Genomic DNA, 106469 nt, shown 5'->3' with positions numbered 1-106469 from the left:
AGCCATAGCACAAATTGTAACGTAAGGGCAATAGATGAAAAAAATTACTAGAAGCCAACCTGCTGTTCCCATGGAGTCTGGGGCTGACACTGCAGTTGGGGACCAGGTCCAGAAGGTCAAGCTGTGACGTCAGTGAGTCACAGAACTGACTCAGACTACTCAACTCCCAGGAGACTGAAGGGTAGGTGCCCCAGTATATCACCCCAGTCCTGAGGCTCCAATGCTCACACATGCTATCAAGGTCCTCCTTTTTAGTTATAAAACTATTCTGAGCTAAACAATGAGTGGTTAACTTTTAAAAGAGGGGTTTAATTTGGCAAGTAGGGAATCCCAGCAAAAGAAAACGAGAGGCTCTTGCAAACTATTTCACTCAGGACATACAAAGCCTGATGAACTACTCTTACTGGAGCTACTCTTAATCCTTGAAACAGCAACTCTATCTCCATAGTAGTCACAGTATTTATTTTCTAGTTTTCCAATCTACTTAGGTAAAATTACATAATGTAACAATGAAGAATTGTTAGTATTTAATTCTAAAGATTCTACGGGGACCATTATCTTTTATTAATCGCACTGTTCTTAAGACAAAATTATAATAAAATCACTTGACAGAAAAACTGGCTGATAAATGTCTTCCTTTGATTCAGGAGGCTGATAGAAATTAAAGTTTTCTTTCTAAACTTAAACCTCAGAATTCTGGGTGACTTTTAAAAAAATGGATGAACGAATTTCTAAATATAAAATGGAGATAATTCAATCTTAAAACTCAATACTAGAAACATTTATTAATAGAAGAAAGTCCAATGAATTCTACAGAATGAAAATGCTCAGTCTTTTCCAATAGATACTTAAAGCTAGTGATCCCACTTTTCATTAATATTTGCTAAAATCTATGTAACACCTTCTAGATTTAGTTATTTGTTCAGGACTGGAATGAAGCCAAAGACACAAAAAAAACAGGGATTAAACTAACCTGTGAGCAGCTGTTTTGAAAAAAAAAAAGACTACGTACACATAAAATAGGATTACACACTTTAATCTGATTGACATGGAGGAAGTAGGGAGGATGTGAAAGAAATTTAGTTTTAGCTCTGCTTTATGCATAACCAGATGCTTCTTTCCCAAAAAGTATACTGAGGTTTTAAAAACCACATTTGATCAGAATACTTCAGGAAAACATACTAGTGTAATCCAGGAAATACACTATTTGCAGAATAGGAAAATCGTCATGGGCAATAAAAGATTAAAACAAAAGAAAGCACCTGGGTTTTGAGCAGTTCTAAAGTGAGTATATCTGCAGGAATAGTGTAAATGCTCTTGACTGGCTGCTATGGAAACATGCTAATGAGGATTGGTCCATATCTTAACATTTTTTAAAATATGCTTCTTTGGAAGAATGGCAATATGGGCTGGGAATAAAGATGTCCTTTCAGACACCCAGCTTATTGGCCTGGGTGAGAACGACTTTGAGAACTGGCATGAAAGCTGAGGTCTCACTGAAGTTGCTGGTGCTAACTATGTGGGTATGGATGGTCAATCCTTCTGAGTAGTTTCGAGTTTCAATGCTCCTCGCAATGTTGTGTAAACCATTGATGATCGTGGGTGAAAGCTGAAATAAAGGTAAAATCAAGAGAAAAAATTAAATTAAGGAAGAATTTCCCATAAACACTGATATTTAAAAGGAACTTAAATATTATAAAAAAGCAAATAAACCATTTAGCATTTCTAGAAATAGTTTCTTGGACCAAGCAACTCTTTAAAGTTATAAAGCAGAATCATGACAAAATGATTTATGTAAGGAAACTATTATGAATTATGAACATGTATAAGCCAGGTTTTTTTGTTTTTTTGTTTTTTATAGAAATGAAGCCAGATTTCCACCCCGAGCTGAAATGCTAACATCTTCCTCCACTTAAGAGCTTTACTTCTTCAATTATTTTAGATATAGCCTCATACCTTTTAAAAATTTTCCCATGTATATGAAGGAGTTTAAAAATTCTTAGTCACTATATCTCAGAGTAAGGACCCTATTTATTCTCAAACCTTGTCTACAATAGAGATCTTGAACTTGTGGCCTACCTGCATGTGTAGGACAATAGTTCTTACCAGGTACTCAATTTATCAATTCTCAACAGTTTTTTGTAATCTTACCATCTCTTAAAACCATAAAATCTATAGTTTCTGTCCCCCATTATTTGGCCTACATGCCCATACTTTTGAGGGAAGAATTTATTTTGGATCAGTCCATGGACCACACCACTTCTACTGTTACATCAACTTCCTTTGGTTTGGTTCTTGTGAAATAAGTGATGGGACTCATGTGAGGGTAGGGAAAAGAACGCTGAAATGGAAACAATACAGGACATATATAATGAACGGAAGACCAGCTACCCCAGGGCCACTACAAGTCAGTATGTATTTGTACTCTTTGTTACAAGAGGAGTTAAAACTATACCCCTGCCTGACAAACACATACTCTCCCTCTCCCCACTACCCTCCCATCCCCAATAAATGACATTTAAGACTCTAGCTAGAGAAAGCCCATTCTATAACTGTCACCACAATTTTATCCCCAAATACATTACATACATGTGCTGGTGAGATGCTCATTTACTAGCTATTAGGAAAAAATGATTATCATAGATCCTTCTTTTTCCCACAAACTTACTGTCTGTTCCCTAAGTTTATCATATAGAAACTCCAAGCGTTTGCTGGCATCATCTAGCTTCCTCTTGGTTTGCTGCAGGAGAGGAAAAACAGATGATGTTATACTTGAACGTTAACTTTAATCCAAAGACTTTGCCTTAACTCATTTCACTAACCCTGACACTCATCATGCTGAAAGCTTCATTAAAAAAAAAAAAATTTTTTTTTTTAACATTTATTCATTTTTGAGAGACAGAGAGAGACAGAGAGCAAGCAGAGGAGGGTCAGAGAGAGAGGGAGGCACAGAATCCGAAGCAGGCTCCAGGCTCTGAGCTGTTAGCACAGAGCCCGATGCGGGGCTCAAACTCACAAACTGTGAGATCATGACTTGAGCCAAAGTCACACGCTTAACCCACTGAGCCACTCAGGCGCCCAGCTTTATTTTATAAAGAAACAGAGGCAACTATGAACCAGAAACCTGAAAGACCATTACTGAAAGAGTTCAGTAACCTATTAACGGGAGGGTGGGGGGAGAAAGGTAAGAGGATAAGGGGCTTCCTTCTGGAGTGCAAGATGGAGTAGTGGTGGATTTCACGTGGACTGCAAGCTCATCTGACAAGGTGTGTGCACGTATAACTGCACTATTCACAAAAACAGGAAGGGCCATCTGGAGGAGCAGTGCATCATTGTACACCAGAAAAGAAGATCTAAGGACAGTTGTTGTAAATTATGGGTGCTAGCAGGCTTACACAGAGGTGAACTGGAATCTTATTTTAACCTTTATACTTTAATATTACTTGTACGCTTAGTCCATTTGATAGTTAATTCTGCTTCTTTCTGAGCTGTTAGAACACCAAGAAAAAGAGAAAATTATCTTCTGGTGGCTTAAGATTACTAAGACGGAAGTAGTAAAATGAGTTCTTAAATTAAGGAGTCTTCCTACCTCCCAATCCACGTACTAGAAGTCCAGTGACAGAAAACTATTCTAAAACTAAAATTACCGGCTTCAATTACAATGTGATTAACTTAATGACCTACATTTTGCAGTAACCTTAGAAGTGACACTGGTCTTCAATATTTATTGAGTGTCTATTATTTGCCATGCTTATGTCTCATGGAGCTCGGATTCTATTGGGTGGGAAAAAGATACTAAATAAATAATATGTTGTACATGAGATGGTGATGAGTGCCAGGAAGGAAAGCTAACAGTGTGAAGGGCTAGAAGCGCTGGAGTGCGGGCGGTAAAGAAAGGTTGGAAAGCTACTGGGACACGGGAGCAGAAGCCTGGAGCAAGTGTGCAGTAAGCAATGCAGCCACGTGGGAGCAGCATTCCAGGCGGAGGAGTGCTGGTGCGTGCTGGGTATGCTGCAGGACAGTGTCAGCGTGTCACAAGAGGAGAAAGGAAAAGCTCGGAGCTTTTCCCCATCATGTATAATGTTAGTTGTGGGTTTTTCATACATGGCCTTTATTATGTTGAGGTACGTTCCCTCTACATCTACTTTGTTGAGGGTTTTTATCATGAATGGATTTTGTACTTCGTCAAATGCTTTTTCTGCATCTACTGAAATGATCAGATGGTTCTTATCCTTTCTCTTGTGGATGTGATGCATCACATCAATTGATCTGTGAATATTCACGGAACTGCATGCCATCCTCAGGCAGGGGCCATGCTGATCTTCTCTGTACTGGTCCAATTTTAGTATCTGTGCTGCCGAAGCAAGCAAAGATTTATCTATGAATACTGAACCACCTTGCATGCCAGGAATAAATTCCACTTGATTGTGCTGAATGATTTTTTTTATGTATCAAAATCCCAACAGCATTTTTCACAGAACTAAAACAAATAATCCTAAAGTTTATATGGAACCACAAAAGACCCCAAATAGACAAAGCAATCTTGAAAAACAAAAGCAAAGCTGAAAGTATCACAATTCTGAGCAAAGCTGTAGTATGGTACTGGCACAAAAACAGACACATAGATCAATGGAACAGAAGAGAAAACCCAGAAATAAACCCACAATTATATGGCCAATCCATCTTCGACAAAGGAGGCAAGAATATGCAATCGGAAAAAGATGGTCTCTTCAACAAATAGTGTTGGGAAAACTGTAGGGCAACATGCAAAAGAATGAAACTGGACCACTTTCTTACACCATACACAAAAATAAACTCAAAATGAATTAATTAAAGACCTAAATGTGAAACCCGAAGCTATAAAAGTCCTAAAGAGCATAGGCAGTAATTTATCTGACATCAGCCATAACATTTCTCTAGATATGTCTCCTGAAGCACAGGAAACAAAAGCAAAAATAAACTATTGGGATTACATCAAAATAAAAAGCTTTTGCACAGTGAAGGAAATGTTCAACAGTTAAAACTAAAATGCAACATACTGAATGGGAAAAGATATTTGCAAATAACCTATCTGATAAAGGGTTAGTATTCAAAATCTATAAAGAATTGGTACAAACCCCAAAAACAAATAATCCAATTAAAAAATGGGCAGAAAACATGAACAGACATTTCTCCAAAGAAGGCACACAGATGGCCGACACATGAAAAGATGCTCACCACCACTCATCACCAGGAAAATGCAAATCAAAACCACAATGACATATCACCTCATACCTATCAGAAAGGCTAAAATAAAAAACACAAGAAACGACATAGTGTTGGTAAGGATGTAGGAAAAAAGGAACCTTCTTGCACTGTTAGTGGGAATGCAAACTGGTGCAGCACCTGTGGAAAACAGTATGAAGGGTCCTCAAAAAGTTAAAAATAGAACTACCCTACAATCCAGTAATTGCACTAGTGGGTATTTACCCCCCAAATACAAAAACACTAATTCAAAGGGATACATGCATCCCTATGTTTATTGCAGCATTATTTATAATACCCAAATTATGGAAGCAACCCAAGTGTCTATCAATAGATGAATGGATAAAGAAGGGGTGGTATGTGTATGTATATATACATACACACACATACACAACGGAGTATTACTCAGTAATAAAAAGAATGAAATCTTTGCTATTTCCAATAACATGGATAGAGCTAGAGGGTGTTATGCTAAGTGAAATACGTCAGTCAGAGAAAGACAAATATCATATATTTCACTCAGATGTGAAATTTAAGAAACAAAACAAACTAGGGGCGCCTGGGTGGCTCAGTCGGTTAAGCGTCCAACTTTGGCTCAAGTCATGATCTCACAGCTCGTAAATTCAAACCCCATGTCAGGCTCTGTGCTCACAGCTCAGAACCTAGAGCCTGCTTCAGATTCTGGGTCTCTGCCCCTCTCTCTGCCTCACTCTGCCCCTCCCCTTCTCGCACTCTGTCTCTCTCTCTCTCTCAAAAATAAACACACAAAAAAAAGAAAAAAAAAAAAAAAAAACAGAACAAACTACCAAAGGGGGGAAAAAAAGCGAGACAAACCAAGAAACAGACTCTTCACTATAGAGAACAAACTGATGATACCAGAGGGGAGACACATGGGGGGATGGGTGAAATAGGTGATGGGGATTAAAGAGTACACTTATCATGAGCATTGAAAAATGTATAGAATTGTTGAATCACTATATGGTACACCTGAAACTAATTAAAAGAAAAAAAAAAAAGAAGAGGGCAGAGGAAGAGATGAAGCTATTAAGGATAACATTAGAAACTAAGTCATCTGGCAAAATTGCTCTCTGTTGTATGAACATAACTAAAGTGAAAATAGGAATACAACTATACTGTAAAAATGATTCCAGCTATTTGTGAGGAGGGGACCTCTTACAGTCCCCGCTCAAAGCTAGTATCATCTAGCTTCCAGTAGGAGCCCTGCCCCAATGTGGAGGAGTCACCTAGATGGGATAGCATATTAGGGCCTCTCCCCTAACTAGGTACAGGAATTATAGAAACAGTTTGTCTTTTGTGGTTCTCATCTGGCCCAGGCCTCCTGTGGACCCAGAACGAAGATAAGATGTTGACCTAGAGGAGTTTAAAGTCAACAAAAATTTATTGAGTTGGGCTGGGTACCATGTGCCTTCTCAACCTCTCTATACTGACTCATGCCTGAAGGAGGGCTGGAGTCTTCCTTCATTTTTAGTTTTGAATGACTGTGTCCTATTTAGAGGTATGCACAGGGGACAGCGTATACTAGGCCATCTGCTTCATCTGCTCTCTGTTCCTAGCTCAGTCTTTCCATCACTTCCAGAATGCTAGGCATGAAGATTTATGATAACCTTTCCTTGCTTCTGCTTTCCTGACACTTTTAGTACAGGGAACTGCCTTCCAAAAGACCGGAAGAAAGTTGCACATATTAATACTCAATGTTTGATGAAACAACAAATTCCAGGAGCTGTTTTTCAAGCAGACAAGTGGCCAGTGGCTAAATAAACATATTCAATGTTTGCTGGCAGAAACTGAGATTTCATCTAAAACAAGGCAGCTTTGTGGAACTTTTGTTGTTGCCAATACACAGGCATCCTCTAGGTAAACTAAGTAAAATCAGTTGCTTTAACTATGAATATGACTCTAGTATCAAAAACAATTATTTTTAAGATCTTTGCAAAGTTACATATAAGATTATCTGCCTACTTTTAAAAGCTTTGAGTAAGCTCAGAAAGAAATCCCTAACCTGAATTTTTTATATACCACCATTCTGTTCTATTTATGTGCCAAACATGAGGTCTACTGATGAAAGGCAATGCGGCACAGTGGTTGACAGCATAAATTCTGGAGCCAGACTGGGTTTGAATTCTGGCTCTGACCTTGGGTGTTACTTAACTGCTTTTTGTCTTAACTTAGTCATCTGTAAAATAAAGATGACAGATCTACCTACCCTGGGGTTGTTGTAAGGATTAAATAAATTTATATATAAAAGAAATTAATTATATTTTTATATGTAAAGCAAAGTACACAAGTGCTAATTTTATTACTATTATACAAACTTTTGCAGTATATTGTAGGACTTCATACAATTACAGAAGAGCTCTATAAATGATTATTAAAAAAAATTTTTTAATGTTTATTTTTTTTAAGAGAGAGATACAGAGCATGAGTGGGGGAGGGGCAGGGAGGGGGGAGAGAGAGAGAGAGGGAGAGGGAGAGGGAGAGAGGGAGAGAGGGAGAGAGGGAGAGACAGAGACACAGAATCCAAAGCAGGCTCCAGGCTCCAAGCTGTCAGCACAAAGCCCGATGCAGGGCTTGAACCCACAAACTGTGAGATTATGACCTGAGCTGAAGTCAGATGCCAAACCAACCAAGCCACCCAGGTGCCCTGAAGATTATTTTAATTAAGCAAAATATGAGAAAAAAATACATACAGGATCTGTGGCTGAGGAGAGGCAGCGCTGAATAAGATCCTCAAATGTGGTCTTTAGAATGAGGTGCTCATCTGGAATAGGTTTCTTGGTAATTTTTTCTGTTGGCAAAGACTGCACATGCTGGAAGAAATAATAGCATAAATGACCAGAAATGACCAAAAGCTACCTATACGCAAAGCCCTGAAACTCTGTGATAAAGAGAAACCAGCTAACTACCTTGTAGACAGGCTGTGACAAATTAACATGTGAAATCCCTTGGGAGAAGTAGAAATGAAAATCAAATATTCAGTAGAAGGTACAGACACTCCTCCTACAGCTTTGATTTTGAAAAACAGAATTGGATATAAAGAGTTTGATGAACTACGGAACATATGTTGATCACTATTGAATGTACCTGAGGGGAAGGAGACTGTAGGCCTATGCCGGTAGGAAATAAAAGGGCAGTTACAAAGCTGGCTAGTTAGAGTGCCTGCTTGCTCTGCTTGTTGGCTCATTTTTGTTTATCTTTCCATTCTTATGTTCTTTGATTTATTCTTGGAGGTTGGTAACTGGGCTATTATCAAACTGCAAGATTAAGTCAAAAGTTAGGATAGAAGAGACCATGATGTTACTGAATGTACAGATGGAAAAACAAAGAAGGTATGTTTAAGTGTTTAGGGTTCTGATTTATTAGTACATTCATTCAAAAAATATTAGGCAATTATGTTCTAGGCACTGGCTATGTATTTGTGAGCCAATTCAGAAAAGATCTCAGCTCTCTGGCAGTTTTTAGCTAAAGGAAGGAAAAAGAAGTTTTAAAATGTCATACAAAAAGCAAGTTTACAAATACTTACATCTTAATGAAAGATGTTACTTGAACAAAAAGTAAAATAATAAAATGCCACAAATACCTGTAAAATAGCAACTGCATTGCTATTTTATAAGCTAATAAATTAACATTAATGGAACCAACAGGCAATATAACTGGAATTTAACTGAGGGGAAAGTTCTCTTCAGGAAATTCTATTAGAAAGACAAGTAGGAGTTAACTGGTGAAATGGGGAAGTTAGAGTGTCAGAGAAAGAATGTGTACAAAGGAAGGACCATGATACAAGAGGACTAAAAGGAGGCCAGTGTGGCTGAAGCAGAGAGACAGCAAGGAGGAATATGAAGCTGAAGGGCTTCCAGACAATGTGAAATAATTTGGTCTTTATCCTGAGAACAATGTTTTAAACAAAGAGGAGACAAGACCAGCTACAACGATCAAAGTCAATGCTTGTACACCAGTTAGAGGCTCCTGCACTGCCAGAGACTGGAAATGAAGGCAGCATGGGTCAGATTAGAAGTGTATGTGGATAAAGGATTTGAGAGAGATTTTAAAATAATATCAGCAAGATTTGGGGATAGATTTGAAAGAGGGATTAAAGGAAAAAGAGTATAAAGATGATTCCCAGGTTTTTGGCTAGATTGAATATGGATTATGATGCCATTTTACTGAAATAGGAAACACCAAAAGAAGATCAGGTTTGGGAGGAAGACTATGAATAAGGTTGTAGAAATGTTGAGTGTGAGGTGCCTTGGAGGCATCTAGGTGGGCAGGTAGCTGGCTATTATGGCCTGGCTGAACATATACATCTGTGCAAGCTCTCCCTTTCGATGGTAACTGAGGTTCTGGTCTGGGTGAGTATTGCATGAGCACCTAAAGTCTAAACAAAAGTGAATGGCTGGGTAGCTTCCCAAACTAGCATAGACTTGTAATAAGAAAAGAAAAAAAAGAAAAGAAAAGAAAAGAAAAGAAAAGAAAAGAAAAGAAAAGAAAAGAAAAGAAAAAAGAAAAGAAAAATTAACAATGCATCTTTGTAATTTATATTCCTATGGAAAGAAACAACTCCTCCCACCTCCATCAAAACACTGGTTTTCAGAACGCCACTTTTAATATTTAGAAATTCCTTAGGCAGAACTATCTCTTAATAGTAAAGCACACTCTTGTGATAGAGATACAACCTTTATAAATTTGACTTCAATGAACCAAAGACAAAAACAGAACTAATTTTATACTTTGTGCAGGGATTTGTTTCACCTTCACATGCTGAACTTTGACCCAAACTCTTTACTTTTCACAAACTGATCAAAATGTTCATCTTTGTATGGTTAAGTCAGTTGTATCTGATTTTTCATCGTCTAGAACCGTGTCAACTAGCTGTTTATATTGTGAATAGCAACTACAAATTTATATCTCCAGCTGAAGATAAAGCTGTATATTACTAGCTCTTATACATACACAAGAAATGATATAACTCATTACATTTTTATTTTAGATTTTAAAAGGAAAACCCTTTGGAAATAGCTTCTGCTTAGCAAGCTTGGCTGAAAATACAGATTCAACTAATCTTAAATTGTGGGTACTGATTAGGTCAAATGAAATACAATTGTCAAGTTAGTGTAAACATACACGAGCAATTATAAAAGCCTCTTCTAGAAACTTTATGGCCATGTAATTGAAAAATAATATCCATCCATGATCAATCTTAAAAAAAGGGGTTACTATTTTTTATTTAGGTTGTCTTAATTGAAACCAAAGTTAGATGCTCATTAATAAAGGTGTAAACAGAAAAGTTAACACATTAAAAAGAAAAAATGAACTGAAATAGAGCCATCTCCTCATTCCATTAACACAGATTTGTTACCTGGATGGTATTTCCAATAGGAGCCCCTGGGGCACCTTCAATATTGGGCTTTGAGAAAGATGGTGGCATGCCTGGTTGACCAAGAGGTTGCTGTATGCCATGGAAGGTCTGGCCACCTGGAGGATGTGGCTGTGGAAATGAAGCTTGGCTTGACAGAGGTAAAGGAGCTGAAGGTTGTTGCTGCAGCATCTGTGACTGGGGGTCACCCAAAGGGTTCATGATTGGTGATGTGATGGGAACAGGAGGCATAAAGTTTTCTGGTATCTTTTAAAAGACAGAAAGAAAAGACACTAAGCATAAGAAAAAAAGGTACAATTTCCTCACCTTTAAATAAGGTTTAAAAAAATTTTTTAATAGTACAATACTTTTTTAAATGAAATTTTATGCAGAATTCTACAGTAAAACGTAAAAGTAGAGCTAATCTGGCTCAGAGGGGTGGGGAACTCAAAACTGGACCTCTCAGTTTCCCCTTTGCCTTCCACACTTACCCTCGTATGGGGAGCCAACACCTGGTGTTTTTGAAAGAGGATCTCAAAGTCTAGAGAATTATATCTAGCAATAGCGGAATCAGATAATGTGTGTTTATATTTAATGTGACCAAGATGTAATACCCTTTTCCTAGATCACTAAATAGACATTAACTATCAATTCAATCATATTTAAAGTAGTAGATTAAATTCAATCTCTGATTATTATTAACCTAAATTTGGGTTTTTTTTTTTTTTTTTTTTTTGCTCATTTAGTGTCTCCCAATTTTATTGTTATGACCTCTCCCTACTATATTTGAGAAAAGGACATCACGGTGAGTAAAAAAAAAAAAAAAGTAGAAATGTTTGGGGAGAAAGAAGAATCTTAACTTCTGCTTTAATGGCTGTCAACAGTTACTGACATTTAAACAACGCTCAGCTACAAGGTGATTTCTTCATTCATACTATATGTGATAAAAAAAATAGTCCAAAATATAATTACCAAATTCCTGACTATTGTTGGAACCCCTAAAAGACATAAAAATCACTGGAAAATTTTGTTTCCTATTCTTTGAAAGAAATCTGTTAGAAATTTACATCTTATCTTCTTCTTTTTAATGTTTACTTATATATTTTTGAAAGAGAAAGACAGAGAGAGAGAGAGAGAGCACGAACAGGGGAGGGGCAGAGAGAGAGGGAGACACAGAATCTGAAGCAGGCACTCCGAGCTGTCAGCGCAGAGCCTGACATGGGGCTTGAATTCACAAACTGCGAGATCATGACCTGAGCCGAGGTCAGACGTTTAAATGACTGAACCACCCAGGCGCCCCTACATCTTCTCTTCTAAAGGAAGTTAAATTCACACCACTGTACTGTTTTTAAGTTTCTTTCCTTCCCTTCATGGAGAAGATGCAAGCTGAAATGCACTTTAAACCTATCAGTCAGTAAGCTTTGCCTTCAAAAGGATCAGTGAAAGGTGGTATGTTCCAGGTGGCTACATGATTAAAGAACCTCTGTAGGCAACTGGATGGACATCTTTTTCTGGTACCTTCTTCTTCTTGGGTACTCTGTTCAAAGCTGGAGGATCATTCCAACCATTCTGAGGACCTATAACAGATAATAAAGAGCATTTTCCTTTAGAATTCTGAAAAGAGGACAACTAAATTGTATCCATCACATAGTACCTTCAAATTCTGCCTTAACTAACCTGAGGATAACCATCACAAAGGTTTTACCAGCTCAGGTGTGGGGATCACTCTGTAGCCCTGGATTCACAAACTCATTCCCTCAAATATTCACAAGGTCTTGGCTTAGGGAGGCAAGATAACTTGACATTATTTCCATTGAAAGTGAAAGAGCTGTACTAAATTTAGGGATGGTGAAGTGTTTATGTCTATATTGGTGTATAACTTTCAAATCAGTTAAGAATTCTCTTGTAATAAAGAAAAAATAAATCACCTGAATCTGCTAAAAAAACAAAAACGTTGATGTATTCAGCATACTAAAAAAATAAAATAAAAGTAACAATCTCCTACTTCCCAAGAGAGTAATTTAATATAAGCAATTGAACATAAGCAAATTATCCACATGGTAGAAACAGTGTCAAAAACAAAAACAAAAACAAAAACAAAAAAACCGGGTCCCAATTACACAACACCAGCAATTTCATCATCCTTCCCTTAAGAGTTACTTATGAAGTATAAAAAAGCATTCAGGTATCTGTGATAAGATTTTTTTTTAATGCCACAAAAAAAAATTCCAGATTGGCAGCAAATATAAAATTAAACTACTGTCAACGTTAGTAAATTTCCTCTACATGCACCCCCTGCCCCCAAATCTCCATCTCAAAGTGAAAAACAGACATCAGTAGCAGAATTCATTAAGTATCTTAATGCCAGTATGTTTAAAGAAAACATGCCAGAAATAAAGATAATTTCAAAATCAAAATATAATCATTTTACATTTCATTGAATTTTGTGTATGTTGTATATTTAAAGACCAAAAATTACTCCTCTTTTAACAAATTAAACATTCTTTCAGTATTTTACCTCTTACTTATTCTACTGATATCCATGATATGAAATCACAACAAAATTGCTTAGACGAAAGAACCTGTGATCCATACATAATGTCATAGAAACTTTTTAAAAAATAAGATCTTCTAACCAGCATGTACTCATTTCCCTTAATTTTTTAAAAAGTTTATTTATTTTTAAAATTTATTTTACCCAATGTGTGGCTCAAACTCACGACCCCTGAGCCAGCCAGCCAGGCATCCCTCATTTGCCTTGATTCTAAAAATGGAATTAATTTTCTACAAGTTTACCAGGAGACAGAATGCCAAAAGAGCCTCAAAACATTGAAGAGCAAATCACAAAACATTAAACTACATGCTGCTATCTGCTTAACAAATTCTTAAAGTTCTGGGCTTGCACAGAGAATCATTCAAATCTCTCTCATCACCTTCTAATCTTACTCATAGCTAAGACAATCTTGATATGGTCACGGTCTTTATGATTATATAAAATAGACGACTTTAATGATTTAAAGCTACTGGTGTCACCATGTTAATTCAATCAACTCTAAGATTTGATTTGATTAAGAACCCAAATTAAAAAATGATACTGATCAGATTCCGAATATCATCAACTTTGAGGTTCACATGCATTATTGTGAATGTCCATTCATTAACTATATTTAATGATTGAAAATTTTCCAGAGGTATATTTTATAACTAATTCACCTTCCAACATAGGTGCCTGGTCTTGCATAGACTGATTTTCTGCAGACAAAATGTAAAAGTCACTTAAACAGTATTATCATGAAAAACATTCTAAACTCATTTTGTAATTGCTTCTTCTCCCTCCATCAAGCCAAAAAAGAAAAAACTAATTTTATAAAGGAAAGAAACTTTTTAGTCAAGTCATGGGAAATGTCTTTTATCTAATTAAGAAAGTAATCAGCTTTTGGGTAAATTGAATTCATCTAGGTTGTGCCAGATCCAATTAACTCTTAAACATTACTTTTTTTCTCTTCCTGTGCTACATGTCTCTTTTAAGAAAAAAATTTTCCTGCCTACTTGAAATATTTCCCTGTTTGCATGGAATTTTTTTCTACTACTTGATCAGTAATATCACTGTGTGTGGGGGGAGAGCGTTTGGTACTATTTAAAGCTGTGAATCAAAATCAGCTGAGAGATCGATCTTGTTAAACTGCAGATTCTAATTCACACTAAGTACAGGGAAAGGCCTGAGATTCTATTGTTCCAGCTAGCTCCCAGGTAATGCCAATGCTGCTGGCCAAAGCACTCTTTTAGTGGGGACTTAAAGAAAAATGGGAGGCTTTAGCAAGGTGGTGCCACTTCACTGCTAGATTTAGGAGGCAACAGGGGGCTGCACCCTGATGAAACTGTAATTTCATGTAATTCATGTCACACCATGAATATAAACATAAATGAGAACAGGCCCAATAAATATGTAACCATCCCATATGGTCTTTTCTGTAAGAATATATGGATTTGTAGACTGTTTAGCACAGGTCTTTCAGAAACAACTACATCTCTTAAGAGAACTGAAGTTTCTGGCAGTGGACATGAAAAGAAAAGGGTGAAAACTAACACAGCAATGCCAAAATTATCAGGTATTATTATCAGATATTCAGGGTCAGGCCAGGCCCAGCCTCAAATCAAAAGTATGCAGTGGAGGTATATTATATGCATATGTAACTTACGAAAACTGAACTATCTTCCTTTGGGGATAGAAGAACCAAGAGAATATAGCAATTAATGAGTTCAATTTGGTTTGAGTTCTACTCAAGAGGCACGTGCCTCAGAGAAATTGTGAGGTGGAGAGGTGACCCCATAGCTTGCAGTTTTCCCTCTAATCTCTCATAGCAGTGACTTAAGCCCTGGGTATTAAAGCCTGGGAGGGTATCCGGAGATTTCAAAAACTGTAAGCACAAAAAGTTTGTGGAGCAACTTCATACAACCCTTTTGTAAAATGACTCCAAATTTATAATGAAATCAAATCAAATTCAAAATTAGGAATGACAATCCAAATTAGAAACAAAAAGACTTGCAGCAGGAGTATATAGCCAGTGGGGTAGCTCACATAACTTGAGGGTGGAGAATGTCTTGTTGAATAGAAAGTAACAATTGTACAATAATCAAAGTTCTCCCCCAAATATATGCCTGACTCCTCCCAATGTCAAACCATGCAATATATTTAGCCATTTTTATTTCAGCCCAGATAATCCTTGTTCAAATCTCTTATCAATTTAATGCAGTTTTGTCTCAGCTATAATTCGCTTTTGAATTTTTTCACTTTTATGTCTTTAAATTGTTTAAATATGACTTTTTTTTATTTAAAAAAAAATTTTTTTTAACGTTTATTTATTTTTGAGACAGAGAGAGACAGAGCATGAATGGGGGAGGGTCAGAGACAGAGAGGGAGACACAGAATCTGAAACAGGCTCCAGGCTCTGAGCTGTCAGCACAGAGCCCAACGTGGGGCTTGAACTCACGAACCGTGAGATCATGAACTGAGCCGAAGTCGGACGCTTAACCGACTGAGCCACCCAGGCGCCCCTAAATATGACTTTTTAAAAACACAGCTAAACTGACCTCTGTAAATACGCTTTAATAGCAACCTTAGGTAAAGCAAACTACATGAACAAAATAAATGTCTCTAGGAAACAGTATTACGGAGGTTCATTATAGATATGCAAAATTATACTCTTGGTCAACATTTTTAAAAAATCAACATAGAACAGTCATTGAAAATAAATCAATACAGCATAATCTAATCTTAGACATAATTCTCCCATAAAACTATAAAGAGAATCTTTTTTACTTTTTCAAAAAACTATAAAATGAAGATAGATCTCTCTTTTTAAAACATGACATGACTTTAAAGGCATGAAAAATATGGTTCATGGTGTAATATTAAGAAAAAATGTAAGATGTAAAATTGTGTGTGTATATATGTGTATTATGATCTCAATTCTTTAAAAATAGGAGCACCTGGGTGGCTGAGTCGGTTAAGCATCTGACTTTAGCTCAGGTTATGATCTCACAGTTCATGAGTTCGAGCCCCACATCAGGCTCTGTGCTGACATCCCAGAGCCTGGAACTTGCTTCAGATACTGTGTCTCTCCCTCCCTCTGCCCCTTTCCTGCTCACACTCTCTCAACAATAAATAAATGTTAAAAAAAAAAAAAATACATGCACACAATGAGATACTACCCATTAGAATGGCTAGAATTAAGAAAAAAAACAAACAAACAAACAGAAAACAAGTGTTGGTGTAGATGTGGAAAACAGTATAATGCTTCCTCAAAAATTTAAATACTGAATATTGAATTTGATCCAGCAATTCCATTTCTGGGTATGTATGCTAAAGAACTGGAAGCAAAGACTTGAACAGATATGTGTATACCTGTGTTCAAGTAGCATTATTCACAGTAGTTCAAATGTCCACATGCAGATAAATGGATAAGCAAAATGTGCAATATAATACAGTGAAATATTATTCAGCCTTAAGTAGTAAAGAAATTCTGATACATGAATATTGGAGAGCGTGAAATAAGCCAGTCAAAACAGGACAAATATTGTATGATTCCACTTATATGAGGTACCTAGAGTAGTCAAATACAGAGGGAGAGTAGAACAGTGGTTACCTGGGGCTGGGGGAAACAAGGAGTTATTTAATGAGTACATAGTTTCAGTGTGGGATGATGAAAATTTCTGGAGACAGATAAGTGGCAATGGTTCTTCAGCAATGTAAATGTACTTAATGTCACTGAACTATACACATAAAAATGGTTAAAATGGTAAATTTTATGTTAGTATATTTACCACATTAAAAATATTTTTAATAGATGCATATAGACATACATAGATATATGTATATATGTGTACAAAAAGAATAAATAAATCTATATTATCACTGGTGGTATTTGGGCAGTAGAATTATAGATAATTTAAATTTTATTCTTTATAATATTTTGAGTCTTTAAAAATCCTACAGTGAAAAATTAATAAAAATCAAGGGAAAATTAATTTAAAAATTGAATATGGCATGTTACTGGAGATCCTTATCCACTTTAGTGTAGGGTTTAGTTCTCCAGTATCTTTGGGGAAGGAAGAAGGAACCACATGGTCCCACATATACAGGAGTGCAGCTGAGTAGCATCTTTACTTGAATCCCACTTCTCACTTGGAACGTTCTTAGGTATTCCAGCAGAAGCAAAATGTGCTATGCACTGGCTAAGATACTTTTCAGTGGATTCTTTATTAGTGCAGTGATATGAAGAATTCTGGCTAACAGACAATTTGAGAAAGAACAGAGCATCCTTCTCAACCCCCCATTTCCCCTATAAGCCTAGCATGTCACATTAAAAACAAGAGGGTCATGAAATTAAAAATTAAAGTTTAGAAAGATATGAATCCTTGAGGTCATTTTCCAATGACACAAGACAAAACAAGTACTTATAATTTGAGTAAGGAATATTTACGAAAATTAAAAAAAATTTTTCAGAACACTGTTCTATGAAAATATGTAACATTATGCCCCTTCAAGACTTCTATGTGACAAAGCATGAGACTATATACCTAAATTAAATTTTCCATGGTTTAATAAAATCAATAATGTTTACTCAAAGACAGTTTCATGACAGCCTGAAGGTCATTTTATCAGAAAATAATTTTTTGAGTAAAATTCTAAGGCCTTCATATTTGAAAGTGCTCTCCTTTAGTAATAAGCACAGATTAAATCAGGACGGGGAAAAAGTCATAGACAGTATCCTAATTATTCTAGAGAGTAAAACCATGCCTTTCAGCAGTTCAAACTCCTTCGTGAACTTTTCTGCCTACTGTATGAACTATCAATTTCTTGCCCTGGCATAAAGCTTTCCAAAATTTGGGCCAAATATAAATGTTCTGTTCCAACTTACAGCAAAGCTATGTGATGTTCACTAGAAATGTACTGTTCACTTCTGTCTCCCTACCTGTGCTTGGAATAATTCGGATTATAGACCAAACAAGTACCCATTAAGAATTTACTCAATGAATGTTCTGGTATTTGCAACATTAGTTTCTCTGAGCCTCAGGCATAATTTGGAGGCTCACGAACAGTTACAGGTCTTGCAAACCCTAGTGTCTGTCAAAATTATCCACTGGACAAATGGAATTCCCAAGTCCGATAGAGAACCATATGATATGAGACACATAAAAAAGAAGAGAAAATTTTCATTCACAATTATTTGTACACTGTAAACAACATTTTTAGGAAATCAAAAAGTAAAATATGGTAAAATACAGGGGACTATTAACAGGCAAGAGGTAACAAAGCAGCTGGCTTAGAACATGCTGAATACTGAAAAATGTTTGCTTCTTCTTCCTATTAGTCACTCTGTTTCTCAGCCAGGTTAGAACATTCTGTTACTTTGTATATAAGCAAAGACTTTATCTCAAGGCCAAATACACTTTTGCTTAAGAATACCCATGCAAATATTTAACTTAGATGATGAAGTAACAAAATACCTAAAACAGTGTTGTTATAGGATTTTTGTAATTCTAACATTGATAACTACTTCTATGACTTATATCACGACTAGACCATCTGGTAAAGAAGAATGAACTTATTAGGCTTTATAGACTGAGAGACCTGGGTTTGTATCTCAACTTGGAGACTATCATCATGCAACCATGAGTTTAACTCCTAGGAAACCAAGTTTCCTCATGTCAATTAAAAAAAACTTATTTCTCTTTCTCATGGCTCTGATAATTAAATAAGAAAATATATGGCAAATGATGGTACATGTCCAGTGTATGTTCAGTAAATGATGACTCACCTATTTCCCTGCACCACTTTAAAGTGGGAATTTTCTGGAACTCATCTTTCAATCAAGAACTCTATTACCCAACTATTCAGAATAGATACTATCTTCACTATTGAGGTTTCAGAAGGTAATTTTTGAACTCTACAACTGAATTAGCACTCCTCTCTAAAATATCAATCTACTGAACTATTTATATTGAAAGTTACAGAAATTTTATTTGTGCAGTAAAGGGTGATAGAGATATTTGTGTGTGTGTGTGCGCGCGCGCGCACGCACACGTGTGCACGCATGTATGTGTGAGATTTTTGGTACTCTGGCCTTTATATATCAGAGAAGAAAGGTGATAGGTATATAATTCTGCATTCATGAGACTTTGTTAGAATAGAATATTTCTTCAATAGATCCTATTTTATAATTGTTTTCAGTAATTACAGCTACTGCTTAAAATATATATACACACACACACACACATACATACTGGACGCCCCAGGAGCAACTAAAGTATTAGGAGCAAAGCAAGATTCATTCATCTCTTTGTTCCTTTAGTTCAAAAACATTGGTTATAATCTAAAAGGGAAACTATTTTCAAATACTAAAAGGCACAGAGCTCTAATTTTGAGTCAGGTTTTGTGTAATCACAGCCAACTTTACAGTCACTATCCCCAAATGCTTTAATGTATTAATGCATTCAATCTTCTTCATGAGCTTATGAGCAGGTATTAATATTCATTCTGAGGAAATGGAGGCTTGAAGAAGTTTAAGTAACTTACCCAAAGCTGGGGTACAAACCCAGGAGATTGAATTCCAAAGCCTGCATTCTTAACCAGTATGGTTAGTGGTTCCTAACCCTGATTCATCGATCCCTTTTTATAACACATGCCTTTGAGGCCCCTTTTGCTAGGGGCCAAAATGAAAACCAGATAATAAAACCTCCCCATAAAAAATTAATGTAATGCTCTAATTATAAAATGAGATAAGAATTTAGAAAACGTGTATCTCATTATAATAATAATAATTTAAGATTATGGTTTTCATTAGAAAACTTCAGGCATGACTACACTGTTAGACTATCTATCGAATCCTTGAAATTCCTAAACTGTCTGAGGGTGGTGCTGCCCTAATGAAGAATCGCTGCACTACTGTCCACAGACTTTCTACTTTTCTGCTCTCTCATTAGAGATCCTCTGTCAGAGTTGTGTTCTCTCACTTTTTTCCTTTAGATAAGCATATCCAGATCCCTCATCTTTATAAATAAACGTAACTATAAAATTATATACAATCACCATGTTTAATCTCCATGAATGGGCTTAAGGCACAAATAATTTAAAAAATGCTAAACTTCTCAATAAGAACAGAGCAAAGTTTGGCTCTAAAGAAATTAGTGTCAATTAAACCTAGTTCCAAACACCACTTATCTTGCCAATTAATTTCTTACCACTTATTTTAAGCTTAGTGGCAGATTATATACTCTTACCCTTTTGAAGCTCTAAAGTTTTCCTCATTTAGCAACTAAAGTTCATTATGGGACGATCACACTTTTAGAAATAGTTTCAGAATTTGTTATAAAAACTCAACACCTCAGATTACTCAGTTTACAAAGAGTCAGACATAATTCCCCTCCATCCACCCACGTGTTCATGAAAAAATAAAGGAGGGAGCCAAACCAAATCCCTTTCAAGCGCAGACCTGTTCTTTGCGACGCAGGCAGCTCACTGGCAGCAGGCAGTGTACCTGTTGTTCCAGGAGGCAGTGCATAAGCTGAAGATGACGGTGGAGCTCCTGGTCCGCCATGCTGGAAGGATGCTCCAGAGGAAGGGGGAGGAGGGAAAGAAGCAGCAGAGCTGGAGGTAGGTGGAGAGGCCTGGGGCTGTGTTGCGTACAGCTGAGACGGCCCAGAATAGGAAGAAGCAGAAGACATGTAAGGGGTGTTAGGGTAAGCGTTTGAAGCAGAAGGAGCAACGGGCTGCTGAGGTCGATACATTGTTGACCCCCCTGTTCCGAAGGAATACTGCTGGGCTGGTTGATAAGCTACACCAAGGAGAAGAAACAGAAATTTTGATTAGTTATAAGTTTATTGACAGCAACAAAAAACCAGTTGTCTCATTCTATGGAAATTATTTTTGTCATTATTATTAGAACAATAAGCTACCACCAAGTATTAACCCTTATATGTTATGCTTTTGATGACTTGGATACCCTTAAATATACTAAAATATACCCATTGGATCAATATGTGAAATATGCCATCTCCAGACTGCTTCTGGCTATGAAAATCTTTCAATCATCAAACCCAAACACTGAAAGACCGACCCTTTTCTCAGACTTCCTGTGCCTGAGAAAAGACTGCAGTGACACCGACTAGCCACCAGATGGAACCATGCAGGAATTACACGTCCCAAGCACTCCCCGTTACAGTAAATTACAGGGACTTTGCTGGCGGCTCAACATCTCCTCCACCGGAAGAATTGTAGGGTGAGCACTATTGTTATGAATCAAATACCTTCTCCAACATCTAGTAAACTAATCAGCTACTCACATTGTGATTTTGAGCTTAGTTCCAGATTAACAGCCAACTCTCTAAGATCCCTGACAAAACAATCACTACATAGTATTTCATATACTATACACAGTTGGTTAGTAAGCATTCAGGCAGCCAACTAATGTTTTGATGCAAAGACCTGAGCCCAGATTAGAGAATATTACCACATTTTTCATGACCAGGGGTAGGTATGGACCTCTACAGAGTGAATCTACCAGAACTGTACTTGTTCTACTCTGAAGACAGCATTTTCATGAGTGAAAAATTGTGTCAAATCTGTATTCATGTTAAGTAAGAATATCCACTTTAGCATAGAACATGCTTATTAAGATTAGTTCTTACTAGGCAGTGGCCTCTTGCTTTTGTAATAGTTGTTTAATCATATAATTTTCTGCTTGGAGATTTTTTTTTCTCTTCATGTAAATTTTAAAATAGTGGTGATATTTTACTTTATAAGTGCAAATATTTTCTAAAAAACAAAAGCCAATGGTGGGTACATGTTATTACCATACATTTGTCGAAATTCATAGAATGTTCAACACCAAGAGAGAACACTAAAGTAAACTATGGACTTTGGGCGATAATGACGTGTCAATGCAGATTCACTACTATAACAAATGTTCTACTGGGGTGCAGGCTGTTGATAGTCAAGCAGGTTGTACATGGGGGCAGGGGAGATATTGGATATTGAAATGTCCCTTGGAACCATTTTTCCAAAAATGGTTTGTGTCATCTTGCTGAAAGGAAAGAATATATAACAAAATCATTTCAAAAATTCTGTTTTTTAATACCAAAATCATGGGACAATTCACTGTTCTTAGTAATTGCTCAGGAACAGGAGCCAACTGTTCTGAATGGACTGACATAGGAGGCTGTTTCCAAGCATGCTAATCAGGGATGTCACCTAGGGAAACTGTGTTTCTCCCTCTCGAATCCTACACAGTTCTTTCTTTACTTGTTAAAACTGATTTGATCATGGGTTTAGAGCTTTAAAGCAAAATGTTACTACATTAGGTAAGACATGCTGTTGTGCAAGGACTTCAGGGTCACACTACTTACGCTGTGGCTGTGGATAAGGTGGTACCTGGGTGTGCATGTGACCTGGAGATGTGGGAAGCTGAGCTGTGGTCGCATTTGGATTAACATTTCCGTGCATTATGAAACCTGGAGGTGGAGGATTTTCTCCCTAGGAAATGAGAATATGATAAAAAGGAGGATTACATTTGGAACCAAAAATCTTACCAGATGGATTTATAATCTCTGAAACGGAACTGTTTATTTTTTTTTTAACTTTACTGTGTAAGAAACACTGCATTTGCACATTCTGTCTTCTTTAGAACACATTTTCTGAGCAACACATTCTAAGTGATTTAAAGATCAGACAGGTCTAAAGTATTAATTGCAATAAATGGCAACAGATGCTAATAACTTCACAAAACAGCGTCAATGATATTTATAATAAGTCACCAGGATTTTCCATCTCTACTAAATTCCATCCACACTTTGGAAATATAAGTATAAATGCCACAAGGGAACTTTCGTTTCTCTTCAATTTCTGCAATGCTCAAAAACAAAGAAGAAAGAAAAAAGAAAATCTTCAGTGAAATCAGATTTAAACCATCGTTAGAACTTCAGTTGATATTTTTCTAGCTGAGGTCAATTTAGAACTGCAAAAGGAGGGGGAGAAGAAAATAAACTAATTGTCCAGAAACTTCTTGCATCCTAAAGCATTAAAATGCAATAAGCAGGCGGACAAATGGGGGAAGGGGAAATTAAGAAAAGCGGGGTAGAGAATATTTAACTATATATATATTTAAGTGAGCAGAATTCTGCTCAAAGATGAATAATGAAGGATATACCTGTGTGTCAGAGGGAGAGGCTGCAGGTGGATGGCTGGGAAGGGCGGTAGGAGTTTTGTTACTCCAGGTAGTGACAGTAGGGGCAATTCTAACCTGAATTGAACAAAGAAATACCAATCACAGAAAATAAAAAATAAAAATGTTAAAAGAAAAAAAAAAAAAAAAAACACCCAGAAGGCATTAACAGCCAGATGCATAGCAAAAAATAAGAGTAGCAAGATAGCATATGTTAGTCAGGCAATTGCTTTCAAGGTAGCTGGGATTCCAAAAGAAAAACACATTCACAACAAAACAGGGAGAGGGAGGCAGTAGAAAAATCAACATGAAAACCTAAATCAAAGCATAAAAAAAAGTAGCATTCAAGTGTCAAGAATAAGGGGAAAAGCTAGTTCCTGTAAGTAGGTAAGGAAAGAAGATATTGGAGGAAAAAAGGTAATTGAGTAGAAAAGTGATTTTGAAGCATTAATAGTATTCATGCTACTATTAGATCTGTAAGCATATTGCTACAAGTTCCCTTTTCTGGATTTTATTAGAGCTGCAAAAATCGTATTAGTCCCATATCAGGCTTAGAAACATATAATCAAAGGATATTAGAGATCAATCAGTCTAATCCCCACCCATGACCACTGAGAAAACCAACACCTAGAGAAATGAAGGGGCTTCCTAAGGTCAATACAACTAGCTGGTGACAGACCTAGGACTGAATCCAGGCCTCCTGATTTCCAGGCCAGTGTTTGCTATACTACACCATGTTGCTTACCCTGGAGTCCTAAGATTTTCAAAACAAATTTTTTAAGACACCAAAATCTTTCTGGTCAAGTAAATCTTCATAGAAATTCCAAGTGGAAGTGGAACTCCTACTAATCTGGCCTCCCTCTCACCCTTTTACCCCTTCCTGTAAACATTCCTTTAAAACCGCAAGCTCCTGTCCTCATTTGGTACATGATAAGCTTTAATCAAGAAAATCAGTGCTTGGGGTGTCTGGGTGGCTCAGTGAGTTAAGCGTCTAACTCTTGATTTTAGCTCAGGTCATGATCTCACAGTTGTAAGATCAAGCCCCATGTTGGGCTCTGCACTGGGCATGGCTTAGGATTCTCTCTCTCTCCCTCTCTCTTTTTGCCCCTTCCCTGCTCCCGTGTGCACACATACTCTCTCTCTCTCTCTCTCTCAAAATAAACAAAAAAACAAAAAAACAAAAAAACAAAAAAAAGAAAAAAGAAAATCACTGCTTAGTTTCTGAATTTGTTTTTCTTTTGTTAAAGTATTAGACTGCTAAGTCAAAGTACAATGAAAGTCTTTCAGTGTTTTTATATCTTCCCAGAAAGACAGATAAACTCAAGGACATAGAGAGTAAATATTCTCTTTTCCCAAAGTAGAGGGTGTCTCACCTCAGTACCCTTCAAGATAGCATGATTGAACAAAAGATGCTTGGGAGTTCTAATATCAAGTTGGCCAGGCGATATTAAGAAATTCAAGCTCTGTCTTAAAACTCTGGCTTGTCACTTGATGTCTGTGCCTCTTAGTTCTTCCAGTCACTGCCTGCTTTGCCCTACCTATGTCATAGACTTTTCTCAAACTAGTAAAGTCTTCATAATAGTGGGAAACTTAATCTGCTTTGTTTACCAATGTATCAACAGACAGAATAAAGACAGGCACTCATAGAAAAGCTCTCAATAAATTATCAAATAAAGGAAAAAACAAACAAACAGAGAATACTCTAGATAGTTACAGTTAAATCCAAATGTGATCTATTCCTGATTAAGTATTAATCAAAAGTGCAATAGACAAAAGAGCACTAATTGATCTTTTTTTTAGCTTTCCATGATTTTATATTTACTTTTGTTGCAATAGATTATAAAAAAGACCTTGTCAATTCTATCAGTAATCTGATGTATTTTAAAATGGGGAGAGGATCTGCTAACTTTGTTATCAATCAAGACCATTTATTACTTATGAAAATGTACTTTTCATTCAAGAACATGAAGGTTATCTGCGGGTCCGGAAATATAAGTTTCTGTATGAAATAGTAAAAGACAGTAAAATGCCACATTTTATGCCACTAAATGTTGTAATTTACTTACTTACTTAAAAATATCTAATCATCTTTATAATCCCCATGACCTACAATTTCATACACCTTTGGTCATTCACTAATATCCAAGTTATCCAAAAAAAGTATGTTCTGAATACTGTGTTGATACAAGAGACACAGTAAACCTGTAGTAATGATTCAGAATAAAATACTCAAAATAAGAGTACCTTTTCTAAAAAATATTTCATAGTATTAACCAAATCACCCACAAATTGTTCCCACTACTTTACTTACAGCTTGTCAGATGAATCAAGTTGAAGCAGTTTCAAGAACAGATGTACATGTGTATGGGTAGTTTGAATGATGGGGAAATAAAAAATCTCCCCAGAGAGCTTAAATTAATTTATATCTAAAATATAATCTGTTTGACCAGATTAAAGTGATAATTAAAAAAAAAAAAGCAGACCAGGGGCACCTGGCTGGCTCAATGGAAAGAGCATGTGACTCTAGATCTCGGAGTGGTGAGTTTGAGCCCCACCCACGTTTGGTGCAGAGATTACTTAAAAAAATAAATAAATAACTTAAAAAAAATAAAAAATAAAAATAAAAAGAACAGACCATCACTTTCAAGAATACAAAAAGAAAAACTATTAAAACATTATGTTGTCTAACTAGACAACTAGACTTATCATAGCAGATTAAGGTCTCTTACCCAACAAATTTTTGAACAGAAATATATAAATGTTCCTACTTAATCTGGACCATATCACTCACATGGGGATAATATTGTTGAGCTGGAACTCTTGACATCTGTGTGTGGCCAGCCATTGGTCCAGGCCTGCCCTTAGGCAGCTGCTGTCTCTCATAAGGAATTTTAGATGATTCCTGTCCTGGTACAGGCTGTCCTTGTGCTCTACAAAGTCTGTCACGAAGCTGCACAATATTTGGCTATAACAAGCAATGGAAGAAAATAAAGCAGAATGTTAGAACTTACTGAACTATATGACAGCATGTTGCTTTTCTTAAAGTAAGCTTGATCGGTCATATGCTCCTTGTTCATATGCTGTTTCCTATATAATAGATCCTAGCACAAGAGGGTTTAACATCATGACTTCTAATACTCAAGACTGATACCAAAGGCCCATGATATATCATTTAACTGAGGCAAGGATTTGAATTATGCCCACCACACAGTAGTATGTAAGATCAATGCCACTCATCATCTCTGCTCTTTTGTATTTTCTTATAGTTGAGTAATTTTCACAAATCACAAAAGTAGTTTAAAAAAATACAACTTCATTTCTTTATAGGGAAAAAAGGTCCCCAAAAGAATCAACTGCTGACGATGTGATGAAAGAAAATGGTGACCTAAGAAAGGAAGGAAAATTAATTAAAAAAAAAAAAGAGAGAGAGATGTTGGAAATAAAAGAGTAAGATGTCATACTCATGGTAGCTTACACAGATCTACAATTATACAGATCTACAATAAGTATGAGTTGACCGCATACATGTTCCAGATATTAACAAACAACAACAAAAAGGTAATGTTAAAATATTTCAGCAAGAACTGATTTTAGTAACTTTAAAAAGTCATACATTACTATAAATTCCCTAAAGGTTTAAAGCTGTCATTTAAACTGTTAGGTATACTATTAGGGAGGAAGGTTAGATACTATAATGATATCACAAAGTCTCAGGACATGTTCCCCAGAAAATACTAAGGGTCTACTGAAATATATAGAAGACAGCAACTTCAAAATTGTTTATTTTTACATAGAGAATGTTCTTTAAAAGTCCAAAGGAAACATGAAGAATAATATACAGAAAATGTATGTGGTTAGGGGTGCCTGGTCAGCTCAGTCGGTCAATCATCTGACTTTGGCTCAGGTCATGATCTCACAGTTTGTGAGTTCAAGCCTTGCGTTGGGCTCTACACTGACAGTGCCGAGCCTGCTTGGGATTTTCTCTCTCACTCTCTTTCTGCCCCTCTCCTGCTTGTGTGCATGCACATACTCTCTCGCAAAATAAATAAGCTTTAAAAAAAAGAAAAAAAAAAGAAAAAATGTATGTGGTTATAAATGGTATCGAAGATAAAGAGTTTAATACTGAGGCTACAAGATCTAAAGGTCTTAGATTAAGTTAGTCTTAAAGGGTCTTATAACTCACTATTAAAGGGGTGTTTAAAAAGTCATAAAATAATTATGCCAAGGTCATCATAAAGTCTACTTCTATTCTACCTAATATTCTCACAGATAAAATCGAAAGATACAACATGTAAATGTGTTTCAAAACCAACTAGAGTCAAACCTCCATAATGCTGGAACATAGACTTAAGTGTTTTTACTCAATGAAACTACTCAATGAAATTTACTGATAATTCCCTACAAGAGACAAAATACTGAAAACAATTAAAAAAATCCATCAAAAACAAAATAAAGTTTATAATAAAAAGCATAGAAACAAGAAAATATCTTCAAGGCTCAAAATTAAGCTCTGTCACACACACAATATAGATACAAACATCCTACTTGTGGATAACTGTCCTCAAACCTCTCCCTGATTTCTACCCATGCTTCATTATTAAATTTAGGTTGCCCTCTTCTGTGATTCCACTGCACTACTACCTCTATCATAGTTATGTATCACTTTTGGAAAACTCCCTTAGGAAAAGAATCTTGGCAATCGTGTCCATCATTATATTGTCAGTCACTTACTTAATTCCATTGCATTGAAAAAGCCCAATTTAATGCATACCAAATAATAAATCAGAAATGTCATTCTCCCTGCCTTGAGTATTTTAAAAATGTACTTGTCTGCAGACAGTATCAGACTGAAATGGTATACAGAATGAACTTCTTCACTAATATCTATGTCTATGTCTAGCATTTGTGGGAATTTTAAAACTACAACCCCAATTATTTAAGTATTAATATTCATAGCTTTCTAACACAGAAGATTCCTACAAAGAACCATGTACAAAGAATCAGCATTTGGCTCAAGAAATTAGAAGTTGGTCCTTTTCCATTTTTTCCCTCAAATACTATGCCCATCAGTACAAAGGGATCTATCGTACTACAAGAGCATCCTATCTCTCCAATACCGTCTGGGTACACCTAAAATGATGCTTGAATAATTGTCAGTAACATTCACTTATGGTCAGATGACAGAAATTCAATTGTTCCAAAACATTCTACTTACCAATATTCTTATGTTTAACACTAAGTGCTACCCACTGGACTCACCTTATTCACACATTAAAAGAAGAGAAATGGTCAATTCTAATTACCTGGTTGGTGTTTTCGGGAAGAAAAGCCAAGGCTGCAGCAATACTGCCTTGGGCTGCCAACAAATTAGCATACTGACTCATCTTCTCAGCCAAAAGAACTCCTACAGTATTGGTGTCCATGGCTTGGGTGAGTTGTACAGCTTTTCGCAGGATGACAACTTTCTCAATAAGATCCTAAGTGAGGAAAAGAAGGGAGAGAGAAGGGCAAGCAAACAAAATTACCAAGATGTGTATGCAAGAGAGCAGGAATGAAGAAATACTAAGATTTCTAAAACCTCCTAAAAGTTTATCTTATTATCCTCTCTCTCAAAAACTTCTGCAACAGCTGTCCACCATTCACGTAAACTGAAAAAGTAAGGAGGAAGAAAGTACCTTATCATGGTTAGGGCATAGGTTATTTCCTTCTCCTAAATATCCTTAAAGTGCCAGATACTTGTCTTGTGAGCTTAAAGTAGGCAAGCATCCAAAGTGAAAGTGATCAGCAGATAAATGTCCAAAGGCAGAAACTGGGTTCCAGCAGGTATAGAAGAAACTGACTGAAAACATCATACTACCTATACTATAAAAACACTACTACTAAGAGGTGACCTCCAATGAGCTTACTATTTCAACCCCAAATTTTTCACATTGCTCTTCAATACCAATTATTTCAACAATGGGAAGCCTCAAGTATAAAGCACAAGAATATCCTATCTATCGGCCCTTCAAAAGTACACAGATCCAGAAGTGTAAAACAAGTGTGCTTTCTCTCAAAAGCACTTGTGATTTCCTACCAGATTTTCAGTTTTAATAAAGTGATCTTTAAAGTTACAACTGTACTGAGAAAATCTCTTTCCAGAGCGAAAAAGAAATACCTGAATGAATATTATGAGACTCTGATTAAATGCTTAGAAAAAAAAATCTAAATACTGTATACAGTTACTCCATGCCTGAAAATAGTCCCCATATTTTTTACTCCCCCTCTTGTCCAGGTTTTAGTGCTACATAGGATTCCATTTACCTCTTACTTTCATTTTCCCTTAATCATGACGATTAAGATTCTCTATTGGTACTGGGAAGGTCTCCCATTCCTTACCCCACATTGCCTCTTTCCTTGCCCAAGGCAGATAGGGTCACCAGAGGCAGGGAGAGAAGCATGGGGGAAAAGACGTACACTCTAGGACTGTTTTCATGCTCTTGCCACCTGCTTCTTCCAATAAACTACCAAATCACAACCTTGATTTCACAAGCAGTTGCAACTCCATTTTACTATCCCATCATCTCATACTTTGCCCCGCCAAATATGCTACAAATACACATAAGTTATCCAGCAAAAGAACTTCTAAAACATAGGTAACTAAGGTGAAAGCAATGAACTTCTGGAACAAGTCAATTTCTAGAATAGAAGTAGGGTGAAAGACAACACTAGAAAGTAAGCACCCCTTGTTTCAAAGATACTAACCTGAAGGGACAAAGGACTGCTTCCATCTTGAGCTTTAGTCCAACATGCAACTAGTTTCTCTACATTCCCTGCACAGATATAGCAGAGACATGCCTGAGTCTGCAGGAGGATATCACCTTCACTTTCAAGCCTGGTTCCCAAAAGATCTACCGATCAAGAGGAAAACAAAGTAAGATTATACTCAAGGCAATCTGAACATGAAGTCGTAAGTAAGCCAATAATATTTTCAGAAGTATGAATTAAACTTCACAACCAATGAGTAGCAGATAGAAACAAAATCAGTTATGTAAATGCTCAGTAAGTATTTATTTATTAAATGAATGGAAGTGCGTGACAAATTGTATGTAAGGAATGACTTCTCAAGATTCTATATACCTAGTTGCAGAATGAATTTCCCTGAATTACATTAAAAAATAATAAATGGAAAGGACATTTGAACAGAAAAATCCTAATGAACATTTAACTCCATTTCAACATGTCAGATATTTGTGTAAATAGATGAAATATGGCACATTTGAAATGAACATCAATGGTAGGTAGGACTACAATAAATCACTTATGATAATAAAGTTAATATCTTACAACTTTCATATTCTCATAATACTTTCAAGGTAGCAAATGGTTGGTTGTTCTGATACTAGCACTCTGAAGCTTCTGTTCTTACAAGTAAGGAGTATCATTCCTTAGCTACCAGTCTAGTCACAGCCTTTAACAGTAATTTATAATTTCCAATCAAATGTTATAATTACTAATTTTATTCAGTTAATATTTATTAATTGAAAGCTAATTATGTGTAATTTTACATATAATAGACTAACTAAGGCTTAGAAAGTGATTTTTCCGAGGTCATACAACTAGTAAGTGGCAGAGGCAAGACTCTAGGTCCGGTCTGCTGGAAACCAAAACTGTTAAGAAATATTATTAAAAGTAATGACTAGATATGGAGAAGTAATGTTAATAATTCTAACAAAAGTATCCAAATGGGAACTTCTTTTTCTTATCTATGATTAGCTGCTTTGCAAACATTTCTAATAATATATTACTAATTTTATATAAAATATACGATGCCATATACATTGTATAAATATAAGGCTCATTTTCTTACCACAAAGGGCTGAAAACTCATCTGGTTTAGCATAAGTCAATACAGCAGCTAAAGCCTCTCTCCAATTTTTAAGGTCACAAGACTCAACAATTTCTTTCCAGTTCTTCATCACCACTGCAGTAATTAGCTTAAGAAAGGAAAATAAAGGAGAATTAAAAATCTCTGGTATATTAGAAAAATTACCTCTGGCCAATCAATCATATCTTTTAAACCTACTATTCACAGTATTTCATGCAGAATAAAGCAGCAACAAAGTGAAGAATATCCCTGAACCAACAGACATAAAAAAGATGGTTATTATTTTTCCTCAAAAAAAAAACCAAAAAACAAAAAACAAAAAAAACCCAAACAAGTCCCATCACACAAACATTTTTTGTAATGTAAATATGCTGAGAAGGAGGGGTGCCAGGCTGACTCAGCTGGAGGAGCATGCGACTCTTGATCTTGGCGTAGTGAGTTCAAACCCCATGTTCGGTGTAGAGATTACTTAAAAATAAATAAATAAACTTAAAAAAATATGCTGAGAAGGAAAAGTATAGGGTATTATCAAAACATTAACAGGAAGGCATGACCTGCTCTGATGGATAAGAAAAAATGTTTTGAGTACACGTGAGATATGAAGTCAGAATTAACTTCATCAAGGTCGAGAAAGAGGAAGATGGCGGCAGAGTAGGAAGACCCTAGGCTCACCTCGTCCCACAAATACAATTGGATAACTATCCAATCATCCTAAATACTCCAATTTGATGGAAGAATTAGAATTTAAAAATTAAAATATTTACCTTTAAATTTTTCTATGTTCTAACTTTTCTACAATAAAAATATGAAAAGTACTTTTCATTAAAAAATTATATACATAAAGTACAAAAAATAAAAATAACAACGCCAAACTATCAATAATAACTATTTCTGGTTCAAGGAACTATGGGTGTTTTGTTTTAGTTTTTTAACTGTTTTCTGCATATCAATTATCTATTCTAAGAATGTATTGCTTTTATACTCAGAACAGTGTTATAGTTTATTTTTAAAACAACATACCCTGGTAATTTTGCTTTGGGATTTTGCAAAGTATTTTTTCTGGGTTCGAGCCAAGAGTTCTTGTCCACCTGCTATGGCCAATATAATGGCATCAGCCATGCGGTTATCATGTAAACAAAGGTCAACAGCACTCTCAAAGTTACCCGTCAGCAAAGCCTGAGTAATTAAACCATCAATATCTGCAATAAGGAAATACACCCAAGTTAATAAAAGGTTTTGTTAAAAGAAAAAATCTTATACATATCAACTTTTACATGCACACACAAAGGAGAAAACAATGCTAACTTCTGAATATTACTAGTGGATCAATTTCTATGGAAATATATTGAGATGCATGTAAGTAAAATCAGGTAAAATAACACATTTTCAGATTGCTTAAACTGGAATAATAGAGATCATTACACAGTTTTTATTACATTGATGTCAGAACATCTATCTCCAAGAGACTGATTACATATACTAATTTTTTTTTTTTAACTTTTATTTATTTTTGAGACAGAGGGAGACAGAGCATGAACGGGGGAGAGTCAGAGAGAGAGGGAGACACAGAATCTGAAACAGGCTCCAGGCTCTCCAGCACAGAGCTCAACGTGGGGCTCGAACTCACGGACCGCAAGATCATGACTTGAGCTTAAGTCAGATTCTTAACCGATGGAGCCACCCAGGTGCCCCCTGATTACATATACTAAATAACTGGGTTCTTCTTTTCAACCCTCCACCACTTGTCACAAAACATTTGTAACTTAAATTTAGGGACTATTTGTTTTCAAATAGGTAAAAATAAAAATGAAATAAGTACTTACCACCACTGATGGAGATGTTAAATGTTCTTCCTGCTGGTGGCAGAAATTCAGATTCTTGTTTTCCTTCTTTGATGCACTAAAAGATGGAAAGGGCAGCAATTTAGCCACAGTGAAACTGTGGAGAAATTTACTGGCAAAACAAAATTTATATATTTACTATATATATATATAATTCACCTACTGACTAGATGACATGAGCAGTTATTCCAGAAAAGTTCTCAGATCTAAGACTTTCCTAAGTATTAACTCCCATTATACAATCATAAATAAAATCCAAAGTCATCAGGAATAATGTTAAACAAACTATAAGTGTACATATCCATTACTGGTAGCTCAGAAATTATTGAAGAATGTTTGTTTTTACTTCAAATAAGAGGAGTTTGAAACAAGCAAAATACACGTGTTTTTAATTTTACCATATTTAGACTGTTAAAACAACTCTGCTTCTACACATCTAAAATTTTCTATGTCTAAAAACTTCTGTCCATTAGGTTTACTTATAAGGTATTTTTGTTTAATTGAATCAGTTATGAAAGAAAAATCACTTGGTGCTCTTATACAAATGCTATATAAAAGACTGTATGAATATACTCAAATTCAATTATAGACTTTGTATTCTCTTAAATTAGTCATACCTGCCATAGCAGGTTGGTCTGGTAAAAAGATACACACAGTTCTGTTATAAATTTCTGAAACTACTTATCAGTATATTTTCTTTCTTTAGAAGAAAAGAAACATAATGAAGGCATATTGCTGGCAAATAGTTTAAATGCTTTCTCTTCTATGCATAAAAAGTCACAAGAAGACAAAAATAAAATATATTAAAGAAATCATAGAGAAAAATTTAAAGAAAAAGATAGCTGTCTTGCAGGAGATAAAATAGCTATCTTCTGTGTGTGTTACCTATACATCTGAATGTAAACACCTAGTATTCAAAGTCAGGGGCATTTTTGGATTGGGGAATTTTAGTGCAGAGCACAGCACAGCATCATCAATGCTTAATTAGTTAATACTATTACAGAAAAATAGCTAAAACCTTAACTCTTTCCCTAATTACAGGGAAGCATTTTAGAACTTTAAAACAAAAACATTCTAGAGCTTAAATTATTCCTATTAAGAAATAAATCAGATACTGATCTGATTATATTCACTAACTTACAAAAAAACCCTTTTTTTAACTCACAATTTTTCAAATTTGCCTTCTAAGAAAACAATAAAATCTATTTATTGACTTCTGAAATGTAAATAATGGTGAAAAAAGCAGCTGATTACATATTGAGTATTTTCAATGTGTAAACTACTATGTCTGATAAACAAATAGCATCATCAAGGTAAAGGAGATGGTCCTATCTCCTTAAACTTTTTTTTGAATACTCCAAAAGTACACATTGGTGACTATCGTTTTGTTATGTGCATATTATTCTGATCTATTCATTCATAAGTGTATTTCCAAATGGCCTTCTATTTGATAATACATAGTTAGTCTAGTTGTACATAAATGAAAGTACATTTCTTCAAGGTATCCTACAATTCTGTATAGGTATTCCCAAAATTGGTTCAAAGTTTTACTAAGATTTTACACATATTCTTTATTTTCAGATTAAATAAATGTCAGAAGATCTACTTCTAAGGAAAGTTGTTTTTTTTAACAATTTTCTTGTAAAAGTCTAAATTTACTGATGAATTACTCTTGTAACTTAGCAAAGGATTGTAAGAGACATTCCAGTCAAGGTATCTCTATACCACAAAGAACAATGAAAAAGTCAAAGATGAGATGAGAAACAAGAACGTGTTGATTAATTGTCCAAGATGAAATATAATTAGAAAGCAAGAAAAGTACAGAATTATTTAATAGTGGTTAAAAAAAAACCCAGAAAAACAAAAGGAAAAAAATTAATGATACAACTCTGTGTTCAAGGACTCTACTGGTTATAAAAATTGTCAACTACAACTCATGACACGTTTATCATGTCAATCAAAAAATCATGACAGTTCAAATTAGTGAAAATTTCTATACCTGGATTCAAAGTTCAAGACTAATCTAGAAGCCTTTGTTTCTCACTGATCGTAGGTCCTAAATATTAATGTGTCAAGAAAAAACATAAACTTTATATGCAATGCATTGTGGATTTCTGAGCAACATCTCTTTTCATTGTGACATGCTGATATCCATCTGACCGAATTAAGTCAATCTCATGTCAACTGTTAATTTTAAGACATATAATCCAGAAGCTAGGTCAGAGGACTAAAGATTTCACTGATGACAGTTCTGTCAAACTAGTAAATAGACTCCTAGCCCAAAAATCTCTAAGAAAACAACATCTCCCAATTTCATTCTGACAAGTAGTCAAGCAAATTTTCCATATTTCAATGTGAGATAAACAAATATAACATACTTTACCAATGTAATTAAAAAGGAAAAAAATAAGTACCTCTCCCAAGAGCTGCTCTTCAGCAGCAGGGCTCTCCTCCCCATCACTCTGTGCTACTTGGTCAGAATCTTTAAGAGCCTTTGGTACACAAAACAATTACAGAGGAAGTTGAAGGACGTAGCATTAAAAGAATATTAGTGAACAAGCAAGACAAAAGACCAAACCAACAAAATTCAGAGCTAGTTTAATCATAAGAAGCAACACTAAGTAAATTTATTTAAGAAACACTAATAGAGGAAAAGCAAAGAGCCATGACTGCTAAGACTTTCCTTTCTCCCTCTCCCCCCAGCCCCCATCAAATGTCCCTTGGGAACAGAGATCTTAACCTTAAGTATCTGAGCAGCCACTGATATTGTTTGCCCTCTTTCGCAAAATTCAAATATTGTCAAGAGAAAGGAATGCTCTACCAGCTAAACTTATACTATTTTAAAATGATAGTTATTCACTTATTAAAATATCTACAATCAGCATGTATTTTTACACTGTAAAGCAATAAAAAAGACACATGTCTTAAATTACATTTCCTTCTTTGTTATGACCTAAACCAAATTTTTGGAAGGTAGCTATTTTTAAAGGCCTTCTTACCACATCGGGTTCATCCACTTTGTTCAAGGCCAAAGCAATCTGAAATAAAAACAACAACTCACCTACTACATGGAATTCTATTTCAGTGCATGTAACAAATGCTCACCTCTTTCTCCATTTTCATTGGCAAAATCCACAAAAATTCAGATCAAGGATGGTGTGTTTAAAAGAATAAAATCTGCTATTCGATCACAAAACAAGCATGTTTTCTTTTACTTTGTTTTAAATAGCTATAATTAATTAAAAAAACAAGCATGTTTTCTTTTACTTTGTTTTAAATAGCTATAATTAATTAAAAAAAATTTCTTCAGGCACTCACTATGGAAAGAACTGCTATTACAAGTATTTTGACAAACAGGTTCTATTTCTTCATTTTTGCTATCGGGCATTCAGCAAAACTTTTTTTTTTTTTAATGTTTATTTATTTTTGACAGAGAGAGAGAGAGAGAGAGAGAGAGAGAGACAGAGCATGAGCGGGGGAGGGGCAGAGAGAGAGGGAGACACAGAATCTGAAGCAGGCTCCAGGCTCTGAGCTGTCAGCACACAGCCCCACGTGGGGCTCGAACCCATAGACCGTGAGATCATGACCTGAGCCAAAGTCGGACACTCAACCGACTAAGCCACCCAGACGTCCCCAAAACTTTCATATTAATCTCTTACAAACCTACAGGTTATAGCACCAAGAAGTTCAGACTAATAATAAAATTAAATATAAAAAATATCTAAAGGATTGAGCAAAGACACACAGCCAATAAGCGGCAGAGCTGTGATGTGACATCGAAGGGTCACGAATCTTCATGGTGCTCAGCATCGCTCAGAGTGCGTAGTATCTAAGCTGTACCATATATGCAACAACTCTGCAATGCCATAGAAAACTTTAGACACTCTGAAAGAACAACAAAGGGCTAATACAAATTACACAAAGAATCTAAAATATTTCCTTCAAGGTGTTCAAAGTCAGAGTGTTTTTCATGCTGTTCATGTCAATATTGTGGAATGAATAATAATTAAGCCCCTCTTTGAGAAGAAGACTGAAAAACTGGAATAGGACTTTCTTTTTATTTATTTTATTTTTATTTATTTTTTTAATGTTTTATTTTTAAGAGAGAGAGAGGGAGGGAGGGAGGGAGAGAGAGAGAGAGAGAGAGGGAGAGAGAGGATCCAAAGCAGCTTTGCACTGTCAGCACAGGGCCCGATGCGGGGCTCAAACTCATGAACTCACGAGATCATGACCTGAGCTGAAGTCAGACGATTAATTGACTGAGCCACCCAGGTGCCCCAGGACTTTCTCTTTTTAAAAGGGAATCTTTTTATTAAGCAATTATTATTAAGCTGAATATTAAGCTAATCAATCAGACTTTTGTTTATTCAGGTTCAGTACAATAAATTGCCCTTGTTCCAAAATATTTACTACTTACTTGTCAGCTGGACCAACTCAATACAGAGTTTGGGAACGTGTGCTAAGGCATAAACAGTGAGGGTAGAAAACTGTGGTAACTTCAAACAGTACTCTATTCTTTATTACTTAAGCTGTAGTGAACATGGGGTGATCTCTAACAGTTTCCCCTTTTTCTTTTCCTCCAAGGCCACTGGTTACATACCCTCTTAAAATCTAAGTGTTACTTCCAGTGTTTGAAGTTCAGAGCCTCTTATCTTCCAAGGCCCAATTCTACCCGATACAACACAGCTCATTAAGTCAAGTTTGAATTATAGATGGTTCTGGCAGCTTTTAAATCCAGGTACAAGGTAAGGTTACATATTTAATAATATGTATTTAGAACTTTGGCAACCAAACACAAATTCTTATTAAATATATATTGAATGATTTGAGGTTATCTGTGTAGAAGTTTATAAAACAGAACACCTATGCTACATAAATATTTACTTTTATAAGCACAGCCTTTTAACCTTTCCCAGAAATTTACCTTCTTTCCTAGGTCTTCTTTTCTGTATCCTAGAAGTTCCAGGTATTTTCCCCGAGAATCATCCTCAAAGTTTACCTTTAAAAAGACATAGTCTTGAAATAAAGACCTGCATTTAAATTTTCAATTAACTGATCAAATTCCAAGTAGAATTATTAAAAATCATCAAAAATAAAGTCTACTGTATCAAGGAAAGTTTTCTATATCTACTATATAGAAGACTACTGAAAGAATCTCCAAAATATTTTTTAAATATCAAGTATACCAGTAATTAATTATCCTTGTTGAATAAAGCTTACTTTTATTTTTTAAGTAAACCCTATGCCTACTGTGGGGCTTGAACTCATGACCCCAAGATCAAGAGTCAAATGCTCTGCTGACAGAACCAGCCAGGCACTCCAAAGTTTAAACTATAATTTTTGTTAAGTACAAACTAAGTCACGTCCAATGGTTATATGCATGCAGAACCCAACACTATGGGGAACACTCAAATGTCCTAAAACTCTCTCCCCAAATTCATAATTACAAGATATGAAATTCTATAATTTTAGAAGTTAACCTTGTTATATTCAAGATCTCTTTGGAAAATTCGGTATTAAGAAACAGACATTCCACTGGAGGCAAAATGACCAACTAAAAACTCTATTTTCTATTGTCTTAAATGCAATGCAGTAAAAGGAATGAGAAATGCCTCCAACCTCTCTCCCCTGTAGCTTTTCCCTCTTTTCCCATTTTCCTTAACTGGATCTACTATAGAAATTATTCTATGTTTCTATTATACTAAACTCTATGTTATTAATTTTAAAATAGATCTGCTGAACATTATGTCTCTCTCACTTAAATATAACTAGTATGTCATTTTTTACTTATTAAAAGAAGTACTTTATATTAGGCTTTTCAAAGCAGAGAAGGAAGAACTCTTGACATAAAAATATGGTTGTGTGTTCTTCATGTTTCGTTAATTTCATCAAGAAGCTCCTGAAATCACAATCTTGCAATAATTTCTTTATTAAGACATATTTCGAATATAATGGGAATAGTTAAATTTGCAGATAATGAAACAGTTTTAATGCCAACTTTACCTTCAAAAAGGACCATACGTTTTTTTCAAACTCAGTCTGAGAAGCATCAATTTTTTTCTGACAATAACTGACAAATCCTTGTGACTGCACAACCTGCTGAAGTTGGTCCGATCGGCTGAGGAATTCCTTTTCTGTTACAACCTGACTAATGAACACAGGGCGTGGCTGCTGCTGCTGCTCAGCTCCCTGCTGAGACTGCATTCTGACATTCTCAAAGGTAACCAGTTTGCCTCCAAACTAGAAAAGAACAAATGAACAAAGTCACTCTCAACCACAAGGATAAGGCCAAAACTTGCACTTACTGTAAAACCTGCTAACGGAAAGAACTATGGTCTTAAAATCTATCACTCTGGATAAAGTTAGCTGATACAGTATCCCATACTCCACTGTCTGAACTTGATCTTCAATTACTATTCTTATTACCTACTACCTTCTAGATAAAATGTACTATTTACTGTGCCCCATAATTTCTCACCTACTTGTTTACACCAACTTCTACATACTCAATGTTACTTCTCTTCAAGGCCTGGGCAAATGTCACCTCTCCCACCTCAGATGTCCTCAATATATCATAGATCTCTTTTTTTCTCTTCTTCCAAAAATGTGGAAGCTTCACGAATCTGTGTGTCATCCTTGCACAGGGGCCATGCTAATCTTCTCTGCATCGTTCCAATTTTATCATATGTGCTGCCTAAGCGAGCACTATAGACCTCTTTTGACTCAACTATTAGCTATATGTATTTGCCTCACCTTCTGTCCTAGGCTCTAAGTTTTAAAGGGTGGCAGAATATGCCCCTCCAAAATATGCCATTTGGCATAAGGATTATTTGGAGCTAAAGACTACTTGAAAGACAGCAGGAAAGAAAGGCACCCTGACCTGCCTTTTTTTTTTTTTTTTAATATTTATTTATTTTGAGAGAGAGAAAAAGAATGAGCTGGGGAGGGACAGAGAGAGAGAAAGAGAGAGAGAGAGAGACAAAGACAGAGACAGAGATGGAGGGAGGGGGGAGAGAGAGAGGGACAGAGAGAGGGAGAGGGAGAGGGAGGGAGGGAGGGAGGGAGAGAGGGGGAGAGAGAGGGGGAGAGAGAGGGGGAGAGAGAGAGAGAGAGAGAGAGAGAGGAGCCCAAGCAGATTCTTCTACACTGTCAGCGTGGACCCTGACTCGGGGGTTGGAACTCACAAACCACAAGATCATGACTTGAGCTGATATCAAGAGTTGGACGCTTAACTGGCTGAGCCATCCAGGTGCCTCTGACCTCCTCTTTTCTTCCTAAAAGCAGGAGATGAAACTCCCATGTGAGAGTTGCCCTGTCTATTCCAGGGGGAAAGAAACATTCTTATCACCAGAGGTGGGAGTCAGGCTGAGAGAAATATATACAAAGAGACTTGTTAAATGATAATTATCTCCCTTTAGTCTCTTTAAATATTTTAGGTACAACTGCCATTTTTTGTTCAACCTAGTATATAAGCACTTAGGTTTTGCCATTTGTTTGCATCTTCATTTCCCAATGAGGGCCCAGGTATACATAAAAATTTGTATGCTTTTCTCCTGTTAATTTGTCTTGTCAATTTAATTCTCAGTCCCAGGTGAAAATCCTAGGAGGGTAGATGCAAAGTTATGCCTCTCCTATACTTCCAAGGAAGGTTCTGTGGTTCTCTATCTACTCAGTCTTGTATCTCCTACAGTACCTACAATACCTTGAATATAGCAAATATACAGTTAATATCTGATTTATTTATACAAATAAATATAGGTAAGGAAGGAAGCACAGAACCAAACTTCATCCTTCATACTCAGTAATTTTTGTATGAGGATTATGGTTTTTACATAAACTTATTTTTTTTAATGTTTATATATTTTTGAGAGAGAGAGACAGAGTGAGAGTGGGGTAGAGGCAGAGAGATAATAGGGGGACACCGAATCCGAAGCAAGCTCCAGGCTCTGAGCTGTCAGCACAGAGCCTGATGCAGGGCTCGAACTCGTGAATCACAAGGTCATGACCTGAGCTGAAGTCGGGCCCTTAACTGACTGAGCCACCCATGGTGCCCCCATAAGCTTATCTTTTTAAATGTTTACTATGTGCAAAGTTTTTGTTACGTCACGCACTCTAGGAAATACCAAGAAAACATAAACCACTATCTTTATGGAATTTAACATGAAAATACAACTGAAACAATAGGCACTTGTAGGTTCTAAATGTGGTGCAGGTAATACCACACAGGATATGGAACTTTACAGAAAGGCAAAACTGCTAGGTTTCCCCAAATTTTGGGGAGTTGGTGAAACTGCACCCTCCAGAACCAAGACCTAAACTGGGTTTCACAAGAGGATTTACCCATTTACTTGGTTCTATGTAACAATATAATGTCACTTAATTGCAATAATGGTAAGTGCTGCCTGTTAGTCATCATTTTTTCAAATCAACCAAAACAAATATGGATATTGAACACAATAAAAATATTTTTAAAGTCTTAACAATATAAAAATACTGTAATTTACCAAAATTGGTAGAAATTAGAAATTGGAAAAACTGGAAGGAAGCATAAATGTACGAATTTAATACTGCACAGAAGAGTTTTAATTAATACCATCTGAAGTTGATATATCAAGACATGGACATTTAGGTATATTATTTACATTTATAAAGATAATCACAAAAATAACCCTAACTTCTAAAACTTCAATGGCAACCTAAAGATATTTGAGGGGGACACTGAATTCTACCCCTCATGTCCACAGAGAGGGCATTTTTCTTGCATTCTGTAAGAGGAACTAGCAGAGGAAGAACACTTCCAGCCTCTTCTGTCCTTCGCACTCTCCTGGAAGAGAACTGACTGATGTTCTTCAGGAAAGAAATGCAACATGCTCACATCAGCTCTTCAGGGCTTCTTTTTGTACCTTTCTTCATAAAGCAATAGTCCATATAGATAAGCTGCCAGCACCTTTAAAGAAAGCCGTCCAGTACTTGGACTTGCCTGTAACTAGGTTAGTAAGGCTGCCTAATGCATGGGTGAAGCTAAAAAAAAAAAAGTCATCAAATCAGAAACTGGAAATATAGAAGCAAACAAAATATCCCAGCTCTCGCAGTCTATGTTCTAGTTTGTTAAAAGCTACATTATGGTTGAACACATCTAAACTATAGCCTCCAATCGAGCTTATGGCAGCACTAAAGCTGATATTTTGATTCTCCATCTCTCTTATTTGGTTTTAAACTCATATGGGGAAGAAAAGAGTGTTATTTATTGTCTTTATAATACTCCAATGCTAGTAAGTAGAGGAGGGTGAATGGGGAGGAGGAAGACGTTCACTTCTCATTCCAAAGATAAATATATAGTGAACGCTTTCTATTTGTCAGGCACCATTCTAGGCACTAAAAACATACCTGGGAACTAGACAGTCTGTCCTCAAAGAGCTTACATTTGGGGGATCTTTTCTGAACAGGTGGTTTTCTTTTAAACCTCGTACATATACAATTTTAAAATAATAAATTATTAATTACTTAGGGAAGGAAGGAACTAACTAGATGAATGGTTAGGATTCAGTAAAGAAAGTGGAAAGTCATAAAGGAAAAAATTCAAAGGCAGGAGTACAGATGGTAGAGAAAACTAAACAGGAATGATGACACTAATTAAATCCAAAGAATGGATTTATGAGTGACATAATCAAAGGTCTATTTTAGAAAGATTAATCTAGAGTATGTAGTATAGATTGGAGGGGGAATAGATAAGCAATAGACATGCAATCATATAACAGCTCAGTGTGAAAAGATGAAAAATTAGGCAGAGTAACCACAATGTAAAAAGAAGAATTAAATCCAAGAGATTTATCAAGAGAGCAATATCTGGACCTAAGGAATGAATACAAGAGGTCAAAGGAAAAGTTCCAAGCCTGATTAATAGAAGAATGATATCAAGAACTCAGTAGTAGCTGCAGAGATAATTCATTCAGTTTTGGTAAAAGTGAATATACAGAATTCTATGTTGTGTACAAATTCTGTTACAATGATGGGAAGTTGAATAATATGTTTATTTTTTTAAGTAATCTCTACCTGCAGTGTGGGACTTGAACTCATGACCCCAAGATCAAGAGTCTCATATTCTACGGACTGAGCCAGCCAGCCACCTCAAATAATGTAAGTTTACTATCTTAGTTTTAGGCATTATCACCAACAGACTCACTCTCATCATTATGCACAGGAGGCATCAGATTAGATTGACAGTAGAATAGCTAAAATCTTTATATCTGTAAGATTAGACAAGTTCTTTAATTTCTCTGTGCTTCTCTTTATCTACAAAACAGAGGTAATAGTAATAGCTATTTTATAAGCAGTTCTCAGTGGCTCAGAATTAAATGTTACTATATGCAAAATGCTTAGAACGATGTCTGGCACACAGTACATAAATATACTTTAGCTATTAAAAAAATACACTTCAGCTATTAATATTACTACTAATGAAATTTTATTTTACCTGTAGGTTGTATGAAGAAAGTAACCCAACACTGGACAAATGGTCTGTTCTATACAAGACTTAAAAGCAGTAGTGAAATAAGAATATTTAGGAAAGGACTTTATTTCTTCTTTCTGATCTACCAGAGTTTTCTAAGCTGAAGTTTTTCTAAGCTGAAGTCATTAATTTGACAATGATATAGATGTAATACCAAAAGCACAGGCAACAAAAGCAAAAATAGACAAATGAGGCTTCTGTTCAGAAAGTAAACCATCAACAGAGTAAAAAAAAGCTACCTACAGAATGGGAGAAAATACTTACAAATCATTTATCTGTTAACATTCAGAGTTAACATTTAGAATCCATAAAGAACTCCTACAACTCAGTGACAAAAAAAACCCAAAAACAACCTGATTAAAAAATGAGCAAAGGACTTGAACAGACATTTCTCCAAAGATGACATACAGATGGCCAACAGATACATGAAAAGATGCTCCACATCACTAATCATTAGGAAAATGCAAATCAAACCACAATGAGATTATCATCTCCCACCCATTGACTGTTATCTAAAAAAATTAAAAAACAGCATGTTAGTGAGGATGTGGAAATATTAGAACCCATGTGCACTGTTGATGGAAATGTAAAATGATACAGCCACTATGGGAAACAGTAGGGAGGCTCCTTAAAAAATTAAAAATAGAATTACCATAAGATCCAGCAATCCTACTTCTGGGTATATATCCAAAAGAATTGAAAATAGGATCTCAAAGACATATTTGCACACGAATGTTCACTGCAGCATTATTCATAATAGCAAGAGGTGGAAGCAAACTAAATGTCCACAGATAAATTAATGGATAAAGAAAATGTGGACTATTTCTCAGCCTTTTAAAAGTAGGAAATCTTGTCAGACACTGCAACACCTTGAGGACCTTATGCTATGTGAAACAAATCAATCACAAAAAGACAAATATTGCATGATTCCATTTATATGAGGTATTGATAGTTGTCAAACTCAGAGAAAGAGAAAGTAGAATTTGATTACCAGGGGCTAGGGAAGGGGAAAATGAGCAGTTGTTGTTCAATAGTAAAAGAGTTTAAGTTTTACAAGATAAAAAAGTTCTGATGATCTGTTGTACAACAAACGTATTTAGTTAACATACTGTAATTTACACTTAAACATGGTTACGATGGTAAATTTCGTTACATATTTTTACCATAAAAAAAAGAAAAGAAATTGGCAATTAAAAAAAAGTTGGAAGGAATAAAGAGAAGGAAAGAGGACACACAGATACACTTGCCTCCAAATTAAAAAAAAAAAAAAAATGAAGAAGAGAAAATTATGAAGGAAGGAGAGAGAGAGAAGGAAGGCAAGTTTAATAAGGGGATGGACATGGGGCGCCTGGGTGGCTCAGTCGGTTAAGCGTCCGACTTCAGCTCAGGTCACGATCTCAAGGTCCGTGAGTTCGAGCCCCGCGTCGGGCTCTGGGCTGACGGCCCAGAGCCTGGAGCCTGCTTCCGATTCTGTGTCTCCCTCTCTCTCTGCTCCTCCCCCGTTCATGCTCTGTCTCTCTCTGTCTCAAAAATAAATAAAACCTTAAAAAAATAAAAAATAAAAATAAGGGGATGAACAGTGTGATGGTTGTATTACGATGTAAATGTGCTTAATGCCATTGAACTGTATGTTTCTAAATGGCTAACATGGTAAATTTTATGTTATGTATATTTTACCACAATTTAAAATAAAAAACAAAGTAGGTCCTATTTTTCCTGAGAAACCATTTTGAATAACGAAAAATCTACAGACATATTTCACACTCAATCTTCTTCCATCTGAGTGATCCTATAAGAACCCTTTACTAAAAGAAGTCCTTTGTGCTTATGGACCATAAAAACAAATCCACCTACTGAAAAGGAAGCACCGACAGGCCTTCGGATCCACTTGGGTGGCTTCTTCAGAGGCAACACTATACTATGCTGAGCAGTTTGCTGAGGAATTTGTAATGGTGGAAGGGGCTGTCCTGTGCCAAAGGGATCAAGATTCCCAAAAGATGATGAGAGCTAAAAAAATAATGCAAGTATAATTTATATGAGATTACATTACATGTTTTCAAGTCATACTCAAGAAATATTTTTATCATAATTATCCAATTAATCCATAGCATTGATAGTAAAGTCATTTTCAAAATAATACCATGATAAGATGATATTTTTCAATTGTTATGATTTAAAATCTTAACGCTTTCTATTACCTTGTCAACTTGTTTCTGCCTTAAGCCATCTGCGCTCCCACCCATGATAGAGTAAACACTGATTCGCCCATCAAAGGAAGCAGCTGATAAGACAGCAGGATTTCTGGGACACCACTGAATATCAAAGCACCACTGTGTGTTGGTGGGAAGTTCATATAACACCTAAGCAACAACAACAAAAAGTCAGAAAACAGTATAGCCACTTTACAGCCAAAACACCTGTATTAATATGATTAACAAGTGCAGCTTAATTAATAATTCCTTTTAGAAAGAGTCTTGAGCCAGGAAAAAAAATTATAAATACTTGTTTAAAATATTAGAAGCCCATTTTGACGATCTATTATGATAAAAATAATAATGCTTATTCAAAGTTTCAATCAAGTTTAGAAGAAGTGCGTATTAAAAACTAAGGTTTTCCTGTTTTTATTGAAATGGTAGTAGTGGGTGCATCTGAAAGACCAGAAAAATCTATTATAGTAAGCTTGTTAAACTCAAAGATAATGGTCTTCTGCTCTTTTGCTTGCCAAGATCCAAACAACCATATTTAAACTATTTGAAGACCACATTTAAAAAATAACCTCAAGAAGGAAGAATTCACTGAGAATTTGGCTTTTACTCAAGCAAAACCATGTATACAGCATTCTTATTACTGCAAAATAGAAACATATTTAGCATAAACAGTTTTCTTTAAAAGGAAACAATATGGAAAAACTATAAAAAATGGTTGATATAAAACATTTACAATGTAATAATTATTGCTAACTCAAAGTTAGTGTGATGCTAATTGATGCTTATAGGAATAAAAGTTTTATGGTTTTAAGAAGTAAGTCAAGGGGCGCCTGGGTGTCTAAGTCTTGGTTAAGCGTCCCACTTCAGCTCAGGTCATGATCTCACAGTTTGTGGGTTCCAGCCCCTCATCGGGCTCTGTGCTATCAGCTCAGAGCCTGGAGCCTGCTTCGGATTGTGTGTCTCCCTCTCTCTCTGCCCCTCCCCTGCTCACGCTCTCTCTCTGTCTCAAAAATAAACATTAAAAAATTAAAAAAAAAAAAAGTAAGTCAAATTATCTTAAATTTGACTCAGACATTTTGAATGTTTTACTTTATAAGAAAACAACTAAGTGAAAAGGCATTTAGCCTGCTCATCTTTTTTTTTTTATTTTTTTTAATGTTTATTTTTTTATTTTTGAGAGAGAGAGAGAGAGAATGAAAGGAGACACAGAATCCAAAGCAGGCTCCAGGCTCTAAGCTGTCAGGACAGAGACTGACATGGGGCTCAAACCCATGAACCATGAGATCATGACCTGAGCTGACGTCAGACAGTTAACCGCCTGAGCCACCCAGGCACCCCTAGCTTGCTTGTCTTTAAGGCTTAAGGTTGATAAGACTCATAGCTTCAAATGTGAATCACTGGTCTGTTCCTAATTTGCATCTGAATAAAAATCTACTAAAGTTTTTAGTTGCAGCATGTACTAAAAGTTTATTCCTTCAAATTCTAAGCACACACAACTAATCATATGCAAAAATTCATTTTATCAAATCATATAATTAAGAATATTAGAGTAATTTCCATGATTCTGAACTCATTTGGGAAAGCACAGTATAAAATGCAAGATTTTATTATTTGGTCTACAAATCACATGAGGCAAAACTTACTATTTTAATTTTTTTCTCCTATGTCCCCTGACTTTTAAAAAAATTTTTGAGAGAGAAAGAGTGCATGCTTGCTAGCAGGAAAGGGCAGAGAGAGAGGGAGAGAGAAAAATCTCAAGCAGGCTCTGTGCTGCCAGTGCAGAGCCTGACGTGGGCTCAAATTCACAAACTGTGAGATCATGAACTGAGCTGAAATCAAGAATCAGATGCTTAACTGACTGAGACACCTGGGTGCCCCTATGTCCCCTAACTTTAATGTTTCTATATTCTTACAGATATCACTGCATCTGAAAATTTTAAACCACAAATCAAATAACAAAAGTGCTTGTTTCTATCTTAATATTATAGATTAAAACCTATTGAAGATATTCTTATATTTGCTAGCATTCCATCAGAGTAACCAGCAAAACACTTACAATAATCTATCATAATTATAGAAGGTAAAAGTTGAAAAGCTGTAAGTAATATCTATGGTCTTGATGAGTTAAATAGGTAATGGGGATTAAGGAGTGCACTTTGTGATGAGCACAGGGTGATGTATGAAAGTGTTGAATTACCATATTGTACATTTGAAACTAATATAACACTGTATGTTAGCTAACTGGAGTGAAAATAAAAACTTAAAAAAAAAAATCTATGATCTCTTCCCCAATACTGAAAAAGACGGAAGCCATTCATTCAACTAAGAAAAATAATTTTTAATAGTTAAGAGATTTTTTAGCCCATTAACTTAACCCAAAGCAATTAAAAGCAATTAAGTTATATTTATATGACATTTATATTTAATAAGGAGTAAAATTTCCTACATCTAAATTTCTATGGGTAGGACATATGACAAATATTATACTGTGATGTATTATATTCCTGCTGTATAGTTCAGAAGAGAGATTGAAAACATACATCTACTTGGGCTCCTGGGTGGCTCCAATTCTTGACATCGGCTCTGGTTGTGATCTCACAGTTGTGAGTTCAAACCCTGTGTCAGGCTCCATGCTGAGGATGGAGTCTGCTTGGGAATCTCTCTCTTTCCCTCTCTCTCTGCCACTCCCTTTTGCACGTTCTCTCTCTCTCAAAATAAATAAACATGAAAAAACAAAAAACAACCAAACCAACAAAAAAACCCATACATTTACTGATTTCCAAAAGTCAGGATCTTCAGAAATGGGAAAGCAGGAAAAAGACCCAAACTTTGAAGACACCGATTTCCAGAGATCACGTTAAATAAATCAAATGAAGTATTTCTGAGTGTAGGTAAACACAGTTTATTGGAAATGGGGAGTGGGAGATGGTTACTAATTTCAAATATACTATTTCAGTGGCTGATTTTCTTAGAAGAAACAGCTGAGCTTAGATAATGTTCCTGATAAAATCTCTGCTAGATTAACATCTCACACATACCTCCATCTCTTGTCTTTAATTATAATAATACACTAAAGAATCCTTATGGAAAATTTCTTATTCATCTAGAGATAAAATTATACTGGCTGGAAGTTTAAGAAACATTTCCTCCCCATACCTCTCCTGTGTTTGGGTTGGAGCAGAGAATCTTAGCATCTTTTCCACAGCTCAGCAACAATTCAGGATCTGCCATGCTCCAAGCAATTGCCAAAATCCCCCTATAAAAAACACGAGATGAAGAAATTTTTAATCTTGAGAAAACCAAGTCTCCAAATAATTCTTGCTTAGGCTTTGGAGAAACATACTACTAACAGAAGTGTAATTTAATATAATCTTTCTGGAAAGCAATTTAGGAATGTGTATGTTCTTTGATCACTGAAAAGATATTCAATATCCTCTCATAATCAGGGAAATACAGTATAGGAAAAGAACTCAAATTGTTTAAGATTGGCTTTTGCTTCCAACATTATATTTTTAAAAAGTTAAAATTGGGGTGCCTGGGTGGCTCAGTCAGTTAAGAGTCCGACTCGGGGAGCCTGGGTGGCTCAGTCAGTTAAGCTTCCGACTTCAGCTCAGGTCATGATCTCACGGTCCGTGAGTTCGAGCCCCGCGTTGGGCTCTGTGCTGACCGCTCAGAGCCTGGAGCCTGTTTTGGATTCTGTGTCTCCCTCTCTCTCTGACCCTCCCCCATTCATGCTCTGTCTCTCTCTGTCTCAAAAATAAATAAATGTTAAAAAAAAAAAAAAAAAGAGTCCGACTTCGGCTCCAGTCATGATCTCATGGTTCGTGAGTTTGAGCCCCGCATTGGGCTCTGTGCTGACAGCTCAGAGCCTGAAGCCTGCTTCAGATTGTCTGTCTGTCTGTCTGTCTGTCTCTCTCTCTGACCCTCCCATGCTAATGCTCTCTCTTTGTCTCTCAAAAATAAATGTTAAAAAAAATTAAAAAGAAAAAGCTAAAATCTTTGTAAAAATTATAAGGACAGTAAGATGTACAGCCTTATATTCCTCACCCTGACTCACTGATTTGGCCACATTTACTTAATGTGTTTCTCTCTCTCTCTCTCTCTCTCTCTCTCTCTCCATATATACACTGACCACTTGAGAGTTAATTGCAGATACTATGACATGTCACCCCTACACTTATCTCTGAGGATATAAACATTCTTCTGTGTAGCCATAATACAATTACATACTGAAAATATTTATTATTTATATGTAACATTTAAAAATATATAGTCTGGGGGCGCCTGGGTGGCTCAGTTGGTTAAGTGTCCGACTTCGGCTCAGGACATCATCTCGCGGTTCATGGGTTTGAGCCCACGTCAGGCTCTGTGCTGACAGTTCAGAGTCTGGAGCTTGCTTCAGATTCTGTGTTTCCCTCTCTCTCTGCCTCTCCCCCACTCATGCTCTGTCTACCCTTTCTCTCAAAAATAAACATCAAAAAAAATTTTTTAAATAAAAATATATAGTCTATATTCAAATTTCCACAATTGTATCAATAATATACTTTATAACAATCCTCCCATTAGAATCTAATCATGCATGTCAAGAATTTCAAGGCATGTCAAGAATGACTTTGAAAGAAATCTGTACATATTTAATATCACATTTTAAAGATCACTTAGGTTCTTACTAAGTATTAAAGACAAAAATATCACAGAATTATAGAGCTGGAAGGGACCTTAAAGATCCTATAATGTAACTCTTGCATATACTAGAAGGAGAAAATTGAGAAACTAGAGAGTTGATTTGCTCCTAGCATTCAGTATGGTTTTCTGTCTTGCTAAATTATGATCACTCCTAAAACTGGCAGTACAATAAAGTGTTAAGAGCATGGATTCTGGGATCAGAAAGTTTGGGTCAGAAGTAAGCACTTGACTAGTTATGTGACATAGGCCAAGTTTACCTTGCTGAGCCTCAATTTCCAATTTGTAAAATGGGTTAATAGGATCTATACCACAGGTTTGTTATGAGAATTAATCAAGCTAACATTCATAGTGTTTGTACATTTTACATGTTATATAAATGTTAGTTGTCCTCCCACCATAATGTAAGTTCCCCGAGGGCAGAGGTTTTTGTCTGTTACATTACTGAATCTCAGTACAGTGCTTGGTACAGAGCACATGTTCAAGAAGTATGTGTTAAATGAATGAATAAAACCTTATCTAACAGAAAAATATTAAGACTTCTCAGAATCATCCTTTCTTTACTAAAAAGCTGATTGAAGCATAACATCTGAATAGGATTACATTTTTACTGCACTCTTCTCCTAAAGCTAAAGTAGAGGTCACAAACTTTAAGACTTCTCCCAGTGGGAGAAAAGGGATTTAAAGCTTTAGTATATATATCCCTAAATAGGAAAGAAAGCCCCAAAGTACTTAGAAAATATTAGAGCTAGCAAGCTAACTAGCTAGCTAGCTAGTTAGCTTTATTTATTTATTTATTTATTTATTTGTTTGTTTGTTTGTTTGTTTCAGGGCCCCTGGGTGGCTCAGTTGGTTAGGCATCCGACTTCAGCTCAGGTCATGATCTCACAGTCTGTGGGTTCGAGCCCCACATCAGGCTCTGTGCTGACAGCTCAGAGCCTGGACCCTGCTTCGGATTCTGTGTCTCCCTCTCTCTCTGCCCCTCCCCCATTCATGCTCTGTCTCTCTCTGTCTCAAAAATAAATAAACGTTAAAAAAAAATTTTTTTTTAAAAAGTTAATATTATAAATCTTCTAGGAGAAGCCACAGGAGAAACGTTTTGTGTCACTGAGTTAGATAAAGTGTTGATAGGTCACAAAAAACACAAATATTTTTTAAACTTATAAATTGGACATAATCAAATTTAAACTTTTGCTTTTTGAAAGACCATGTTTAAGAAAACAAAAAGACTGGGGCGCCTGGGTGGCTCAGTCGGTTCAGTGTCCGACTTCAGCTCAGGTCATGATCTCAAGGTTAACGAGTTTGAGCGCTGCGTAGGGTTCTGTGCTGACAGCTCAGAGCCTGGAGCCTGCTTCGGATTCTGTGTCTTCTTCTCTTGCTCCTCACCCACTCACACGCTGTCTCTCTCTCTCTCTCTCAAAAATAAACAAACATTAAAAAAAATTATAAAAAAAAAAAGACTTAATTTTTAAAAAATGTTTATTTACTTTAGAGGGACAGAGAGAGACACAGTGTGAACTGTCTAGGGGCAGAGAGAGGAAGACACAGAATCCGAAGCAGGCTCCAGGCTCCGAGCTGTCAGCACAGAGCCCAATATGGGGCTTGAACTCAATGAACCATGAGATCATGACCAGAGCCAAAGTCGGACCGACTGAGCCACCCAGGTGCCCTAGAAAATACTACCATTAAAAGAGATTTGTTTCTTGTTTAAAACCATGAAAAAAATATGTATAAACCCCTGGACACCTGAATATCAATGACAGGAAATGTGCCAAATTACCAACTAAATTTAATGCTACCAGAATTCACATAAGTAATTTCTCATATCTTTTGATTTTTTAAATTTTTATTAATTTGTAAAGATTTTATTTCTTTAAAGTAATCTCTACACCCAAGGTGGGGCTCAAACTCCATAACCCCGAGACCAAGGGTTGCACGCTTTACCCCTCACATCTATGTAGAAAATCTGCACATTTATTAAAATTGAAAGCAGAACAACCCAGCTAATTTCTCAATAATGCTTTTAAACTAAAATAAAAACTTAGAAATAAAACAAACTTTTCAATTGTTGCTTGTCACTGAATGTTATGGAAGACTCTTCATAAGCATGATGACCCTAATAAAGATCAAATTGTATAATGTCATGAGTTGTCCCAAAGTGCTGTGATATACTGGAAATTTGATCTATTAATTATTACATGAAATAAGCAGTGGAAAATCCTTTTACACATTTTTGTACTGTTATAATATGAATTTTTGGGAACAGAAAATGAGATGACTACTGCTTCAAATAAAAACCATTTAACTTTTACAGGATAGAGACAAAGGAGATTCCTTAATTTAAAAATAATTATCTGATAATTCAAAGAAGTAAATATGTTTTTACAAATAAATAAATCAAGTTCCTTAGACAAGCAGCAGGATACCTGGCATGATTTTCCAAGACACGGAGTGGAGAGGAAGCAAAGCGAAGATCCCACATCTGGACCACTGGTAATCTATCATCCTCAGAGGCAAGGACCATCTGAGTCGCAACATCAGGATGCCACGCCAACCCAGAGCAATGCATCTGCAGATAGTTAAGGCTCACACTGTATCAATCCTATTACTTTATGAAGAGCCAAAATGAGCTTGAGGAATATGCCTTTGTTGAAACAAACAGTAGAAAACATCAGCTCAGGCTTAGTTTATTTTAAAAAAAAAAAAAACCTAAACTTAAAACTATTAAATTTTGAACCCTGACAGCTATCTTCAGAGCCTGCATTTGGAGATGTCAAGCTATGATGCTTCTTGATTAAATGATTAAATAAAAGGATTAAATTTTATTAAACAGTCTTAAAACAGTAGTTTTAAAGTAAAAGGTTGAATGTTTTCAATTCATCTCGCTATTCAATACACATCACCATTCTGGATCAGAATAATTCTGTACCAAAAATGAGTTTACCTGTCAAAATTGTAACTAGGAGGAAAGTTTTATATAAATTTAAATTTAATACTTTCAGAAAAATGAAAACAGATAAAAGATTATAATAACAAAAAAATCCACACCTTTCCTCTATTTTGCCAAAAAAATCAAGACAAAATGTCTAAAGCAACAACTACCATTTAAATTTTCACATAGAATAAGTTAACATTACTATTGAGAATTACCTGGAAGTTTAGGTCCCACTAAATATTCCAGAAGATGACTGAAATGCTTATTGAAATGCTTTATTCAACTGAAACTTGTTTTAAATTCCTAATTCATTGGAAAACAATACCCTGATGAAATATTCTTCTAAATAGTTTTTTGCTGTTATAGTTAAATTATATATACATTCTCGGATTTAGGCAAACTTATTTCTAAAAATGTCAAACTAAATAATGTAATTAAAAACAAACAAAATAAGGCCCTAAATTATGTCTAAATTATTTTATAGCACACTGTCACACAGTATTAAGGAATCTGTAAGGTCAAAAATTTAATGTGTTATACAGCTACATCTACTGGGCAAGTAGGAGAATATTAGCTCACTTCAGCAGTACTTAATGAGAGGAGATGAAGCCAGGAGTTTGGCAACTACAAGTTCATAGTCACACAATTACTAGCAGGAAAAATTTGTGTGTTCTAGAGAAAGCTAAAGATAAAATATTACTATAATACTTTGAAACAGCTAATAAAATAAAAACAATCAGTATATCAGGGAAGAAGCTATTTAATTAACAATCTCTCCCTTCATTATTAATAATATCCAACATGGTTTATTGGAAACTTTATTATTTTCCCCAAGGAAAAATCTTCTCATTCCAACATGATTGGTCCATGAAAAGACAGGATTTGCCTTTATAAAAATCTGATTTGCTGTCAACACGGACAAACAATATAGAAATACCTACAGCAGAACCATAACATGTTTGTTATAAATCAATCATATACTTACCCTGTTACTATGGTCACTGACTTTGATGATAGGTTCATTTTTTCTAAGATCCCATACAGTGGCCCGGCCACTGGGACTGGCTGACGCTAAAATATGCTGGACTTGTCTGTTCCATGCAATGCAGCTGATATCTTCTGGAGGCTAAAAGGAATAAACTACTAAAAACCATTTCCCAATTACGGTCAAATTTAACTATAAAATCTGATCCTTCTTTTTAAGAAGGGATTAATTTAAATCTGACCTATTCATTCCACAAATTTTTTATATTCATAAGTTCTCAATATATACATCTTAAAGCTCAGATATATGCCACTTCAAGTATATTACCTTGTTTAATACTGTCTCATTCACCAGGCATTTATTAAGCTCCTGCTATAAATCAAGCACTTTTTCTTTACTTTGCAACTGCCACAAGGTAGATAATGAACTACAAAGTAGACGGTGATCAGTATGACAGACAACTAGGGAGAACAAAAGTTACAGCCTAGACCACTAGAAGAAGATCTTTATAAATGGTAGATCTTATGCTACCATTACGCTACCTCTAAGATTGCCAAAATGTTGGGGTCCATTATAAGATAAACTTCAAGGAGGCAAGTGGAGGATTGTTCTCTCTTATTAGAAATACATAGGAAAGGGATGGAGTTGTTTTTTTAAAGATTTCATTTCCTTTCTAGTCTATGACTTTTATTCTGTGGGTGGATATTGTCAAAATACTACACAATGCAAAATACTATACTATATATAATATTATATCTGAAAAAACTACCAGAGACTTGTCTATTTTATTCACTACTATATGTCAAGTACATCAAACAATATCTTGTGTTAGGCACTGAATAAATATTTGCTGTTGAGGAGTCACTGATACCTTGAAGAAACACATTTACTAATACTGTACTTTACAATACCTAAGGAAAATCAATAACAACACTGATTTTAAACAAATATATTTTGTGTAGAAAAAAATGAAATAAGTGTTGAAGAACTGACTTTGGTTATTTTGATTACATTAAAATCAACACAATACCTGTGTTTTCGCTCCTGGTGTCATTGGAGTTGCAAAATTGTTGAGATCCCAAATGTAGATTTCAGATTCATTAGCACCAGAGGCTACCAGATTAGTCTGCAGTAAGAAATAATTAATAACTAAACAGCATTTAAGAATAATTAAGAGAACTCAGAATTAACTGTTCAGAGATGGAAAGATCTAGGAGTTTTAGGGCACACGACTTTTCTGTTTAATTAAAAAAAGCAGAACTCAAGAATTCCTAAATACTATGCATAATGATCTGAAACTGTGATAGTGTTTTATTTTTGTTTTTAATTAAAAAAATTTTTTTAACGTGTATTTATTTTTGAGAGACAGAGAGATGGAGCACAAGCAGGAAAAGGGTAGAGAGAGAGAGACACAGAATCTGAAGCAGGCTCTAGGGTACGAGCTATCAGCACAGAGCCTGATGCGGGCTTGAACTCACGAACTGAGAGATCATGAACTAAGCTGAAGTCAGATGCCTAACTGACTAAGCCACCGAGGCACTCCATGAAACTGCAATAATGTTTTAGAGACGTGTATTATAAAATTCTACTTCATTCACAAGATAACATGTCTACTGACATGATAAGACATTAAAAAAATAATTATATGGATAAATTCTTAAACAATCATGCAACCATATGGGGATTATCATTTCTGCATCCCTAGAAGGGGATCTGATTGTAAAAGGCAAAAACAGACAAAACCAATTATTGCTTTCAGACCAATAACTGAATCCTAAAATAACAGCATCTATCTACAGATACCTCAAAGCCAGCTCCTGGAGCCGGACCAATACAGGGCTACAAAAATCTCGTGTCTCTTGTCTTAAATCCTCATGTACTGCTAGTTCATTTACACTCAATCTTGTTCTGGGTGGCAGTATTTCTAGGTTATCTCTGTTGCATACCTTAAGGATCAACAATACCCTAAAACTGTGATAGGAAGTATAGAAAGATAATGAGTTTCATATATTGACTTTCATCCCTTATTATTCATTCTTATTATAAATTCTTCCCTGATCGACCATCATGTAACTATGGAAATAGAGGAATTCTATGGTTGTAGTCACCTATAATACAACACACTAACCAATAATCAGCAGTTGTTTCATTAGCAAAAGAACTAGCTATCTAACCTAAAGAGTAGGTACCATAAACTATAGAAATGAAGTTTGGGTTTCTGTATTTCTGTATCCTAAGTACCTATTTATAATACAAGAAAAATAACTATTTTAAACTTTTTATTTGAGAGCGAGCATGAGCTGAGGAGAGGGGCAGAGAGAGGGGGAGAGAGAGAGAGAAAGAAAGAGAGAAAAAGTGAATCTTAAGCAGGCTCCACACGCAGTGTGGAGCCCAACTCAGGGCTCAACCCCACGACCCTGGGATCATGACCTGAGCTGAAATCAAGAATCAGAAGCTCACCCCACTGAGCCACCCCAGTGGCCCCATTTTAAACTTTCTTAAGATAACATTTATGTTTTGGTTGTTATGCTCTACTATCTTATTAATTCAAGATCTTTACTAACCAATACATCTATATAGTTAATATTCAGTAATGCTTATGATGGCAAGAGACTAACTCTTGTCTACCCATTAGATTTGCACTGTATTTGTGTAATTTTCTAATTATTTGATAGAGCAGTAATCGCTGTCATGAATACAAAGTTTTTCAATTAATAAAACAGAGGATTAACCAGACACCACAGCACTAGCCTAATGCTGAACTAGCACAAACTTTTAAAAGTCATTGTTTCCAACCTCTGGAGCTCCTAATGTTTAATAAAAAATATCCTCAGATGGCATTACAGCTCCAGATTTGTAGAATTAAACCCATCAGCCTTATCCCCTCCATAGAATTATTATCATTTACCCTGATCCCAACTCTGAACCCTCCATTCTTCAAAAAAATACACTCACTCATCAACCTGCACAGGCACACATTTTTAGCTTTCAATTCCAAGACTGAGGCATAGTAGATTTATATATATTTTTTTTAATGTTTATTTATTTTTGAGAGAGACAGAGAGAGAGTGTGAGCAGGGGAGGGGCAGAGAGAGAGGGAGACACAGAATCTGAAGCAGGCTCCAGGCTCTGAGCTGTCAGCACAGAGCCCAACACAGGGCTCAAACTCACGAACCATAAGATCATGACCTGAGGTGAAGTCGGACGCTTAACCGACTGAGCCACACAGGCACCCCTCATATTCTTATTTCAAATAAGCAGCACATATCTCAAGAATTATGAATAAATGTCAAAAGTCTAACCTGGAAAATATTCACATCCAAGGCTCTTACTGGGCCGGTATGCTTGTCATTTTGGGCAATCACAACTTCCTTGTCTCCAGCTATAATTTTAGAAGGATCATAAAGAATAATATTTCCATTTTCACCACCTGCAATCAGAACTCCAGAGACATTTCCTTTGGAATCCATATTATAAGGCCCCCAAATCAAGTTGTGGTACCTTTAAGAGAAAATGAGTAAATGACTCATTTTTTAAGTCAAATAACTATAGAAAAGAATTTGAAATTACATATTTAATTCCTATGTTTTCATAAATAATCTAAAAACACTGCTTTTCCTCTATTCCTGGTAACTGTGCATGACTTGGTGAAATAGCATTTTAGTTTTTATTTGTATTCATATGTGCATATTTGATTTTATAATCTTAAAGAGTAAAAATTTTTTGGTAGAGGTAATATAGTTATCACAAAGTATACCTGATTTGTGTGTCAAAATATATGGGCTTAAGAATGGTTTTACCATTTAGAAACTGTGAGACCCTGGGTGAGTTACTTAATCCTCCTAAGCTGCTTTTAGTTCACCTGTAAAATAGAGCTAATAACCATTTCCCTTGATATTGTTTGATTACAGAAGTACTCACTGACAAGTGGTCTGTTAAATAGTAAAGGTGTTAAAGGAGTTATATGGAATTTTCTTTACATATGTGTGTGTGTGTGTGTGTGTGTGTGTGAATTTTTTAGTTTACTTATTTATTTAGAGAGAGAGATAGAGAGAGTACAAGCAGGGAAGGGGCAGAGAGAGAGGAGAGAGAGAATTCCAAGCAGGCTCTATGCTGTCAGTGCAGAGCCTGACACGGGGCTCAATCGCACGACCTGTTAGGTCTGACCTGAGTCGAAATCAAGAGTCAGACACTTAACCAACTGAGTTACCCAGGCGCCCTGAAATTTTCTAAGAAAAGTCATGTATTATGACAGTGGAAAAATGACATCAAAATTATGTCTATTATGACAAGTGCCCCCAGTGGTGGACAATAAAAGATTATAGTTTGAAAGGAGATGAAATATGAAGGTGGCATGAGGTATATAATGAAACAAATGGTGGTGAGTAGAAAACCTGATAGACAAAATGCATCTGAAGCTCCCATCACAGGGGAGGGCTCTGAAGATGAGAGTCCATTGAGACTTCATGATTTGAGCTATGTGAAGCTATGTTAGCTAGGGTACAATCTCTTCACCAAAATCTGCCAAACTACTGAGACAATAAAGCATATTTTACTACTCAGATGAAAGGGTTCTTTTTCTGCATTACAATAGGGTGTTAAGTACTTGGAAAGGCGATCCAAATAACACTGTATCAAAAATCATGTCAATAAAAATCTCTGTGAAATGTTTTTAAATATAGATAAGTACAAGGAAAAAATAAAAATAACCTACCATTCAGAGATAATCCTATTAACATCTTAATATTATCTTAACAACATTTTAATATTATCCAACCACTCCTTTTTTTGACCATACTTATCCTTTTTTTGTAAACAGGTGAGATAAAGAAGGTAAAGGAAAGTATGTCTACTGTATCATGAGGAAAAAAACTACTGGAAAAGAGCCTTTCCCTCCTATCCCACACATCAATCAGCAATAAAAAAGTCTTTTACTTCCACAGAAATTCACTCATATAGGGAGGGAGGCAGGCAAGCCATAAAAGACTCATAAATACAGAGAACAAACTGAGGGTGGATATGGGGGTGGGGGAGAGGGGAAAATGGGTGATGCACATTGAGGGCACTTGTTGAGATGAGCACTGGGTGTTGTGTGTAAGAAATGAACCACGGGAATCTACCCCAAAAACCAAGAGCACACTTTATACACTCTATGTTAGCCCATTTTAGAATAAATTATATTAAAAAAAAAATAGAAATCCACTCATATACTTTTTCTCAAAATATTTCATGTAATTGATGGTATTCCTTGCAGTTTCTAATAATACCCTATTTATAGATAAATTAGGCATCAACCACAACATAATAATCACAACCATAAATAATGTGAATTTAAGATTAATCAACCTCATACCTGTGAGAAGAAGAGAAAGTGGCACAAGATTTCATATCCAAGGATGGGTCAGAAAGGTCTAATTCAAATATCTCAAGGGAAGCATTGGTACTAAATGTGGCATCCAACTGCTGAGCAGATGTTCCTATAGAAAATACATTTATGGTGAGTACACATGCAAAAATAAAAGACTTGGAGAAAACCATACAAAACAGAAATTAAATGCATGTTTTTCAATTATCTCATTCATGAATGCTGCATTAGTGACTAAAATCTCAGGATATGTGCCATTGAACAGATGCTTAAATTACTACAGCAATGAGATTCTGACACAAGGCTTAGAGATAATGCTTCTAAGAGTGGGTAGCGAAGATAATTTTTTAAACATGTAGATGTTTATTATTTACAATGTCCGCTTATAGCTACAAATGATGTAACTCTTCATATAAAAATGCTAGCATCAAAATTGTTCTTCATTCATTCAAATCAATACTTAGCTTTTTTTTTTAACATGTTATCTATCGTGCTTAACACTGGAGGAATAATGATGAAAGAACTCTTATGAAGTGGGGAACACACTATAAATGTAACATATCATGATTAATGCTATAATGAACAAGGTGCTAAGGAAACAGAGGAAGGTCACTGAACGCAGTTCACAAGGAGGATGGAGGTATCCTGCTAGGGAAGGAGAGGCTTTCTAGAGGAGATGAAGCTTAATATGAATCTCAAAAGGACAGACACGGATAGGCCAAATGTGGAAAAGAAGAAATAAGTGACTCCTACTATGTTCTCTCTGTTGAACTTACCTGTAGCTAGGTAAATGGGATGATTCTGGGCAGGGCTCCAGGCCTGCATGGCTGTACGGTCTACTTCCTTTAACTTCATCCTGCTAAAGAGAATATTTTATATAGAAATAAACTGAACATGTTTATTCTAGAAGGGCGCCTGGGTGGCTCAGTCGGTTAAGTGTCCAACTTCGGCACAGGTCATGATCTCACGGCTCGTGAGTTCGAGCCCCGCGTTGGGCTCTGTGCTGACAGCTCAGAGCCTGGAGCCTGTTTCAGATTCTGTGTCTCCCTCTCTCTCTCTCTCTGACCCTCCCCCGTTCATGCTCTGTCTCTCTCTGTCTCAAAAGTAAATAAACATTAAAAAAAAAAATTAAAAAAAAAACATAGACTTTTTTTACATAGAAATACACTTAACTAATGACTACATCATTAGAATGTTCAAATGCCAATAAATCAAACTGGTTTCGTTATCATTTGTCAGGAATGTTCAATAGTAGAAAGAAGAAAAACTTGTTAAATTATATTGAGACAAATACAGGGCTTTTCGAATTGTTTACAAATTACAGTCCTTCAACTGAAAAATCAGTCTGAAAAAAAAAAAAGAAAACAATACAGAGTGAGGGACTAACTTTGCTACACAATATACTTCTCAGATAAGGACGGGTGGCGGTACATCAGGGGCCAGAGAAGGCACGCAATAAACAAGGTACATCTTCTGAAAGCAGGACTACTAAATTGCAAGAGCAGTTTTAGAAATTAATTTTAAATTAAAACAGGGTAATTTCAGAGAAGAATGTAGTAACATCACAGATTTTAAAGATAAATTTAGCAGAAATTTTAAATAGCCGGTCACTCCAAGCTACGGTTCCATATACCACTAGTTTATTTATTTTCTGTTAAAGTCACTTTGGTAGAAAAATACTGTGCTGTAGTTTTAAAAAATTTTTTTGTTATTGTACATAAATATATTACATGGCACAGTATTCCACTGTAAGATGTACCATAATTTACTTACTTCGTCCACTACTGGTGAACACTGGAGTTGTTTTTAATCTTTTGCTATTTTTACAAACAATGCTGAAATAAATAGCCATATGGACATGTTATTCCATTCATGGGCCAGGATAGCTATAAATTTCCAGAAGCAAAACTGCTGGGTTAAAGATAACGCAATTCTGGGGCACCTGGATGGTTCAGCCAGTTAACCGGCAGACTGGATTGTGGCTCAGGTAATGATCTCGCAGTTCATGGGTTTGTGAGTTCGAGCCCCACAGTGGGCTCTGCACCTGCTTGGGATTCCCTCCTTCTCTCTCTGCCCCTTCCCCACTCATGCTCACTTTCTCTCCCTCTCAAAAATAAGATTTAAAACCTTAAAAAGAAAGATAAATGCAATTGTAACATTGATGGTTATTGTCAAGTTGCTCTCCATAATCACTATACTGTTTCACACCCTCTACCACCTTACAAGAGGAACACTTTTAGATTTTTACCAATGATAGATGAACAATGTTTACTCTTAAGTAGTTACAATTTGCATTTCTGATACCATAATGTTGAGCATCTTTTTATAAGGTTATGGGCCATCCATAATACACCTTTTCTGTCTATCCTTGTCTATACTTCTTGCCTATTTTTCTACTGAGTTGTCTGTCAGACTTTATTTTTTTACTTTGGTTACGATTTTTTTTTCTTACCTTTCACAAGATTTTGATTCTTTTTCTTAACGTTTATTTATTTTGAGAGGGAGAGAGAGAGAGAGCGCGCGCATGAGCAGGGGAAGGGCAGGGCAGAGAGAGAGGGAGATAGAGAGAATCCCTCGGACCTTGATCCCATGAACTGTGAGATCATGATCCGAGCCGAAATCGAGCTGTACACTTAACCAACTGAGCCACCCAGGCGCCCCAAGATTTTGACTTTTAAAAAAATAGATTTATCAGAGCTGTTTCAGGTTCACAGAAAAACTGAGTGAAAAGTATAGAGTTCTCACATACCTCTCTACCTTCTCCCCCATCCCCCTCCCCTCACCCCCACACCAGCCTTTCCCACCATAAAACTGTCCTGTACCACAGTAGTGTATTTGTTACAACCAACCTATGTTGGTGTATTACTATCAAGCAAAGTCCACGGTTTACTTTAGGGTATACTCTTTGGGTTTTGACAAATGAATAATGACACATATCCACCTACCCACAGTTATAGTATCATTCAGAAGTTTTCCTGCCCTAAAAATTCTGTGTTCCACCTCTATATCCCCCTCCTCTCCCCATCCCTCCTCCTCCTTCCTGCCAACCACTGATCTCTTTCCTTCTCCTCATACTTTTGCCTTTTCTAGAATGTCATTTAGTTATAATTAGATAGTATGTAGCCTTTTGAGATTGGCTTCTTTCACTTAGCAACAGGCATTTAAAATTCTTCCCTGTCTTTTTGTGACTTGATAATTCATTTCTTTTTATCATGGAAAAATATTCCATTGTATGGAGGTACCATGAATTAGTAGTCACATTTATCATTTTTTAAAAAATGGTTTCTGAATTTTGATTAACTACAAAGGCCTTTTGCATGCCAAGGTTATAAAGAAATTCACCCATATTTTTCTTCTAGGCAAATTCATTTGTGGCTTTTCTTTTAAATTTTGACTCAGGTCCTGGTATACGATGTATGTTCATAGTTTATTTTTTTATTACAACAAAACTATTGAAAAGTCTATCTTTTTCCTACTAATTTTAAGATAATCACTTTTATCATGTACTAAGTTCCTATATTTAGGCTTATATTCCTATAGGTATTATGATGTAGATTAGGATTTATATTCCTGTATATATTTAGGTTTATTTCTGGATTTCCATTCCTTATGTCCATCTGCTGTTTATTTACATGCTAGCACTCCACTGTTTTAAATACTAAGGCTTTATAGAAGTATGATTCCAATAACCTCTATCCATTGTTTTTCTCCCACCCTATTTTTTTTTTTTTTTGCTATTATTACTGTTTATTTTACTACATAAACTTCAGAATAGTTCTTGTCTAATTCCAGAAAAAAAGAGAATGTTAATATGTTTCCTGAATCTGCATCAAATTAATAAACTTATGGTCAGGGGCGCCTGGGTAGCTCAGTCCGTTAAGCATCTGACTTCAATTCAGGTCCTGCCCTTGTGGTTCGTGAGGCCCACATTGGGCTCTGTGCTGACAGCTCAAAGCCTGGAGCCTACTTTGGATTCTGTGTCTCCTTTTCTCTGTGCCCCTTCCCCACTCATGATCTCTCTCTCTCTCTCTCTCTCTCTCTCTCTCAAATATAAACATTTAAAAAAATTAAAAAAAATAATAAATTTATGGAGAAACTGACATAATGCAGAATCTTCCCAATAAGAACATGTTGCCTTTTAAGTCTTCTTTTTTTATCTTTCAGTATTATTTTAAGCTTTTTGACATATTGGGTTTGTTTATTCCCAAGTATTTTATGTTTTGGTTTGTTTGTAAATGTGGCTCACCCCTAATCCACCCCTATTATATAGACTGTCTTGTTATTGCTATACAAAGGCTAATAGTATTTGTACTACCATATTAAACAGTAGCAATAACAGTGGGATTTCTTGTTCCTTTCTTTAGTGGAAAAGCCTACTATATCACCATGGAGCATGACTTTAGGATTTGAAATACACATACATATGCACATATAGATATAAATATATATAATGTAAGGAAATTAGCCATTGATTACTGTTTTATTCAATGCTGTTTATAAAGACCAGGTATTAAATTCTGTCAAACGTTTTTATTAGGTAATCAGAATGAACAGATTCTTCTTCTTAGGTCTATCACTGAAACAAATTATACTAACAGATTTCTTAATATGGACCATCTTTTTGTACCTTGAATAAACTTCTCATGATGTATTTCTACTAACGTGTTGCTAGATTCCATTTGTTTAACAGAATTTTGCTTCTAGAGTTGTGAGACTGAGTCAGTCTATTCTTCTTTTGTGCAATCTTGTCACGTTTTGATACCAATGTCATAACACTTGAGTCATAAAAAAAAGTTTTCCTTCTTTTTCTATGCTCTAAAACAACTTCAATAACAGCATTGGAATTATTGGTTCTTCAAAGATTTAGCAGAATTCTCTCATGAAACATGTGGGCTGGGTACTTTTGAAGGTCTTTTATGGAAATTGATCTATTTGAATTTCCTTTATACAAAGTCATTTTTGTAAATTATATTTTCCTATGATAATCCTTTAATTTTTTTTCTTTACGGATTTTCTCATTATTTCAGACTTGAACAACACAGACTCACGATTCTTTTAATTTATGCTATTTATGTTTACTAGTCTTTATTACATATATTTGTGTTTTGCTTCCCCCTACCCTCCTCTTAGTAATTGATCAGCTTAGCTAGTGACTTGTTTATTTTCAAACAGCCAATTTAGTAGTTTAGTAGTCCTTTTTGTTTTCTAATTCATCAATTTCTTTTATTTGTATTAATTCCTTCCTTCCACTCTCTTTTCATTTACTTAGATCTTTTCCTAACTTTCTAAGTTAAATGCTTAACCCACTCATTTTTGTTACTTATTTTTTGTAAGTATTTAAGGCTTTGAATTTTCTCTGAGTAATGCTTTAGCTAGATTACATGTATTTCTTGTATTTTCATCACTATGGTCATCTACATATTTTGTGATTTCCATTTGTAGTCTCCATTGATCCAAGAGTTGACTGAATTTAATATGCAAGTGGAAGGGTCTTTTACTATATTGTGATTGTTTTTTATAGTATCTCTCCTTTCTAAAATTTATTGAAGTTTTCTTTGGGGCCTATATAGAAGGTTTTGTAAATGTTTCATGAGATCTAAAAAGAACAGGTACTCTGTTTTCAGGATCAAGATCAATATATATTAATCGAATCTACTCTATTGACTTAATTGTTTAGGTTGTCTACAGCCTTACTGTTTTTCCATTTGATCTGTCCCGGACCAAGAACAGTGAATTAAAGGTCACTACTACTAATGTATTTGTGCTTATTTTTCCTGTTATCTCCCGAAAGTTGCTTTGTTACTTAACACATAGTTATTTGGTTGACAGGTATTCATAATATTAAATGTTCATTGTCAAATACACATTTATAGCTTTGTATAGCATTGCTCTTCATTTTAAATAAGGCTTTGGGTCTGAATTCCACTTTATCTCATATTAAGACCCATATCAGGGGTACCTGGGTGGCTCAGTCAGTCAAGCATTCGGCTCTTGATTTCAACTCAGATCATGATCTCGCACTTTGTGGGACTGAGCCCAGCAATGGGCTCTGTGCTGACAGTGCGGAACCTCCTCGGGATTCTCTCTCTCCCTCTCTCTCTCTCTCTGCCCCTCTCCTGCTCACGTTTCACACTGTTTCTCAAAACTAAATAAATAAAGAGGGGCACCTGGGTGGCTCAATCGGTTAAGCACCCGACTTCGGCTCAGGTCATGATCTCGCTGTCTGTGAGTTTGAGCCCTGTGTCGGGCTCTGTGCTGACAGCTCAGGGCCTGGAGCCTTCTTCAGATTCTGTGTCCCCCTCTCTCTCTGCCCTTCCCTGCTCACACTCTGTCTCTCTCTCTCTCTCAAAAATGAATAAACATTAAAAAAATTTTTTTAAATAAATAAATAAAGAGAGCTTGTGTGGGAGTGAGGAGAGGGGCGGGGGGGTGGAGTGGAGAAGAGGGAGAGGAGGAGGAGAGAGGGAGGGAGGGGGAGAGAGAGAGAGAGAGAGAGAGCGCGCGCATGCGGGAATATCCCAAGATAAGCATGGAGCCCCACACAGGGCTTGATCCCCCATGACCCTAGAATCATGACCTGAGCCCAAATCAAGAGTCAGATGCTCAACCGAGTCTTCTAGGTGCCTCTGCCCTTTTCAAATTTGAGCCCCTTTGTTTTCACTGGCTGTCTTCAATACAGAAAAAAAAAAAAATTTCAGATTTTGCTTAGTGATCCAATTTGAACATTTTTCAATAGATTAGCTAATAAGGCCATATAAAATTTACTGATATAAGTTTTTTCTTCCTGATTTGACAGGTATGATTGCTTAGTTCTATATTATTTTGCTATGTTTGGTTTTATAATTTAGAAATGTACTTTCCCTGTTGTCCATATTTGTGTATTTATAAATTTTCTGATAATTAGGATGACTTGTATTTTTGTTCTCATAAGTACTTCTGGTTCTATCTTAATAATTTAAAACAATATTATTTAGTGGCATCTGGGTTGCTCAGTCAGGTAAGTGTCGACTTCAGCTCAGGTCATGATCTCGTGGTTTGTGAGTTAGAGCCCTGCATTGGGCCCTGTGTTGACAGCTCAGAGCCTGGAGCCTGCTTCAGATTCTGTGACTCCCTCTCTCTCTGCCCGTCCCCATTTGCTCTCTGTCCTGTCTCTCTCAGAAATATATAAGCATAAAAAAAAACCCAGTATTATTTAGTACCATTAATCCTCTATTTCTTTACACCGTAATTACTGTGAGCACTAATGAAATCAGTTTTCATAATCTTACTGCCCCTCTTGTACTCCACAGTTATTACAGTCAACAGTATTATCTTTCTCGGTGTTTACCTTTGTACTGTTAAATATGCTTATACCTCCACTAACTGACTTGTCAGCTTTAAATAACGTCCTTTGACTCCCAGCTATTACAGATGAGGCAACCCATTAACTTATTCTATCTCCAATTTTTTTCTTACTTCCCACTTCTCTTAATTTTTTAGTTTTATAATGAATTCCTACATTATCAGATATTGAACATATACACTTTATTCTTTCTTCCTTATTCCCACCTTTGTTTTAGTCTCGGGTTTACAGTTAAATATATTCATTGCTCTCCAAGAGTACTTTTGCCAGCTTTCGCATTCATTTCTAGAGAATAAAGTTCATCCTCCAGTAGTTTCCTTACGAGGGCCTAAGACTAATGATATGCCCTGGGTCTTACATGTTCAAATTGTTTATACATGAAGAGTATTTTACAGATGATAAAAATGAAGGCACAGAAAGATTAAATAATTTGTACGTGCTAGCAAGGGACACAGCCAAAACTGGAACTCAGAAGTTTACTTCCAGAGTCCGAGCTCTTACTTGTTACCTTAACAAATTCAGGTATTCGATTTTAATCATAGAAGGCATACTAACATTTAGAAGAAATACTGACAAAACAACTAGGATGCAGGAGGACATTGAGAGAAGGAACGTATTTTAGAAACTGTGCTACGTTAGGCAAGAGTGGATTAGGAGGTTGCATCACGTGGTTAAAAGTAGTAGAGCCTTTGGAGTCAACACTGGATTTGACTATTGGCTGTGCTACTTATGATACTTTGGACACACTGTTTAACCTCTCTGAGCCCCACTTGTAAAATAGGGACAAAAGAGACTGCTTCATGGGATGTTGTGAAACTTAAATGAGATAATATATTTGAAATACGAGGCCAAACACAGTGCCCAGCACATAGGTTAACATGAGTTTTAATATGCTAACTACTTTTTAAAATTATTACTATCATGAGATTAACCAAGAAAACCATACATCTAGTTTCCTAAGACTATTCTGAAAAAAAGGGCAAAATCTCAATTTTCTAAGAAGTGAAAAAGAGGCCTATTTTCTATATATGAAATGTCCTCTTCCTCTGAGCCAACTGTCTTTAATAACAAGTTCAAGACCCAGTTCCTTCATAAGTACCCTAATGATCCAATACACAATTATCTAAATAATCTCTTAACTGTTTATACCACTTTAAACATATTATAATAAAGTATCTTATTCTATCTTAAAACTTTATAACACTCTATTAGTACCTATTGTTATATCTTTTTCCACTGCCTTTTCACCAACTGTTTTATATGGCATCTTGTCTCACTAACTAGACAAATAATGTCTTTTTTCAATAAAAAATTACAACTTTTACCCTTTCTGGACTCAAAATTGCTTAGCACAGGGTAAAGTAGATACAAAGTTTTCCTTGTTCAATTTTAAATGTTTATTAGGGAAATACAAAAAGACTGATGAGCTAGAAAGATTACTTTCAGGTAAAACATTTAATTTTTAAATTCTTAAGTGTTTAAAAGAAAAAATAACTTTAATAACTTTAACTTTTCTTATTTAAAAACTAGGGAGGGGCACCTGGGTAGCTCAGACAGTTAAGGGTCAGACTTGGGCTCAGGTCATGATCTCATGGTCCATGAGTTTGAGCCCCATGTTGGGCTCTGTGCTGGCTGCTTTGAATTCTGTGTTTCCCTCTCTCTCTTTGCCCTTCCTCTGCTCTCGCATTCTTTCTCTCTCAAAAATAAATAAACATTAAAAAAAAACACTTTTTTTTTTTAATAGGGAAAAATACTATTAGGGTAAAAAGACGTTTTTTTAAAGGGTAAAAAAGTTTGTTTTAAAAAAAGATTTTATAAAGTGTCTTAGAATAATTTCTAAAAGTGAAAACAAAACAATCATGTATATTAAAAAAAAAAAAACTAAACTGAACTACAGTATGTCTAAGAGCAAAGGTACAACAGAGGATACCTGATTCATGAACACTTAGTTAATGTGTAACATTTACTGAAAGAGAAAGAGACAAATTCATAAGCACATAAAATGGTTAAGTGGAAATTCAAAACATTTATAAAAGTCTACTTCTTGTCCTTAGCACTCAATGTTCCACTAGATGCAGTTCCACTTATTAACTTGTACTGAACACAAGGCTTCAATACCAGCTACTTTTTTTCCCCCCCAATCACTACAACAATGGCCTGGAACTACCTTATGTGGTCTGAATCTAATTAAATAAGAATACCATAATCTACCCACTGCAATCATTCTTAAAACACTAAGACTGCTATGAAAATACAACTTGCATATTTCCTTTTCTTAGAAATGATCATTTACTTGTAACTAATTTTCTTAAAAATCTGAAGAAGGCTTAGATTAAACCAAGTGTACTTCCCCGAGTGAAGACTTGCTTTAAAAGCTTTGTGCAATTTTTTTTCAATATCAAATGTGATAAGAATTCACACTATGCTGACTTATTTCATTCAAGACTATTTTACAGAGAACAAAATCATTCTTATAATACAAAAAGAAAAGTGTGAGGACAGTGGCTTGTTCACATATGACATCTATAAGACAATATCTATGGCATAACAGTTTAGGGTATGGAGTCCAGAGCCAAACCCTCAGTTTAAATCCTAGCTCCATCATATCCTAGGCTCTGGCTTTAGGCATGTACCTTTACCTGTTGTGTGCCTTGGCTACCCATTTGGTAAAATAAGTATAATAAAAGTATGTATAAGAAGGGTTGTTGTGAGAATTAAATAAGGCATTACACAGAGGCCTTAGAACAGTGCCTGGCTCATAGTAAATGCATGCCTGTAAATGTCAGCTACTGCAAAAGTCACAACTTAAAATGCGTATCCCAAAGAATACACCTGAAGAATAATTTATGTTTCAGACTAGAACTCTTATTTTTTTGTCCAAGTTTCTCCCTACAACATGCACGTAGTTAAATGCATGCAATTTAGTGGAAGCTTTTTTCTTTCCGCTCATTTTCTAGTTGCTAATTTTGTAAAGCAATACTAAACTCCAACAGTACTATTTTCTCAAACATACCAATCTTACAATGCTCCATACAGAGATGACCCATTCTTCAGAAAGTAAAAAGTAGAAGAGTTTATGGAAATGGAAATTCTGACTCTCAAACCAGGAATACAATCTCTAGTTGGGACTGCCTTATTAAAAATCCATCTTGTGTGGGCAAATATCTCACCATGGATGGACAAATTTGTTCTAGAGGATTTATTGTTATCGATGTTCTAAGGCTCATTTCACTCAACCAAAAGAGCCAAATTGTGCACTGAACTAAATGGTGCCATACTTATCTAGAATCTAATAAATAAAACATTTTGAACTAAAATTAACCTAGGAATGACAACATTTCTGGGGCGCCTGGGTGATCCAGTCGGTTAAGTGACTGACTTCAGCTCAGGTCATGATCTTAACCGTGTGTGGGTTCGAGCGCCGCATCGGGGTCTGTGCTGACAGCTCGGAGCCTGGAGCCTGTTTCAGATTCTGTGTCTCCCTCTCTCTCTCCCTGCCCCTCTCCGGCTGGTCCTCTGTCTGTCGGTCTGTCTATCTCTCTCTCTCTCAAAAATAAATAAAACATTAAAAAATTTTTTTTAAAAGAATATTTCTAAAAACACTAAAAATCAATTGAATAATACCACTTGACAAGAATTTCTAAACTTCACGAAATTACATACAAAATTGTGTGTATTTTTTTTCTTTAAGTAGGCTTCTTTAAGTACCCCCACACAGGGCTAGAACTCCACCCTGAGATCAAGACCTGCTGAGACAGTCAGACGCTCAACCAACTGAGCCATCCATAAGCCCCTGTGCAGTGCATTTTTCTAGGAAGGTGATCCAATGCTTTCCTCAGGTCCTCAAAAGGGACTGTAATTCCAAAAAATTAAGAATCACTGCTCTTTACAGTTACAAATTTCTTTCTTTTCTTACGTTATTAGTTTCAAAAAGAACCTATGTATGTAAAATTAGGCAATATAATTCTTAATCCATTCCAATGTCACATTTCCCAAACAACCTTGGATGTGTGTGACATTAATTCACAACTACAAAAACACTTCAGGTTATCCAAAAGTTCTTAGAGTCTACAAACCTTCCCCAGGTCTATTTAATCAAGAGAGAGAGCACAGAAGAACCACTAAAAAACGATGAGTAAACTTCAGCCAATCCCAGAACAATCAGTATGTACAGAAAACGTAGGACGGTATGATAGAAGAGCAAGGCTCTGATTATTGATTGAATTCAGTTACAATTAGCGACAAACACAATCACATTTCAGTTTTCTGTAGTTAGAAAGCAGTTTTGGAGAAAGGATTTATCACAGACCATCACTGCAACTTCAGAAAGACGAAATAAAATTAGTTGCTTATGCTCACATAAAAGTTCATAATGCCCACAAGCCCACGCAATATTTTGATTTATTTTTCACCTGCCCTGTAACTTGACCTCTCATCATAATAACTTATTAGCAAAGACATACAACACTTTTTGACATTTCCTTCGAGGAATAGACGGCAACTGGTAACTATCCTTAAAATAATCCAATCCTGGTTCAATGACAGTAGCTTCCAGTTAAAAACCTATGAACCTTTAAATCTGGCAACAGTTCAAATACAAACAAAAAAATCATAACCAAACTAAAATGAACCAAAGTGATCCTGAGGTTTGCTTCCTTCCCTCGCCCTTGGGGCCCGCACCTCTTTGTGCACAAGGCTGTGAGTGTCCTCTGACCTCAGACCCCCGTTACCGGACCTGGCACGACACCCTGTCGCAAGCCTCAGGGGAGCTCCTGCTCAGCAGTGGAAACGTTGGCGGATGTGGATCGGCGCGATCCCCGAAGCAGCCGTGACGCCAGGCGTTATCCAGACGGGCCCGAAACGAAGATCACGGACGCGCCGCCACCACAGACCGGGCCGCAGGCTGACGGGGACCAGCGGAGGCCGATGCCACGGTCGTAGCTTTCGCCTGTGTTCCACCTCAAGGCCCGAGGGCCGGCGAAGAAGACAGGGAGGAATAGGCAGACACACCTTGTGGGGACCCTCGGCGACCGGTTCCTGCGTTAGCGCGACGCCCGTCGGACTCTCCCAGCATTCGCCGCCGCCCCTCCTCCCGCCCCAAAGCCACCTCCACGTTCCGCTTCAACGTGGCAGCCACAGCCCCTCCCGGGCGGCCCGCGGACGCTTCCGGGAGCGACGCCTCGCCCCGCCCACTTCGGCGCGCTCCCCTCCACGGCACTTCCGGGAGGGTTGGCAGGCTGGTGTGAGGAGCGTGTAGGTGGCGCGTGCTTGTGAGGTTGGGGGGACCCGTACTGAAGGGTGGCGTACGGGTTGAGGATGCGGTGACCCGGCATACGCGAAAAGAAAAAAAACAGGTCCTGCTGTGCTGGGTGTAGCTATCTGTTCGAAGAACGGCCGAGGCCTGCAAGAATGCCACGTAGATTTAGTCCTGCGAGACATCGGCAGCCTCCGCGACACTGCCAACACCGGACAAATCACTTGGAAATGGGGCTGCACGGCCCTAATTGCAGAAACTAATTTGTGATTGGGTTGGTTAAAAGTTGGTTCTACAGTATTGCTTTTGAGGACTTCAAAACCAAGTGATCTGACTATACCCGATGTCTGTTGTGGACGGTGTTGTTACTCCAGAGGCATAGTGGAGCCAAGTAGTCCAGTTAGCATCATATGGCACTATTTAAGATGTACTAGGGTTTGCCCTTAGTCACTGGGCTTCGCCAGACCCTGGCTTCGAATTAGTGTATTGTCTGGATGTTGTTTTTAGTTTAGGAATTGTTTTACAGCAAAGTAAAACCAGGGGAAAAGTACTTATAAACAATTGGAACCTGGATTCAACCCAGGTCTCCTAACTTCTAGGCCAGTTCTCTTCCCATTACACCGAAGAGTCAACCATCTCTTTCAAGTTTTTTCTTAAATTTTCTTTTTTACATTTATTTATTTTTGAGAAACAGAGTAAGACAAAGCGTGAGCAGGGGAGAGGCAGAGAGAGGAGACAGAATCGGAAGCAGGCTCCAGGTTCTGAGCAAGTGGTCAACCCAGAGCCTCATGCTGGGCTTGAACCCACAAACCATGAGATTATGACCTGAGCCGAAGTCGGCCGCTCAACCAACTGAGCCACCCAGGTGCCCCTCAAGTTTTTTCTGAAGTGCCTTCACTTCTAGGTATCAGAGTAGGCACATTTTTTGCGCTCCCACTACACGCTTTCATACACCCTTTTAGTGTCTTATACTTACAGTTCAATTTGAAAAGGAAGTTTATTTCTCTAGTACAGAAATAGACCAAACGGATTACTTAGGCTACAGCAGCAAATTTCTAGTGTTCTACAAATCCATTTTTACTTACAGCTGCAAGGACTAGTTTACCTATAGATGCCAATGAAAAATCCGACTTAGAAGTGGGCCCATCACTTGAATCAACCGAAAACTTAACTCCCTACTGCCCCAACCCCAGAAGACCCCCGACTACCTGTAAATGTACATCAGTATGGAGAAAGGGCTCATTAGAACAACTTACCAAAAAACTCAAATGATTCAAGCAGTGGTTACATTCTTTGGTATCATTTAATGTACTAGATGTTCCTATTGCAGAAGTCAAACTACAAACTTCCCTGCTTCCCACCACCCAGTTTTGTAGACTGTGAGGTATGAACAGTATTTCATAACTGGAACACAGCCACTTTCAATGGTCTCTGTATTGCCTATGGCTGTTTTTGTGCTACATAGACAAAACTGAGTAGTTGCTAGAGACCATTAAAGAGTCTGCAAAGCCTATTCACTGTATGGCTGTATTTATAAAAGAAGTTTGCCAATCCCTATCTATTAGGATTTGCCTACAAGTCGAAGTATGAGACATACAGTTTTGTATAAATTTTTATTTCAAAGCCTTGTTATAGTAGCATGCATACAAAGACAGTATGAAAACTGTCATAACTGGTAATCTAAGGGAAAAGCGTATTTGTTTCTAGACTTGATATATCTGGTTAAATATAAAGAGTTCCTAGTTTGTTTTAAATGCAGGGAGTTCTCACTTGGACTATGAAAGCTGAAACCGCGCAAAGCAATCTTAATCTATGGTATTAACAATCTGATTGTTCTATAACCTTAAAATTTGTCCAAACATTAGAAACTGATTTTGGTTGAAATATAAAAAATAAAACACTCAAAACATTAGAAACATTGAAAATTAGGATGTTTTATTTCTTTATAAACAAGTCTCGAGTAGTTTGAACAGTGCTTGCTTTCTCATATAACTTACAATATGGAGCAAGCATCTTTCCTATGCCTTGGCAAATTGTCATCTTTTCGGAGTTTGATCTGTTTCTAACGTTTAATGCTTTGCACAGTGTCATGAAACATCTGAGAGTTCCTTTAATGTGGTTTTTCACCTGAATCACTTCCTCCAAATGTATTCATCCTTCACAACACACAACTGCTTTCCTCATTTATAACTATGTTCACCTTCCCTAAATTCTTCTGGCTGTATATCCAATTTTAGTGTATGTGCTGCTGAAGCAGCACCTTCTGGCTGTATATCCAGAACTACTTCCTGAATGGCAGCAATGTAAACATTCCCACAGTCATATCTTCTAGAACTCCATTTACATTCCAGCCGAATCCTATGAAGTTTTTGCACAGTAGTCTCATACCACTGTGCAAAGCAAGGACTGCCTGTGATTCTTGGAACATGGGTGCAAATTTCCCAGTAGCATCCTTATCTGAACATGCAGCTTCACCAGTGGAACATTATTCCATTCACGCCGACCTCCAAACGATGCTTAACCTTAACCGACTGAGCCACGCAGGCGCTCCAGACTTCTGAACGATGAAACCAGCCTTTCCCAGCAAAAAAATGTTCTTTTTTAGTCTCCTGGTAATTACCATTTTCCTTCAGTGCAGCAACTAACCTCAACACTCTGGCCTGAATGCTAGCCAAACTGATTAGGATTTTTTATTACAGTCCTCCATCTGAAGTAGAAGCAAGCACTCCATTTCAACTGTAAGTGGCTTTCTGTTCCTAGTGTAATTTAAACTAAAAAATGTTGAAGTAACTTTACTTTGCTTTTTATATTCCTCGAACTTTTAAACCACAGTTTCTACTGCAGCTTTATGTAGGCCTGGGTCTCGTCTTGTCTTCACTATGCTGTCGCCATTTTCAAATCCAATTTCACTTCCAGTGTTAAAAATCACTTGTTTCTTTGCTGCCCTGCCAATTCCCTCTTCTGATTATCCAGTTTTGTACAATGTTGCATGGGTTTATTACTGGGAAACAAGTAAGCAATACAACTACATGCTTTACTCTGTGAACTAATAGATGTTTAGTGATCAATCACCAAGAGACTTTGAAAGATGTGATGTAACTGGTTACTGACCATGATGCACATCTTTTATAATGCATAATCAGTTGTGGAATAAAGAGCTAGCAACAAAACTTATGCAACAATTCAGTTACTATTGTAACTGAAATCACAACTGTGTTGTAGGAGGATTGGTGTTATTTAACTAAACTGTGAAAACTGATCTTCATGTATAATGGAACGGTGCAAAGTAAGGCCCACCTGTATCTAAAAAGAAAAACTTGCATTAGTTCACAAAATAATCAACTTTTAATCCAATTTAGTTAACTACTAGCCAAACTTAACCATAGATCAAAATAGAAACTGAAGATTTTCTAAAGGAATGTTAGTTCCAGAGTGAATTCCCACTGGAGATGGAAAAATGTTTGGGGACAATGTAATACAGAATTCTTCAAATTAGCATTTGCAGACAGTCCAAAGACATCCTTTTGAGAACTTAGGCCCCTTCCCTCATTTCAACAATTTTGAGGTCTGCAAAAGAGTAAAGTTCTGGACAACTCTACTGTTGTCCTGATTGTAAAGCTTTATAATCATCACAAAGCACAAGACTGTATGTATTTACAACTTATTCCACACCAGCCAGTACCATGTTTTCTCCTGTGTAACAGTAGCATCCATCCCATTAATATTTTAGTTTTGTCTTTGAATGCACTTATTTTGTAAATCTTTTGATTAAGGCCCGTAAACAAAATTTATATCAACTTTTATGTTTGTAGAAATTTATGAAATAGAAAATAAACTTAAATCAATACTGAGTATTTGCAAGAATTTTTCCTCTTTATATTCCTCAAATTTGAAACACCCCAAGACAACATGCCTAATTAGTGACAGATTAATCTGATATTAAATATGAGATTCCCAGCTTCTAACCACCTACTTATCTACTGTTCTTGAATAAAGATTAAGTTATAGGATGGTCATTCAGTGGCATATCAAAGAGTCATTTATAGGACATACAAAAGTTCAGCAAATTTAAACCCTGGAATATATGATCTCTAAGAATCTCAGAGGCTGAATTACACCATTATTTTTGAGAAAAGATAATCATCAAGGTTAAAAGTCCTGACCCCAGCCACCCAATTGCCTATCCTGCATCAAATCTATTGATTCAGAAAATTATCTTTGAAACCATATTCTTGTTATCTTTGAAAAATGAAAAAATAAGGAAAAAAATTTAATTGAGTACAATGTCCACATTATGCTCAAATATCAATTTTTTGCTCAAATCTGATCGTCCATTCTTTCGTCAAAACTAGCAAATTTATAAACCACTTACCTTACTATATAAATGTTCAAATTCTTTATCAGATAAATCTGACAAAAACGCCCTTCAATTTCATTCCTAAAACAGGAACACATTTATAAGTAAATCAATATACAAAAAAATTACATCATATCTATAATTTTTTTCTCCCACTAGGATTTTCTTTTTCCATTATGTCCTCATCCACATACATTAATCACAACAGATCATGATGTGAACAGCAGTGGAAAAAGTTTAATCATTGGACATTTATATTTTCTTCCTATTTTCAACTTGAGCTTTAGTCATAAGTTTTTCATTGTTTAGCCCTTTTTAAAGAACACAATATATACACATTTCTATAAATTTTAATTTTCATGAACCGGTAACACCTCCAATTTTACTTCCAATTGGAAAAATCATACCAAAGATAATCTCAAGTGTATCATTTAACTACTTCGCACAGATTACCTTATGCTAACTTAGAAATGTCGTAATATTAAGCTTGACATGGAAAGGGTAACCATACCAATACAAACACATCCCAAAACCGGTTGTATCTTGTTTTTTACGTAATGTTTTTTGTTATTACACAAGGTCTCCAAAATAACCAGAAGCACTTAAGCTTTAAAGGAAAAGAGTTGTCACTGCTAACAAAGAACTTTTAAGCAGCAATTAAGGGAAAAGAAGACTCAAAAGATTACAAATCTCAGGCACAAATTAGAATTCTACCAATTAGGGGCATTCTGCTCAGAATGCCCCAATTAGGGGCTTGGCAAAGTCTGTATTTTGCACATCAAGAGAGATAAAAGACCGTGGTGGGAGGGGGGAGCAACAGAAAGAAAAGGAAATATACTCACCAAACTGGATAAATATCAAGCTTTTGAGGAAAAGGACAAATCACTCTAAAGCTGCTGCTGTGTATTTATACCTTTATTCCATCCTGTGTCAAATATATGTGTAAGTGCCTTTAAGTAATTGGATTGCATTCCTTAGAAAACTCTAAACAGAAATTTCAACCATTCCAAGTCAGTCTGCACCCCAAGCAAAATACCAGGGATAGGGGTACTCAATTTCTATCTATAGTCTACTTCCAGCTTCTCTAACCACCTTCACCTAAGGAAGAGTTGGGAGACGAGAAATGGGTCCAAGAAAAAAAAACACATATGATCAAAGTCCAATATTCTCTATCTATAAAATAAGCTTTCTTATATATTCTCTAGAAAATTTCCAAAAGGAGTGGCATCACTTATGGAATTTATATATTCACGGGCAAGAAACCGTGCATCTTAGAAAAGAGAGCACTTATTTGAATACATATGCTCTCATACTTCTCATTATCTGACCAGAGAGTCTAATGTTAAATCTCTTGATTCAATAAATTGAAGCAGTTTAAAAAAAAAAAAAAAAAAAAAAGAGTAAAGGGTGATAGTCAACCTCCAAGATGGTCCCCAATGATCTCCCACCTCTTGGTATTCACACCCTCATATGTGCCCACTTACATGTTAACTTGGCATTTCTCTCTTGGATCATTCCCTCTGGGGAAAGATAGTTGTCATGTTGTGAGAGTTCTCAGGCAGCCTATGGAGAGGTTCTCATGGTGAAGCACTGAAGTCTTCAGCCAACAGCCATCAAGAAACCAAGGCTTGCCAAGTGAGAGCCCAGAAGATGATGTCTCTCTGCTTTGCCCTCCTCCCACTGTAAGATAAGTGTTGTTGTAAACTACTAAGTTTTGAATAACTTTTACATAGCAATAAATAATTCATAGAGGGTCACAATCCATATTCAAAAAGCAAAATGTACAACTTATGAATTAGCTGGAAAGGTCTGAAGTTTTAGGAAAGGGTCAGATTCGGGAACAGTTTTTAAGTTGGTCACCAATAATTTCAAAACCCGAAGGCTTTCTGAAATGGTGAAAAATTCAGCAAGAATGTAAGTCAGTTACCAGAAATACATTTTAATACAACAGGACAATAAATAAAGGTTCTAGTAGAAATAAGAATCTGACAAAAGAGTAGGTGTTCAACAAGGAAGATACCAGTCCTAGAAGGCAAAAAGTCTATTTGCTTTCCTAGGGTTGTTGTGAGAAATACATTTGTTTATAAAACAAACTTGTGTGTCTATACAATGCTTAGCACAATGCCCGGCACGTAGTCGTTCAAGAAGCATTAGTTGTTATTTTTTCTCCAAGTGACCAAATTAATAAAATTCTGTAACAGGAAATTAGATTTCACCAAAGTCTTCATAAATCTTTACTTAGATAATCCGCCATTTCCAACTCACTACTATTGTTCTGGGAACACTTAATACATTTAAAGAAAGATATACTACCTCCCCTGTATATCTGGAGTGATTATCTTTGAAGTCCCAGGAATCTTTTTCCAACATCTCCAAGAACGTAATTCCTAAAAAGAGATATTTTCTTTTATATTACAATGCACAACAGTCCATGCATTTTCCCAATATCTTTAATACAGTTTACATATCCTCATTAACGTATTCAATAATCACAACGGTTCATTATGTGAACAGCAGTGAAAAGGTTTAATCACTGGATATGAAGTTATTGGAAGAAGCAAAGATAATCAAATGATTAAATTGAGACCCTCAATGTCACTATTAAAACAGTAAAAAACAGCAACAAAAATGCACAAGTTATATACGAACATAAAGATACATAACTACAACTAAAAAAAAAGCATGCTTTTATGAGGAATTACCTATTTCCCTATCCAGGAGTACATTAAGAAAACCTAGACCCCTTGTGGCTTCCACAAAGTGAGTTTTCATTTAACCAGTTTACATTTAAGTACATCTGTTTTGCAGCAGAGCAGTTTTCAATAACTCATTTGTAATTAATAATTACAAGAATGCTTTCAGAATAATGTGAGAGCCACGGTTTCATCTATCCTTGGGCAGCCACAATATCTGGAATCCACTTAAACAAAAGAAAATTAAAATAAAAAACCCTTCCCTCTGAACTCTGATGCTGAACTGGCAGCAGGGGTACTTTCAACTCTAACTTAAGAAAATGAAAAATGAGATTGGGGCACCTGGGTGGCTCAGTTGGTTAAGTGTCTGACTTCAGCTTAGGTCATGATCTCGCGGTTCATGGGTTCGAGGCCCATGTTAGGCTCTGTGCTGACAGCTCAGAGCCTGGAGCCTGCTTCGGATTCTGTGTGTCCCCCTCCATCTGTCCCTCCCCCACTCATGCTCTGTCCCTCTCTCAAAGATAAACATAACAAAAAAAAAAAAAAAAGAAAATGAAAAATGAGAGCCTGCACCTGGGGCTTCCCTCCCCAGCTACTCCCACCTGCCCTCTATACCATTTAGCAGCTTATGAGCTCAGAGCTCCACTTCCTATCTGTAATGTCTAGCACCCAGCAGGCTTGCTCTTTTAATATACCCTATGGTAGTGTCCATTTAAGTTACCCTTAAGGGGTGAGAGGAGGGCACAGGAGTACTTTCCAGGTACTGATTACTATTTTAGAGCTTATCCAATTGCACAGATTTTGAGTACTCAATGCTTTTTCTTTTTCCTACAAGCACTACTTTCACATGCATAATTTTGCTGAACATGAGGTATTTTTCAGGGACATGTATATTACAGCAGAAACACATGTATCTATTTGTGTGGTAGAGACTGAAAAGACAAATTCACCTTACACATTGGTCTCTACATGCAAGGAGCATCCTCTAGCAGGTTCCCTGCAAACCTGGAGTCCTTAAAAATCAGGCAACCACCACAATGAAATACCACTTCACACAAGAACGTGGAGAAAATGGGACCCTCATCCACTGCTAATGGGAATGTAAAATGGTCCAGCCACTTTGGAAAAACAGTTTGGCATTTCCTTGAGGTTAAACATATCACTTAGCATATGACCCAGCAATTCCACCCTGAGGTATATACTCAAAAGAAATGAAAACATATGTCCATACACAAACTTGTACACCAATTTTCACAGCAGAATTATTCATAATAATCCCCCACAATGGAAACAACCCAAATGGTCAACTGATAAATGGTTAAATAAAATCATCATAGCAGTATATACATACAATGGAACATCTTTTGACAATTAAAAAAAAAAAAAATGGAAGTACTCAGGGCGCCTGGGTAACTCAGAAATGTCTTGATTTTGGGTCTGGTCATGATCTCACAGCTCCTGAGTTCCCCTCACTGGGCTCTGTGCTGACAGTGTGGAACCTGCTTGGGATTCTTTCTCTCTTCCCCTCCCTCTACCTCTCCTCTGTTTATGCTCTAAATCTCTCTTTCAAAATAAATAAGTAAACATTCTAAATGAAAGAAGCCACTTGCAAAAGGCCGTATATTAGTTTTTGATTCCATTTATATGAAATTGTATAGGCAAATCTACATAGACAAAAAAAATTAGTGGTTTCCAAGAACAGAGGATAGGGAAGATATAGGGAGTGACTGTTAATGAGAATGGTTTTTTTTGGGGGGGGGGGGGAGGGGTGGTGATGAAAATGTCCTAAAATTGATCATGGTGATGACTGCACAACTCTTGAATATACTAAAACCCACTTAACTGCATACTTTATATGGGCTAACTGTATGGTGTAGGAGTCATATCTCAACAAAACTGTTACCAAAAAAGGCAACCAATTTTTTCCTTAAAGATAAAACTGTTATGTATTTCTATTTAGCCTCATTTGGGTCTTAACTGGTTGAGTACTAAGAAAGTTTCTAATAGCCTAACAGACTGAAGGTAATTTTAATCCAGATCCTACCCTTTGCACGTCTAACATCCAAGCAAGCACACAGCCCATGGTTCAATTTTCCCCAAAGTCATGGACTATCCTTAGGCCACGTGACTTTTAAGAAAGAGACATATACAAAATCTCTGTTAATCTCGTTCAAACAAGATACAAGCATATTATAATGGAAAGCAGATGTCAATAAGTAGTACCTTTTGGCCGGAATCTGGACCAAGAAAACAACAAGGGGAAAAAGACGCAATCTGGCTTGGAAACGTTGGAATCACCCTCGCCTACAGGAAAAGGAAATGAAAAAACTGAATGAAAAGTACAAACTTTTCTGGTTTCTTTAATGGGCCTCCAAAGTAAGCAGGAGAGAAAGAAGCCACTTAATATGCTAAGTGTCTCTCCAAAGACAGAAATTATGCCCTATTTTGGCCCCATTTTGTTTCTTCCATGACAATTGAAATCTCATACCGTAAACATATAGAGCTTAACAAAGACATCTTTTGAAGACCTTCTCACTTCTTGAAAACTATCTACAATGCGCCACATCCCAACCCAAATCATTTCATTGCGCTTTCTGTCCTGACCCTCTTACTAATTATATTGACCATTCCCCACTAGACATGTGGTGCCCCAAGGATCTTACCTTGTTTCCTTAATTGCCCCACAGCGACAAACGGTCTTGTAGAAAAGGTTCGTTGAATTAAAAAACGACGTATCCCCGTATTAACACTCTTATTCATGCTCCTCCGGGGTCACATATCTAAGGCCAACCATCCCAACAGCTCCCATAATACCGCCACATCAGGGAACTACCAAATAAAATGCAAGGAAATTATATGCCTCTCAGTAGGTAATTTATTTGGGGGCCCAATTTTGTCTTTAACATTTCTAGGGTATCGCGTTTATCGCTCTCCCTCCCATCTCTTCCTCCACCCATATCCAGTCCCTTTAAGAGTTCGTACCGGAGACCTAACGGCATGCCCCTAGTTTCACCTCAATATTATTCCTACCTCCCCGCTTCGCATTCTCAGGCCTTGCCTCACAAGAACCACGATGGCACCGGATGTAACCAGAGCGTGTTGAAACAGTAGCAAAACTAGACCATAAACAACTAAATACACTAAGCACCCTGGAACAGAGAGGAGGAGCCGTCAAATGCTCGTCTTAATGCTCCAGGCTCTTTCGATTGGCTGCGGCGACGCGACGTGGCCTGTGATTGGTCACGGCGTCAAACGCAGCGCCCACGAAGAGGAAGAGTAGGAGTCTTGCACCTTAAGAGCCCGCCTTTTCCGACAAATAAAGGTCGTAGCCGCCGAATCCACGGGCGGAGCTAAATTTATCACGATTAATGCTGTCGTAGGACCACCCAAAGTGGAGCCCCACGTAGCAAGAAGATGACCCGAAGTTGCTCGGCAGTTGGCTGCAGCACCCGGGACACCGTGCTGAGCCGGGAGCGCGGCCTCTCCTTCCACCAGTGCGTGAGAGCAGCCTCCGGCTGTCTAACTCCCAGAACGGCCTGGCGGGCAGTAGGCCAGGGTGGGGCGGGGCCGGGCTTGCGTTGCGCCGTTGACGTGACGTGGCGTGACGTGCGTAGCGTGAGGGAAAGGAACCGGGGACCTTTGAGAGTTGGTGTTTTTCCTGTCTTTCCGGCTTAGCGTGTACCTCCAAATTGCTGATTCTTTCTCGTTGCCTACCACTTGCCTAATGGCGTTTAGCAAGGGTTTTTTGAAAGGAGTCATGCTTCTTTTCGGTCGTCTTACTATTTGACGTGAGGAGATGGGAAGGGTGGACAGTTTGGGAGAACTGTTGAAGGCGTTCGATTCCATTAGAGTTGTGTGGCTTACCCAGGAACAGGAGTACAGATGGATTTTCACGAATACTGCCTGTTATTTAGTATTTAGTATTTCACGAATACTACAAGTTATTTAGTAGAATTGGCTGAGCTCCACAAGGCCGGTCCTATTCTGGCTGGATCTGGTCATGGCAAGGAAGGTACATTGGCTCAAGAGTGGGGTGGATTTTCAGACCACTCTAATTCGAACCCACGTCTGTAGTCCATCCATGACATTCAAGGCACAATGCGAAGTAGAAGAGTGGGTAAAGCAAGATCCTCAAAGACAAAAAGAAACGTACTTCAAAAAGAGGTAGTCTGTTAAGGTAATAGATGTAGAGAGTTAAACCACTGACAAAGGACTTTTATGAGAAAATAAAAAATAGTTTTATGGGACAGATGATTTGAGTTGGACCTTGAACTTAGGTTGTAGAGTGGGGGTGGGAGGAAGATAGCGCTTAAATACGAATAACATGGAAAAATGTAAAGGGGTGGAGAGTGCAGATATCAGAGGAGTGGAAAAAGTATCTTGAAGACATTAAAAAAAAAATGTCAGGTTAAGGAGTTTCAACTCTGTATGGTAGGCCTTTTGTAGTCATTGTTTTGTGTTGTTTTTTAAATAGGGCTGGTTCCTCCACCTAAGCTGTTAGAATTGTATCTTGTAACCTTTCTTTTTTTCTCTGGGATTTTCCCCCATCAATTAGTTCCTGTTCATTTTAAATTGCTCCCTCTACTGATTACTTGCCTAAAGTCGATGAACATGCTCACATTACTTCCATTTTTAAACAGGCACACAAACTCTTGAGCCTATGTGCACCTCTGCACTACCCTATCACGCTTTCCCTGTATAACAAGGCTCCTCTAACAGGAACATACACCTGTTTTCCTAAGTCCTATTGCCTTTTCAACCTATGGTAGCCAGATCACTACTGCTCTAATGCACTGACAAAGGGTCAACAGTAATGTTGCCAAATCTAAGTGAGAACTTCTAAGTCCTTCTCTTAACCTTCTTTTTTTTTTTTTTTAACTTTTAATTATATCGACTGCTCCGTGAAACTCACATCTTCATTGGCTTTATTGACACACTCTGTCCAGAGTTCTCTCCTTTTCCTCTAATTTTTTTTTTAAAATTTTTTGCTGCCCTGCTTTTCCTGTGCCTTCTTAAGATTCTTTAAGCGAGGAAGAATTCATTTATTGCTTTTATTTGTTTTATATATTGAGGACCAAAGTAAGACCTACTTAATTTTAAGAAGAGAAAGTGATGCAATTATTACAGTAGTATACTATCATTCGTCCAGGCTGATTTCTTCCCATTCATTCCATTTTCCTGATTTCTGGAAATTATTTTTCTAAAAATGCAAATTTTATACTAGTTCCCTTAAAAAAGGTTTTTAATCCTGGGGCTTTTCAAATGCCTAAAGGCAGAGTCCAAACTCCTCTGTGAAGACTTTTCTCCAATACCTGTCTTCCAACCTGAATTTAATTTCCTCTGTATTTCTGTTATTTTTTATGTGTGCTAAATTAAACACATGCCCTTATGTATGAATGGGAGGGAATAAGCTTTGTCTTCCTATGCCTAGGAAGTTGTAAGGAATGCAGAAGAAGGTAGAGACAGGAAAAGGAGTTAGAATACTATGGTGTTAATCGTAGCAACAAAGTTATATTGATCAGAAGTAAGGGTTCAGCAAAAAGGTAATATAGGTTGGAAAGAATTTGTCAACTTGCCATCGCCCAAAGGCATCATCTTCAGACTTCTTGAACATGGAGCCCTCTCCACAAAGAAATTTGAGTACATGCCCTGATAAATGTGTACTGATTTATAAATTACATACACGAAGTGATGAACTAATATGTATTATGAAACACAAAAATTAAGTGATGCGGCAAAACATTATAAAAACAAATTCTAATGTTTTCTTCAAATCTCAGTAGATGAGTGCACACTCCTCTGGTAGCCACTGACCTAAAGGATGGATCCCAAACTAGCACACACGATCTTTTGTGATCTGGCCTTTAGCCACCCCTCCAGCCCATCCATAACCAGTTCAAGCTACCTCTGTACTCTTCTTTAACCCTCTCCAGTCTACAAATTAACTTATTTTTCAATGCTTTATCAACCAGTAAGATCCTAGTAGTTATTTTATATCTGTGTTTATGCATTTGCTCGGAGTGGCCACTGTCTGCATGGCAAACTCCTGTTGATACATCAGCTCTAGCTCCAGCATTCTGTCTTCTGAAGCCTTCCCCAACATCCTCACCACCATTACCAGAATTGTGAAAGATGTTGCAAGGACACAGGCGAGGGGCTTGGGCTGAAAAACATGAATCAAAATGATTAAAGGTGTGGAAACTGTTGTTATGAGAATACTGATACTTTGTCAAACACATAAATGGTTAAATATGAGATGGGACTGGCAAGTTTAAAGAAGTGACAGTTTGATTCATTCTCCTTTTATTGGTGTAAAGAAATTAAACAACTTATTTCATAATCAAAGAAATATATGTATGATAACTTGGAAGAGTTTTTGCCTGAATTGTAATGAATTCTATTTTTATACTTTTAGCTATGAAACATTTCGAACACATTAGCAGGCAAAGAATAATACATAACAAACACTGATGTTCCCATCACTAGAATTAAGCAGATGTTAACATTTTGCCTTGTTTCAATTTTTTTTTTCTTTTCTGTTAGAAGAGAATTAAGTTACCAGGTATAAAGCTTTACCCCTCAATCCTTTCTCTCTCTCCCCAGAGATGACCACTGTAGAAAGGATTTTCCTAGCCACTTTTTCAGAAAATATGATATGCAGAGAGCCCAAGGTAATTTCTGCCAATAGTGTAAAAAAGGCATAGTTAACAGGAGAGAAAACAGATTCTGCATTAGTGTAAACCAATTCATTATTGTGTATATGAAATGATGATTGGTTTGGGATTTTTCTTTTGCCACAGGTGATTTTAGAATAGGGGAACATGAATTCCAATTTCAACTACTATTTACTGGTGGCTATACTTAGTTCTGGTCTTGGTTTCATCTTCAGTAAAAGGTAACCTGTTCGTGCAGAATTTTTTAAAGACTAAAACAGTTTTAAAAACACACATAAGCACTGGGGCGCCTGGCTGGCTCAGTAGGAAAAACATGTGGCTCTTGATCTCAGAGTCATGAGTTTGAGCCCCATGTTGGATGTAGAGATTACTTAAATAAACTTTAAAACATATACACACCCACACACGTAAAAATAGCACAAGGTAAATGCTTTAAAAGTAGTATCAATTATTATTACCAATTTAATTTTGTCCAGAATTCAAATTAGTCATGCTTGTTAGACTACAGTATTTTTCAAGCCTTTCATGGTGTGTTATGCATAGGAAATATTTAATACTTTGGGGCAAACCAACAAAGCTGTTTGGGACTGGACCGTAATACCTACTTCAAGGGCTCCAAGTGGCCCAGGCCATTCCATGAGATAAGGGGATTGATGACTGTAGTGAGCAGGCATGCCAGTTGGGAAACCGCATCAGAGGATCAGGCTAGTAATGTAACTTGGTGGACTAGCCAACTTTTTACTGTCCTTTGCATGGTTAGAGACTACACCCCATCTGTGGAAAAGCTGCCTCACAAATGTGCCATTAGTTAAGAAAAGAATTCAGTAAAAAGACATAGATTTGCCTCACCTTTATTAGAAAAACAATTTCCTCTTGATCAAGTGGCATCATCTTCCTGAACAATAAAATGAAAGTCTTGAAAGTGGATTGTTGTTCCTAGGAAAGAACAAACTCTGGGTAGCACTTTACCATATACAAAGTGCTTTTGAATGCATTTGTCACCTTGTGCACTCTTAACTACAACCCTGTGAGGCAGCTGAGAGATTGAGACATGTCTGTTAAAGGTAATTGAAGGTTAAGTACAGATTTTCCAATTCAGTATTCTTTCTCAAGGTGATTGAGAGAATATCTCAGAAGTATGTTTTACCGTACTGCTATATTTCCCCAACAATGAGCTGAGGACATTAAAATTTTCACTAGTTTCAATTCCTAACAACCATATGCTTTAAAACCCAAGTTAAGATATACAAAATTCACACAGCTACCTGTAGATCTGTCTCCAAGGTAAATCAAGGGAGAGGGTGCAGAAAGAGTAGTTTTGTGATCCACCCCCCCAACAAATTTCTAAACATAGTAATTTGGCTAGGATTAAAAAGAGAGAAACACGAGGTAATTTTTGTATTCAAGGCTATGAAAAAGTGGTGCCTTTCAAAACAAAAGAGGAAAATTGAGTATGGGAAATGTACTTACTTGTTTTCTACTGCTGAGTAACAAATTTCTTCAAAATGCAGTAGAAACATGATCTCACAAATTTCTGAGGGTAGGAATCCGGGAGTGAATTAACTGGGTGTTACAGGCTGTCTCATAAGGTAGTAGTAAAATGTTAGCCAACACTAGAATGTTCTGAACACTTGATGAGGCTGAAGGGTGCAGTTTCAGAAAGACTCATGTGGCCTTTAGCGGGGAAGCCTGTTTCTTGCCCAGTGGACATATTTCTGCAGGACTGCTTCTCACATGGCAGAGAAATTTTCCCAGAGAAAAACCATTGAAAAGAGGGAGCAAGTACCTTTTATTACTTAGTCTTATTGCCCGTTGTGTCTTCTCTTTTTTTTTTTTTTTTTGTATTTCTTAGAAGCAAATCACTAACCCTAGCCCACACTCAAGGGGAAGGAAATTAGGCTCCACCCCTTGAAAGGAATAGAAGTAAAGAATTTGGGGACATAGTTTAAAAACACACATACTAAATTGGAGCAGATTCCGTTAATGTAGTCAGTGAAGACAAAATGTAGGATATTTAATATGAGAATTGCCCTCAGAAATTAAAGCAAATGAGCTCACTTAGATACTGAACTCTTGGATTCAAAAAATCAAAGAACTTTGAAATCAGATTAAGTAAATTTAACTGGACTTGATGTTTATACGAAGCAGTTAAATAATAAATGGGTTTATGTAATAAATACTGTAGTATTACCATAATATTTTCATGTTAATGGAACTTTAATATGATTGCTGTAGATTTCCAACTGATACCATACAGCGCTCAAAATGGATCAGGGCTGTTAATCGTGTGGACCCCAGAAGCAAAAAGATTTGGATCCCAGGACCAGGTGCTATACTATGTTCCAAACATTTTCAAGAAAGTGACTTTGAGTCATATGGCATAAGAAGAAAGCTGAAAAAAGGAGCTGTGCCTTCTGTTTCTCTATACAAGGTACTTAAATCTAGGTGTAAACAAAACTAAATTCTACAGAGCCTTTAAAAACCAAGATACCTCACATTATAGCTAGAATTTACAAAGATTAAAAAAAAAATCCTAAATCTTAAAATAAATCCATTAATAGATTTTAAATGTGTAGAAAACTAGGTTTTTGGTTTTTTGTTTTTAATCTATATGTAATATTAGTAATTCTGCTTTGAAGTTTTTAAGGTATATAAATGCAAATCATTTTCTAGACCCACATAAAGATTACTAAATTGATCACAAAAATTAACTAGTAGATGCCTTAGAATTCAGGCTTTTGTTTGACACAGTTTCCATAATACTTAGAAATTATGCCTTTTTCGGGCTCCTCCCAGTAATGTTGATCTTGACCAAAAATATGCTTAATTGTTAGCATTGATATAGAGAGGTATCTATGGAAAATAGAGGGCTTTCTATGAATCAGTCACCAGGATTAGTGTTACGTTCTTAGGTTTCTTTTTTTATGTTATCCTTTTACCCCTTGGCCACATTGCTGTACGCACTCCTCGCTGCACAGTCTGCAGTAGTCCTCTAGCTGTTCTCTGCTGACGCTATCCTTGCCTCTTATCCATGGGAATTTCCTTTCGATATTGTTTTCTCTCATTCCTGTATTCAGAAGAATGTCATTGGTGTCAAATCCAAACTCCTAAGCTCTAAGAGCTTCCTTTTAATTGTACATTTCTAACTGCTCCAAATTCTCTTTTCAAACCACATGTACTAACTTCTGTATATGTGATAAATTGACTAACTTTCATGCTTTTGTAAAATGAATAATAGTTACTATTTATTGAGACCTACAGTGGTCTAGGCATTGTGCTAGGAGATTTACATAAATTATTCTATTGTATCCTTAAAACAACCCTGTATTATTACAGTTATACAAATGAGGAGATGAGGGATTGTAGAGGTTTAGTGACAGCTAATAAATGAGGGAGCCATGATTAAACCCAGATTAGTCTCAATTCCAAAGCCCATGCTCTGTCCACTATGCCTTCCTTTTTGCACAAATAATTTTCCTGTCCCCACCATTAAATCATGTCATTGCTGTCTTAAAACACTGCTCAAAACTCATTTCCACGAAGCCTTCCCAAATTACCACCTTTCTGTTGTTACTTAACCCATTTCAGAAACTTTCAACATCATGTTAACTTTTGACATCAGGTTACTATTTCTATATGGATGAAAAAAAACCCAAAAAAATCTTAAACCCTGTTCACATTTTCCTATAAATACATTTCAAGAAATTAGAGATTATGACCTTTTTTTAAAACAACTCTCCACATTAAAGGTGAGTCCTTTGATTTAGTGGTATTTTTATAGACCGCCTTCTGTGTGATCATTTCAAAAATAACCTTAATTTTATATTTCTTTTGTAGGTTCTTCAAGGTGTACACCTTAAAGGTAAAGCAAAACAGAAAATCCTAAAACAGCCACTTCCTGATAATTCTCAAGAGGTTGCTACTGAGGACCACAACTACAGTTTAAAGAGACCTCTGACAATTGGTGCAGAGAAACTGGCTGAGGTGCAACAGATGCTACAAGTGTCCAAAAAAAGACTGGTTTCTGTGAAAAACTACAGGATGATCAAGAAGAGAAAGGGCTTACGACTAATTGATGCACTTGTCGAAGAGAAACTACTTTCTGAAGAAACAGAGTGTCTGCTACGAGCACAGTTTTCAGGTATGATGTTCCCCTTTTCTTTTTTCTTTCTTTCTTTCTTTTTTTTTAAAGTTTCTTTTGAGAGAGAGAGCGCACACATGCACATACACATGTGTGTGGGGAAGAGGCAGAGAGAGAGGAGACACAGAATCCCAAGCAGGCTCTGTGCTGTGCTGTCAGCACAGAGCCCAGTGCTGGGCTTGAGCTCATGAACCGTGAGACCATGACACCAAGAGTTAGATGCTTAACTGACTGAATCACCCATTGTTGCCCTGTGATGTTCCCTTTTCCTGAAATATCATTAAAGTATTTACTTTGCTGTTGCCTATGAAAACATGCTTTTAGCTGAGACATGAAGTCTCAGGGTAAGCAAAAAGAAGGAAAAGTAATTGCCAAAATCCTTTTATGTATTTCCAGTTTTAAAAGTAATGTACTTATTATAGGAAAGGCAAAGAAATATATAATGATAAAAGTAACACATAATCCAACTACCCAGAGGTTAGATCATATGGCTTATACCATATACTGTACTTTTCATTTTTTATAAAGCACTTACTCGCTTTACTGCAAATTCTTTTTAAACAATTTAAGTGCTTACATAATTTATCACCGAAGCGTTTTTGCAGTGGAGTCGAACCAGGTAATTTTCCAGTTCCCTTTGAGCTTGAAAATTCTTTGAGTCTCCATATATTATTTTCTAAAATATCCTATGGAAGATATACATGTCCATTGGAAAGACTACCTACTCTTTTCTTTGTGAACCAACATATTTGAAGAGGGACAGAATTTAAGTATAGCCAACTTACTCTTTGATGAAAGCCAACAGAGATTTTGGATTTACATCCTGGTAAAAAATAAGTATGTCTTGTTTCTAGAAAAGAGCAGGTATCTCCAAAGGAGGAGAATATTTTGTGTTTTTCCAGGAGGGGGACAGAGGTGTAATAAACAGGGATCCCCCCCAGGAACAGAGGATTTTTTTTCCCCTCAAAGTAGGCAAGGTCATCTGTTCAATTTGAATAGCATCCTATTGCCGGAATTATTTCTTGTGTCTCATTTGTACCCTCAGATAAATAGTAACCAGGAAGCAAAATAAATAAATGTGCTCATAATCCAGAGACTTAATTTTATCCAGTTATTTTATCTTCTTCCCTGTTTCTCTAAAATTCTCCACTTAGGCTGCCAGTGAATAATAAAACATAGTGATTCAAGTTGAAACTTTCTTCTTCCCTCTTTTGAGTGAAACGATCCAGGATGAGCAGGATAAATTGGTCAAGAGGTCCTAAGATTGGATATTAGCCTTTGAAACAAACTCAGTTAAACTGTGATGGTATTTGTATTTGTATTTTGATGGCCACTACTTTTTATATCCAAATGCTATGATCTGTACCTTAGAATGTTACTGTACACCTTCTGCATCACAAAGAATAAATAAATTTATTTTAACAGATTTTAAGTGGGAATTGTATAACTGGAGAGAAACAGCTGAGTACTCCACAGAAATGAAACAGTTTGCATGTACACTCTACTTGTGCAGTAGCAAAGTCTATGATTATGTAAGAAAGATTCTCAAGCTGCCTCATTCTTCCATCCTCAGGACGTAAGTGAATTACTTTTTAGATGTTAAATAAACAAGTATTTTATTATTTAATTGTATTTTATGTGTTGAAGCTATTTGTATTCAGACTCTCATTTATTAGTCCATTTGCTCTTTTTAAAAACTTATAGTGGTATTTGCATATTATCACAACAGCAGATTTTCACCAACAAAATGAAGGTCTATAATCTGACAAATTTTTTGCATCTTCCAGACAGAGATATTCTCGGTGATAAAATTTGAATCTGAAAATATTGGGATTTCTAATATACTTCAGTAGTTTTAATATCTGACTATCCTAGAAAAATCTACAATAGTTCTAGATTGACACCATTGGTTTGAGGCTAAGCATAAAAATCTGCATTTTTGTTAAGCACTGTAGTTGATGCCCAGTGTGGGTTGTTCAGGGAGGAAATTTTGGTAAATAATTTTGTAGGATTTGTGGTCAAAATACATGGATATATTTATAATTCACTTAGTATGAAGCAAATAACTCAGTGACTTTACAGTAATGTCTTATAAAAGTAATGCTCAATATTTACTGTTTTTTATCACTGGTTTTACAGATGCTTTTTTATTTTTATTTATTTATTTATTGAGCTTAAAAATGACAGAAGTATATTGTCTCACACTTTTGGAGGCTAGAAGTCCAAAATCAAGGTATTAGCAGGTTTAGTTCCTTTGGAGGGCTGTGAGCGAGGGGTCTGTTCCAGGCCTTTCTCCATAACTTGTACTTGGTGGTATTTCTCCTTGTGTATCCTTACATCATCTTCCCTTATGTATGTGTGCTTCTGTGCCCAAATTTCCTCTTTTTATGAGGACCAGTTTTAGGATTGGGATTCACCCTGATGACCTCATTTTAATTTGATTACCTCTGTAAAGACTGTATCTCCAAATAAGGACACTCTGAGGTACTGCGAATTAGGATTCCAATATATCTTTTTTGAGGGACACAATTCAGCCCATAACAGTCACTTTCCTGATGCATAAGCCTCCCCATTACCTACAGACCAGAGGCTTGACTCCCTCCTGTGGTTTATTGAGCTTCCCGTGGTGCGGCCCCTGCTAAGCTCTGAGGCTCATCTCTGGCCTCCCTCCCTGCCCTTTAGCATTCCATGCTCCAATTGTAAGGCACTCCTTAATGGCCTATTTTTGCCACCAGGACTTACTATTCCCTGTGCCTGAAATGCCCATTCTCTCTCTTTATTGGTCCTAGTGATTACTCCTCAGTCTTCAGGCTCAAATTAGACCTCCTTTCAGAAGCCTGGCTTGCTGTAAGTGCTCCTCTCACACACATAAGAACTGAATCATAGTTCTTTTTTTCTTTTAATGTTTGTTTATTTTTTTTTTGAGGGAGGGGGGAGAGAGAGAGAGGGGTACAGAAGACCTGCACTTGATCTTAGCCAAAAGGCTGAGAAGCCATGAGAGGTACAGAGGATCTGAAGTGGGCTCTGTGCTAACAGCAGAGAATCTGATGCAAGGCTCAAACCCACGAACCATTAGATAATGATGTGAGCCGAAGTCGGATGCTTAACCGACTGAGCCACCCAGGCACCCCAGACCTGAATCATAGTTCTTAAAACACTGTCTTCCCCACTGGACCATGAGCTGCCCAAGTATGAGGTGCATCTGGTTTTTGGTTACACTACCATCGAACCCCCAACTGTGCATTGTACCTGAAGCATTAAATGGTCCCTTGATAAATATTTGTAGAAAGAAAGAATGCCTGAATGGTCATTTAGCATTTTGAGTAGATGGAAGGAGGAAATGCAGTGGACCTTAAGTCACTTTCTGAAGAGCAGTACTCCATTTAATTCAGTGCAGGTGGGACAGAGGCCAGCCAGGAGTAGCATCATCTCTCTCTCCTGGAAGGTACCTCTTGGTTTCTTATTACTTCAACTTTAAAACAGATTCAGGGGCTCTGAACTGGAGAAACTCTAAGAGAGCACATAGTCCACCATCTGCTGACCCCACCCATTTTAAAGAAGGGGGAAATTGAGGGCTGGTAGGCAGTAGGACCTTAATTATATAAGGGAACAAGAATTCCTGGCCCCCCCAAAGGTCCTTCTGGCTGGACTAAATCAAACTGACATGAAACTGATTAACAGGAGAAAATTAAATTTAATAGCTGTACATACAGGGAATCCACATAGACATGGAAATTCCAAAGACAGACAAAAGAGGTATATATGTCATTCTGAACTAAGGAGATATGGGGATAGGGGTCTGGGATTTCAGAGGAACGGCATGCACTTCACAGGGCAATAAGTGAAGCAGATGTTTGGTAATTAGATGTTTGCCCTACCATACATTTTGTTCACTTAGATAAAATCTATCTCTGTTAATAACTCTTATTCTGGGAAAGCCTCCCCAGTTTAGATTATTCTGTGTGGTTAGGAAGGGATAAAAGTTTCTCTTGAGCCTGCAGGGTCTCAAATGCCTTCAACTCAAAATAATCCACATGCCAGGGTATCTGGGAGGCTCAGTCAGTTAAACATCTGACTCTTGATTTCAGCTCTGGTCATGATCTCAGGGTTCACTTTGTGGGATCAAGCCCCACTTTGGCTTAGGCTCCATGCTGACAACACAGAGCCTGCTTGGGATTCTCTCCCTCCCTCTCTCTGCCCCCCTGCTCGTGGGCTCCCTCTCTCAAATAACAAATAATCCACATGCCAGAGCAGCACATTCTGGGGATCCTGTCCTGAACCCCGTCAATTATGATATTGTTGTTTTCCATTTTGGGGAAAACATCTGTTTTATTTTCTAATGGAGATATAATTAATGTATAACACTTTGTTTTGGGTGTATAACAGGTATCCAGTATTTGTATATATTACAAAAAGATCACCACACTGTCTAGTTAATATCCATTCCACGGTTAAAATTACTTTTTTCTTACAATGAGAACTTTCAAGATCTACTCTCTTAGCAACTTTCTTTTTTTATTTAAAAAAATTTTTTTAATGTTTATTTATTTTTGAGAGAGAGAGAGAGAGAGAGAGAGAAAGAGAGAGAGAGAGAGACCACAAGCAGGGGAGGGACAGAGAGAGAGAGAGAGGGAGACACAGAATCTGAAATAGGCTCCAGGCTCTGAGCTGTCAGCACAGAGCCTGATGTGGGGCTTGATCTCTGGGAATGGCGAAATCATGACTTGAGCAGAAGTCAGACGCTTAACCGACTGAGCCACCCAGGTCCCCCTCTTAGCAACTTTAAAATGCATGATACAGTATTATTAACCATAGTCACAATGCTGTATATTACATCTTCTTTTTAAAAATGATTAACTTTCCTCCACATACTGTTAAAGTAATACTAATAAAAAATTTGGAAGTGAGAGAAAAGAATGGAAAATTCATTAATTGTTTATCTACATTATATGTCAACAATTATTAACATTTAGGGAATTTGCTTCCAGTCTTGTTTCTGTGCTTAGATTTGCTAGCTTTTTTTTTTTTTTTTCCTTTTACATAGTTAATGATCTTTAATAGCTGCATAGTATCAGGTAGTTGTACCCCATTTATCCGGGGCATTCTCCAACTATTGGACATTTATATTGTTTCCGTTTTTGATTGTAGTGACCAGAAACATTTGGATAGTTGTGTATAGGCTTATTCACTCTCTTCTATCATCTGATTTTACTATTTAGGCCAGATATTATTCTTATTTATAAATGTCTACTTTTTGCTAGGCAGGAGATGTTTTTATAGATACTGTGTTGATATATCCCCTTCTCTACTCAAATTTTCTCTTTACTGGTTTTAAAGCACTGCTTATGGATTTTGCCCTGTGGTTTGTGTGAGACATTTCTTCATTTCCGGTACTTCTCCATTAACTTCTGGATTAAATAGTCTCTGGCAATTCCAGCTCACACTGATCTTTTCTCTCTTTATGTCCATTTTGTATTTTTGCTATGATGCTATCTATTTAGTATAATTTTAGTACTCAAAAAATTGTTTATTTCTTTGGGTACTTTGTCTGAAACTAAAATACCTTGTTTAATATGATAGTAATACATGCTTGTTATAAAACATTCAGACAATACGTAAGTATGTAAATACTGGAAAATGAAAAAGGTTTATAGACCTTTTCCAGACCATTCCCCTAATTCCCAAGATAACTGCTATTAGTAGTTTGGTATATATTCTCTCAGACATTAAAAAAATATATATCCACAAAATTTTGTGTTAATGTCTATCTATTACTCTCATATATTAGAAGTATCTAGATTTTATCTTGACAGTTCTGAATAGTCAAACATATTCACATTTGATTACATTTCTATTTATTTTTTTATTAAAAAAGATATATCTTTTTAACACACCTCTGCTTATGTATTACATCTATAATCATTATAGTTAATATTTATTTGGTAAATTTATTTATTGGTCAGGAGTGGCCAGTGAGGCAGGAGGAAAACCAGGAGATGTGATGGCCTGGAAGCCAAGTGTAGAAAGTATCTCAAGGAGATAGTCCACTCTGTCCCTGCTGCTGGGAGATCAAGTAAGAGGAGGACAAAATTGACCATTGGATTTTGCAAGATGGAGGTCATTGATGACATTGACAAAAGCAGTTGCAGTGGAGTGGTAGAGAGGTAGGCCTGGCCGAAGTGGGATCAAGGGAGACTGGAAGCCTAAGAAGCAGAAACAATGATTAAGCACTCCTTCAAGGAGTTTTGCTATGAAGGGAGCAGAGAAATGGGTCTGTGGGTAGAAAGGAGCATAGATGAAAGGGAGGGCACCTGTTGAGAGGGCACTTGTTCCAGCATGTTTGCATGCTTAAGGGAATGGTCTGGTAGAGAGGAGAACTGGTGATGTATAAGAGAAGGGATAACTGTGGGGGATAATATCTAACACCATTGTGGAGAGAGGTTTAGCCTTAATTAGGAGTAGGGACAATTCATTCATTTAAACAGGAAGAGGCAGAGACACAGATTCAATAGGTTAGCAGATTTAGTGGTAGGAAAATGAGTTTTTATTGGATTGCTTCTGTTTTTCTCAGTGACATAAAGATAATAGCAGAGAATTGGGGAAGCAGAGATAAGAAGTTTGAGGAGAGGGGTGCCTGGGTGGCTCAGTCGGTTAAGCATCCGACTCTTGGTTTCAGCTCAGATCATGATCTCATGGTTTCATGAGTTCAAGCCCTGCCATCAGGCTCTGTGCTAGATTCTCCCTCCCTCCCTCTCTCTGTCCCTCTCCTGCTCACGCTGTCTCTCTCAAAAAATAAATTTTAAAACTTTAAAAAAACTTTGAGGAGAAAAGAGACAATTTGAATAGTTATTTTTCCTCCTGTGATGATGGAGAAACAGTTATACGGTAAAAAATTAGATGATGACAGACCAAGCTAGACTCATATTTTTGAAAACCCTTGTTCAGTGAGACAGGTACCTGCTTCACTGATTTCAACTTGTCATATCTTTTTCTAATTATTAGCCACTATCAGTCACCTCTGTAATTTTCTTTGTGTTGATGTTGGATCTTTATCAGTTCTCTCTTGAATTCTCTATGTCTAGAACCTTCCCAGAGCTGTGCTTCTTATAATTCCAGTTCTTTGGGTCTTTAAGGTAGTTTGTTTTTACATATCTTTTGTAAGAATGTCATAACATCCTCAGCCTTCCTTATCATAACAGTGATATATATGGTATGATCTTAGTAGATTTTCTCTGTCTCTAATTTTCTATTTAGGTTTTCATTCCAATTAATAAATTAGCTCCCTCTATAGGTAAGATGATGTGAGAGATTCAAAGGTAAACAAGACCATGGGAGGAGCTAAGAGTCTTTTTTTATTGTTGTTTTTTAATGTTATTTATTTTGAAAAAGAAAAAAGAGTGCCAGTGGAGCTATTAGTCTTAAAGAAAAACACCCCTTGGCACGATGGCTCTTCAGCCTTGTATTTTTTCAGGCAGAGTTTTAAGCCACCCAACTGACTCCTTATAATCACTCTATAACTAAGCTATTGTTCAATTTAAAATATCCTCTTGGGGCGCCTGGTTGGCTCAGTTGGTTAAACATCAACTATTGATTTTGATTCAGGTCATGATCTCACAGTTGTGAGTTTGAGTCCCACTTTCAGCTCCATGCTGCTGGTGCAGAGGCTGCTTGGGATTCTCTCCCTCCCTCCCTCTTTCCCTCTCTCTCTCTCTCAAAATAAATAAACATTAAAAAAATACAATTTAGATATCTATTTAAAAATCAAACTCAAAGAACAAGCTTTTTTATTTTTATTTTATTTTATTTATTTATTTATTTTTAAACGTTTATTTATTTTTGAGACAGAAAGAGACACAGCATGAGCAGGGGAGGGGCAGAGAGAGAGGGAGACACAGAATCGGAAGCAGGCTCCAGGCTCTGAGCCATCAGCCCAGAGCCCGATGTGGGGCTCGAACTCACGGACCGCGAGATCGTGACCTGAGCCAAAGTCGGCCGCTTAACCGACTGAGCCACCCAGGCGCCCCAGAACAAGCTTTTTTAAAAAGTCTATTTAAAATAAAAACTTTTACAGGGTGCCTGGGTGGCTCAGTTGGTTAAGCGTCCGACTTCAGCTCAGGTCATGATCTCACAGTCTGTGGGTTCGAGCCCCGCGTCAGGCTCTGTGCTGACGGCTCGGAGCCTGGAGCCTGCTACAGATTCTGTGTCTCCCTCTCTCTCTGCCCCTTCCCCGCTCATGCTCTGTCTCTCTCTGTCTCAAAAATAAATAAAAACATTAAAAAACTTTTTTTTTTAAATAAAAACTTTTACATAGAGGCATTAAGTAGTTTCATAATATACTGACTCCATGTGCAGCACAGCATCTTTGGTGTTCATTTGAGAGTCAATCCTAATGCAAGAAAAAAATTTAAACAATTAAAATTTGGAGACCCATTTGCAAAGGACATTCAATATACTACTGGGCTGTAGCACCCTGGTGGGTAACCACTGTCCTATTTTCTCATTATCTTACTGTTTCATCCTATTTTAAAATATAAACAACTGATTAATACATTTGTCTCTTAAATAGGTTATAAGCAGCTTAAAATTGATGTCTTTTGCATCCTGTAAGTGTGTTTTTCAAACCCATTAGTGCATCTTGAAATCAATTCAGTGGGTCATAATTGGCATTATACACACACATATGTTACATATATGTGTGCATGGCATGTAATGAGGGTAAATTTCATTTATGGAACTTTTAGTTTGCGGCAAAATATGTGGAAAGCCCTGTCCTGAAATACTTAGGGCGAGGTACATTAAAATCTCAATTAGAGGCCTGCTGTCCAGGAAGAAACCTTGGCAGTCTGGAATATAGCCCCCAAGTCAGAAATATAACATCCCAAAAAGTCATTTGAGTTACAGAAGTAAACTTTAGCTAAGATGAACACATCAGTCTCTACTAGAGAATCCAATTTGTCTTATTTTAGATAGTTCTTAAACTTGGCTATTGTCTCTCCTGACCCTACAGCAAATTAGAGGTAAATTAGAACTGAGTGAAAAGGATTCTGAAGACAGCCACTAACAGTAATTGGAAAGCATAACCAGTATGGAAAGGTCAGGGACACTGCAAAAGAACTCCTAAGGTAGTAGTGTAGGTACTTTGTGCAGGGCAGACAGATGCAGACGCCTTCATTGTTCCTTGAGGGCACAATTTGAGGTCGCAAGGAGCAGTGAGAAAAGCACTGTCAGGACACCGGGAAAGCTGGGCTTCACACTTGTATGCAGCTAGCAGCACAGCAAGGGCTGCGCGGCTTCAGTTCTGCCTCTGTCCCCGTTTCCCAATCTCTAAAATGAGGTAGATGTGCTAGATGTTCTCAAAGTTTCCTTCCCCTTCAACCGTTTTCTCATTTCATTGAATTTACAGGTAAGACTGGTTTATGATCTAAACACGACAGTTACAACAAACCGGGTAATTGTTTTGTATATATCTTAAAGAAGTAGATGAGCAATGGTGTATTGAAATACTTACTCTGTGTCTAAGCTTCTCTGTTATCTTAGTATTTTATGGTAACTATTTGAATAGATGCTTGAAAATGTCCATAGAATTTGGCTACTTATATTTGGCTGTGTTTCTATAGGGATCTGAAGCAACTTAGCAGCAGTTAAGGTATTTTTTCCTTTTTTTTTTTTAATTTCTTCATTTGAGTTTTATATATATATATATATTTTTATATTTCCCAGATGGTTATCCAAATGCAAACCCAGTCCAGGCTTCAACAGCAACATTTTTTCTTTTCTTCAGCGAAGAGTAGAGAACGGAGACCAGCTCTACCAGTATTGTTCACTGATAATAAAAGGCGTATCTCTCAAGCAACAACTTCAGTGGGACCCCAGCAGTCACCATTTGCAAGGGTTTATGGACTTTGGCCTCGGCATACTTGATGCTGATGAAACGCCCCTTGCGTCCGAAACTATTCTGTTAATGGCCGTGGGTATTTCTGGTCACTGGAGAACACCTCTTGGTTATTTTTTTGTTAACAGGGCATCTGGATATTTGCAGGCTCAGCTGCTTCGTCTTACCATTGGCAAACTAAGTGACATAGGGATCACGGTTTTGGCCGTCACCTCTGATGCTACAGCTCACAGCGTTCAGATGGCAAAAGCGTTGGGAATACATATTGACGGAGACAACATGAAGTGTACATTTCAGCATCCCTCATCTTCTAGTCAACAGATTGCATACTTCTTTGATTCTTGCCATTTGCTCAGATTAATAAGAAATGCATTTCAGAATTTTCAAAGCATTCAGTTTATTAATGGCACGGCACATTGGCAGCACCTTGTGGACTTAGTAGCCCTGGGGGACCAGGAATTAGCAAACATAGAAAGACTCCCAAGAAAACTTGCAAATTTGAAAAACCACGTGCTGAAGACGAACTGTGCTGCCCAACTGTTCAGTGAGAGTGTGGCCAGCGCGTTGGAGTGCTTGCTATCGTTAGGCCTGCCTCCTTTTCAAAACTGTATTGGTACCGTCCATTTTTTACGCTTAATTAACAACCTGTTTGACATTTTTAATAGTAGGAACTGTTATGGAAAGGGACTTAAAGGACCTCTACTGCCTGAAACTTATAGTAAAATTAATCGCGTGTTAATTGAAGCCAAGACAATCTTTGTTACATTATCTGACGCTAGCAATAATCAAATAATTAAAGGTAAGCGAAAACTAGGATTCCTGGGATTTTTGCTTAATGCTGAGAGCCTAAAATGGCTCTATCAGAATTACGTTTTCCCAAAGGTCATGCCTTTTCCATATCTTCTGACTTATAAATTCAGTCAAGATCATCTGGAATTATTTCTCAAGATGCTTAGACAGGTATTAGTAACTGGTTCTAACCCTACCTGTATGGCATTCCAGAAAGCTTACCATAAGTTGGAGACCAGATACAGATCACAAGATGAAGCTTTTCTAAGTGAAGTAAGCATCCTTGACATTTCAATTGCTCGAAGGACAGACTTGGCCCTTTGGACCGTTCAGCGTCAGTATGGCGTCAGCGGCATAAAGACTCTTTTTCACAAAGAGGATATTTGCCGAGACTGGTCTAATTGTTCGCTAAGTGAGGCGTTACTAGATCTGTCAGATCACAGGCAAAAACTCATCTGTTGTGCCAGTTATGTTGCAAATAAGTTATCAGCTCTTTTAACTTGTGAGGAGTGCATCAGTGCACTGTATGCATCAGATCTCAAGGTTGCTAAAATTGGGTCACTGTTGTGTGTTAAAAAGAAGAATGGTTTACATTTCCCTTCACAAAGTCTTTGTCAAGTCATAAATATTTGTGAGCGAGTTGTAAGAACCCATTCAAGAATGACAGTCTATGAACTACTTCCTAAACAGAGAGAATTGTATCTTCAGCAGAAAATATTATGTGAGCTTTCTGGGCATATTTATCTTTTTGTAGATTTAGATGAGCATCTCTTTGACGGAGAAGTGTGTGCCATCAATCACTTTGTAAAGTTACTAAAGGATATAATAATCTGTTTCTTAAAGATCGGAGGTAAAGATGCAGCTCAGTACCCTTTAAAACACCATTCAGAAAGAATTGAAATGAAAACTTTGCCAAGAATACACTGGTCATCATTACAGGATTACAGATGTTCAAGTTTTGCTAATACCAATAAATGCAGGCATTTGTTAAGTAATGATGGATATCCATTCAAATGAGGGACCTAAAATATATTAAAATTTTCATGAAAAATTATTGGTCAACATTTAAAGTTCAACCTACCATATTTTATAAATTGACCATTCTGCACAGTTGACAAGTTTGTAATACTAGGATTTCTAATTATGCGTATTATAAAATCTGCTTGTACTTGGTATGGTTTGCAACATTTCAGTTACTCGGAATGTAGAACGCAGTTAAGTCAGTAGGAACAGACCAGCCAACAGATGCTGCCTTTGAATATACTACTATAAGACTGAGTAGTATGACTGGACATACTTTTTAACTTGTTCAGTCTACTTTAAAACAAGAGAGAATAACAACAACTAAGAGTCATTAAAACATTGACTTATTTTATAAATAGACTACATTCCCTAAAAGAGCTTTGGTTTACAGCTCTTAAGAATGTTGACAGGAAAAAAAAAAAAAAGAAAAAGGAATATAAAACCTTGGATGTAATTTTTACTTACATGTGAAAATCTAGATGTGGTTTGAAAATTAGGCTGAGTTAAAATATCAAATACCACAAAATCCTTTTGCCAGGGTACCCTAAAATGGAAATACTTAGGCTTTATCGGGCAGAAGGTAAGCACATGAGCCATGAGATGGTTCCGTGTGCTGCAACGAAGTTGGGGAATGTAGTCTGAGAAGTAAATAGGGGATGTCATTTTCACAATCCATTGTCCTTGGACTCCAAAATACTACTTTTGAATAATAGAGTGGATACTTACTTGACTCCACTGGAAGAGCCCGATGCTCATCAGAGAATGAGGAGAAGCCTTATTTCAAGCTCTTCTGAAGTGTCGTGTTTTGCAGGGAGGCTGAAATATATTTTCAGTGTTGAATGAATAAAGGGACTTCACAACATCCAATTAATAAATTAGAAAAAGATGGGCAGTTGAGACAGTGGTTATGAAAATATTTGTCTTAATTACATGATTAGTTTTTTCAGAAATTTAGGAGAAGCTTAAATGATCTGAAGATGGAAACATACCTAAGGACAATTTTCTCCATTCTGTCACACCCAGACTTGAAAAGATGAGTAGAAAAATGTAGGTATATGTTGTACTTTCACATATGAGGAGTGTTTTAAATGGATAAAAGAAGAAAAAAGCGCATGATTCCCCTATGTGTGTAAAACATCTACTCTTTGTATGTGAATAGTCATGAAGTATAATTAATATGAAAACTTAAAATTGCAAAAGATTAATGACTAGGCAAAACTTGAGTTTTATTAACTGAAATTCTCCTTAAATTATATATTTTGATATATTTGTTTTGTTCTACCTCAAACAAAGGTTTAAGTTTGGAGATGTAACCAGAGTTGTACTAAATTTTATGTAAGAGCTATCGCTGAGAAGTCTCAATAGTGTGGGTTGTATTTGCAATAGAATTTTAGATACCCCAGGATGAATCTTATTTAAAAGAATCCTACTTGTAAATCACCACCTTTAACTTATTGCTTATATAAATCCAAGTTTTGTCCAGATCTTTACTTAAAACTAGGTTTATATCTGTAGGTGTCTCATGTTCTTTGCTGTTGCATTTTACTAATGTACTAGTATATTCTGTAGTTTAGTGTTTTGCACTATTTCTTTGAGTGCTGGATAAATTGGACAAATATTCACAACAGGAATATTTCCTTTACTGCCTTTTTAAAATTTTTTTAACGTTTTTATTCATTTTTGAGAGACAGAGTGTGAGCAGGGAGGGGCAGAGAGAGGGAGGGAGACACAGAATCCAAAGTAGGCTCCAGGCTCTGAGCTGTCAGCACAGAGCCCGACGCAGGGCCTGAACCCATGAACTATAAGATCGTGACCTGAGCTAAAGTCCGACCCTTAACTGACTGAACCACCCAGGCACCTCTCCTTCACTGCCTTTAACAGTTAATTGCTCTTGCCTTAGTGAAAGTATTTCAAGTCTGATACCAAGTTTACTTAACATGATATGCTTTATGGCGAATTTTTAAAATAAATTATTCATATTTGATGAGGGTAATTTACTTTATAATTTCCACTTAGCACCTTTGTCCTTTTTTCATCAGAGAAAAACATTCTCTTTAGAAATTTATCCTTCCTACATTTCAACACATAGAGCAGGAACAACTGGATATCCACATGCAAAAGTATTAACTCTAAATGGGTCAAAGACCTAAATGTAATAGGTAAAAATGTAAAACTCTTAGAAGAAAAGAGAGCAAATCTTTGAGACTCAGATTAGGCAATAGTTTCTTAAACATGACACCAAAAACATGAACAACAAAATATAAATTGGACTTCACCAAAAAAACTACAAAAAAACTTTTACTTCGGAGGACACTGTCAAGAGACAACCCACAGAATGGGAGAAAATTTTTACTACTCACACATCTGACAAAGGACTTGTATCTAGGATATACAAAGAACTCCTATAACTCAATAATGAAGGACAAATAACCCAGTTTGAAAAATGGGTAAAGAATGTAAATAGACACTCTTCAGAGGAGATAATACAAATGGCCTATAAAAACATGAATATGTGCCCAACATCATAAACCATCTGGGAAATGCAAATCAAAACCACACTGAGGTATCACTTTACACCCACTAGGATGGTTATAGTAAGAAAGTTAATAGCAAGTGTTGACAAGAATGTGGAGAAACTGAAACCCTCTTACACTGTTGGTGGGAATGCAGATGCTTTGGAAAACAGCTTGGCAGCTCTTCAAAAGGTTGAACAGAGTTACCATATCACCTAGCAGTTCTACTGACAGGCATATATATAATATACCCAAGAGAAATAAAAACATGTCCATGTAAAAATTTGTACACAAATTTCATATTATTGTAGCTACAAAGTGAAAAAACCTAAATATCCAAATGATGGATAAATAAAAACGTGTTGTATCCATCCAATGGGTAACATAGTAAGTATATATTATGCTTTATGATAAACTGCCAGAACTCTTTTTGTGAAATAACTTCACCACTCTGCATTCCAATCAGGAAATGTATGAAACTTCCAGTTCCTCTCCTTTCTTCCCAGTACTTGGTATGGCCAGGGTTTAGTTTTGAATTAGCCATTCTAATAGGTGTGCAGTAATATTTCACTGTGGCTTTCATTTCCATTTTCCTAATGGCTAATGATGCTGAGCATCTTTTCATAGGATTATTTGCCATCCACATAATCTTAGGTGAAAGGTCTGTTGAAGTCTTTTGCCCCTCTTTTGGAAGGTGGTTTTTTTTATTGAGTGTTATATATTCTGGATAGAAGTGCATTATCTAATGTGTTTTGCAAATATTTTCTGCCAGTCTGTGGCTTTTCTTATTGTGTTTTGAAGAGCAGACATTAATTTTGAAAAATGCATTTTATCAGTTTTTATCTTCTAGGGATACTTCTTAGTTTCATATCTAAGAAAACGTTGCCTAACCCAAAGCCACAGATTTTTCTTCTCATGTTATCTTCTAGGTATTTGGTCACTTTAGGGTTTTCATTTTTAGGTTATGATCCATTTTCAGTTCATTCTGGTCTTTGGTAGAAGTTGAGATTCATATTTTACATATGGATATCCCAGCAGTGTTTGTTAAAAAGATTATTGTTCCCTGAATTACCTTTGAGCCTTTGTAAGAAATTGACCGCATATATATGGGTCTACTTCTGGGCTCTGTTCTGTTCCATTGATCCATTGGTCTAACATTTCACCAGTACCACAGTGACCTGATGAGCCTTATATGAGCCTTGAAGTCAAGTAGGAGTTTCACCTTTGTTCGTTATTCAGAAATGTTTGGCTGTTCTAATTGTACCTTTCTCTATATATTGTTTAATCAGCTTGTTGATTTTTTACAAAGATTCCTGCTGGGATTTTGGCTGGAGCTTTGGGAAATCTAAAGATCAATTTGGAGAGAAGTGATATCTTCATAGAATCTAATGTTCCAATTCACGAACATGGTAGATCTCTCCTTTTTTAAGGTCTTCTCTGATTTTATCAATGTTTTCTACACTTTACCTACAGATCTTGTATATATCTGTTACATTTCACATTTTGTGGTGCTATGCTAATTGTAAAAATTTGTTTCTAAATGTTCGTTGCTACTATGTAAAAATACAATTTTACATATTGACTTTGCTTAAACTCAACTTTTTCTAGCTTTTTTTCTTTAAAGATTACTGACTTTTGTATATAGGCAGTCACATTGACCAGTAGATACTGTCTTATTTCCTATCTGTGCTCCCCTGCTTACTATACAGTGACCTCCAATACAATGTTGTAGGAGTGCCTTGTTCCTAGTCTAGCAGGGGAAACATTCAGTCTTCACCATTCATATGATATTAGCTGTAGGCTTTTTAGTAAATGGTCTTTTCAGGTTGAGAATCCTTTCTCTTCCTGGTGTGCTGAAGAGTGTGTGTGTGTGTGTGTGTGTGCACATTTCACTCATAAGTGGGTCTTGAATTTTGTCATAATTTTTCTGTACCTTTTAACTTTTTTGGAAAAATATTTGAGCTATAATATACATATTGTAATATTAACCCTTTTAAAGTTCAGTAGTTTTTAGTATATTCAAAAGGTTCTCTGCAACTTTTACGATCATACAGTTTTACT

The 106469-nt window shown here is 36.6% G+C and overlaps 2 protein-coding genes, 1 long non-coding RNA gene and 2 other non-coding genes across 26 annotated transcripts; 1 reads left to right on the top strand and 4 right to left on the bottom strand.

Moving 5' to 3' along the window:
* Positions 1-1020: 1020 nt before the first annotated feature.
* SEC31A (SEC31 homolog A, COPII coat complex component) lies at positions 1021-72230 on the bottom strand. Of its 17 annotated transcripts, none has more exons than XM_015542094.2 (28): positions 72083-72230; positions 60507-60589; positions 59719-59842; positions 57668-57866; positions 55396-55491; positions 54366-54506; positions 52872-53014; positions 48919-49018; positions 45754-45915; positions 45410-45562; positions 39049-39285; positions 37970-38044; positions 36045-36083; positions 35460-35537; positions 33028-33103; positions 32225-32403; positions 31187-31313; positions 30082-30227; positions 28641-28814; positions 26129-26302; positions 22523-22649; positions 20611-20952; positions 13829-13867; positions 12134-12192; positions 10619-10882; positions 7953-8072; positions 2669-2740; positions 1021-1609 (listed from the first exon to the last, which is right to left on the bottom strand). In XM_015542094.2, exons 2-28 carry the CDS (start codon positions 60583-60585, stop codon positions 1430-1432), a joined length of 3705 nt encoding a protein of 1234 aa, XP_015397580.2. In that variant the 5' UTR covers positions 60586-60589; positions 72083-72230; the 3' UTR covers positions 1021-1429. The 17 variants fall into 17 exon arrangements, with proteins under 17 accessions (XP_015397580.2, XP_042840208.1, XP_042840211.1 ...); XM_042984274.1 differs by having other exon boundaries at positions 60507-60586; XM_042984277.1 differs by lacking the exon at positions 72083-72230 and adding an exon at positions 71787-72076.
* LOC122238220 lies at positions 4264-4370 on the bottom strand. Its single transcript, XR_006217180.1, has one exon. It is a non-coding gene; the product is annotated as a U6 spliceosomal RNA (small nuclear RNA).
* LOC122238177 lies at positions 39645-39751 on the bottom strand. Its single transcript, XR_006217139.1, has one exon. It is a non-coding gene; the product is annotated as a U6 spliceosomal RNA (small nuclear RNA).
* A 2005-nt stretch (positions 72231-74235) lies between the features above and the next one.
* On the bottom strand, positions 74236-82747 carry LOC102965250. 4 transcript variants are annotated; one of them, XR_443864.3, is made up of 7 exons: positions 82407-82659; positions 82040-82205; positions 81600-81680; positions 78997-79070; positions 77526-78363; positions 76699-76764; positions 74236-75629 (listed from the first exon to the last, which is right to left on the bottom strand). It is a non-coding gene; the product is annotated as an uncharacterized LOC102965250 (long non-coding RNA). The 4 variants fall into 4 exon arrangements; XR_443865.3 differs by having other exon boundaries at positions 76699-77608; positions 78168-78363; XR_443867.3 differs by lacking the exon at positions 82407-82659 and adding an exon at positions 82668-82747 and having other exon boundaries at positions 76699-78363.
* A 40-nt stretch (positions 82748-82787) lies between these two features.
* On the top strand, positions 82788-103520 carry THAP9 (THAP domain containing 9). Of its 3 annotated transcripts, none has more exons than XM_007074746.3 (5): positions 82788-82870; positions 88286-88481; positions 89888-90191; positions 91617-91767; positions 99912-103520. In XM_007074746.3, the coding sequence occupies exons 1-5, from the start codon at positions 82791-82793 to the stop codon at positions 101887-101889; spliced, it is 2709 nt and encodes a 902-aa protein (XP_007074808.2). In that variant the 5' UTR covers positions 82788-82790; the 3' UTR covers positions 101890-103520. The 3 variants fall into 3 exon arrangements, with proteins under 3 accessions (XP_007074808.2, XP_042840205.1, XP_042840206.1); XM_042984271.1 differs by lacking the exon at positions 82788-82870 and adding an exon at positions 83111-83540; XM_042984272.1 differs by lacking the exon at positions 82788-82870 and adding an exon at positions 86059-86271.
* The last annotated feature ends 2949 nt before the right edge of the window (positions 103521-106469 follow it).

The sequence above is a fragment of the Panthera tigris genome, chromosome B1 (assembly GCF_018350195.1).
Source record: "Panthera tigris isolate Pti1 chromosome B1, P.tigris_Pti1_mat1.1, whole genome shotgun sequence".
Lineage (NCBI taxonomy): Eukaryota > Metazoa > Chordata > Mammalia > Carnivora > Felidae > Panthera > Panthera tigris.
This window is presented reverse-complemented; position numbering and strand designations above follow the sequence as displayed.

Excerpts from the sequence above, each read along its gene's own strand:
- SEC31A (XM_015542094.2), bottom strand. The coding sequence starts at position 60,585 with ATGAAGTTAAAGGAAGTAGACCGTACAGCCATGCAGGCCTGGAGCCCT. Across the intron at positions 55,492-57,667 it reads TGGATGTGAATATTTTCCAG|ACTAATCTGGTAGCCTCTGG; the intron begins GTTAGACTTTTG and ends TTCTTACTGCAG. Across the intron at positions 22,650-26,128 it reads CTCAACAATATTATCCCCAT|GGAGAAAATCCTCCACCTCC; the intron begins GTGAGTGATATG and ends CTCATTTCCTAG.
- THAP9 (XM_042984271.1), top strand. The coding sequence starts at position 83,377 with ATGGCAAGGAAGGTACATTGGCTCAAGAGTGGGGTGGATTTTCAGACC. Across the intron at positions 83,541-88,285 it reads GAAACGTACTTCAAAAAGAG|ATTTCCAACTGATACCATAC; the intron begins GTAGTCTGTTAA and ends TGATTGCTGTAG. Across the intron at positions 91,768-99,911 it reads CATTCTTCCATCCTCAGGAC|ATGGTTATCCAAATGCAAAC; the intron begins GTAAGTGAATTA and ends TATATTTCCCAG.